At 45.9% G+C, this 140,336-nt stretch overlaps 7 protein-coding genes and 2 long non-coding RNA genes across 15 annotated transcripts in view; 3 read left to right on the top strand and 6 right to left on the bottom strand.

The window, feature by feature from the left end:
* Positions 1–40,013, bottom strand: part of LOC309364341 (adhesion G-protein coupled receptor G4-like) — a 49,676-nt gene extending 9,663 nt beyond the window's left edge. The window contains exons 1-18 of the mRNA XM_081901377.1: positions 39,874–40,013; positions 39,106–39,202; positions 36,215–36,826; positions 33,976–34,047; positions 30,818–31,273; positions 29,287–29,381; positions 28,217–28,281; positions 26,729–26,768; positions 22,998–23,023; positions 21,726–21,868; positions 18,849–18,981; positions 16,648–16,766; positions 11,845–12,055; positions 7,975–8,140; positions 7,277–7,426; positions 5,428–5,541; positions 2,577–2,622; positions 849–952 (exon numbers count right to left, since the gene is read on the bottom strand). Of these exons, the coding sequence (XP_081757503.1) occupies positions 849–952; positions 2,577–2,622; positions 5,428–5,541; positions 7,277–7,426; positions 7,975–8,140; positions 11,845–12,055; positions 16,648–16,766; positions 18,849–18,981; positions 21,726–21,868; positions 22,998–23,023; positions 26,729–26,768; positions 28,217–28,281; positions 29,287–29,381; positions 30,818–31,273; positions 33,976–34,047; positions 36,215–36,826; positions 39,106–39,202 (2,649 nt within the window). The 5' untranslated portion in view covers positions 39,874–40,013. The remainder of the gene's footprint in view (positions 1–848; positions 953–2,576; positions 2,623–5,427; positions 5,542–7,276; positions 7,427–7,974; positions 8,141–11,844; positions 12,056–16,647; positions 16,767–18,848; positions 18,982–21,725; positions 21,869–22,997; positions 23,024–26,728; positions 26,769–28,216; positions 28,282–29,286; positions 29,382–30,817; positions 31,274–33,975; positions 34,048–36,214; positions 36,827–39,105; positions 39,203–39,873) is intronic.
* A 6,527-nt stretch (positions 40,014–46,540) lies between these two features.
* LOC309364686 (uncharacterized protein) lies at positions 46,541–58,348 on the top strand. Of its 4 annotated transcripts, none has more exons than XM_081902455.1 (4): positions 46,541–46,918; positions 50,569–51,564; positions 53,927–54,026; positions 56,547–58,348. In XM_081902455.1, the coding sequence occupies exons 2-4, from the start codon at positions 50,707–50,709 to the stop codon at positions 57,290–57,292; spliced, it is 1,704 nt and encodes a 567-aa protein (XP_081758581.1). In that variant the 5' UTR covers positions 46,541–46,918; positions 50,569–50,706; the 3' UTR covers positions 57,293–58,348. The 4 variants fall into 4 exon arrangements, with proteins under 4 accessions (XP_081758581.1, XP_081758580.1, XP_081758583.1 ...); XM_081902454.1 differs by having other exon boundaries at positions 46,541–46,924; XM_081902457.1 differs by lacking the exon at positions 46,541–46,918 and adding an exon at positions 47,370–47,883.
* Positions 58,349–65,305: 6,957 nt separating this feature from the next.
* LOC309364626 (uncharacterized protein) lies at positions 65,306–71,272 on the bottom strand. The gene is made up of 2 exons (XM_081902298.1): positions 71,094–71,272; positions 65,306–69,227 (listed from the first exon to the last, which is right to left on the bottom strand). Exons 1-2 carry the CDS (start codon positions 71,191–71,193, stop codon positions 67,504–67,506), a joined length of 1,824 nt encoding a protein of 607 aa, XP_081758424.1. The 5' UTR covers positions 71,194–71,272; the 3' UTR covers positions 65,306–67,503.
* Positions 71,273–79,738: 8,466 nt separating this feature from the next.
* On the top strand, positions 79,739–81,967 carry LOC309365491. Its single transcript, XR_014166198.1, has 2 exons — positions 79,739–80,976; positions 81,379–81,967. It is a non-coding gene; the product is annotated as an uncharacterized lncRNA (long non-coding RNA).
* A 2,730-nt stretch (positions 81,968–84,697) lies between these two features.
* LOC309365144 (EPM2A-interacting protein 1-like) lies at positions 84,698–92,527 on the bottom strand. Of its 2 annotated transcripts, none has more exons than XM_081903332.1 (2): positions 85,919–86,343; positions 84,698–85,379 (listed from the first exon to the last, which is right to left on the bottom strand). In XM_081903332.1, the coding sequence occupies exons 1-2, from the start codon at positions 85,980–85,982 to the stop codon at positions 84,742–84,744; spliced, it is 702 nt and encodes a 233-aa protein (XP_081759458.1). In that variant the 5' UTR covers positions 85,983–86,343; the 3' UTR covers positions 84,698–84,741. The 2 variants fall into 2 exon arrangements, with proteins under 2 accessions (XP_081759458.1, XP_081759459.1); XM_081903333.1 differs by lacking the exon at positions 85,919–86,343 and adding an exon at positions 89,058–92,527 and having other exon boundaries at positions 84,700–85,379.
* A 3,321-nt stretch (positions 92,528–95,848) lies between these two features.
* LOC309365510 lies at positions 95,849–100,568 on the bottom strand. The gene is made up of 2 exons (XR_014166217.1): positions 100,359–100,568; positions 95,849–99,154 (listed from the first exon to the last, which is right to left on the bottom strand). It is a non-coding gene; the product is annotated as an uncharacterized lncRNA (long non-coding RNA).
* Positions 100,569–105,720: 5,152 nt separating this feature from the next.
* LOC309364929 (uncharacterized protein) lies at positions 105,721–128,565 on the bottom strand. Of its 2 annotated transcripts, none has more exons than XM_081902950.1 (3): positions 128,094–128,565; positions 108,788–108,974; positions 105,721–106,912 (listed from the first exon to the last, which is right to left on the bottom strand). In XM_081902950.1, exons 2-3 carry the CDS (start codon positions 108,885–108,887, stop codon positions 105,726–105,728), a joined length of 1,287 nt encoding a protein of 428 aa, XP_081759076.1. In that variant the 5' UTR covers positions 108,888–108,974; positions 128,094–128,565; the 3' UTR covers positions 105,721–105,725. The 2 variants fall into 2 exon arrangements, with proteins under 2 accessions (XP_081759076.1, XP_081759077.1); XM_081902951.1 differs by lacking the exon at positions 128,094–128,565 and adding an exon at positions 127,238–127,344.
* An 815-nt stretch (positions 128,566–129,380) lies between these two features.
* On the bottom strand, positions 129,381–134,683 carry LOC309364449 (uncharacterized protein). Of its 2 annotated transcripts, none has more exons than XM_081901761.1 (4): positions 134,569–134,683; positions 132,868–133,729; positions 131,883–132,003; positions 129,381–131,042 (listed from the first exon to the last, which is right to left on the bottom strand). In XM_081901761.1, the coding sequence occupies exons 2-4, from the start codon at positions 133,618–133,620 to the stop codon at positions 129,580–129,582; spliced, it is 2,337 nt and encodes a 778-aa protein (XP_081757887.1). In that variant the 5' UTR covers positions 133,621–133,729; positions 134,569–134,683; the 3' UTR covers positions 129,381–129,579. The 2 variants fall into 2 exon arrangements, with proteins under 2 accessions (XP_081757887.1, XP_081757888.1); XM_081901762.1 differs by lacking the exon at positions 134,569–134,683 and adding an exon at positions 134,377–134,483.
* A 1,097-nt stretch (positions 134,684–135,780) lies between these two features.
* On the top strand, positions 135,781–139,366 carry LOC309365153 (uncharacterized protein). Its single transcript, XM_081903349.1, has 3 exons — positions 135,781–135,916; positions 136,922–137,042; positions 138,091–139,366. Exons 2-3 carry the CDS (start codon positions 136,937–136,939, stop codon positions 139,101–139,103), a joined length of 1,119 nt encoding a protein of 372 aa, XP_081759475.1. The 5' UTR covers positions 135,781–135,916; positions 136,922–136,936; the 3' UTR covers positions 139,104–139,366.
* Positions 139,367–140,336: the final 970 nt, after the last annotated feature.

The raw sequence follows: 140,336 nt of genomic DNA, 5'->3' as shown, positions 1-140,336 counted from the left end.
GAACCAATTCTTTCTTCAGCTCATCCTTATCCCTGCATTCGGAAACCTTGCGGCTCATGCTTCTTTACTGCAAATTTTGGAATGCCTGTACGTGATAGACTGTATGTGTGCAAAAACAGTTTGCAAAATCCTCAGGAGCAAATTTTCCACACAATTTTGCAAATTCCAGAAATATAACCTCCAGAAGTAGTAGTATCACAAGTTCTGGCATTTCACGTGTGTGTGTGTGTGTGTGTGTGTGTACACAAGTGAGTGATTTGGATCAGGCCCAAGGCACTACGGGAGAAGGTTGAATCCTTTCACCCTGTGCCATTTTCCTGGTCGAAATTGTTTCCCAAAATCTGCTGTTTGCACCAGCAGATATAAACGTAAAGATATCAAACTATTACACTAATACTAGTTCCTTGCTTCAAAATGATCCAGTGACATCGTGGCTGTGGGATGGGATTTGACTTGTGGGGCGTGGGCGGTGGGCACATTTTTTAGCCACTACACCAACTCTACAAGGCCAAAGGTACTGAATCCACAACTGAACCCCAGCCTTCTTTTCTGATGTTGAAGATAGGATTTTAAAAGAAATGCAACGGTGCTTTTTTCAGGGGGGACGCAGGGGTACACATACCCCTAAACATTGTACTTTTGTCCATTTGCTGTATTTATTTTCCCCGATTGGAACTATAAAATGGTGATTTTCCTGAGTCAAAATGAGAGTACCCCTAAACATTTTCTTTAGGGGGGAAAAGCACTGAATACTGCTACAGAACTGAACGAAAAGAGACATTCCGTGCTGTCCTTTGCAGGAACCACACAGGGCAATTAGTTCTGACAAATCAGTGACAAAAGCTTACCAGCAATATTCCAAAATGGGTCAGGTGGCTGCAGTTGCAGATTGTGTAATTTGCGTTTGTGCGCTGCACCTCACACCCTGATGTATCCCAGCCTCCTTGGTTATCTGCGCAGCAGGGAAGAGAAGAGATTTCATCTGCAGTTACTCGTCCCTCACCATTTATAGATCTTTCCCCAACAGAACACGGGGGATGTGTGACTCTCTGCAGAGACTCCTGCTGACTTGGGGCTTAGCTGCAACCATCACAGGGAGGGGCGGAGAGGCGCTAAGCCTATCATGCTCCCACCATGCACTTCTCAGATCGCCCACTTAAGACTGCTGTTGGTAAATTTGTGGGAGAAAGGAACCTTGAAAGTTGTGCTTTACTTGGCTGCATCCCTTTTAAACAGAGCCATAATTCTCTGCTGCCTAGAGCTGTTGCACTGGAACTTTGAACTACAGACGCACATTTGAATGCATCAAAATATTATTTCAGTTACAGCTCCCCTCAAGCTACTCCTTCAAATCATGCAATTCTCAGCTAACTTTGAATTTGCTGCATTTTTGCCTAGAGGTCTTGACCTAAATACTAAATTTGTTCTAGGTTTAATGAAAGAGGGTCATACTGAAGTGACTAACTTTGGAGCAAACCTAACATTTCGCCCTCCATCCCGGTTTTAAATAAGTGATGATTTGTTGTCTGGTGAAGTGTTAAATGCTCTCATGGGCAACAGCTAAAACCATAAATCAGAACTTAACCGCTTATTATTACAGTGGTACCTTAGTTCTCAAATGCCTTGGTTCTCAAACAACTTGGAACCCAAACACTGCAAACCCAGAAGTAAGTGTTCTGGTTTGCGAACTTTTTTGGAAGCTGAACATGCTCCATTTTGAGTGCCACGCTTCCATTTTGAGTGCCACACTTCTGTTTTGAGTATCACGCTGAGGTCTGTCTGTTTTTGCTATTTATTTTGTGTTTTTGTTTTGTGGCTTTTTTGTTTTGTTTTTGTGGAACCCAGTCCAGCTACTGATTGATTGATTGTGTGTGTGTGTGTGTGTGTGTGTGTGTGACTGTAGGACATTGTTTATTGCAGGTTTCCTCAACCTCAGCCCTCCAGATGTTTTGAGACTACAATTCCCATCATCCCTGACCGCTGGTCCTGCTACCTAGGGATCATGGGAGTTGTAAGCCAAAAACATCTGGAGAGCCGAGGCTGAGGAAGCCTGGTCTATCGCTTTCATTTTATGGATCAATGGTCTCGTTAGATAGTAAAATTCACGTTATATTGCTATTTTTAAAAGGGGTTGTTTTTAAAAGTCTGGAACTCTGGTTTCTCTTCAGATCGTATAAATCTTTCGCCTTTTGCCAATGTAGGTCTTTCAAGACCGGTGTTATGTGGTCTCGGCAGCCACCCCCAGTCACCAGTCTAGCTGCCGCATTCTGGATTAGTTGTAGTTTCCAGGTCACCTTCAAAGGTAGCCCCACGGAGAGCGCATTGCAGTACTAGTTAAAGTTAAGGCAGCTGCATTTGACACAGCTGGCTTCTGCTCGAGAGGACTTCTGCTGGAGGAGAAGATATCAACGCAATGATGCCCTGTTTGCCTAGCGCTGGGAAGCAACAGCAGGGAAGGCCTGTTTGCCTTCAAGCGCTCTGTGGGCTTCCCAGGGACGCCACGGAGATCAGTACACCAGACTAGACGGACCTTTGTTCTGGCCCAGAACAGAGCTAGTTATATCCTTCATACTCACCGTTCTTCTTAAAGTTCCAAAATACACAGTGCACAGACTCATTGTCCTGAAAAGCAAAAGAAATGGCTTAGGACAGTGGTGGCGAACATGTGGCAGAGTGGGCACTCGGAGACCTCTCTGTGGGCACACGCACCATCGCCCCAGCATGGCCGTTGTTGGGGGCTGGCAAAGTGGGCAGCCGCTCCCCCCCCAATTGAAAACAGACAGGCCGATCAGTTAAGAGGCAGATAGCTATTTATGTTGTTAGCTTTTATGAAAATAATAAGCCGAAGGTGCAGTGGCGTAGCGTGGGGGGTGCAGGGGGGCCGGCCGCACCGGGCGCAACATCTGGGGGTTAGGGTTAAGGAGCGCAAATCCATGAGTTAGGGGGCGCAAATCCACGGGTTAGGGGGCGCAAATTACTTGCCTTGCCCCGGGTGCTGACAACCCAGGCTACGCCACTGCGAAGGTGGATGCACACACGAAATAAAGCCAGCCAGGAACTACTAGTCCCCAAGCAAGTTCAGCCTCCAAAATCAGTATCGGTACCTCTAGCCAACCAGCTCCAAAAATTTTAGAATGATAGCATTCTCTTGCAGGACAAATTATTCAGATTTTATCTTGGTTGTGGTCAGTGCTTATCTGCATGAAGGACATTTCAAGGAATCTGTTCCGAGAGGAGCAGCAGTTACACCTTTACTGAAGATGCCTCCTCTCAGCTTGGTGATTTTGGAAATTACAAACCAGCTTGAAATCCAACAGTTTTGACTAAAATGGTTGAGCGAGCAGTGATTCCATCTCTTTATGACTTAGGGTTGACTTAGGGCTCATCCGCTTGACCCATCACTTTCCCCAGGGGGGAACCCGCTGTTTCCCTCTGGATCAGAGCAAAGTCAAGTGGGTTTTCTGTGGAATGATATTTATCCTGATTTAGAGCTGAATAACAGGTTGGAAAGGCAAAACCACCTGGACCTGTGCTTTTTCTTCTCTAGGTAACCTGTGTGGCCTGACATGTACCTTCTTTCAGCTGATATTATTCTTTCATATAGCGGTAGCCAACATGGTACTCTGCAGATGCTACTGAATTACAGTGGCGCCTTGCTAGACGAAAAGAATTCGTTCCGCGATTCTCTTTGTCTAGCGGTTTTTTCGTCTTGTGAAGCAAGCCCATTGACAGCTTAGCCGGATTAGCGCTACAGCTGTCTAGCGGCTTCTACCGATCAGCTGTTAAGCGGCTTATCAGCGGAACAGCTGATAAGCGGCTTAGCGGCTTAGGAAAAGGGCGAAAAAGTGGGAAAAACCCACGGGGGGACGCAAGATTTTTTCGTCTTGCGAAGCAACCCCATAGGGAAATTCGTTTCGCGAAGCGCCTCCAAAACGGAAAACCCTTTCGTCTAGCGGGTTTTCCGTCTTGCGAGGCGTTCGTCTTGCGGGGCACCACTTGTATAACACTTCTGATCTCTGCCTATTGGCCATGCTGGTGGGGTTGGGAGTCCAGCAACATCTGAAGGGGGCAGTCGTGGCCAGATGCTGGCGGGGCAGGGAGGACTATCGGTGGCGGAAGACGCGAGTGGAGCGGCGGGCAGCAGCCTGAGGAGAAGACAGGATTTCTCTCTTCCCCTCCCTTTATCCCTTTCACCCCCACCCGGAAATATCTGTGGCCCAGGACTAGAAAGAGCCCGACCCCTTTATTTTGACCCGTTTTAGGGTCTATTGCCTTGACTTTTGTTTTTGTGGGGGTGGGAAAGAGGTTTAGGAAGCCCTTCAGGCCAGTAATGAGGGGGGGGGCACAACGTAAGAAGACCGTGATGAGGGACCCCTGAGGTGGGGCCTGAGCCCCCTCCCCCAATTCCCCATTCCCAATTTACAGGCCTTCTCTATTTATCTCTATCTGCCGCCACCCATTAAAAAGGATTGGTATGCTCTCAACCATCCCTCCTTAAAAGGTTTTTTTAAAAAAACATCTGAAGGGCACCATACTAGCTGCCCCTACGTACACCAATAGCCTGCCTTTACTTCATCATGGGGTTCTTAGGCAAACTCTCATCAAACAGCAAAACATCATCATCATATATTTATACCCCGCCCATCTGGTGGGTTTATTTATTTGTTTGTATGTGCGCATGCAGACAATCGTTATTATCCCATATTAAATGGCTGTGTTGGCACTTTGCGATAAATAAGTCGGTTTGGGTTGCAATTTGGGCACTTGCTCTCTAAAAGGTCCCCCACCACTGGCTTAGGGGGTGTTTTGCTTCCAGAAGTTGGGAAGGGCCACAGGTGAGCAGCAGGGCGCAGTGGTGAAGCTAACTGCTCCGGCAGCGGGAGCTGTGTATACATAGGCGCCGACTCCATGGGGCCTGAGGGGGCCCGAGCCCCCTCAAAAATTTGTTTGAGGGGGCTCCGCCCCCCCAATAATTTAAGAAAATTATTAGTTATATTATGCTTTGTAAAATCACAAAATTATGTTGGTATTTTTTATTTTCCTTGTTTGACGATAGTTACCTTTTAAAATACATTCAGTAATGAGTTAAAACAAAGCCACTCCCGATCTAGAGAGGGGGTGGGGTTGAGGGCTCTCGACCCATCAACAATCTCGCGGGGCTGGCGTCAGCCCCGCGAGAAGCGGGGATTCCCCCTAGCTCATTAATATTCACCGCCCATGGCGGCAGCCAATCGGCTGCCGCAAAGGGCGGGCCCTCACAGGTTCACTTAAGGTCGGGGCAGCCCGGGGCTCGCCCCTTTCGTTCCCCCAGCAGCAGCGGTTTGGAGGTCTTGGGCCCCCCCAAATCAAAGCAAAGCATCTCTATTTGCCAGCAATCAATGCGCTCTAATCAACACTTATGCAACTGGAGACAACAGGATACTATACCGTCGTTGAGTTTATATGTTGCAGAATTATATTCACTGGCTCCGAGAGGTTTTGAACAACCACATTTTCAACACTGGCGCCCACAACATAGGTGATCAGTTTTTTATTCTTTTCCTGTAACAGACAGGTGCAAAGTTTCATAGCTTGGGAGCCAACCATTGGTAAACACAACAACACAAAAACCCTCTTTTTTTCTTATACATTTTCGGTTGAATGAGCAATTTGCAAAAGATCTGAATTAACTGTCAGCCATACCAGCTCTTCCTCTCCCACCCACCTCCTCTTTTTCTTTTAAATTGTTTTTTATTAATTTTGGGAATGAAAAACAAGAAACAGTACCCACAAAATTTCTAATAAGTCCACATCCAAACATCTTCCAATATTTGGCTATAATTAAACAACCACTGCCATCAAAAAGATGACAAATTCTTTGCTTCTTAAACTCTTATTATTTTTAAATATAGAAAGCAAAGAAAGCATTATCTTTAAATATAGAAAGCAAAGTTTTCTGTCGTTCCCCTCCCCCAACTATCACTCTACATTCTGCAGTTACTGAGCATGCTTACTCCTTGCTGGACTGATTTGGAAGAATTTTTCACCCCCTTTAAAGATTTTTGGTGCTACTTGCTTCTCGTTCTCACATGGGCTACAATTCTGGTGGGCCTCGTCACCCAAATTAGCCATTATAAGGAGTGCTGTTAAACTGCAACTGTTAGCAGATGGTTCCTCAGCCCAATTCAATCTGTCTTCAAAGACATTCGTGGTCTGGACTCCCAGATATCTTCTGCATGTACCCCACCAGCAAAAGCTGTTAAAATCTGCCAGCAAAGTCCAGTGGCGTAGCGTGGGTTGTCAGCACCCGGGGCAAGGCAAGTAATTTGCGCCCCCTAACCCGTGGATTTGAGCCCCCTAACCTGTGGATTTGCACCCCCTAACCCTAACCCCCAGATGTTGCGCCCGGTGCGGCTGGCCCCCCCTGCACCCCCCACTCTACGCCACTGGCAAAGCCCTTCCTCTAGGTACCATCCTCTCGTGAGGTGAGAAGGCTACCTGTCAGGAACGGGGCCTTCTCTGTGGTGGCCTCTGGGGCAACCTTGAGAGACGCGCTCTGTCTTCCTCCCCAGCCTCTTTGACAGAAATAAGGCATGTGGAAACTGAGATTGTCTGATTGTTGATATGCCTGATTTGGATCTGTTTTGGAATTTTAAGAACTGTGTACACCGCCTTGTGAACCTATGTGGAAAATCGGAAGGAAGGAAGGAAGGAAGGAAGGAAGGAAGGAAGGAAGGAAGGGCAGTCAAAAGACTATGCTGAAGGCCAACTGAAATGTGTGAGAATATTTAGAATTAGCCGAATGAACAGATATAATAAGACAAAACCAAAAAAGTGAAGTGAAAAAAGAATGGGAGTGCCTAAATGAATACCTTAAAAACCAAGGTTCGAGGACAGAAATCTGGCTGAGTCTGGAATAATCTTGTGAAGTGAAAGGATAAGAAAGAGGGATTTATATCTAGATGCTAGGATAGAGATGATAAGGAAAACAAGAAAAGAGGAAGATACAATGAGAGGTAAAGGGGGTGCTGTGGGATTGGTGGAAGTCAATGTTTCTTTTTCTTTTTCGTGTTTATATTATTAACTTGTAAGATATGGATTTGGGGTTTTTTGTATGCTGGTTTTTGTGTTTTGTATATTGTTATTTTCTGATATTTTTCGTGTTGTTGTTGTGTGGAAAATACTAATAAAATTTATTTTAAAAAAAGAAAGAAAAGTGTGTGAGAGAGATTCTGGAGCTTCCTCTTGCCATTTGCTTCCTGATCTGCCTGTGCCATTTGGCGGTGGCCATGTTTACCTGAAACGGCGAAGTTGTTCCAAAGAAAGAAAACTGGATCTTTGTGTGATCTTCTGGCTCAAAGGACTGGGCCTCCAAGTAATCCTTCAGCAGTTCTGGCAAAAATATGGATGCCAGGGCCGTTTCAAAGGGTGCCTGGCGGATATCAATCTGTGTGGAAGAGAAAATGTTTGGGGGGTGTTAAGTTGTGGGTGAACATATCAGACGACACAGCGATTCTTCAAACAGCTCTTGTTTATTCAGAGGCCAGAACAGAACTGAACTGAAGAGCTCAGTCAGCCTGCTTATATAGAGCTACAGTACAACGTTACTGTAGCAACTTTCTAAAACTATCACTGAACGTCACTTTCGATCCTTCATTTGCATACAAACTATCCAATCACTGAACATCACTTTTGATCCTTCATTTGCATAACTATCTACAGTATCCCCCTGCTGGCCCAGGGTGAGAACTTCAGTACATAACAGGCTAGAGTCACCTCCAGACAAAACTACAGATGGTCACATATCATCATCCTACTCACACTGTGTGCCTTTCCAAGTTCCCTATGTACATCTAAGCCACAGTCCAGAGAGCAAAGCCCACTTTCACCCCATTTTTCAGTGAAAGAGTGGGAGACTTTGACTTAGCAGCCCTCTGGACCTGGCAGGAACTGGTCGTGGGGGAGAAGGACAGAGTCAAAAGAAGGGCCTCTTACCTGTGGATCCATTGCAGAGTCATAGGATGTGACCCCAAAAGCAACTCCCTTGAAATTCACGGGATCTGGGCGCATGAGAGCCAAAGCCAGCCTTGGGAGAACGATGGACTCACTTTTGCCACTGAAGTTCAGCTTGAAACCTATTTGTTCCAGTACCTTTAAAATGCTAAACAACAAAGGGAACAAAACAAGTGAGCTTTGTTTTATGGCTCTCACAACTAGACGGTGGGATCCCCTTCTCTCTCATCATCGATCCATGTATTATTCTATTTGGTCCTTACTACACCAACATACATGGGACGCGGGTGGCGCTGTGGGTTAAACCACAGAGCCTAGGACTTGCCAATCAAAAGGCTGGCAGTTCAAATCCCCACGACGGAGTGAGCTCCCGTTGCTCGGTCCCTGCTCCTGCCAACCTAGCAGTTCGAAAGCACATCAAAGTGCAAGTAGATAAATAGGTACCGCTCTGGCGGGAAGGTAAACGGTGTTTCCGTGCGCTGCTCTGGTTTGCCAGAAGCGGCTTAGTCATGCCTGCCACATGACCCGGAAGCTGTACGCCGGCTCCTTCGGCCAATAAAGCGAGATGAGCGCCGCAACCCCAGAGTCGGTCATGACTGGACCTTTTGGTCAGGGGACCCTTTACTCTTTACCTGTATGTATGTATGTATGTATGTATGTATGCATGTATGTATGCATAAAGAAATTCATTATTCATTATTCATTATTCATTACTACTACCACTGTGAGAATAGGATGCTGGACTCGATGGGCCATTGCCTGTTCCAGCAGTCAGCCTCTTCTGATACTCTCACTGAATTAAGTGGGCAAATGGAGGACAGAAGCAAATCATGTCTCCACATAGCATTAGGAAGCCTGCCTCCAGTTTCACAGTTTTTCACACCATCTGCTACCCCAAAAGGTGCTGAAGTGAGAAACAAAAACAAAAAAAGACACTTGTTTGGTCCTGGTTTGGAAGCAGCCTTCAGATTTTTCACTTCGGCTTGTAGCAATTGCAAACTACTTTTCCTAGTAAGCGCTTGCAGGCTCTTACATGCATCTTGAATATGGTTGCCCTAAGGGTGAAGTGGAGGGGATAGAGCAGCACACACACCCCTTGTCTGGATCCCTGAGATTCTGCTGCCCTAGGAATCTGCCTGTGCTGCCTATGACCCTGATGTGAAAAAACAGCCTAATTTAACTAGAGAAAAGGTGCTGTGTGAAAGCTGCTACTCAGATCACTACAGCTTGGGAGGCGACAGCAGGAGGGGGAACACTGTGGGGAGAATCACGACACAACCCAGCGCTTTTTATTCGGCAAGTCTATAGTCTATTTTCAGCCCCCCAGCATAGCGTTTGATTCCCACGTGTTAGAAAATGAGAGGCTGAGGATCCCACATTGCATTTCAAATACCCTGACAATTTTAGGCACCGCCTCCATATCCCAAACGCACCCCCCTACCATGAGATTGGTTTAGGTCCAGGGTTGAACCAGCAGCCCTTGGAGTGACTCTGGCTGGCAGAATGGATTTGGTCCGTATTCAGCAAGGTTTAAATGAGTTGCAGCATTTTGATTCAATTGCCTCCCCCATTCTGAGCATTTTCACCAGGGGGGACGATAGCGCTTCCACTGCTCTTGGGGCCTGGTCTCACCACCCGCCATGATTCTGTGGAGGTGTCAGGGAACTGCCATCGGAGCCAGGAGTGGAGGGAAGGCTCTCCAGCGATGCCGGAGAAGGGCCCAGCAGGGAGAGAGGGAACTCATCCACTGAGGAAGGAAATCAGCGTGACACCAGGAAGAAAGGGGAGCAGGGGAGGGCTTCGGAGAGATGTCTCCAGGACTCTTCCACAGAAACTAGCGGGGAGAGCACAGGTCCTCCGCTGGCCACGCCCACCCTGCACAGAAGACTTCCGCGCAGGGAGGCTAGGCGGAGACTTGGCGTCAAAGAACTTTTATGCTGGAAGAAGTTCAGGAAACGCCCACTGACAGATTCTGCCAGTGACTGACACAGCCGTGGAGTAAGGGCTGTGCAGCCAGGGAAAGGTTTAACCAGGCAACTTTGCCAAGAGTAGAGGCAACTTACGCACGAGCAACCCCAATTCCCATTACAGGAGGATTTCGCCCCGTTGGGGATTCCTAGCTTGCAGGTTTCAATCTGTCTTTAACATACAGGGTGACACCACTTCCGGCAAATCCTTCTCTGTTCTTCTTAAAAAGTTTGCATCCAGAGATAACAGAGTCCCACTGGTTCTCTCCATTTCAACAGGTTTCTGTTGTGCCCACTATATTGTTATAGATTTTGGGGGGGGGGGGCTAACCCTAGAAATTAATAAATGGTATAGATTTTGATGTTAAAGCTATGGTTTTCCCAGTAGTGATGTATGGACCATAAAGAAGGCTGTTTGCCGAATAATTGATGCTTTTGAATTATGGTGCTGGAGGAGACTCTTGAGAGTCCCATGGACTGTAAGAAGAACAAACCTTTCCATTCTGAAGGAAATCAGCCCTGAGTGCTCACTGGAAGGGCAGATTGTGAAGCTGAGGCTCCAGTACTTTGGCCACCTCATGAGAAGAGAAGACTCCCTGGAAAAGACCCTGATGTTGAGAAAGACTGAGGCACAAGGAGAAGGGGACGACAGAGGACGAGATGGTGGGACAGTGTTCTCGAAGCTACCAGCGTGAGTTTGACCAAACTGCGGGAGGCAGTGGAAGACAGGAGTGCCTGGCGTGCTCTGGTCCAGGGGGTCACGAAGAGTTGGACACGACTAAACAACTAAACAACAACAAATGGATTTTGATTATTTTTGAGTAGTGAAGGGAAGATTGGAGGCCAGTGGAAAAGTACAGGCTAAGCTTCCTTTCAAAGCCAGGGCCTCACCTGGAATTAGAGACATTAACGTGACAAAAAGGGCTGATGGCCCTTCTAAGAGGATCTTGGGCCTGGGAGAAAGAAGGTTGCCAGGGGAACTGGGTGTGAAGTGACAGGAAAAGAAAGTCTTTAGCCAGATGTGCTGGGAAGAAGGAGAGAACCAAGAGAGAGATCCATCTTGGGCAGGCTGGCTGAAGGCTGGCTGGGAGAGATGCTTTTGACTGCTGCGGGGAACAAGTTCCTCTTGAGAGGACCGTGCTGTGAGATCCAGACTCCCTCCATGTAGACTGCATGCCATGAAGGAGGGCCCTCCTACATTAGCCCTTCCATGACAAAGTTTCCTTTATGAATGTTGGGGTTTGGGGGGAAGGGGTTAATACAAGGGAGTATTAAATCCCCTAGCCAGCATTTGCAAAGCTTGCCCCCTCCAAATGTTTGTGAACTACAACTCCCATCAGCCAGCATGGCTGTATAATGTGGGGGCTGATCAAGGCGTCAGAGGCAAATGGGAACGGGAGCACAAAAAACCCTGGAGAATAAGCAGCCGGACAAAGGCTGTCCTAGTAAAGGTAAAGGGACCCCTGATCATTAGGCCCAGTCGTGACCGACTCTGGGGTTGTGGCGCTCATCTCACTTTATTGGCCAAGGAAGCTGGCGTACAGTTTCCGGGTCATGCGGCCAGCATGACTAAGCTGCTTCTGGCGAACCAGAGCAGCGCACGGAAACGCCGTTTACCTTCCCACCAGAGCGGTACCTATTTATCTACTTGCACTTTGACGTGCTTTCAAACTGCTAGGTTGGCAGGAGCAGGGACTGAACAACGGGAGCTCACCTTGTTGCGGGGATTCGAACCGCCGACCTTCTGATTGGCAAGTCCTAGACTCTGTGATTCAACCCACAGCGCCACCCACACCCCAAGGCTGTCCTAGTTACACTTTAAAGTCACACAAGGATCCTTCTTTCCTGTGTGGGTAGCAACGGATTCTCTGGCAAGACCCCTTACCTGTTGATCTGTCCTTGCAAGCCCTGGGCGTTGGTAGCCTGTGTCAGAATGATATCTATTATTTGTAATGCTTTCCTCGCCAGCGCCTCGCTGATCTCCTCACAGTTGGCAATTTCAGTGAGCTTGCTCACAAGAACCTCAATTTTTTCCTTACTCAGCTGAGAAGAATTCAGCAGAATCAAAATGAGATCTGCCACTTCCTCAGCGTTTTCTGCAACAGAAAAAAAAATATGCAAGTAGGTTTTTCTTCCTCACAAATGAAGGCATCACCAGGTGGCTACTTGGTATTGGTACAGTGGTACCTCGGGTTAAGTACTTAATCCGTTCTCGAGGTTTGTTCTTAACCTGAAACTGTTCTTAACCTGAAGCACCACTTTAGCTAATGGGGCCTCCCGCTGCCGCCGCGCCGCCACTGCACAATTTCTGTTCTCATCCTGAAGCAAAGTTCTTAACCCAAGGTACTATTTCTGGGTTAGCGGAGTCTGTAACCTGAAGCGTATGTAACCCGAGGTACTACTGTATTGGTATGGGGACGAACATGCCTTTCTTTCTCTCGAAGGAGGCAGACCTGGGAATGGTAGTCAAGGAAGGATATAGGCTAAAAAGATCTAGAAACCTGTCTGAACAAGTTGCCTAGCAAGGACCTGAAAGACCTTGAACTCTGGTCTGTGGCTCCTTACCTTGTACAGGTGAGGCAACTCCTGGCCAAATTTTATGGGTCTCACCATTATCCCAAGGCTCCTTGCTGGATTTCCATCCTCCCAAACCTTGTGTGAGCTTGGCCACAAGCAGGGCACCCAAGAACGTGGACCCGTTGTTCACCCCACCCCCAGAGAGCCACGCTCATGAAGTAAGCACAAGTTCAGATTCCTAGCTAAGTTGTTGTTTTTTTAAAAAAAAATATTTATTGACATTTTTTGAATACAATACACAAAAATAAACAATATCACATATATCTTAACATAGTTTCATAGCTTCTTTGGACTCCCTCGCGTCTCCCGCTCCCACTTTCATCCCAATAAAATTTCCCAGCAATTTATCACCTTATTTCCAATCTTCATATCTAAGTTTCTCATGTTGCTTCTCTAATTTCAGATACCCTATGTTCAAATCCCAAAAGTTTGAATATGATCCAATAATCATCCAAATTTTTTTTTATATTTTCCTTAATCTAGCTTATCTTCATAGCTCCATCTAATTTAATGGTGCCAAATTATTTATGATCTAGCATCCTTCTTAACATTCAACCAAATTACAATGTTTCTGTAGGTAATTCCAGTCTTCTTCAACCCTCTCCTCTCCCAGGTCTCGGATTCTGCCAGTCATCTCAGCCAATTCCAAATATTCCATCAGTTGCATCTGCCATTCTTCCAGTGTGGGTAAATCTTGGGTTTTCCAGTGCTTAGCTACGAGTATCCTTGCTGCCGTTGTTGCATACAGAAAGAAAGTTCGGTCCTTCTTTAACACCCTCTGGCCGACAATACCCAAGAGGAAGGCCTCTGGTTTCTTAAGGAAGGTATACTTAAATACCTTTTTCAGCTCATTATATATCATTTCCCAGAAAGCCTTCACTTTAGGGCAGGTCCACCAGAGGTGAAAGAATGTTCCTTCATTTTCTTTGCATTTCCAACATTTATTATCAGACAGGTGGTATATTTTTGCAAGTTTGACTGGGGTCATGTACCATCTATATATCATTTTCATCACATTTTCTTTCAAAGCATTACATGCAGTAAAATTCAACCCAGTAGTCCACAACCTTTCCCAATGTCCTTGGATTCCTAGCTAAGTTGAAAGCTGTAGTGATCAGGTGGGATTGCTATGAGGAATTATAAAATTATAAATTATAAAAATATGGAGGAAGCCATTTGTGTCAGCAATGAAAGCATTGGGTTGACTGGGCTTGAGCCATCTGATATGATTTCTGATCAATCGACGCCTCTGCATCTCTGTCCTATTTCTCTTGCTTGACAACGTACACAGACCAGTTGCCGGTTGCTTCACCAGGCATAAAAATAGTAGGTAGCTTTTATTTAGCTTTTCTTGGTTTTGTTAATCTTAGGGCCAGGAAGAGAGTTCACAAGGAGATGATAAAGATGCCTATCTTTCCTTGCCATCTTCCCTCTCCTGTTTACTACTGTTTATAACCTCCGGGGTTTGCTAAAAGCATTCCTCCTTGATTCCTATTTTATTTACTCCTATGTATGCATGCTCAGGGACGCGGGTGGCGCTGTGGGTTAAACTAGAGAGTCTAGGGCTTGCCGATCAGAAGGTTGGCGGTTTGAATCCCCGTGACGGGGTGAGCTCCCGTTGCTCAGTCCCTGCTCCTGCCAACCTAGCAGTTCAAAAGCACCTCAAAGTGCAAGTAGATAAATAGGTACCGCTCTGACGGGAAGGTAAACGGCATTTCCGTGCACTGCTCTGATTCGCCAGAAGCGGCTTAGTCATGCTGGCCACATGACCCAGAAGCTGTACGCCGGCTCCCTCGGCCAATAAAGCAAGATGAGTGCCGCAACCCCAGAGTCGGTCATGACTGAACCTAATGGTCAGGGGTCCCTTTACCTTTACCTTTATGCATGCTCAAGTAGGAAATAGTTTCTTTGTAGTTACAAGGGTTTTTCTGATCTGACTTTGTCCCACGTGGGGATGTTTTTGAAATGCTCAGAGGACACCTGATTGGTTCTTACGAGTGCTGTGTTAAAAGTTCTTTTGTTAATAAAGGGACCTGGGCCAGGGTGTGACAGATTATTATTCGCTGAGTCTTGCTGGCCAAGCCTCGTGTGTATTCTATTAATCAGAGTCCAATCCTTCCTTGCTTTTGGAACACAACAAAAGCCACCCGGGAGAACCAGCATAAGATGAGCATGCTGACTCTGAGCACAAGATCCCTCTCCTCCCTTGAGTTTTCCAGAAACTGACATTCAGAAGCATTGCTGCCTCTGACTGTGAAAGCAGGGCAGAGCTGTCATGTCTAGTGGCCATCGATAGCCCTCTCCTCCTCCATGAATTCCTTCAATCCTCTTTTAAAGCCATCCAAATTGGTGGCTATCACTGCCTCTTGTGTCAACTCCATGTGCTGCATGAAAGAGGACCTTCTCTTATATGTCCTGGAAACCCCTGACCATTGGTTACGGGGGCTGCTAGAACGGCAGCCAAGCAACACCTGGAGGTCTACAGGTCCCCTGTCCCTGGTGTTTGAAGGAACGGACAAACAATAACCTCATGACATCATGGATAAGAGGATACAGACAGGACATAGGATGGCCAGTGCTTTTCTCCTAGGGGGGAAAAAGTCAGTACTCACCATGAAGCTGCTACAGTAAGTGCCACACATTTAAGCAGTGCTTTTCTTCTAAAGACAAAAAGGTGTCGGTACTGCGTACCTTTGAGTACCCCCAGAACAAAAGCTATTGGCAAAACCTATTGGTGTTTCTCAACTTTCTGACTAGTTGCAGGACCTTAGCCAGACCTAGCAGAGTAAACGCAGAATTCACGGAAGCAATTGGCGACTTGGCTGCAGACAGGATAGACGAAGCAGGAACCAGGAACTTGTAGTTACCGTATTTTTCGCCCTATAGGAAGCACTTTTCCCCCTCCAAAAATGAAGGGGAAATGTGCGTGCTTCCTATGGGGCGAATGCAGGCTTTCGCTGAAGCCTGGAGAGCGAGAGGGGGCAGTGCGCACTGACCCCTCTCACTCTCCAGGCTTCAGGAAGCTATCCGCAAGTCTTGCAAGCCCGGCGGGAGGTCCCACGGGCTCGCAAAGCTTGCGGGCAGCAGCCTGCATCCCAAAAGCTTGGGGGACAGCGGGGAGGCACAGCGCCGCCACCCCGCTATTCCCAGACCTGGTCTGGAGGCTGGCGGGGGGGAGAAGCAAGCTTGCTTCTCCCCCCCGCCAGCCCCACAAACTCGGGGGACAATGGGGCAAGCCGCTGCCCCACGGAGGCTAGAAAGGCTGTCCCTGAAGGCAGAAGAGGGAGACGGAGCGCTCCGTCTCCCTCTTCTAGCTTGGGGATGGCTGCGCAAACCTGGGGAGGAAATTAAAATTTTTTCCTTGATTTCCTCCCAAAAAAACTAGGTGCGTCCTATGGGCCGGTGCGTCCTATAGGGCGGAAGATACGGTAGGTGTTTATTATATACAGTGGACTATTTACAGGAACAGAACACGGATCTTTTGCTAGCTCTCTCATACACAACTCACAACTCCTACACTGACACACAGAACTCTGAACCTTTAAACACTGAACTAACACATTCCAGTTAGTAGGCTATTAATTATCAATCCTCAGAGAGAGCTTGACCAATCAGGGAGCTGTCTCCATGCCTCTGTTATCACCAGGCAGACTTACTCCTTCAGATTGCCTTCTGGCTGTCTGCCAAACCTTAACTGACTCTGTGTGAGTAGCTGCACGTATTCAGATTTCCCAACAAAAGCCTGATGATAGCCATCTTCAAATATCTAAAGGGCTGTCCCATGGAAGATGGAGCAAGCTTGTTTTAGCCTGCTCCGCAGAGTAGGACCCGTATCCCAATTTTTCCAGTTACAAAAAAAGGAGGAAATTCCAACTAAACATCAGGAAGAACTTTCTGACAGTAAGAGGTGTTCAACAGCGGAATGGTCTCTCCCAGGTGGTGGTGGACATTCCTTCCTTGGAGGTTTTTATGCAGTGGTTAGATGGTCATCTGCCATATTTAATCTAGTTGAGGTTCCTGCATTGCAGCAGGTTGGACTGGATTACTCTCGGGGGTCCCTTCCAACTCTACAATTCTATGATTGTATGTCAAGCAAAGAAAACCCACTTACCCACTGTGATGGTCATGTTTTTCAGTTCCATGATAGTATTAGGTAGCGTTTGCACCAGCTGGCACGCAGTCAGGTTTTGTCTCCTCCAATAAGCCTTTCCCGTGTTGATATTAATCGCACTTCAAAATGTAAAGGAGAGAAAGAGAAACCAAGAGAAATTAAGAGCATGCATTGCCAAGACCACATAACACCGGTCTTGCAAGACCTACATTGGCTCCCAGTACGTTCCCAAGCACAATTCAAAGTGTTGGTGCTGACCTTGAAAGCCCTAAACAGCCTCAGTCCAGTACACCTGAAGGAGCGTCTCTACCCCCATCGTTCTGCCCAGACACTGAGGTCCAGCACCGAGGGCCTTCTGGCGGTTTCCTCGCTGCGAGAAGCCAAGTTACAGGGAACCAGGCAGAGGGCCTTCTTGGTAGTGGCACCCGCCCCTGTGGAACACACTCCCACCAGATGTCAATGAGAAGAACAACTATCAGACTTTTAGAAGACATCTGAAGGCAGCCCTGTTTAGGGAAGCTTTTAATGTTGAACAGACCACTGTATTTTATTACTTTGTTGGAAGCTGCCCGGGGGGCTGGGGAGACCCAGCCAGATGGGCGGGGTATAAATAAATTATTATTATTATTATTATTATTATTATTATTATTATTATCAGAACATGGTAGACCATCCTTCATTGGAGGTTACTAAGCCGCGATTGGATGGCCACCTGTCAGTCATTGTTTAGCTGTGATTCCTGCACTGCAGAGGATAACTCCAACTCCAATGAGTCTATGCATTTAATCTTGTCTTCCTGTTTGGCGGCCATGGCGAACGGCTGCCCATTGCATCAGAGCTGTCTCGCACGGAATATTTTGAAGATGAGATGGGAGTAATCACCCTCCCAAACCCCCCAGGGTCGGGGGGGGCAGCTCCTCCCACAGATCGCCCAACACTTGCTCCCAGTCTGGAAAAAATGAGGGGGCTGGGGGGGGGGGTTGGGTGTAAAGCACCATGCATTTCTTTGGCAACTCTCCAAAGCTGTCATCATGAGCAACAAACACTTGCTTTTTAAGATGAAATTTCGACTTAATTAACGGGCATGCTCTGAGCGAGGGGAGATAAAGAATTCTGCTAACTGATTCAGCCATTGGGGTACCAAAGGATTCGAGTGGAAGAAGGATTATCATCATCATGGGACTGGTATGTCGGAACGGAAGTGGGGTGAGCCTCCATTATTTCCTTTTGTTATATTTTCCATTTGCTATCTTACTTGGCAAATCTCCCTGGAAGGACTGACTGCCTGAAAGAAAGATTACTTCATTATTGTTATGATTAAGGTTTAACTACAGAATTAACTGTGTGGAATTGGTTTATGAATTTTGCAATTGCTTTTAACGGATCAATAAAAGATTAGACAATGGAAATTATGGTTTCTAGCTAAAGTACAGGTTTATTTGTCTTGGAAGGAGATAAAACAAAGAAGTTTGGATACTGTATTTTTCCATCTATAAGACGCCCCCAAGTATAAGACTATTTTGGGGGACTCAGATTTAAGAAAATGGGGGGAAGACATTATTTTTTAGGGGAAAAAAACCTAGTCTTATATGCGGAAAAATACGGTATATGCCTGGTACAAATAGCGGAAAGCCAGATTTCCTCCAGCTTGGGATGTGTTACAGTGGAATTTACAGGAGTGAGAAGTGAAAGTGAATTGCCACGGACAGATTGTTGGAGTAGAAAGAGGTAAACAAAGAAAATAAACATGAAGGATTTTTTTCCACACAGAAGCATACTATATTGGTCTAATCCGCCTGCTAGACGAACTCAGAGGCTGTTAAAAACAAATGAAGGATCAATATCGGAATGTCTTATTGGAACTACCTGGACTAATTAAGAGAAGCAGCAAAATTGTGAGTGAGATCATTGCTCCCCGAACCTCAGAGCATGGGAAGTCAACCAAAGACTTATAATTTGGTATAGAATTTGGATCGTTCAATTATTTTATAATTTGGAATTTTTTAATGTGGCTTTTATTGGATTGTTAAAATGGAAAACTTAATATTTTTTTTAATCTTGTCTTGTAAAAGGCCTTGAAAGCACTGTTGCTTTCATATAAACTGCCTTATGAACCTTCACAGAAAGGTGGGGTATAAATGCATTCATACAGGTGAAATGTGTTGAGGTTGAGGAAGAAGAGAGAAGGACCCACAACTCACCACGCTCTGGTAGCAAATTGGTCTCCGTTCATCTTGCAGGGCTGAGATGCCACAGTGGCAGGAGCTGTATCCTGCCACTCGTAGGTCCCCTTGTATTTGGATGGCGGTGTGTGCTGAGAGCACATCTTTGGGTCTTGGAGCAAGAGCAGACAATGAGAGCCAATTCCACTGGACCCAGCCAATCCAGCACCCTTTCCCCCAACAACCTCCAGAGCATGAAGGCAAGAGCCCTTCCCCCTGTTTTGCTGCCCAGCAAACGAATAATCAGTGGGAGCCAGCTTCTAAAAGTGGAGATTCTAGCTGTCATGGCTGATAGCAGTTAGTCCAGGCTGCATGCATTTGTCTTAACTCCCTTCTAAAACTGCCATCACATCCACAGTATACTACTATTGAATTGTATATATACAGCAGTGAATTTACCAGGCGATGGTAAAGAGATCTCTTCATATATAGTGGTACCTTGGTTCTCAAACTTTTTATATATATATAATTTTTATTAACAGGCCAATCACATCACATTATCCATATCACATTGATTCCAAATTATACAGCCAAATTTTAAAATTTTCTTTGGGGGGGATTCCCATACATCAAGCTCAGCTCGAGTCCAAAACTATCACTTGTCTTACTGCATTGATTAGACAGTTCTGTCCAGTTTGATCCGGATAGTCCTTTGTTACTTCCTTTCTCTTGTTGTTATCATAAATTCCTTTCTTTGCAATCTCTGATGGTTTTCACAAGCAGGTTAGAAGCTGGCATTCTATGTGGGTTTTGTACTCTTCCAAAAATCATATCAATCCGGGACAGCCTCTGTACAACGCTTCCATAAACAAAATTAATCTCCGATCTGTCCTTTATTTTTTTTCAGGCTTACCGAATAAATCAGATGATTCTGGGGGTTCTGTCAGGTCAAACTTACATTCCAACATTCCTTCTCATTCAAACAATCCTGAATCTCCTCCCCCAGTCCTCCTTCCTTTCCGGCAAGCCTGTCATGGCGAAACGCCATTTTTTAACTGCGTCATAAGTAATTTTCCTCTTTCCTCACTGTTCTCCAATCTTCTTTCCTGTTATGCTCCGTCCCACATAGTTCTTACTTGGTTCTCAAACTTAATCTGTTCTGGAAGTCCGTTCCAAAACCATAGCATTCCAAAACCAAGGTACACTTTCCCATAGAAAGTAATGCAAAACGGATTAATCCGTTCCAGACTTTTAAAAACAACCCCTAAAGCAGCGATTTAACGTGAAGCTTACTATCTAACTAGACCACCCATCCACAAAAGGAAAGCAATCATCAATGTACTGTACTATAAAATAAATAAGACAACATTGTAGATGATAAAAATTAAAATTAATTTTTTTTCTTAATTGCACTGACGATAGCCATTCTTTGGATGGGGGGCTTTTATCCATTTCCACAGTCACACAATCAAGTAATCAGTAGCTGAACAGGGTTCCACAAATTAACCAAAAAAGCCTCAAAAACAAAAACGCAAAATAAATAGCAAAAACAAAAGCGCCAAACTTAAACCGTTCCGGAAGTCCGTTTGACTTCCGAAATGTTCGAAAACCTAGGTGTGGCTTCTGATTGGTGCAGGCGCCCCAGAAACAATAGCTGATAGCTGCATCGGACATTCGGCTTCCCAAAAACCTTCGAGAAACGGAACACTTACTTCCAGGTTTTCAGTGTTTGAGAACTGAGGTGTTTGAGTACCAAGGCATTTGAGAACCAAGGTACCACTGTATATATACAACAGTTAATTTACCAGGAGATGGTAAATTGATCTCTTCACACACAGAGATTTATATTGGCCGGGGCTCCGCTCACACCCACCACAATGAAAATTGCGTTTCCCTTTTCCTTTGAGGGCACAAAGTGCAAAATTGCAACCCAGCAATTCCTTTATTGGAGAGAGAGCCAACGGGGTGCAGAAACTGGCATGCTCACAGCAACAGATGTTGTTCAACTGAGCCTTGAGGCCACAGACAGCCGGGTTCAAATCCCCTCCCAGCCACAAAGCTCACTGCGTCAACTTGCGCTGTTCACCATCTTTCAGCCTAGCCTACCGCGCAGGGTCATTGTAAGAACAGAAAACGGGAAACTGGGTGTGCTGTTTTGCGCTCCTTGGGGGCATAGCTGTCAACTTTTCCCTTTTCTTGCGAGGAATCCTATTCGGAGTAAGGGAATTTCCCTTTCAAAAAGGGAAACATTGACAGCTATGCTTGGGGGATGGTCAGGATTAAGAAACCACCATTTTCTGTTTTAGTAGTGTGCCACTTTCCCACAGAATTGTGCCCAAAATGACTGACAGCAACAAACCAAACAAGCCTTCATTCTAACAACTATGTTCTCAGCAGGCATTTCAAAGAAGGTTTTCTGCCCCCTGGGTTTGTGCTTAACTTTTAACTGATTTCTGCTGTGTATTCCTGTATTATAACCTCTCCTGCATTTCTGCTGTAAAGTGCTTGGAAGCTGAGGGGTTGAGCAGTAGATAAAATTACTAAACTGAAAAATGTACTAGAAGTAACCACCACAACAGTAAGTAAATACAGTGGTACCTCTGGTTACGAACTTAATTCGTTCCGGAGGACCATTCTTAAACTGAAACCTGAGGTACCACTTTAGCTAATGGGGCCTCCTGCTGCCACCACGCGATTTCTGTTCTCATCCTGAGGTAAAGTTCTTAACCCGAGGTACTACTTCCGAGTTAGCAGAGTCTGTAACCCAAAGTGCTTGTAACCCGACGTACCACTGTACACACACACACACACACACAATCAATCAATCAATCAATCAATCAATCCATGCAACACTGTATGACACAGCACAAATAAGCCAACCTCGATTTAACAGCTTAAATCTGATGGATACATTACCTAAGTAAACAACGGTGACATCTTTAGATTCCATTGAAAGAGGCTTCTCGGTATGATTGCCATTCAAGGCAGTCTGTAACATTTTCCTGATGTTTTCTCTGGGTTCGGCAGATGTGACCTTGATGACAGACTTTGAGGAAAAGCTGAAAGCACAACAGACAGACAGACAGACAGACAGACAGACACTTGCACTTTGTATTGGGGCTCAACCTTGGCATCTCTTTCCAATACAGACTTCTACCTTTGCCCCTAAGCCAGGGCAGAGAGCATTTCCCTCATTTCTGAAGACACAAAGGGAACCCTCACAGATCAGGGATCAGGGGAGGTTCTTCTGGCTCAGAAGATGCCCAGTCGATCAGTCATTTATTATACAGTCACAAGGGCATTAAGCTCAAAGGGTGTTGTTGCCACCCTTCAACAATGTGTGTTGTCCCGTCAACGTCTTTGTCTAGAAATGGTGAAACTGCAACCAAAGCTGGGGCAGCCTTCCACCAGCACTAACACACTAATGATGGAGCTGGTTTGGGAAAGGAGGAGGAGCGTCTCTCATAACTTCCAAGGGGCTTTAACAGGGTTTTCACATTAAGTCCTTTCCGAAGGTTGGTTCCAGTATGTATCTGAGCACAATTCAAAGTGTTGGTGCTGACCTTTAAAGCCCTAAACGGCCTCGGCCCAGTATACCTGAAGGAGCATCTCCACCCCCATCGTTCAGCCCAGACACTGAGATCTAGCTTTGAGGGCCTTCTGGCGGTTCCCTCATTGCAAGAAGTGAGATTACAGGGAACCAGGCAGAGGGCCTTCTTGGTAGTGGCGCCTGCCCTGTGGAACACCCTCCCACCAGATGCCAAAGAAGTAAACAAGTATATGACATTTAGAAGACATCTGAAAGCAGCCCTGTTTAGGGAAGGTTTTAATGACTGATGTTTTAATGTATTTTTAATCTTTTGTTGGAAGCTGCCCAGAGTGGCTAGGGAAACCCAGCCAGATGGGCGGGGTAAAAATATTATTATTATTATTATTATTATTATTATTATTATTATTATTATTATTAAACCACCCCCTCTTCATCAACATGCCACTTCCTGGAAGCATTTGTGGCACGTTCTAAGCGCTTGACATTACATGGGCTAATGGTGAGGCCTGTGGCAACATATCCCAGAATCCTCAGCAATGTGCATGTAGATTCTGCAGCATGAGTGCAGTGATTGTGCAAATCACTTTCCGGAGGCAGAAAGTATAGAAACAACTACTTGAGGAAAATGAACAGCCTACCTTTCAGGAGCCAGCTTCTCATCTCTCTTCAGTTCACAATATGCAAAGTAAAAAAAAGAAAATTCAAAAAGAGGCGATTACTAAGGAATGATATCTTAAGTGCAAGAGCTCAATCAAGATGATTTGGCAGAAGAAAGGCAGCTGATTAGCTCATACTTGTTGCAATGAAATATTCTAACGTCAATTGCCCTCCATGTGCCATGAATGCCTTTGGCACGACACCATGTTTCTCTGACATCACATGGCATTTTGAGTAGTCCCTTAGCTTGTCTATTAAATGCTCTGATAATTGCCTTCTGCAGTTTTTCACTCTGTGATGAGGAAAAACTGAAAGTCACTCAGCTCTCCTGGAACATTTGGAGCAATTTAAAGCAATTTCAGGTTCCTTGGATACAGGAAATCTCAAAAGGGTGACTTTGGGGGCTGTGGGGAAGAACAGCCGGTTCTGAAAAATGGATGCACCTGAGGTTGGGAAAGGGAGATTCTACGAAGCAAACAAAAACCAAAACCATTTATATTGTTACAAGATTGGGGCCAGGGGTCAGTCTGGATTATATCTGTGGATTCCTTCAGGGCCTGCTACTCTAATTTAGAATCTAGCAGAAAAGGCTGCTGAACCGGTCAGACCATTTTCTTTGAAAGATAATGACTTTAGCTGTCTAGTTAAGTACCACCATTGACATGTCCAAAGAGGCTGCTCTGTTGCCATAAAGACAAATGGAGGCAGGCATAGAGACAACAGGCAGGATGCCACATTATCCTAGGATGGAGAATAGACCAAGGGGACCTGTGTGTTAGTGAGTTTTGGCTGATGCTGGAAGCAGGGTATACAGGGGCTTGTATTGCTCTGTGGACTTGGGGCTTCCCTGGAAATCTAATGCAGAACCAAGATCTGTTGGGGTGTTAATGCTGTGAGCCCCTCCATTCTACAGTCAGTTTGTATATAGGTGGAGATTAAACCATATATCTTAAATCACCAATGCACTTCATTGTAAGTAAACAAATTCTGAAAAGGCGCGGGCATCCCTGAAGTCTCTCACCATTCAAGAGACTGGAGTGAGCACAATAATATTTCCAATACAGTGGTGCCCCGCAAGACGAACGCCTCGCAAGACGGAAAACCCACTAGACGAAAGGGTTTTCCGTTTTGGAGGCGCTTCGCAAAACAAATTTCCCTATGGGCTTCCTTCGCAAGACGAAAGCCCATAGGGAAATCTCCGGGACAGCGGGGAAGCGCAGCGCGTCTTCCCCACTGTCCTCGGACCTCCTCCGAAGGCTGGCGGTGGGGCGGAGAGACCTCCTCCCATCTCCAGCCTTTGGAAGGCTGCTCCGAAGGCTGGCGGTGGGGCGGAGAGACCTCCTCCCGCCGCCAGCCTTCGGAAAGCTGCTCGAAGGCTGGCGGTGGGGCGGAGAGACCTTCTCCCCGCGCCAGCCTTCGGATGGCTGTCCTGAGGACTTGCGGTGGGAGGAGGGTTTTCCTTCCCACCGCCAACTTTCAGAATGCTGTTCTGAATGTTGGCGTGGGGAGGAAAAACCCTCCTCCCACCGCAAGCCCCGGGAACAGAGGAGAAGCGCTGCTGTCCTGAAGGATTGTGGTGGGGAGAAAAGCCCTTCTCCGCACCGCCAGCCTGGCAAGCGGTCTCCATAGGAACGCATTAATTGATTTTCAATGCATTCCTATGGGAAACCGTGCTTCGCAAGACGAAAAACTCGCAAGAAGAAAAAACTTGTGAAACGAATTAATTTCGTCTTGCGAGGCACCACTGTATTTGAGATGTAGGCCAGAGAATATTAAGCATGCTTAAATTCCACTGGAAACCAAAAAGACAGTTTCCAGTAAGCTCCAAAGCAGACATTACAATGGATGCAAGAGCGCTCTTAACCACTCAACTCATTCTCAGTGTACGGATTTCTGACGGAAAGGCATCACTCACACACAAAGGTTGAGCTATCAGCAGGCTTGGGAGAACTTCAAAGTCTGCAGAAGCACAAAAAGTATTTGTGGGGGGAACCCTAAAAGGGAGGAGGCAATATTCCATAACAACCCAGTGGGAACCAAGCATTATTCAGAGAGCACGGTCTGCTGCTTGACTGCGGGAGGAGAGAAAAATGGTCCATCTTGTATCTCCAAAAATACCTGGCACGACATCATCGTGCTCAGAGGTGCCTTGCCTTGATACGCACGCACACACCTTCTTCATCACTGGCAGGCAAGGGAATTCTGAGCATGATGACATCACACCACCCAACTTCTCTAGGTAGGCAGATGTTACTGAAAAGAAAGGCAGTGCTGCTACTCTTGGTAGTAACCACATGACTTGCAAAATCACTGTGTTTTTCGCTCTATAAGACGCACCAGACCATAAGACGCACCTAGTTTTAGAGGAGGAGAACAAGGAAAAAAATATTCTCTCCCTCTCTGCGCAGCACCTCTCCAGCAAAGCAGGAAGAGAAACAGAAGGGGCGCCGTTTCTCCACCCACTTTGCTGAAGGGGCACTGCGCAGCTTTCCCTCTCTGCGTAACTCCTCTTCAGCACTGAAGAGGCGCTGTGCAGAGAGGGAAAGCTGCGCAGAGCCTCTCCAGCGAAGCGAAGTCAGAACAGCAAGAGGGATTGCTACACAGCAAAAGAAGCAATCCCTCTTGCTGTTCTGGCTTCTGGGATAGCCTGCCAAGTCTCTTCTTCAGGGCAGGGGGAGCGTTCCTCCTGTTGCCCTGAAGAGGCTTTGCACGGCTATCCCTGAAGCCAGGAGAGCGAGAGGGATCGGTGCGCAGCCTGCATTCGCTCCATAAGACACACACACATTTCCCCTTACTTTTTAGGAGAGGAAAGATGTGCGAGGTTTTTTCAATACATAGAATTAGCGAGATTAACACAAAGAATTAGGCATCACAATGCTGCAAAACTAAAAAGTGAGTGGACTAAATTTCTAAGCTATATTGAGATGCAATTTGGGAATTAATAATTTAACAGCAGACGGTAACTAATATCTACGACGTGTAGAGCTATTGTTAGAACAACTGCAGAAATTGTACAAGTTTATGTAACCCTAAACCGAGTTGAATGGAGGTCTATTGTTTGTAAGTGTATAAGTTTTTTCTTTTTTCTTTCTTCTTTTTTCTCTGGTATGTGTATTTTTTTTTTAAAAAAAACTGTTTAATAAAGATATTTGATAAAAAAAAAGGAGGGGAAAGATGCGTCTTATAGAGCGAAAAATACGGTAGTTCCAAGTCCGAGTAGGTTTAAGATGGTCTTTGCAACTCCCATGATGCCTTGCCATTGTCCACTTTGGCTGGGGCCAATGGGAGTTATAGTTCCAGACACCTGGAAGGCAGCAGTATGAGGAAGCATCGTGTCTCCGCTGTGGCTACTGTTGGCCCATAGGTGATGGCAATGGAAGTGGCAGAGAATTAAAGACAGCTTGAATTGTTCTGGACCAGTTGCGTAAAAGATTATATGCCACCGTTGTTTATCTTTGCATAATGTACAAAAGCAAGACATGTTTACCATTAAACCTCCTCAAACCAGTTGCCATGGCGCATCCTTTGCTGCTGCCATGGCAATCCCCCCTTCAGGCGCCAGAACTCCGTGAGAACCAATTTCCTAAAAGCATGAGATGCAAAGAAGAGATTGAAGAAAAGAGGAAAACAACACCCAAGTGACTATTTTACGTAAGAAGGAGAAAGGGGAAGAGGCTTTGTGCAAACTATGGTGCATAAAATGCATACATACCCCAGCTCTCATGCGCTCCCTCCTTCGTGGAATAGGGACTCTGGATCAAAAAGCAGTGAGGGTGGGGGGAACAAAACAGACAAAAACAGGAAAAAAGAGGCAAACATCAATATGGGAGGGGAGGACGCTCAGCAACCCTGCATGGTATTATGGGCTGGGTGTATGTGTCCAGTCTAGATGAAACCCTGGGTTCCTTCCAAAACCTGTGATCTATATCTGTGAGGCTAGGGTGTATGAGGGAACCTGGTGGAGCAGCCAAACTAGTCCCTTTGTGAAGGCAATGACCATGGGTCAGCAGACTAAGGCCCATGGGCCGGATCAGGCCCAATTGCCTTCTGGATCCGGCCTGCAGATGGTCCGGAAATTGCCACGTGGATCGGCAGCCCGCTCGTTCTTTCCCTATCCTTCCTTCGGCGGCAGCGGCTCCTCCCTCCCTCCTCCTGGCTTCTTCCTGCCCTGCCTAGAGGAGGAAGGGGGCTGGCCTCTGTTGATGCCAGCAGCAGCAGCCCTCCAGCGACTGCCATTTTAAGCAGCCCCTCTCCAGAGCCCTTTCGTGGACCACTCATTGTCCCTCCGCTGCCAGCCCCTGCCACTTGCAAGACACAAGTAAGCAGCCACCGGGGCTCATGGTGTAATAATAATAATAATAATAATAATAATAATAATAATTTGTTATTTATACCCCGTCCATCTGGCTGAGTTTCCCCAGCCACGCTGGGCGGCTTCCAACAGAACACTAAAATACAATAACCTATTAAATTTTATAGGTTTCCCTAAACAGGGCTGCCTTCAGATGTCTTCTAAAAGTTTGGTAGTTGTTGTTCTCTTTGACATCTGGTGGGAGTGCGTTCCACAGGGCAGGTACCACTACCGACGCTCCTTCAGGTATACTGGACCGAGGCCGTTTAGGGCTTTAGGGCTTTGTTCTTGCATCATTCTCCGCCCCAAAAATATAGTCTGGCCCCCCACAAGGTCTGAGGGACAGTGAAACAGCCCCCTGCTGAAAAAGTTTGCTGACCCCTGGCAATGACCTTAGTTGCTCAGCTAAGCACCAGACACCTGCATCTTAAAAGCGTCGGTTCCATCTTAAATGAGTGATCTCCATGGAAACACTGCCCTCCTCCCGATCCTGCTCACCTGGCTGATGTATGTGGCATATTCTTACCCTCACAACAACCCTGAGAGGTAGGTTAGACTGCTGAGAGACAGTGATGGGGCCCCAAGGTCACCAAGTGAGCTTCAGGGCTGAGTGGGGATTTGATTCCCCCGTCTCCTGATCACTACACCACCCTGGATCAGAGACAGCAGATCCTAGAGGAGAACTCTCTCTCTCCCCCTGGAATATAGTACTGTATTGCCCATACTGCTGCTCCTTAGTAATGCGAGTTTTTAGTCTGGTGTTAAATGTATTCTTGCTAAGCACCTATTCCTACATTTGATAAGAGTTGCAGAAAGCAAAGCAACCAAACAGACAAATAAAATACTCACCGAGCGTTTGCCTTGATGTTATGGTTTGTAACAACAAATTCAGGACCACGGAATAAACTCATCAACTGTAGGAGAGAGAAAAAGTTAACTACAGTTTGCTTCCCTGGGTAAAAATTGTTCAGCATTTTATCTAACGATGGCGATCCTCTGTGAAAAGCCAACCATTTAACATTGCGGTAGTAGCTGCCTTAAAAGAGCTGATTGCTGCTAATCCCTTGAGCTTGCCCCACAACTATGAACGAATACACCCACCCCAGAACAGACCCCTAAGCCTTCACACATAGTGGTGCACATACATGGCAAATGCTGTTCTGTAATTAAGTCTTCCACTTGCAGAATGTAGTTTCCCCTCACTCTCCTCCCCCTGTGTGTGTCCCCTGCCTGCCCCAAATCTGCTCCAGTGGGTTGAGGGAACCCCTAAACCAAATGGGGGGCAGGCCTGCAGGGTCGCCAGGGGGAATAGGGGCAGAGGAAGTTCTGTTGGGCGAGTGGAAGCCATCCCAACAGGGCAATAGCTCAGTGCTAGATGAAAACCAGAGGCCTATAGTTTGGGTTATGGAAGTGAGAGCTGGACCATAAAGAAGGCTGATCGCCGAAGAATTGATGCTTTTGAATTATGGTGCTGGAGGAGACTCTTGACTGCAAGAAGATCAAACCTCTCCATTTTTAAGGAAATCAGCCCTGAGTGCTCACTGGAAGGACAGATTGTGAAGCTGAGGCTCCAATACTGTGGCCACCTCATGAGAAGAGAAGACTCCCTGGAAAAGACCCTGATGCTAGGAAAGATGGATGGCACAAGGAGAAGGGGACGACAGAGGACGAGATGGTTGGACAGTGTTCTCGAAGCTACCAGCATGAGTTTGACCAAACTGCGGGAGGCAGTGGAAGACAGGAGTGCCTGGCGTGCTCTGGACCAGGGGGTCACAAAGAGTCGGACACAACTAAACGACTAAACAACAACATAGTTTGGGTTGACTTTGTGCTCCACATTCTGTACAGTGGAATTGATTATAATCTGCTAACATGTAAACCGGTGTTCAGGGATGGGCAAGAGAGGAATTAGTACTCACCCATTTTGTTGAGAGCTTCTTAACATCATAGTAATCAAATGTCTCTGGAGGATTGGAGAACACAGAGAAGTTCATCTGGATGTTATAGAACGTTACTGAAACAAGAGAGGAAGGAGAATTATATCCACATTGAATTTTGCAAGCGATTTTCCTACGCATCATCCTTTGTGGGGAACACAGCTATTTTTTGGGAAGTGGGCATTTAATCTGCTGAATGCAAAACTGTGGATGATGCCCTGAGATGGTGGCTTTGTGTATGCTTTTCCCCCAAGGTGGGTAGATCTTGTGTCTTCCAATACTTTGCGATGAGTATTCTTGCTGCTGTTGTAGCGTACATAAAGAATGTTCTATCCTTCTTTGGCACCAATTGGCCGACAGTACCCAAGAGAAAGGCCTCTGGTTTCTTCAGAAAGGTATATTTAAATACCTTTTTCAGTTCATTATATATCATTTCCCAGAACGCCTTAATCTTTGGACACGTCCACCAAAGGTGAAAGAAAGTACCTTCATTTTCTTTACATTTCCAACATTTATTATCAGACAAGTGGTAAATTTTTGCAAGCTTGACTGGGGTCATGTACCACCTATAAATCATTTTCATAATATTCTCTCTTAGGGCATTACATGCCGTAAATTTCATTCCGGTGGTCCACAACTTTTCCCAGTCAGCAAACATAATGTTATGACCAATGTCTTGTGCCCACTTAATCATGACTGATTTCACCATTTCATCCTGCGTATTCCATTTCAACAGCACCTATCTATCTATCTATCTATCTATCTATCTATCTATCTATCATCTATCATCTACCATCTATCATCTATTTTCCGTTGTGACTTCCCTCCACCTGTGCTCAGCTTCCATTGTTTTTCATTCCTTTAATATTGCGTTAAAAAAAGTTATTTACATATTCCCCATTAATCCCTTTTCATCTTTTAACCTTAACTTTACGAACTTCAGTCAATGCATATCAATAAATTTGTTTTGGAATAATGTTTTGTCATGTATTCTTCCACACATTCCCCTTCTTTTCCTAATTTCTGATTTGATTGGAATCTAATAGCTGCTGTCATTTTGGCCAATTCAATGAATTCACAAAGCTTGCACTGCCACTCTGCTACTGATGGAATCTTGTCCCCTTTCCACTTTTTAGCTATTAGCAATCTGGCAGCAGCTGTAGCATATAAAAACACTTTTTTATTGTCACTAGGGATGTCCTTTGAAACTAAGCCTAATAGAAAGGCTTCTGGTTTTTTCTCAAATGATGTTTTAGACATCTTTTTTAATTCTTCATGAATATTGCTCCAGAATTTTTTAATTTTCCCTCATCCCCCACACAATACATCGTTCCCTCTCCCTCATGACATCTCCAACACTTACTTGATTTTAATTTGTATATTTTGACTAGTCTGACGGGAGTCATATACCACCTGTACATCATCTTCATCTGGTTTTCTCTAATTGTGTAACAGGCAGTAAACTTAATATCTTGCTTCCACATTAAGTTTTAATGTAAATCCCATCTATTACCTGGATCTGGCATGGTTCCTGTGGGTGCTGGTGTAGACCAAAAAGTCTCCAGCGTGGTCTTGGCATTTATATCGATGGTTGATGCTTTCGATTCAGTGATAAGTTTTGTATTGGTGAGATGAGGAACAGATACGGTTTCAGAAGCCTGATGTGTCGTCCCATCGTATCTAGAGGTTGAAGAAACCTGGGTAGGTTTGGAGGTGGGCACAGTCCAGGTGCTTTTGGGAGCTGTCTCAGCATAATGAGAAGTTGGCATGTACCAGGTGGGTTGAGTTGCGACGCCCGGAGGGGTAGCTCCATCGGGTCGAGAGGTGGATGCAGTCAACTCCTGTTGATGTGTTGTTCCATCTCTGTCAGAGGTTGGTATTTTCACATAAGAGTTAGAAGGAACCCCATCAGGTGTTGATGCTGTAGGTTCTGCTTTGGGTGTGGTTTCATCAGACCTGGAAGGAGACACTGTCCATTTGGTTTTATAAAATTATAATAATACAGTGGTACCTCAGGTTACAGACGCTTCAGGTTACAGACTCCACTAACCCAGAAATAGTACCTCGGGTTAAGAACTTTGCTTCAGGATGAGAACAGAAATTGTGCTCCGGCGGCACGGCAGCAGCGGGAGGCCCCATTAGCTAAAGTGGTGCTTCAGGTTAAGAACAGTTTCAGGTTAGGAACAGACCTCTGGAATGAATTAAGTACTTAACCAGAGGTACCACTGTAATAAGAATTTATTATTTATACCCCACCCATCTGGCTGGGTTTTCCCAGCCACTGGGTGGCTCCCAATCGAATATTAAAAACACAATACAGCATTAAACATTAAAAGCTTCCCTAAACAGGGCTGCTTTCAGATGTCTTTTAAAAGTAGGATAGTTGCTTATTTCCTTGACATCTGATGGGAGGGCATTCCACAGGGCGGGCGCGACTACCGAGAAGGCCCTCTGCCTGGTTCACTGTAACTTCATTTCTCGCAGGGAGGGAACCGCCAGAAGGCCCTCAGAGCTGGACCTCAGTGTCTGGGTTGAATGGGGGTGGAAATGCTCCTTCAAGTATACAGGACAGAGGCCAGGATAGAGGCCATTTAGCGCTTTGTTATGTACTGAATTGAATAGGATCCAAACTGCAGCAGTCAGTTTGGTCCTAGAACAATAGGATCCAAAAGGCAGCAGTCCGATTGGTCCTAGAACAATAGGATTCAGAATGCAGCAGTCTGATTGGTCCAAGAACAATGCAGCAGTATGATTGGTTGGCAGGAACCACCCAATCATGCTCCAGATAGAAGTGAATCCACAACCTGATTGGCTTACAGTAGAATTCTGGAATTAGCCAATCATGTGCAGCCCATTGTGTAAATAATGTATATAAAGCAGATACTTTGAGGGGACTTTCATTCATTCCTCCTCACCACTATGAGCTGAATAAAGAGCATGAAATCACTTTGCGACTCTGAGTATATTTCACGCTTTAAAGGTCAGCACCAACACTTTGAATTGTGCTCGGAAATGTACTGGGAGTCAATTTTGGTCTTAGAGGACCGGTGTTATGTGGTCTTGACGGCCGCTCCCAGCCACCAGTCTAGCTGCTGTATTCTGGATTAGTTGTAGTTTCCGAGTCACCTTCAAAGGTAGCCCCACGTAGAGCGTGTTGCAGTAGTCTAAGCAGGCGATAACCAGAGCAGGCAGCACTCTGGTGAGACAGACTGTGGGCAGATAGGGTCTCAGCCTGCGTACCAGATGGAACTGGTAGACAGCTGCCCTGGACACAGAATTGACCTGCGCCTCAATGAACAGCTGTGAGTCCAAAATGACTCCCAGGCTGCGCACCTGGTCCTTCAGGGGCACAGTTACCCCGTTCAGGACCACGGAGTCCTCCACACCAGCCCATGAAGGAACAGTCCCAGAAGAGATTCATGGAAGACCATTCTCCGGAAGTGTGGCTGCAGACTTAAAGGTTGTTGCTAAAGAAGACAGAGGCACAGTTACAACCACATCAGAGTTGGCTCAGGATTTCACTGAGTCTCAGGAGGCCCAATAGGAAATGTGGTAGAAGCTGTACTGGGGTCCTTGATAACTGTGGCTTCCAGGGTAGCATTTCCAGTGGGAATGAACATCTTGAAATACATGTCATCTCTGTCACTCTACAAAACCCACTAAAATCTGATGACTTCAGCTGTTTCGGAAGGAAGGTTAAGAAACACACCATATTCTGAATTGAATCTACCTGTCCTTGTGGTCTAAAACAGGGTGAACATCTTGTACATATTATATTTTATTTACATAATGCATTGAGAGAGCGATACTTGGGACAATTTTTTTAATCTATGCCAGGCAAGAGAAATATGCAACTTAGAAAACTGGGCATTTTAAAATTTGTGATAACTGATGAGAGGAGAATACAGTGGTGCCTCGCTAGACTAAAAGAATTCGTTCCGCGATTCTCTTCGTCTAGTGGTTTTTTCGTCTTGCGAAGCAAGCCCATTGACAGCTTAGCGGATTAGCGCTACAGCTGTCAAGCGGCTTCCAGCGATCAGCTGTTAAGCGGCTTATCAGCGGAACAGCTGATAAGCGGCTTAGCGCCTTAAGAAAAGGGCGAAAAAAGCCTGCGGGGGGATGCAAGATTTTTTTCGTCTTGCGAAGCAACCCCATAGGGGAATTCGTTTTGCGAAGCGCCTCCAAAACGGAAAACCCTTTCGTCTAGCGGGTTTTTCGTCTTGCGAGGCGTTCGTCTTGCGGGGCACCACTGTATTATCAAGAGACTTTTATTATTTATTATATACATTTTTGTTAGCTACCTTGGATGATTCAACAGCTTTGAGACAGTGATGATGATGATGCTTTTACTACAATCAATTGGTATATAACGTATTTTGTGATATACCGGTAAATAAAAAGTGGATATAAATTTAGCAAATAAATAATCGTCAGAAGACCCAGCCAGGGTCCTGCTATCTCCCTGTAATGCAGGACTTGGGACTGGGCCCACCGTCCTCCAGATGCTGCCGGACTCCAACTCCCATCAGCCCTGACCATTGGCCATGCTGGGTGCAGGGGCTGATGGGAGTTGGAGCCCAACACCTGCAGGGCCACAGGTTCCCTGTCCAGGGCCAGCTGTCCATGAGGCAAGATTTTAACCCGGATCACCCCATTCTATTCGCTACGTACCTGTGACTGAGGGGTCAGGGGCTTTGCTTGTCAGTGGTGGAGCTAAAGATGTATAGTTAAAGTCACGTGACCCTGTTGAAAAGAGGGAGAAATGCACAGAGACAAATAAATACAAGATTGAGAAATGCATAAATACCAATAAAGACAGGGTTCACCAATACACCATTCACATGGATGCCAACTCTTTGAAAATACCAAGATCTTGAAGTCTGAGTAATAGGTTAATGAAAGAATGCTTTTAGATATCTCTGGAGCCCAACTCTGGTGCAGGAGAGGAGGACAGTGTCATAAAAAATATGACATAAAAATATGGGAACTGCCTTAGGTCCTAAACTAGGAGGACGGCCATTCACAACAGGTAGATGTTTCGCGGGTGGCCTAGGACTTGCTGATCAGAAGGTCGGCGGTTTGAATCCCCGCGACAGGTGAGCTCCCGTTGCTTGGTCCCTGCTCCTGCCAACCTAGCAGTTCGAAAGCACGTCAAAGTGCAAGTAGATAAATAGATACTGCTCCAGCGGGAAGGTAAACGACATTTCCGTGCACTGCTCTGGTCCGCCAGAAGCAGCTCAGTCATGCTGGCCACATGACCCGGAAGCTGTATGCTGGCTCCCTTGGCCAATAAGCGAGATGAGCGCCGCAACCCAAGAGTTGGTCACGACTGGACCTAATGGTCAGGGGTCCCTTTACCTAGATGTTTCATGTCATTCAAAAATAGATTAAATAGGTGTGGGGCAAGAATACAGCTTTCTATGGCAGGGAGTTGTTGAGATGGAATAAAATCCCACAGTTTGAACCCCCTACAAGTTCCCTGAGGTCCATTTCCCGTGATGCTCATGAAAGGGCAGAGTTGCCTTTTGGTGAACAGCAACAGGACCTCAGAGGGGCTCTTATCTGCTGGCCAGTCATGCGCTCCAATAAACTCAGCCACCTGCTTGTTGTTCTCCTGCTTTCTCCTTATTCCCCATTATCTGTTCCAGGTACTATCAGCTTTTCATAAATTTCAGGTTGTCAAAAACAGCCATAAAAGGCAAAGGAGGAAATTTATAGCTTGTGCAGAAGTTCCCACACGCCACAGCAGAGATTTCGCACGGCAGATTAATAAATAAAGCTTTACCGCTCTGTCTCCAACCAGGATCTCAAAAGCTTGGTCAGAGAACTTGTCCAGACTGGAGTTAGGTGGGTTTGCACTGGCCTGTCTCCCCATTGACCTAGTGACGTACACCCCACCCTAGTGTCGTCCCAAGGCTCATCCCCCCACCCTGCTTGAATTAGGGTTTTGAAAAAATCCTGGCCATTTTGGATTTCCCAAGGATTACTCCCCCCACAATAAAGTTGTGATTCCTGCATTGCAGAAAGTTGGACTAGGGGGAGTTTGGGATCCCATACAATTCTATGATTCTGTGATATGATTCTAAAGGGTGGAAGATCTGGATAGTGCTAGCATGGGAAGGGAAATTCCTCTACACTGATGGGGAGGCAGGCTGGTGTGAATCTACCTTCAGCTCCAGTGCAGACAAACCCCTAGATAACAAAGCATTTGGTTGCATGCCACCAGCCATCCTAGGATGGGGAACAAGAGGCCAAAGCTGTCTGTGCTTGAGAGTTTCGACTGTTGCTGGAAGCTGGAGAGACAAAGGCTTGTTTTGCTCTGTGTGCTGGACCCAAAGCTGGGGCTTGAGGATCTCCCTGGAAATCTCATGGGAAACAAGATCCGCTGCAGGATTAATGCTGGGAGCGCTTCCATCTCATGTTCAGGTTGAAAAGGTAAAGGACCCCTGACCGTTAAGTCCAGTCGCGAACGACTTTGAGGTTGCGGCGCTCATCTCGCTTTATTGGCCAAGGGAGCCGGCGTACAGCTTCCGGGTCATGTGGCCAGCATGACTAAGCCGCTTCTGGCGAATCAGAGCAGTGCACGGAAACGCCATGTACCTTCCCGCCAGAGCGGTACCTATTTATCTACTTGCACTTTGACGTGCTTTCGAACTGCTAGGTGGGCAGGAGCAGGGACTGAACAACAGGAGCTCACCCCGTACACATGTACAAATAACACCATATACCCTAAAGACACCATAGTCTCCGCCAGCCTTCATTCTGAGGAAACGGAAACCTGGGTGAGCGCAGGCAGCCCTGGGGTCTGCTGAGGCTCAGAGATTGGGGTGTGAAAACGTATTGTTCAAAATGATGGGCGCAAGCAAGATGGGGGAGACTCCTGCGCAGGCTCTGTTGGCATGATACTCACCGCAATCCTGGCGATGGTCGGACTCAAGTGTTGCGCCGTTCAAGGACCAGTAATCGCCTTCCCAGCTAACGACATCTCCAGAGGAACACGTCTTCATCTGCTGTTCCTCCAACACGGAACTCCACATTTGGAAATAATGCAGGGTGCCCACGAAGTGGATGTCTTCAGCCTCCCTCTTGTGGAGGCAGCCAATCACGAAAGTCCCGTGGGGCTTCAGGTACTTGCGCCCGACGCGAGGGAGATCTACGCTCATCATCCTGCCCCCATCATGGAAGACCTCGAGCAACCTCTTGTTCCCGTCCCACACACAGCACATCTGGTGCATCTTGGGGACCATGATATCTTTCCCCAAATCAACCAGGGTGCCGAAAAGGGACATTTGCAGGGTATAGTTATTGGCAAACAAAGCCAGCTCCACATCTTTGGGGGCTCTGGAGGAACTGCTGATGTCATAAGAAAAGGCCGCCCAAGTGCCCACACTTTTATTAGTCTTGCTCAGATAGATGCACACGGTAAATCTGTGCAAGCCTTGGGAAACGCGGCCGGCCAAGGAAGGGTATTTCTGTGTCTGTCCAGACAGGACCAGTTGCTTCCCTTTCAGAGAAGCAGCTTCTGTTCATGACATGGGTAGCAAGAGAAATAAGAGAAGAGAATGAGGACATTTTGTAATCAATCCATCAGTTGCATAGCCTAGCCTTCCCTAAGCCAGTGCCCTGAATGTATCGACCAGCAACCTGCACCAGCCCCAGTCAGTACAGCCCCAATCCGTTCAGATGTTTTTAAGATTAAGCACTATATAAATCCTTTTAAATAAAATATGTCAACTATCTGGAGCACACCTGGCTGGTGTGTATGTGTGTGTTCTAGGGCAGCAAGTGATTTTTTACAGAGATCCATGACAGTTGAAATATAAAGCATAACAAATGAAAAATAAAAAAAAGTTGCACAATACAAACGTAGTGACTGAAGTGCAAAAAAAAAGTGCTTTCACATAAACTCTGAACTGGAGGTGATGCACCAGGAAAGCGACTCTGGGGTTATAGTGGGTGGCCCAATGAACAGGTTGACTGCCACTTTCATAATGCTATTCTACAAATCCATGATGTGACCCCTTTTGGAATATACTGTGTACTGTAACCTCGGGTTACAGACGCTTCAGGTTACAGACTTCACTAACCCTGAAATAGTACCTCGGGTTAAGAACTTTGCTTCAGGATGAGAACAGAAATCGCATAGCGGCAGCAGGAGGCCCCATTAGCTAAAGTGGTACCTCAGGTTAAGAACAGTTTCAGGTTAAGAACGGACCTCCAGAATGAATTAGGTTCTTAACCCGAGGTACCACTGTACTGTGTTCTGTTTGCCTCGTCTCAAAAAGGGTCTTGTGGACTTGGAAAAGGTCCAGTAAAGGGCACCCCGAAAAATGATCAAGGGGATACTGTGATCCTTTTGTGGGAACCGCCCTGAGGGTATAGGACGGTATATAAATCCAATAAATAAAAAATAAAAATAATCATTCCTCCACAAAGTCCTTCTTCATGCAGTACAGAGTTAAATTATGGAATTCTATCTCCCAGGAGGTTGTGATGGTCGACAACTTGGATGGCTTCAAAAGGGGGTTAGACAAATTCACGGAGGAGACTCAGCCCCTTCATGGTTTCTTCCCAGGATGGCTCTGCTCTGCCTCTGCACTTGGAGGCAGCTGGAAGCCACCGGAGGGAGAAAGCTTGGAGTTGCTTAAGAAGAAGAGTTTGGGTTTGATATCCCGCCTTTCACTCCCCTTCAGGAGTCTCAAAGCGGCTAACATTCTCCTTTCTCTTCCTCCCCCACAACAAACACTCTGTGGGGTGAGTGGGGCTGAGAGACTTCAGAAAAGTGTGACTGGCCCAAGGTCACCCAGCAGCTGCATGTGGAGGAGCGGAGACGCGAACCCGGTTCACCAGATTACGAGTCCACCGCTCTTAACCACTAGACCACACTGGCCCTGCAGCCCATCTAGTCCAGGATCCCTTCTTCATTATTATTAATCACTACTACTATTCATTTGTTCATTTCCCACCCGATACCCTAAGGTCACAGGGCAGGTTACAACACTGCAAGGCAGGGACAGATTTAGGTTTGATGCGGCCCTAAGCTGCTGAAGGTAATGGGGCCCTTTATATGTCCAGCTGTCCTTTGTCGACAACAAATTGTTGCTGTTTTTTGTGTTGAACAGAGTGGTACCTCTGGTTGCGAACAGAATCTGTTCCGGAGGCCTGTTTGCAACCTGAAAGGAATGCAACCCGCATCTGTGTGGGTTGCGATTCTCCGCTTCTGCGCATGCACGTGATGTCATTTTGCGTGTCTGCACATGCGCAAGCGGTGAAACCCGGAAGTAACCCTTTCCGGTACTTCCGGGTCGCCGCGGGACACAACCTGAAAACGCGCAAACTGAAGCAAATGTAACATGAGGTGTGACTGTACAGTGGTACCTCGGATTAAGTACTTAATTCATTCCGGAGGTCCGTTCTTAACCTGAAACTGTACTTAACCTGAAGCACCCCTTTAGCTAATGGGGCCTCCCGCTGCTGCCGCTGTGCCACCAGAGCACGATTTCTGTTCTCATCCTGAAGCAAAGTTCTTAACCTGAAGCACTATTTATGGGATAGCGGAGTCTGTAACCTGAAGCGTAAGTAACCTGAAGCATATGTAACCCAAGGTACCACTGTATATGTTATATGGTAATTTATGGACCTAATAGGTATCTAAGGCCATTTGCATGTCACAAAAGATGTATTTTATCAAAGTAATTGTTGAACTGAAATACAATTAAGAAGAAGTATATTAATAGTGAACGGGCCCTCGTACTCCTGAATTTGTAGGTAAATGAACAGAAGCACTGGGAAAACCTTTACCTGACAGAAGGAACAAGCCCACAAGAATGACGACCAGGCTGCAGAGGATCTTGTCTGAAGAACTTCCAGCTACACTCCCCATTCGCCCTCTCATCATCTAGACACGCTTTGAAAAGCAGAAAGAAGGGAATTCTGCGAGGCACTTTCTGGAGTAGTGAGGGACACACGGAAGAAGAAGAGGTGAGGCTTGCTCGATTCTGGATCAAATCAAAGCTCCCTTGGCGAAACTGGATTACTTGTGCATGTTAAGGGGGATACACCCATTTCACACTTCTAGAACCAAAACACAGCTAACCTTCAAAACTCAATTTTTGCAATGCACGTCTTCAGCCAAACTGTATGTACAGAAATGCGTATATTTGGGGGAAACGTGGATTAGAAATCTGGACTAATTAAGGAATGCAGTACTACGTGAGATCATCGCTCCTTGATCTCCAGAGCATGGGAAGTCACCCAAAGATTTATAATTTGGCATAAAATCTGGACTGTTTGATTGTATTATAATTTGGAATGTTTTTAAGGTGGTTTTTATTGGATTGTTAAAATGGCAAACAATACATATTATTATAAAAAAGAAAGAAATGCATAGTTTGTGTAGACCACCTTGAGCTAAATGGTCTAAGGCTATTAGGGTCAACGGCAGCCTTGCATTGTAATATCCTCCTTAACCAAGTTCTTGCACATTTTTAATTCACTTATTCATTCATTCATGTCTAAATGAATTCATTACAAGACACTTTGCAAAGATTCAAAAACAAGACCACTTACCTAACAAGGAAGCCGCTAATAAGATCTGCTGTGTTATTTTGCCAGCTCTAGTCCCTTCTGCAGGCCATACAAATGAGCTACTTGCCAATTTGAGTTTTCCCTTTTTTTGCAGAAAGACAATTTCAATGCCGCTCTAGTGTTGCAAATGGGACCCTCCCTGCCAGTGTGAAGAAGGACTTCCCCTTATAGGCTGGCAGGAGATGTAAAGGCCAAGAGATCTGCCCTGCCCACTTTATATTTTACAACACTTGCTGCCATTCTCTGTCCTCCCTCTCACTCTGCTTTTTAACTATGGGCTCATTTTCTTCCTCCCCTTTTTATGGGTAGCAGTTATCTGTTATCTACCGAGATTTTAAAGATAAGAGTTACCGTATTTTTCCGTGTCTAAGACTAGGGTTTTTTTTACCAAAAAGTTAGGTTTAAAATTGGGGCTTGTCTTATACATGGAGGGCGTCTTAAAATGCAGTAATTCTGTGTGACGCTGACCTGCAATTAGCTCCATGGATCAGAGATACTGGGAAACTAAAGAGCACCAAGTCAGAAGTTCTCCAAGGGATGAGAGGAGGGGAAAAAATTCAGCTCATGTTTGGAACCAAAGTTGCCAAATTCACACTTTCTGAAACAATGTGATAACCAAAACGCACCCACCCTTCCCATATTTGCACTTCTCTGAATTTTGCAGTGCGGTTCACCAACAAGCCAAAGTTTCCAAAAAGGATCTATTAGGCAAATGTATATGTAAATTGAATGTATTAGTGAAAGTAGCATACAAAAATGCATTATACTGGGGGAAATTGCTTGAAATGATGATCGTGTTAGTCAAAACAGCATACAAAAAAATGTGTTGATTCGAAGAAATCCACACTAAAATTCTGGTATCTGAAGAAGTCTGCATGCACAGGAAATCTTATACCAAGAACAAACTTAGTTGGTCTCTAAGGTGCTACTGGACAATTTTTTTTTATTTTTCATATATTACACTAAAATGCTGCAGAATTCTCATGAGGGTTTCTGAAACTAGGACTAGCCGCCTGAGAAACAGTTTTTATCCAAATGTGATTTTGGTTTTAAACGCAGTGTAAGGTAGTCTCTGTGGGAGTATATTGTATTTAATTATGGGATATCAGAGTTTCTAGGGGGTTAACCAGGCTGGGAATAGCTGGGATAGCAGACTTGTTGGTTTTTGAATGTCTGATGTAGATTTTTTCAATTTCGTTGTTCTGTATGGGACGATGACAATAAATATTATCGTATCGTATTAAAAAGAAGGTTTGAAGCAGGGGTAGGCAACCTAAGGTCCGTGGGCTGGATGCGGCCCAATCGCCTTCTCAATCCGGCCCACAGACGGCCTGGGAATCAGTGTGTTTTTACATGAGTAGAATGTGTCCCTTTATTTAAAATGCGTCTCTGGATTATTTGTGGGGCATAGAAATTCGCTCATTTATTTCTTTTTCAAAATATAGTCCGGCCCACCACATGGTGTGAGGGACGGTGGACTGGCCCACAGCTGGAAAAAGTTGCTGATCCCTGGATTGCTGCAAAAATGTAGAAAACCAGATTTAAGAGTGGGAAAACCAAGAACCGAAGGGAACTGAAATTGGAAGACCCCCATTTCTACTCCTGCTGTAGGTGAGGCGCAGACAGGACAGCTGAGAGTTAACAGTGGGAAGAACCACCCCTTATACCTGACCAATGCCCTTCCTTTGTGCCTCACCCTTATCTAACCCCCCACAGCCTGCCCAAACCTCTTCTTCCCCTCCCACCACACCTCCCCCTCAACCAGGGTGGATAAAAATCAATGATTTTTAAAAAATGATTTTTTTATTATTTATCAGTTTGTTTTAATTGGATTTTTAAAATAAAATGCTTTTGGAGGAAAAATCTTTCTAAAGATAGTTTTCTATTTAAGTTACATTATAGTCCAAAGGCTATTCATCAGGAAATAAGGATTTGTTTTACGTTTTTCATGTGTGCTAAAATTCAGCCTAAGTTTTTGGGGTTTTTTAAATTGTTTAACCACATCAGTTAAGAAACATGGATACATATGCTATCATGTTGTTATTTTAGTTAAATAAATTGTTATTAAGGAAATTATTGTTTTTCTCCTTCCAATAAAGTGCAACAGAAAAGTTGTCCAAATATAAACAGTTAACTTACTAAGCCTCACAATAACTTCATAAATATCTGTCCATGTATATCTAACAGTATAAACAAATCAGTAATTTTTTGATATAACTGTAAAAACTACCCTGAAAATTTATTTTTTCAAAAATGAAACCTTCATCTGATTGTAAATATTAAGATTATAGCAGCATGAATGAGTCCTGTAATCGTGATTTAAATCCATTTGATTTAAAAAAATTCCACTCTGCCTTCAACCCCTTTTAAAGCATCCCTCTCCTTTAAACATTGATCCAGTGGCGTTTTTAATGGAGAAAGGAAGGCACTTCAGTTTGCCATATCACACTCTGAAGCACCTCCCTCCCTCCTTTGAAAGGGTCACCTGGGCCACCTACTCCACCTGCTCTTACTTGCCTACCTGCTATTTTGTCACCACACAGGAGTTATCATGGCCACCTGTTGGGGGCATTGCAAATGACAGCATGATGACAGCATTACAACTTTATGATATAGTAAGATCATATTATGTTTTCAAGGTCTTTCTGCAATTATGAGGGCTAGAAGCTTGGGTTCCTTAGGCTGATTCTCAGAAAAGCTTCCAGATCCCCATGTACTCTAAATTAAGGCAGACACTTCAAGCTGTTAAACTGTTCTACTCTGCAAAGTTTAACAGATTGGGTAGTACTGACCTCTGACCGCCAACCTTTACAGTGTTTAACAACCATAGAAATACCAATGTTAAGTTACATATATGCTCATAAAATGTAATCTTGCCAGAAAGCTGTAACAAAGATTAGATTAGAGTAATAAAATAAAGGAGATTTGAATGGGCGAGATTAACAGCATCTCAGTGACACATTTGTGGTTGTGTTTTTGTTTTTTTAATAAACTCCTGTACTTTTCCCAGCTCCATGGGAGAAATTATTGGCAAGGCCATAAAATGTTGAGGAAAGCTGTTCCAGTTGGATTCTTTCCAGCCACATCGCTTGCATATCTCCCTATGGGAAGAGGTGAGCCCTGTGAGTCTTGTCATCTGTTTCACAGTGGATGAACCAGGAGAAGAAAAAACACAGAGAGGAAACACTGGGAACTGTAATGTCTACTCTGACTGGCGTTTCATGGAGGGAATCTCTCCCAACCCTACCTGGAGATTCCATAGGCAATTACACGCCCCCCGAAAACAGCCACATTCTATTTATTTTTTTAAGAATAATTTGTTATTAACCGACCAATCACATAAAATCAAACCAAATTACATAAATTCCAAATTACACAGCCAAATTTTAAATTTTTGTTGGGGGTACCCATATTTCAAGTTCCGAAGGGATCCAATCAACCTCTTGCTTCTTACTGCTGTTTTAATGTCCACAAATCTAACCTTATGATGTTCACAGTACTATCCAGTCCTTTCTTCTTATTTTTTCACATCTCTTGTTGTTATTTTCATATATTTTTCCTTTATCTTTGTGACCTCTGATAGTCTCCGCAAGCTGATTAGAACAGTTTGTAATCCTGCATGAATATATATATATATTTATCCAGTAGCCATATCCAGATGTTTTCCATATAACATCACTTCCATACATCGAAACAGTCTTAGCGTCATTAATCTTCACCAATCTGCCTCCTTTCTCAAAACCTCTGTGGAGATTCACCAGGAATGCAGTCTGAAAACAAATCCATTCTTCCTCCCGGCTATAAATCCTTTGGCAAGATGGCGACTCCGAATTGCTGCGCCATTCCCAAAAGCTCTTATTGCTTCTCGGTCTCCATAAAGCATACTTTTGGTTAAAGTGTATCTCCACACAGACCTTAATCATCCTGCTTGGGTCAGTTCAACCCACGGTTCTAATGAGGAGGGGTTCTTGTAAATCACCTAGAAGGAAAGTAAAAAAGGTTTCCCCCCCACATTCAGCCCCATTGTCAACATACCCCGCCTTTGGTGTATCTTCATCGTAAAATATTCCTGTTTCTCCAGCCCGTCGTCTTCTATCGCAGAGGTCACTTAAATTAGCAGATTTCACTCCCCCTCTTCACTTGAAATATGTGTATTTGCTTCTTTTGTAACTAATTATTCCAAATTGCTGCAACTAGTGTGCGATCAGAGACAGCGTCCAGGAGAGCCGAGGTCCACACGGGGTCATTCTGCTTAGGGCCCTCACCCCCTTCTTTCGAATTTGGGGGTGATTTATGGGCACAGCAGGCAAGGGCAGTGTTCCCCATTTCCTTGGGGCAACAAGGGAGGCTGCCTACTCCCATAACAGCCTCTTAATTACCCCGTGTGGGTCAGAGAGATGGTATTGTCGGCAATCTTCCAATGCGCCCCCCTAGTGGCCCCCCGAAAACAGCCACATTTTAAAAGGGTATATAGGGTGTTGATCAGGTCAACCAAAGGCCTGGTAAAAAAGGAACCGTTTTTGCCAGACGCCTAAAGGTGTTTAATGAAGGTGCCAGGCGAACTTCCCTGGGAGGAGAGCATTCCACAGACAGGGAGCCACTGCAGAGAAGGCCCCGTTCTCGTGTTGCCACTCTCCGGACCTCTCAAGGAGGCGGCAGACAAAGGAAGGCCTTGGAAGATGATCTCAGGATCCGGGTAGGTTAATATGGAAAGAGGCGGTCCTTGAGGTACTGCGGTCCTGAGATGTTTAAGGCTTTATATAGTTCAAAACCAGCACTTTGAATTGGGCTCGGAAACTAAACTCCAGTGCAGTCGGACCAGGATGGGTGTAATATGCTCAAACCATCTTGCTCCGATGAGCAACCTGGTTGCTGAATTTACTGTGTTTGATGTTTTGATTTGCTGGAAGCTGCCCAGAGTGGCTGGGGCAACCCAGTCAGTTGGGTGGCATGTAAATAAATTATTATTATTATTAAGCAACTCAGTATTGTCCACACTGACTTCCAGCAGCTGAACAGGATTTCTGACAGGGAGTCTTTACCCAACCTTGAGTCCTACCTAGAGATGGGGCCTTCTGCAACCAACTCAGATGCTCTGCGACTCAGCTATGGCCCCTTCCCTTATCCTAAATCACAACTGTTATGTACTGAAGTTCTCACCCTGGACCAGTAGGGGGATACTGTAGATAGTTTTCACTCAGGTCCACATATGCAAATAAGGGATTGAAAGTGATGTTCAGTGATTGGATAGTTTCAGAAAGTTATTACGGTTACGTTGTACTGGAGCTCTATATAAGCAGGCTGGCTGAACCCTTCAGTTCTGTTCTGTTCTGGCCTGTGAATTAACAAGAGCTATTTGAAGAATGGCTGTGTCGTCTGATATGTTCACCCACAACTTAACAACAACCTCAAACACATCCCTGATGCTGGGAGACTTTGGGATTATTGAGTTACGCCTATCTCCTCTTCTTGGGATTACTGATTTACATCTCTCTCTCGCCCTTCCAGTCTCTCAGGCCGCTTCTGCAAGAAATCCTCTGCCAGGGCCACCGCCTGGGCACAGGTCTCAGGCCTGCCTTCCCTGACCCAGCTCCCCATCTCCTGGGGAATAACCATAAAGAATTGCTCCAGGATCAGAAGCTCCACGATTTGCTCCTTGGTCCGCCTCTCCGGCTTCAGCCATCGGTGGCAAAGATCCCAGAGCCGCCTGCAAACCCCTCGGGGCCCGTTGGCCTCCTGGTAGCGGAGCTGCCGGAAGCATCACTGCTATGTCTCTCTACTGGAAGGTTCCTCTCCGGGGGTTTCTTCCTTGACCTTCTCATTATCAACTTATGTTTGGTGGACGTCTTCCGGTGGCTTCCTTTCAGCCTCTCCTCAAAGGGACTGACCAGTCTCTGCCACATCTTCCCTCAGGGCCGGAAACAACTTTCTATCTCGCAACAGTGCGGGATCTAAACGTGGCGAGGCGGCCAACTCAAAGCGAGGGCACTCCACTGCCTTTAGGAATTCCTGCCACTGCGCTTCCCACCTCTGTGTCTTCAGCATTGTCTACAGGCACTGACTGGCAGCTCCTCTCCAGGGTGAGAGTTGGGGAGCATTCCCAGCCCCACTTGGCGATAAGCTAAGGACTGACCCATGGGTGCTTTAGTTGAGATCCCTGTGTTGCAGGGGGTTGGACTAGATGACCGTCGGATCTCCTTCCAACCCTTCTCTTCAATAATTCTATGACCTCCTCGCTGACTCTGACACAGTGAATCTGCAGTTCTGCTCAGATGCCCCACAATGGAGGCTGGCCCATTACGGCAACCCAGCACCAACCTCAGCCTACCTTCAGCCAGCCCCTGGCCAGAGATCTCCTTCCTTTAAAGCAGGGGTAGGCAACCTAAGGACCATGGGCTGGATGCGGCCCATTTGCCTTCTCAATCTGGCCCGTGGACGGTCTGGGAATCAGTGTGCTTTTACATGAGTAGAATGTGTGCTTTTATTTAAAATGCATCTCTGGTTTATTTGTGGGGCATAGGAATTCGTCCCCCCCCAAAAAAAAAATATAGTCCGCCCCCTACATGGTCCGAGGGACGGTGGACCGGCCCACGGCTGAAAAAGGTTGCTCACCCCTGCTTTAAAGCCATTCCAGGGGATGGCTCTGCCAGTCAACCTCCTCCTCTTCCCCAGCATTGCGTTTGCAAAACCGGGCAGGGAAGAAGATGGGTGGCTCAACTAGAATTGGTCGGCTCTGCTGATCATCGGCTCTCTGGCGCCACCTACTGCCGGGCTCCCTGCCCTCCGTCCTATCATTCCCGATGGACATCAGCCGCTGCTGCTCATCACCATTTCTCTCCTTTTTGCTTCCAAGGGTGGCCCTTAAAAAGGGTTAAAACCACAGAGCACCGATTCCCAGAGAAGCCAAGAAATTTGAAAAGGAGGGGGGGGGCGGACTGTAAATACTGCAAAGTCCCTTCCTCCTCCAGCTCCTAGCTAAGCTTGTGCTGTGGAGCTATTGTTGTGTTTTCCTTGCTGCAGACCTGAGGTGGGGGTGAGTTTGAAAGACTGGAATAGGACCTTTCAGTTGCAACAAATAAATTCCAAGGATAAAATTTGCACTGGCCCATTCGTAGGATTATGCCACCTTTTAAAATAATAATAATAATTATAATAATTAAATTGATCTGCTCTTTGCAATCCAAGCGTTACAAAATGAATTAGGATCTCTCAAGGCTCTCACTGCAACCTCCTGGGAATTTACCTAGTTGCTTTAAAATGCGCAAATATTTTCCTGTGCTTTTAAGCCACACCATAACTGCTGCGGGGAAAGGTGGGATTAAAATCTCCTCCATTTGATTGCTATTGTTTCCACACACCCCTTTTGTTTTATATATATATCGCCAGGATTCTCTGTTCTTTAGGACTCATTCCACAATATATACCATTTTATGCCATTTCCATTGAGCTGGCTGTGTTTTCATGCTTTGTGGCCGGCCACCTGATATGTTGACTTAGAATTAATTTTATTAATAGCAGCAAATGACACATGCCCTTTGGGGATGAGAATCCTAGACTGCAAGAATCCTATACACACCTGGGAGCAAGCTCTGTTGGAAATGACGGGGTTTGCTCCTGAGAAAACCTGGATAGGATTGTGATATTCCTGCGCTCTGTTGGGATTTAAGTTTTATGTTTCTGGACGGGTGTGAAATCTGTGCCAAAGGTGGGCAGGTGAGGTGGGAAAGGGCTCCTGCGCCTTTAAAAGGGAAATGAAGGCAAACATTTTGGGGGTGCTAAATTGGATCTGGAACACACATATGTTTCTTGATGCCTTTTGAAGAGAGCCACTACCTGTCTCTATAGACCACTCTGGTCTCATTCCCCACAAGGAGTCCTGTTTAAACAGCTGCCCATGAGGACTAGAATCTTGTTTTCTCTTGAAGGGGACCCTAGCTCAGTGGCAGAGTATTGGCTATGCATACAGAAGATGTCAGGTATAGCGCTTCTGAGGTACGGAAACATTGATAGTTTATTGATTCAAATAGAAGCCATTTATATAAAGTACAGAAACCATTTCTCGTCTATTGATTCAAGCAGAAGTTTCTGGTATGTTCTCTGCACGTGGCACAAGCTGGAGGTTTCTAGCTGGTTTGCAAATTTCCATTCGGCTAAGAAGCACGCAGGTGCTATTTTGGCTGTGAATCTTAACACGTTTCTCAAGGCCAAGATGTTTTCAACTGCCTGTTATTAATTTACAGGCTGGGAATGGCTGGTTTCTCGCTTCCGTTCATTCCGTCTATCTCTTCTCTTCAGTTTGTTTCTCTCATTGAGTGCATTGTACATAAGTTTAAGGTTTCCATTTTTACTGTTAAACTGCAACTGGATTTTAAAGAGTTTTTCTGCTATCCAGGGATCTGGATCTTGTTATGTGAATTTGCCGTAGTAAATTTTGCTAATGAAGTTGGCTGCATCTGAGTCGTTTTTTGAAACAATGCGCTGTTTTGGAATCTGCTCTGCTTTTTTAGGTAAAGGTAAAGGTCCAGTCGTGGCCGACTCTGGGGTTGCGGTGCTCATCTTGCTTTATTGGCCGAGTTTACCTTCCCACCGAAGCAGTACCTATTTATCTACTTGCACTTTGACGTGCTTTCGAACTGCTAGGTGGGCAGGAGCTGGGACCAAGCAACGGGAGCTCACCCTGTCGCAGGGATTCGAACTGCCGACCTTCTGATCGGCAAGCCCTAGGCTCTGTGGTTTCACCCACAGCGCCACCTGCGTCCCTGCTCTGCTTTTTTTACTCTGCTACAATTCATGGCCTGGGATCAGGAAAGGCCATGAACCGTGACAGAAAATCCCTGGCTCAATCAATCTCTGGTGGCAATTCTAGGTTCCCATTTTGAAACCCTGGAGAGCAGCTGCAAGTCAGTGTAGTCAGCACTGATCTAGGTAGACCTGTAGTACTGACTCTGTTCGTCCCTATGTTCTATCTCACTATGTGATATACCATAGTTCTTTTAGATCTTATTTTTCTGTTTGTGTCTCCTGTATCCTTGTACCGTTTGATATACTCTAGTGCTTTGCTTGTGACATTATTATTGTTATTATTGTTATTGTTGTTGTTGTTGTTGTTATTATTATTATTATTTCCAGGAGGGCCTAGATAGCTCAGTTGCTTAGAGTGTGATGCTGATAATGCCAAGGCTGCAGGTTCAGTCCCTGTATGGGACAGCTGCATGTTCCTGCTTTCCAGGGGGTTAGACTAGATGATCCAAGAGGTCCCTTCTATCTCTATGATTCTGTGGTGATTCTATGATTTATTAGTTGCTTCTTATCAAGTTCTCCAAGTGGCATGTTTAAAAACAGCAACACATACCATGATAAATTCATGAGGAATCATAGAAAATTAATAATAATGATAATGATAATAATAAACAATACCCCACCCCTCCAGCTGGGTTTCCCCAGCCACTCTGGGCGGCTCCCAGCAGATTAAAAACATCAAACATAAAAAACTTCTAAAAGTCAGGTAGTTGTTTATTTCCTTGACATCTGATCAGAGGGGGTTCCACAGGGCAGGTGCCACTACCGAGAAGGCCCTCTGCTTGATTGTAGAGCTGGAGATCCATTTAAGATCCATTCTTCCTTGGTTGGAACTCCCACTTCCTTCCATTTCTGCACATATAGGATTCTGGCTGCTGTTGCTGCGTACATAAATAGTTTAATCACCCTCTTTGGGACATCTGTCCCTAGAGAAAGGATAGCATTCTCATCCAGGCGTCTGCAACACCCACGAAAACAAATCCCATTATTCTGTTCTGCTACTGTTTCCCAACCTCTTTCCCTTTTGTCTCTTATAACAGAGGGCATACCCACAGGTGTAGTTTGTGGATGAAATTCATTCTGCTATACAAGTCTTAAAGGGGCAGGGGCTCCAGTCACCTGTCTGAACAATGCTACCTCCAATTGTAGTGGTGTTTCATACAATTAAATGCACCTCCATCTAAATAATGTTTAAAAGCTGCACATGTTAACATGATAGCTTTCTTTGTTCAGGTAATTTGTTTTAAATAAAATGAAATATAAAATAATATAAAGTATAAAATAAAATAATTTATGCCCTAAAAGACAGTCTGAAAATTTTGATATTATGATATTTAACAAATGTATTTAAGTCTGGCCCAGGGTGGTAATGGTATGGTTCAGAAACAGAGCATGATAATATCTAGCTTTTCTCGAAAAGTAATGAAACTCCTGATTTCTTCCTTGTTCTGTGCCTGAAATATGAAATATTTGGGAATTTTGCAAACATAAAATATTTAAAAAAAAAAATGAGGGGGAGATGTACAGTAAATGTTTGCTGTATTGACTTTCCATATGGTATTCTGCATGAGCCCGGAAATTCCTATCGGTGGCAGAATTTAGTATTTCAGCTTTCATTTCTGGGGGTGGGGGGGGGGGACACACCAAATTTCTGTCCCTTATGACCCTGAAGAAATAGGCTTGAAAGTGAGGCAAGGTCTGGGAGAATGAGAAACTGGGATGTCTAGAATCAAAATAAAATTACCCCCAAAGGTTCTGAGTTTTATGTGCTCTCCGTCATTCTTGTGTATGTTTTTATTTTTTAAGAAGACACCTGTTGAACCAACCTCTATTGTTACTGGCTCAGAAATAAATGAACCCCTCAATTATATTTTTCAGAGACTCTTGTGGATTCTGCTGCTGGGGCTGGCCTGGGACAAGAAGCCAAGTAAACTTAGAAAGAAGAAACTCCCCGCAAAGCTACTTGTTTGTGTGTGAGAGAGAGGCGAATTGGAGTAAAGCCTTGGCCCTAGAAAAATGGCTGCCGAGCAAGGGATTCTGGGAGATCTGGTTCCCCGGTTCCAAGCCGAGCTACAGCCAGGGGAGGAAATGTTGCAGTGTGGACTCCTGAGCCCCAAACCGGAGGAAGAATTGGAGGGGAAAAGTGAAACGTCTCCCAGGATCCCAACCGAACTTCCCCAGAGAATGACGTCCCCGCACATCAAAGAGGAAGCCGACGAAGGTTTGGCACAGCAGTGGGAGCCTCGGTGGCAGCACTTCCCAAGGGAGCCGCGGCCCTTTCACACAATCTGGGGGGGCGCGCCCTCCCCCTGGGGCCATGCCGAAGCTTCGCCCTCTTCTTTCCAGGGGTCAGGTCAACCTGGCGACCGACTCGGAGGAGAGCGGGTGGCCCAGCCGTGGTCTGGCCCTGGCAGAGATGTTCAAGTGCTGGCTGGCGGGCCGCTAGCCGACGGTGAGGCAGCCTGCGGGAAAGTCAAGGAGAAGGCGTCCCTGGATGAAGAGGCCGCCGACACGGAGAAGTGCCGCCGGCGGTTCCGGCACTTTGGCTACCGGGAGGCTGAGGGCCCCCGCGAGCTCTGCAACCGCCTCTGGTTCCTGTGCTACCAGTGGCTGAAGCCCGAGAGGCGCACCAAGGAGCAGATCCTGGAGCTCCTGATCCTGGAGCAGTTTCTGGCCGTCCTGCCGCCAGAAGTGCAGAGCTGGGTGAAGGATCGCGACCCAGAGACCTGCGCCCAGGCGGTGGTCCTGGCAGAGGACTTCATGCTGAGGCAGGAAGAGGAGCCCCTGGGGCCAGGCGGCGAAGTCCCCCAGCCTCTCGGGGCGGGAGAGAAGGGTTTGGGGGCGCTGTTGCCTTTGCAACATATGGAGAAAGTGGTATGGATCAGCCTTTCCCCTCTGCTCTGCCTCTCCATCCCCCCCCCCAACTTCCCCTCTTCTTCTCATTTTCCCTGCCCGGACTTCCCTTTTGCTCCAAACCGAAATTGTCTATTACCTAGACTAGGATTTTTCAAATCTTCTAGTCCCAGGCCTCAGTTGTTGGGCCTAGAGATTTCTGGGATAGATCTCAGAAATAAATGGTGGCGGACGGAGGCAGAGTTGGGTATAATTAGTGGGGAAGGAATTGGATCATTTTCTCCTGCTAACCCCTTTGCCAGTTGCTAAATGCCTTGCCAAAGGATCTTCCTTTGCCGCGTATGCATATTCACAGCACATCCACCCGCCCCCTCCACAAAGAATCATGGGAACTGCAGTTAGTGCTGGGAATTATTTGCCACTTACAGAGCTTCAGGCAACAGTTCCCAGGATCCTTTGAGGAGGAAGTGTGCTCTAAACCTACACAGCCCTTGCGGCAAGGAGTTCCGTAGCTCTGGGAAGTGTTGTGACTCCACTGCTAGTACAGTGGTACCTCTGGATGCGAACGGGATCCATTCTGGAGCCCCGTTCGTATCCTGAAGCGAACACAACCCGCATCTGCGCGTGCGTGGGTTGCGATTTGCCGCATCTGCGCATGCGCGTGATATCATTTTGAACGTCTGCGCATGCATGAGCGACAAAATCTGGAAGCAATACCTCTTGTGGGCACATGTGCCACAGTTTTAACCAATCCAGCCATGTGGATATTGAGAGAGTGCGGATTCCTGAGGTCAAGCTATCCTAGTCCACAAACAGCTGAAACTAGCAAACTAAGGGGAGGGGTTGTATTTGCCAACTAAAGAGGAGTGGCAGATTAAACTGTTTGAGTACATAGAATTAGTGATTATGACAAAAAAGGTCAGGGACCGATCGACCCAAAAGTTGAAAAAAGAATGGAACATCTACAGACTATATCTAAAAGAACATTGTCCCCACGTCAAATCTTTAATATGCTTTGATTAACTCTTGTAATAACTCAATTAAAAGGAATATAAACAACATGTTTATGTTGTTTATGTTGTTTAAGCTTATTGAAAAACAGATGCAGTTAACAAGGAACTAAAAGAACCACGCAGAGGAGGTTGGAAGTCATAAGGCGGAGAAGAAATTTACTTTTATCGTTTTCTTTTCAAGATATTTTGTCCTGTTTGGTATTGGTGGTGGGCTGTTTGTTATAGTTTTGTGTTTTGGTGTTGCAAGCGGATTGGATGTATTGTTTATAAACCAATAAAGAATGAAGTGAGGGGGCTGGATTCCTGAGGCCAAGCTATCCTAGTCCATAAACAGCTGAAACTAGCAAACCAAGAAGGGATTGTATTTGCCAACCCCAGTTGCCTATCTCACTGGCCTATTTCAGACCAGCTGAAGGTAGACCCCATGTTTAATGCATTGCTGTTATCCATTTGTGATTATGGCAATACCTTATCTTCCTCAGGCGTTCGGTTCCAAGAGCTATGTGTGTACATGAAAATACAGAAAATATTTCTATACACAGCTGGTGTAATGAGGGAAACAGAGAGCACCCTCAACGCTCTCAAAGCCACTGCGCTCCTAACAGGACAGGTGTTGCCCAGAAAGCAAGACTGAGAGCTGAAAAGCTCTTTTTTTGCACCAGGTCTACTTGGGGTTACTGGTGCGAAAAGAGCTTAAACAGCCTCGGTCCAGTATACCTGAATGAGCGTCTCCACCTCCATCATTCTGCTCGGACACTGAGGTGCTGTGCCAAGGGTCTTCTGGCGGTTCCCTCGCTGCAAGAAGCCAAGTTACAAGGAACCAGGCAGAGGGCCTTCTCGGTAGTGGCACCCGCCCTGTGGAACGCCCTCCCACCAGATGTCAAAGAGAAAAATAGCTACCAAACTTTTAGAAAACATCTAAAGGCAGCCCTGTTTAGGGAAGCTTTTAATGTTTAATAGATTATTTTAGTGTTTTGTTGGAAGCTGCCCAGAGTGGCTGGGGAAACCCAGCCAGATGGGCGGGGTATAAATAATAAATTATGATTATTATGATTATTAAACTCTCAGCCTTGCTTGCCAGGCAAGGCCCTCTCAGCATACCAGCTCTGGGAGTGCTGGAGATGCTCTTGCTAGATCTCGCAGGACAACTCGACTTCCCGCGAGATCTTGCGAGAGCATCCCCGGCAACCCCAGAGCCAATGTGCCAAGCAGGCCTTACCTGAGAACCAAGCTTAAAATCTCTCTTCGCACCGAATCCCCTTGAGTTGCACAGTTTCAGCCGTATACTGTTTGGTTTCGCACAAGTCATTTGAGCGTAAAATGAGGCGCTGCCATATTCTGCCCTGGCTATGCCCTTTGTGTTGTTCCAGGTGTCTGGGCTTCTGGCGGAGGTCTGCCTGTATTCTTCCAAGGCGAAGGGCACCTTCAAAACAGACGAGCAGGAGAGCGGCAGAGATGCTTCTTTGCAGGGTAAGTGTTTGTGGCGCCTCAGTGGCTCTCGCTGCTGCCACCTTTCCCAGAATGCCTTGCTCTGAAGGAAGACCCGCACGCCTTGACCCTTTCTCAGAGCCAGGCCAGGAGGCAGGGGGTGAGAAGCGCTAGCTGCTGCTGTTCCTGCGGCTGCTATGACGGCAAAAAGGAATAAAATGTAAACGATGTGAGGAAGAAGAGAGAGAGGGCAGCAGCTGCCACTGCCCACCTGAGCCAGCACAAGCTCTTATTGCCACGACGGTGTTGGCCTGAAACAGGGTGTGTGGCCTGCCCCTGTTGCTCTATCTGGCTAAAACACAACTTTTTCTTTTCTTCTATTTTTTTAAGACGTAATTTTTTATTGATTTCCAAATTGACTTCTATTTCAGTGTACAATTTTTCTAAAATTTTGACTTCCCACCTTTACGCTCATGATGGTTTTATTCCTGTCTTATACCTGCTGCTTTGTTTGACATACTTTAATCTAATACAATTATCATGTCTTCCACTTATCATTGTTTTCTTTTTAAATTTTCTTTCTTTCTTTTATTTATTTATACCCCGCCCTTCCTGGTTCAGAAAACCGGGCTCAGGGCGGCTAACAACAAATTTGATTGTAATACAACATAGAAGCAGCATACAATACAGTATAAAAGCATGAATAACAATAAAATTCAAAGTTCAAAAATCAATTTGGGGGAAATCCATCCAATAAACATTAGATAGTCACCAGGGCTAGCTGGCTGAATTAGCAAGGAGCAAGAGGCCAGGGGAGAATTAGCTGTGGGGTCTCAGAGCGGGTAATCTTCATAAAAGGGGGAGGGAAGAGAAGGGAAATAAAAGATCAGGATGAATTCAAATTAAAGGCCAAGCAGAATAACTCTGTCTTACAGGCCAAGCAGAAGGAGGCTAAATCCTGCAGGGCCCTGGTCTCGTGGGGCAGAGCATTCTACCAGGTCGGAGCCATCACTGAGAAGGCCCTGGCCCTGGTGGAGGATAGTCTGACTTCCTTAGGGCCCGGGACCTCTAAACTATGGTTATTCATGGACCTTAAGGTCCTCTGCGGGGCATACCAGGAGAGGCGGTCCCATAAATATATTTTTATTAAGTTTTACATAAGAAATTTAAATTCTAACAAATCATTCACCTCTTCATTAGGATTCCCTGAATCTTTTGACTTCCCTCTGCCCTTCTGTGGTTTCCCCCAACTGCTTATCTTATTCTCTCTAATTTGTTTTTAAAAAGCAGTAATCATTTTTTCCATGGTTTTTTGTACATTACAAGCATTGCTCAAACCCTGCCAAAGTTTTTAGTTGTTTACAGTGTTTTCTTAAGTACAGTGGTGCCCTGCAAGACGAATGCCTCGCAAGACGAAAAACCCGCAAGACGAAAGGGTTTTTCGGTTTTTGCGTCGCTTCGCTAGACGATTTTCCCTATGGGTGTGCCTCGCAAGACGAAAGCCCATAGGGAAATCTCCGGGGACCTCTTTTAAATGCTGGTGGTGGGGAGCAAAGCCTTCCCCCCCCCCTCCGGACTTCAGAAGAGGTCCAGGAAGGCCGGCGGGGGCGAAAGGTTTTGCTCCCCACCGCCAGCATTTTAAAAGCGGTCCGGGATAGCAGGGAAGCGCTTCCCGCTATCCCGGACGGCTTTTGAAGGCAGGCGGGGGGAGCAAAGACTTTTGCCCCCCGCCAGCCTTCAGAATAGGTCCAGGACCTCTTCTGAAGGCTGGCGGGGGGCAAAAGTCTTTGCTCCCCCCCCCCCCGCCTGCTTTCAAAAGCCGTCCGGGGGCTTTTAAATCGCCCCGGACAGTCCCGGGGCGATTTAAAAGCCACCGGTTAGGCAGGCAGGCGGACAAAGACTTTCGCCCCCCGCCGGCCTTCAGAAGAGGTCGGGGGACAGACTGTCCCCGGACCTGGTCTGAAGGCGGTTTCCATAGGAACACATTTATTGATTTTTAATGCATTCCTATGGGAAACCGTGCTTCGCAAGACGAAAAACTCGCAAGACGAAAAGACTTGCGGAACGAATTAATTTCGTCTTGCGAGGCACCACTGTACATTATAATTTTTTTCCATTCCTTCTTAAAATTCCTCTCTTCCTGGTTTCTGATTTTCCCAGTCAATTTTGCCATTTTGGCATAGTCCATCATCTTCATCAGCCATTCCTCATATTCCACTTATCACTGTTTTCAATCTGCTGCTCATAATTCGAACCCTGCCCATGTTTTCATTTGGAGAAGAAGAGTTTGGATTTGATATCCCGCTTTATCACTACCCGAAGGAGTCTCAAAGCGGCTAACATTCTCCTTTCCCTTCCTCCCCACAACAAACACTCTGTGAGGTGAGTGGGGCTGAGAGACTTCAGAGAAGTGTGACTGGCCCAAGGTAACCCGGTAGCTGCATGTGGGGGAGCGGGGAAGCGAACCCGGTTCCCCAGATTACGAGACTACCGCTCTTAACCACTACACTACACTGGCTCTCTCACATTTGACTCTGTTTTATTTTCTTTTTATTGATGCAGATCTTCCAGCAGATAATTTGCCAGAGAGGGAGGCCTCGGCCGTTTTGCCCCAGGAAAACCCGAGGCAAGAGGATCCGTTGCGAGACTGCAGGAGGGACTTTGGTGCCGGTTCGGACGTGGCTGAGCGCGAAGACTCGCCCCCTGGCCTGAAGGCTCACAAATGCTCCGAATGCGGGAAACGGTTCCATCAGATTTCCCACCTTAACAGGCACCTGAGAATCCACACCGGCGAGAAACCGTACAAGTGCCTGGACTGCGGGAAAAGTTTCACGCAGGGCTCCTGCCTGCTGGGTCACCAGAGGATCCACACGGGCGAGAAAGCCTACTCGTGCTCCTACTGCGACAGAAGCTTCATTTGGAGCTCAGGGCTCCACCAGCACGAGAAGATCCATCTGGGCGAGAAACCTTACAAGTGCTTGGAGTGCGGGAAGAGCTTCCACCGGAGCTCCGCTCTCACCGACCACGTGAGGTCCCACACCGGGGAGAAGCCGTACACTTGCTCCGACTGCGGGAAAGGCTTCAGCCAGCACTCCAACCTCATTGTGCACCGGCGGGTCCACACTGGGGAGAAGCCATACACCTGCTCTGTTTGCGGGAAAAGCTTCACCCGCACGGCGTTGCTCATGGCGCACCTCAGGATCCACACAGGAGAAAAACCCTACAAATGCTTGATCTGCGAGAGGAGCTTCAGGGAGAGGCCAGCTCTTACGAAGCATAAGAAGGTCCACATGAGAGAGAATTTGTAGCGCGTCTGGACTTCTGGAGAAACCTCTGCGTTGGCTCTCCTTTCTGGGCATAAAGTAGCTTTTTGCATTCCTCAGCCGTTTCACTCACGGCCACACCATCAAGTTAAAAGTGGTCTTACACCGCTTGAACAGCCGCGGATTCACTCAAAGAATCCTGGGAACTGTAGTTTGTTAAGGGTGCTTGGAATTGAAGCTCGGTGCCGGGAGTTGTTAGCTGTGTCCTGACCACTCTCAGCAACAAGCCGCAGTTCCCAGGGTTCCTTGGAGGAAGCAGTGTAAGAGAGTTTTAAATGGGTGGTGTGGATGTGACCTTAGAAACGGCTGATAGGTCAGAGCTGCTGTGATGTCATGGAATGGTTTCTGATCAGTCGGGGAAACTGTCACTAATTGTACTTTAAGTGCAAAGGGAAGGGAAGAGTAAGGCCAACATAACTAGGTGGGGAAAACCAAGAAACCATTGGATGCTGGGAAAGAAGTTTTTGAGAGTTGTTTGTTGTTGTTTCGGGGGTGGGGGTGGGGCTTGAGGGGCGAAGAGCCAAAATGTGAGTGAGGCCAAACATGTGATGTCTGAACACTGAATTTCACATAATAGCTTTCAGCTCGCCAGCTGCATCTGAAGCTGCAGGTGCCATGTACAAAATATTTGACAGAAAGTGGTACCCAGCAAACTCGCACGCTGAAGAGAACAACCTTCTGATGTTGGAAATCCCAGTGCAGAAGAGGCTGGCCTGCTCCTGAGTCCTTCTTGCCTGTTTTTCCATTTACAGGGTTTTCCTTCCCTACTGATTTTTTCCAGTGTTACAATTCTATCCAAACTCAGGGACTCTGAAGAGCTGCTCAGAAACACCTGTCACACAAAATAAAGTTGGGAGTGTTTGGTTGTTGTTGTTTTTGAGTGAGTAGAGGAAAGCAGTTCATTGTGGAAATGTTTGTAATGGGTTCAGGCATATTGCTGATCGCCGCCTTCTTTTAAGGATGCCGTGCTGAATATTGAACCATGAAGGTTTGGTGGGGTAGAGGAACATACCTCTAGGTCAGTGATGGCCAAACGTGGCCCTCCAGATGTTTTGGGACTACAATTCCCATCATCCCTAACCACTGGTCCTGTTAGCGAGGGATGATGAAAGTTGTAGTCCCAAAACAGCTGGAGGGCCAAGTTTGGCCATCACTGCTCTAGGTGGATACAGTGGTGCCCCGCAAGACGAACGCCTCGCAAGACGGAAAACCCGCTAGACGAAAGGGTTTTCCGTTTTGGAGGCATTTTGCAAAACAAATTTCCCTATGGGCTTGCTTCGCAAGACAAAAAAATCTTGCGCCCCCCCATGGGTTTTTTTCGCTTTTTTCGCCCTTTTCCTAAGCCGCTAAGCCGCTTAACAGCTGATCCGCTGATAAGCCGCCTAACAGCTGATCGCTAGAAGCCGCTAGACCGCTGTAGCGCTAATCCGCTAAGCTGTCAATGGGCTTGCTTCGCAAGACGAAAAAACTGCTAGACGAAGAGAATCGCGGAATGGATTCTTTTTGTCTAGCGAGGCACCACTGTAGCTTGCAGTCAAAGTTTTTTAAATCAATACATCTATCACATGCACCTGATCCAGGATTGGTGTCCAGGATTGGCATTATTGGACACAAAGCCCACATCCTTGCAATAAGTCCCACTGCCAGCCTTCAGCTCCCTCCCTGCTGAGAACCTCCTGGTCATCTTCAAACATGCCGGGCACATTCAAAATTTAGGAGATGGCTGCGGGTTTTAGTGCAGAAATAAGGAGCGGAGGGCCGATAGAGGGAGAAATGATTATAAATAAAATGTGTGCATGGTTTGGAGAGAATGTCAGGCAACAGTATACCAGGCCACGGGATACCCCCGGCTGTTGTTTGTTCAGTAAAGGAGCAGAGTAGCAGAACATGGGATTCAAAAAAAACACAGCAGGCCAGAAAAACCATTAGTACAAGTTTACTGGTTTTTTACCGTTCAGTACCAGATCCCTGGCACGGCAATCTTGGCTTGTGTAGAGCAAAATCCAGTTTCTGCATAAAAATACACCACACAAATGCAAAAATGTAAAATGAACAGAGGAGTAGAGTGAAAGAATGAGAGAGAGAGAAAATGCTCCCGGTGGTCAATTGATACAGCTTATCCCGGGAGTGAACAGCCTTGGACAGGAATAACACAAGTCAGTGCACAAAACAACATCTGTGCTGTCTCCGCCTTCTAAAAGACCGGAGAACTTTTGAACATTAGAACGTACCAGAAGGCTTTTGTTAGTTTCTATACAGAGAGAACTTATTTTTTCCCTTCTCATAATACTAGAGCCCAGCGGGTTCATCCATTGAAGCCGAATGTCGGAAGAGTCCGAAGAGATTAATAATAATAGTAATAGTAATAGTAATAATAATAGTTTATTACTTATACCCCACAGATTTGGCCGGGCCTCCCCACCTACTCTGGGTGGCTTCTAACAGGATACTGTTGTTTAGTCGTTGAGTCGTGTCTGACTCTTCATGACCCCATGGACCAGAGCTCGCCAGGCCCTCCTGTCTTCCACTGCCTCCCGCAGTTTGGTCAAACTCATGCTGGTAGCTTCAAGAACACTATCCAACCATCTCGTCCTCTGTCGTCCCCTTCTCCTTGTGCCCTCCATCTTTCCCAACATCGGGGTCTTTTCCAGGGAGTTTTCTCATGAGGTGGCCAAAGTATTGGAGCCTCAGCTTCAGGATCTGTCCTTCCAGTGAGCACTCAGGGCTGATTTCCTTCAGAATGGAGAGGTTTGATCTTCTTGGAGTCCATGGGACTCTCAAGAGTCTCCTCCAGCACCAGAATTCAAAATCATCAATTCTTCGGCGATCTGCCTTCTTGATGGTCCAGCTCTCACTTCCAACCATCACTACTGGGAAAACCATAGCTTTAACAATACGGATCTTTGTTGGCAAGGTGATGTCTCTGCTTTTTAAGATGCTGTCTAGGTTTGTCATTGCTTTTCTCCCAAGAAACAGGCGTCTTTTGATTTTGTGACTGCGGTCACCATCTGCAGTGTTCATGGAGCCCAAGAAAGTAAAATCTCTCACTGCCTCCATTTCTTCCCCAGGATATTAAAAACATAAAAGATCAAACATTAAAAACGTCCCTAAACAGGGCTGCCTTCAGAGGAAGGAAATAGCTTATTCACACATTTGCTCCCACAATATTTCATTGCAGGGGGCTGGGCTGGATTACCCTCCGGGTCCCTTTGGACTGTACGATTCTGATTCTATGATTGTAAGATGTAGGGATGGCCGACAAACATGGATGGCTTTAAAAGAAGATTCGACAAATTCATGGAGGATAAGTCTGTGCCTATCAATGCCTGTGTTCTCCCTCCACTGTCAGAGGTCATACAGTATATACTCCCAAATTCCTGGGAATCGCATGTGGGGAGTCCTGCTGCGCTCACATCCTGCTTTCCAGTTGGCAACTGTGAAAACAGGATGCTGGTCTCTCCAACCTTAAACTTAATCCAGCAGGGTTTATACTGACATGGAAGTAAACCTTGCAGAGCAGATTAAGGTTTTTGCCCTGTCTTGCCACCTTTCATCCTGTCCACAATGGGGGGGGGGAGAGATCAGAATCCACCCCTCCCTAACCCATTCATCCTGTCTTCAGCCATAGCAGATGTGCATGGATGCCATGTTGGCACCTGCCTGTCTCAAGAGACAATGGCAGGTGTCTCTGGGGGTGAAGTTAAAACTGCTGCAATAGTGACCTCCATGGGGTAGTGTGTCTGGAGGTCCTGAGCTGCCCAGACAACAAGGTCTCCCATCTCAGCCTCACTGATTGGTCCAAAAGAAAGCAAGACGTTTGGCTCCAGCTTGGCTGCAGGAGTTGCCAGAAAGACATGTTTCCGAGCACAATTCAAAGTGTTGGTGCTGACCTTTAAAGCCCTAAACGGCCTCGGTCCAGTATACCTGAAGGAGCGTCTCCACCTCCATTGTTCAGCCCGGACACTAAGGTCCAGCGCCGAGGGCCTTCTGGCAGTTCCCTCGCTGCAAGAAGTCAAGTTACAGGGAACCAGGCAGAGGGCCTTCTCAGTAGTGGCACCTGCCCTGTGGAACGCCCTCCCACCAGATGTCAAAGAGAAAAATAACTACCAAACTTTTAGAAGACATCTGAAGGCAGCCCTGTTTAAGGAAGCTTTTAATGTTTAATAGGTTATTGTATTTTAGTGTTCTGTTGGAAGCTGCCCAGAGTGGCTGGGGAAACCCAGCCAGATGGGTGAGGTATAAATAATAAATTATTATTATTATTACAAGGTGCCATCTAACCGTCTTAGGGACGCTGCTCGGGATTTGTGTAGGGTTTACTCCTGAGCCCTTTCTTCTCCCCAAGATAACCTGCATGGCAGTAAAAGTTAACATTTCCAGGGGGTGAGAGATCTGAAGGATGTGTTTGGTGGAAGTGGAATGAGCATCATTTGAACCTTTCTGGAGAGATTTGAAGAGTTTTATTAGTTAATATATATAGTTTCCAGCAATGCCCCTCCCACCCCAGTAACACAGCTTCAGAAGGGGTAGATTCTGCTGCTGCTGCTGTTGTGAACATCTGAATACGGTGGTACCTCGGGTTACATACGCTTCAGGTTACATACGCTTCAGGTTACAGACTCCACTAACCCAGAAATAGTACCTCGGGTTGAGAACTTTGCTTCAGGATGAGAACAGAAATCATGCAGCGGCAGCAGGAGGCCCCATTAGCTAAAGTGGTGCTTCAGGTTAAGAACAGACCTCCAGAACGAATTAAGTACTTAACCCGAGGTACCACTGTAATAGGATTGTATCCCCATCTCTTTCTTTTTCCTCTGGGCTGCTACCTGTGTGCTGTTTCATGGCAGGGCTGCAATCACTACCAAATAGCCTTGGGCCTTTCCTTTCCTAAACGTTTCTCCTTTCCTAAACATTTCCTGAAAAGCCCTCAGCATTGACTGAATCTTCCAGCCTTGCTCTGCTACCAGAATGAAATCTGAAGGTTGCAGTCCCATACTCACTTGCCTTGGAGTAAAACTGCTGGACTGCTTTCTGAGTAAATAGGTATAGAAAGGGTAAAAAGGTAAAGGTAAAGGTACCCCTGCCCGTACGGGCCAGTCTTGACAGACTCTGGGGTTGTGCGCCCATCTCACTTAAGAGGCCAGGGGCCAGCGCTGTCCAGAGACACTTCCGGGTCACGTGGCCAGCGTGACATCGCTGCTCTGGCGCGCCAGAGCTGCACACGGAAACGCCGTTTACCTTCCCGCTAGAAAGCGGTCCCTATTTATCTACTTGCACCCGAGGGTGCTTTCGAACTGCTAGGTTGGCAGGCGCTGGGACCGAGCAGCGGGAGCGCACCCCGCCACGGGGATTCGAACCGCCGACCTTTCGATCGGCAAGTCCTAGGCGCTGAGGCTTTAACCCACAGCGCCACCTGCGTCCCAGGATAGAAAGGGTAGAGGAGCCTTTTTTGTCGAGGAAAAGTAGCAATGACTACCATCGTAGATCTCCTGCTCTGCAGGGTAAGACCTGAACCAATGTATTCAAATTACAGGAAAGATACAGTGGTACCTCGCAAGACGAATGCCTCGTAAGACGAAAAACCCGCAAGACGAAAGAGTTTTTCGTTTTTTGAGGTGCTTTGCAATACGAATTTCCCTATGGGCTTGCTTCGCAAGACGAAAACGTCTTGCAAGTTTGTTTCCTTTTTCTTAAAACCGTTAATACCCAGGGTGCATTGCTTGAAGAGGTGCAGTTACGACTGGTGTGGTAGCCTTTTTTGAGGTTTTCCAAAACTTCTTTTGCAGCCATTTGGTAAGTTAAACTTTTAAAACTTTTTTGGGGTTTTATTTTTAATTTTTTAAAGTATTTTATTAAGATTTTTAATACAAATGCAAAATTAAAAACAATTTAACATGTTTTATAACATATTTTCAGAGCTTCTTTGGACTCCCTCACACCTCCCACTCCCATTTACAATAATAAAATTTTTGTCAGCAATTTATCAACTTGTTTGCATTCTTATATCCCGCTCGTTTTACATATAATTGGTAATTTTCTTAATATAAAAGAATTTTTTGTTTTCCTCAATCTCACCTTAACATCCTGATTCCAACTATTTTAATGGTGCTCAATTGTTTATGATCTAGCATCCTTATTAACATTCAATCAAATTACAGTATTTTTGTAGATAAGTCTTGAATTTCTTCCAATCTTCTTCAACCCTCTCCTCTCCCAGGTCTCGAATTCTGCCAGTCATCTCAGCCATTTCCATATAGTCCATCAGTTGCATCTGCCATTCTTCCAGTGTGGGTAGATCTTGGGTCTTCCAATATTTAGCGATGAGTATCCTTGCTGCCGTTGTTGCATACAAAAAGAAAGTTCTATCCTTCTTTATCACCCTCTGGCCAACAATACCCAAAAGGAAGGCCTCTGGTTTCTTAAGGAAAGTATACTTAAATACCTTTTTCAGCTCATTATATATCATTTCCCAGAAAGCCTTCACTTTAGGACACGTCCACCAGAGGTGAAAGAATGTTCCTTCATTTTCTTTACATTTCCAACATTTGTTATCAGACAAGTGGTATATTTTTGCAAGTTTGACTGGGGTCATGTACCATCTATATATCATTTTCATTACATTTTCCTTCAAAGCACTACAAGCAGTGAAGTTCAACACAGTGGTCCACAACCTTTCCCAGTCATCAAACATGATATTATACCCAATGTCCTGTGCCCACTTTATCATAGCCGATTTAACCGTTTCATCTTGTGTGTTCCATTTTAACAGCAAGTTATACATTCTTGAAAGTACCTTAGTCTTAGGTTCTAACAGTTCTGTTTCCAATTTCGATTTCTCCACCTGGAACCCTAACTTTTTGTCATTTTTAAAAACTTCATTAATCTGAGCGTAGTGTAACCAGTCTCGCACTTTGTCCTTTAATTTCTCAAAACTCTGCAATTTCCAATTTTCTCCATCTTTTTCTAATATTTCCCAATATTTTGGCCATCTGGCCTCCATATTGGGTCTTTTTCGGGCCTTAGCTTCCAGAGGCGAAAGCCACCTCGGAGTTTTATTTTCCAATAAGTCTTTATATTTTGTCCAGACATTAAACACTGCTTTTCTGACAATATGGTTCTTAAAGGCCTTATTGATTTTAACCTTGTCATACCATAAGTATACATGCCAACCAAAAGCATTATTGAAACCTTCCAAATCCAATACGTCCGTGTCTTCGAGAAGCAGCCAATCTTTTAGCCAGCAGAAAGCTGCGGCCTCATAGTACAACTTTAAGTCCGGCAGGGCAAAGCCCCCTCTCTCTTTCGCATCAGTTAAAATCTTAACTTTTGGGGGGGGGGGGTTGGATTGGGGTGTTTTCTAGGAGGTTTGGTGCTTTTGAATTTTTTGGATGTGAAGCACTGATTATTTTTTTTTTTTGGGTTTGCGAAGGTAGGAGCTGGGCTGCCATGGGGCCCAAGAAGACTGCTGCTGCAGAGGCCGGCAAGAGGAAGAAGGAGAAGAACTAAGGGACATTTGCCAGAAGTGGAAAGATGTGCAGGCTTTTGCATAGCGGCACCACCCTGACAAGGACCTGACATGTGACCTTGTGAACACTTTTGATACGAGGGTCATGTCGCCTTTCAGGGAGGTGCTGAAAAGGCGGATGAAGCAGCAGACCATGGACAAGTTCTTCAGCAAGAAGCAAAGAGTGGAAGAGGAACCTTCTTCGAGTTGTCCCCCAGAGTCTTAGAAAATGTATAAAATTCCTTCCAGTAGCACCTTAAAGACCAAAGGTATCTGAAGAAGTGTGCATGCACACGAAAGCTCATACCTAGAACTAACTTAGTTGGTCTTTAAGGTGCTACTGGAATGAATTTTGTTTGTTTTGACTATGGCAGACCAACACGGCTACCTATCTGTAATTAGAAAATGTATGTACAGTTCTGTACACTTTGGTGATTTTTAAACTTTTTTTGACCATAGGAACGCATTAATTGATTTTCAATGCATTCCTATGGGAATCCGTGCTTCGCAAGACGAAAAATTCGCAAGACGAAAAAACTCGCAGAACGAATTAATTTCGTCTTGCGAGGTACCACTGTATTCTGACAAAACACCAGGAAGAACTTTCTGACGGTTAGAGCTGTTTTGACAGTGCAACAGTGTCCTTCGGGAAGTGATGGACTTTCCTTCCTGGGAGGTTTATAAGCAGAGGCCATCTGTCATAATAATAAAGATTTTTTAAAGTGTTGATTGTCATCTGTCTTGGATGCTTTAGTTGAAATTCCTGCATTGCAGGGAGTTGGACTAGATGACCCTCGGATTCCCGGCCAACTTACAATTAATTGATTCTAACTTTAGGTAAGGGACGCGGGTGGCGCTGTGGGTTAAACCACAGAGAATAGGACTTGCCGATCAGAAGGTCAGCGGTTTGAATCCCCGCGACGGGGTGAGCTCCCCTTGCTTGGTCCCTGCTCCTGCCAACCTAGCAGTTCGAAAGCACGTCAAAGTGCAAGTAGATAAATAGGTACCGCTCTGGCGGGAAGGTAAACGGCGTTTCTGTGCGCTGCTCTGGTTCGCAAGAAACGGCTTATTCATGCTGGCCACAGGTGCCGCTCGGGGCGCCTTGGAAGATGGCCGACAATACCATCTCTCCGGCTCACACGAGGTAATTTAGGGGCTGATTATGGGAGTATATCAGCCTCCCGTTTTCTTCCCAAGGGATGGGAAGATGCTGCCTCGCCCACGGTTGCCCATAAATCACCCCCAAGTTCAAAAGAAGTAGGGGGTGGGGGCACCGGACGGAAAGCACTCAAGTGAGTTCTGGATCTCCCGGAAGCTTCTTCCAAGAGCGAAACTAGCTGCATTGCTTAAGATAAAATAATTGGAGGAAGTAAATGCACGTTTTGAGCGAAGTAAAGGGTGTATTATCTGCTAATTAAATCTACCACTGAGAAGACAAGAGTGATGGGACGGAATGAACAGAAGATTACATCAAAGAATTACAGCTATGTTGAAATGGAACGGAAAGGGGGGGGACTTTCTTTTTCCCTGACAACCCCTCCCCTAGAAGAACCGTCACATGATTGATAGCAAGTGAGATTGGAAATAAACTGTGGAAATAAAAATATTAACTAAAGGCTTTGTTTTGTGGAAGACTTGGAAAGAACGAAAAGTTTTCCGGTGGCGCAGTTATTATTGGGATCCACCATTATGAGACAGACTTTGTTGCGAGATTTACAGTCAAAGCGGGAGGCGAGCCACTGTTTTGCTATCATGTTTGGATTGTATATCTGAATGGACAAAAACTCACCTGGAAAGACTGATTTATGGTGCAACTGGTCTGGGAAAATTAAGGAGCAGACGCTTATACTGTATTTCATTGGAACTGACGAAAATGGTACCAGCCGCTTGAACAGGACTTTTGGATCAGTGTGAGAATTACGGGAGAGCATTACAAAAGTTCACACAGAAAAATAAATAATGCTTGCTTCAACTCGCCTGTGGAAACAACTTGGATGTTATTAAGAAGAAAAACGATAACAACAAGGAGATGGGAAGATGGGACTTGTGAATATCAAAGCAGCAGAAATATGAGATGATTAGACCCTTACTGAACTCGAAGCATGGGTACCCCCCAACAAAAATTTAAAATTCGGCTAAATATTTGGAGTTTAAATTCTATAGCTTAAATTCTCTTGATGCTTGTTTTTTTGAGAAGGGCCTCTTACGGTCACAAAGCAATGATTTTCAGTGCAGCTCCATAACACTGATTGCGCCCTCACACTGCCCCTTTTCGTGTGGGGATTTGGATCCAGAAAAGGAGCAGAGAAAAGGTTAAGCAGAATCCCACCCACCCGCTGCGCCACCCTTAGGTGTGCTCAGCCTTCACCTGCTTCATGACTCCACCTTGCATGAGAAGGCAGGATGGAGCTGCAGAAAACAGGAAGTGGTCCTTCAACCGGCCAGGACATCTCACTATCACAGACAGATCCAGTCTCCTGCTGTGGAGTCAAGAGTGGCCCTGGGATGGCAGAGAGAGGAGGGGAAGGGGCCAGGGACAGAAGGAATGGCAGGGCTTCAGATGCTCCCTTGGACCCCTCCCCTGACACCAAGGGGAGCTCCTCTTCTGGGGCTGAAAGCATTGGGGTGGTTTGATTTTATCAGTATTGCAAGGAAGCATAGAAGGAAAGGTAAAGAACACCTATACGGTTTATTAAAGTATCTGTGATTTTTCCCCTGTGTGAGTTCGTTGATGTATTCTAAATGCTCCATAGTGACTGTAGCTCTTTCCACATTCAATACATTTTAATGGTTTCTCCCCTGTATGAGTTCGTTGGTGTATTCTAAGTGCTCCACTATCACTGAAGCTCTTTCCACATTCAATACATTTAAATGGTTTCTCCCCTGTGTGAGTTCGTTGGTGTATTCTAAGTGCTCCACTTTGACTGAAGCTCTTTCCACAATCCACACATTTTAATGGTTTCTCCCCTGTATGAGTTCGTTGGTGTATTCTAAGTGATCCACTTGTACTGAAGCTCTTTCCACATTCAATACATTGAAATGGTTTCTCCCCTGTGTGAGTTCGTTGGTGTCTTCTAAGTGATCCACTATCACTGAAGCTCTTTCCACATTCAATACATTTAAATGGTTTTTCCCCTGTGTGAGTTCGTTGGTGTATTCTAAGTGCTCCACTTATGCTAAAACTCTTTCCACATTCAATACATCTAAATGGTTTCTCCCCTGTGTGAGTTCGTTGGTGTCTTCTAAGTGCTCCATTTTCACGGCAACTCTTTCCACATTCAATACATTGAAACGGTTTCTCCCCTGTGTGAGTTTGTTGGTGTCTTCTAAGTGATCCACTATCACTGAAGCTCTTTCCACATTCAATACATTTAAATGGTTTTTCCCCTGTGTGAGTTTGTTGGTGTATTCTAAGTTTCCCACTTGTACTGAAGCTCTTTCCACATTCAATACATTTAAATGGTTTTTCCCCTGTGTGAGTTTGTTGGTGTATTCTAAGTTTCCCACTTGTACTGAAGCTCTTTCCACATTCAACACATTTAAATGGTTTCTCCCCTGTATGAGTTTGTTGGTGTATTCTAAGTGTATCATTTCGAGTGAAGCTCTTTCCACATTCAATACATCTAAATGGTTTCTCCCCCGTGTGAGTTTGTTGGTGTATTCTAAGTGCTCTGTTTATGCTAAAACTCTTTCCGCATTCAATGCATCTAAATGGTTTCTCCCCTGTATGAGTTCGTTGGTGTACTCTAAGTGTTTGACTTTCATTGAAGCTCTTTTCACATTCAATGCATTTAAATGGTTTCTCCCCTATGTGAGTTCGTTGGTGTATTCTAAGTTTCCCAGTTGTACTGAAGCTCTTTCCACATTCAATACATTCAAATGGTTTCTCCCCTGTGTGAGTTCGTTGGTGTATTCTAAGTTTCCCACTTGTACTGAAGCTCTTTCCACATTCAACACATTTAAATGGTTTCTCCCCTGTGTGAGTTCGTTGGTGTCTTCTAAGTGTTTGACTTTCCTTGAAGCTCTTTTCACATTCAATGCATTTAAATGGTTTCTCCCCTGTGTGAGTTCGTTGGTGTACTCTAAGTGATCCACTTGTACTGAAGCTCTTTCCACATTCAATACACTGAAATGGTTTCTCCCCTGTGTGAGTTCGTTGGTGTCTTCTAAGTGATCCACTTGTACTGAAGCCCTTTCCACATTCAACACATATAAATGGTTTCTCCCCTGTGTGAGTTCGTTGGTGTATTCTAAGTTTTCCACTTTCACTGAAGCTCTTTCCACATGCCGTACATTCAAATAGTTTCTCTCCTTTGTGAGTTTTTTGTTGTATCCTCAATTTCTTTGTTTCCCCCCATAAATTCACATGTGGCTTCATAGAATTCTGACTTTCATCTTCTTCACCTGTTTGGGAGTCTGGGAGGAAAGAGAATCCTGTTAGACTTTCAAGAAAGACAAAAAGGGAACTGAACACATGTCAATCCCAATTTGTACCTTCTCTCATTGTAACACCTTCATTCTCCAATATCCTCTCGAGGTTCCAAATTTTACAAAAGCTGATGAGATAGTGGCAAGAGCAACACATGATCACTTCATTCACACTTAATAAAGCACCATCGTTTTATAATACAGATCTATGGTGGAACTGGCTTATTAGACACATCTCTATTTCTCTTTCTGAAGTGAATAAATGATCTCAGGCTCAAGTAACAGTATTTCCCTTGTGAAATAAATAAAACTTAAGTGCTACATGTAACTGTAAAAATATTGCAATATATTGGAACCTAAGAAGAGCCTGCTGGATCAGGCAAAGGCCCACCTAGTCCAGCATCCTCTTCTCACAGAGGCCAACCAGATGCCTGTGGGAAACCGGCAAGCAGGACTGGAGCACAAGAGTCTTCTCTGCCTTCCGGTGCTTTCCAGAAACTAGTATTAAGAAGCATTATTGCCTGGACCACGAGGGCAGAGCAGGGACGTCAGTCTTATCCTTTTCTTCAAGTTACAGATAGGTAGCCGTGTTGGTCTGCCATAGTCAAAACAAAAAAATTCCTTCCAGTAGCACCTTAAAGACCAACTAAGTCAGTTCTTGGTATGAGCTTTCGTGTGCATGCACACTTCTTCAGATACCGATATCTGAATACTCGTATCTGAAGAAGTGTGCATGCACACGAAAGCTCATACCAAGAACTGACTTAGTTGGTCTTTAAGGTGCTACTGGAAGGAATCCTTTTCTTCAAGCTATCCATGTTGCTGTCCGTCACTCTCTCCTGTAGGATGGATTCCATAAATGAACTACACTTCTGTTTATTCATCTTTTGCAGCCCTTAAAGGCAGATAAATATATTATGGCCTAAGCTTTTGTGGGCTGCAGTCTGACAAAGTGGACTCTTGACCAGGAAAGCTGGTGCCACTATAAACCTCTGAGTCTCTTTGTTGGCTTTGTGTACTTATTTTCAAATTTGCACCAAGGTTGTACCACAGTATCTCCATGGAAGCTTAGGGACGGACAAAATTACAGGGTGTCAGCTCCGTGAATCTCAAGCCTCTCGTGCCTCCGCTGACAGAGCCTGAGAATGCAAGAGATGTGATTCAGTTGGAATGTGAAGCAGGGGAGGAGCAGCCAAGCTGCAGCAGGAGGAAAGAACAAAGAGCAGGAAAAGGGGGTGCCGACGGGGGGGGGGGGCACAGACTGTTATCTCCAGTTTGAGCTCTGACACAGAGCCCCCGAAATAGCCTGTCCAAAAAATCGTAGGCTCATGAGAATGTGCGAGAAGAGGGGGAAAGAAAGTGAAAGTGGGGGCTTATTTGCTGGAGGACTCGGCAACTGCAAGCTGGGATGAACAGGCTGAAGACTGAGCTCCACAGTGATTTGTGAGTTTGAGATAATTACTACTGGAGTTGTCTTGCGTCTGTGCGGGAAAACCAAGCCATTACACAGGGGTGCTATAAATTATTAAAATATAAATTATTATCATCAATTATATATAAATTATTATCATCAATTATATATAAATTATTATCATCAATTATATATAAATTATTATCATCAATTATTCCTGCCATGGAAATAACACCTAAGGTTTCAAAGCCTGGAGGAAGAAAATCTGCCCCCACTACTTTAGGAAAAGGATTCAAGAAACAAAGAGCTGCTTTGGAGAAGGCCTCACCCCTTCCTTCTTCCTGTCAGGAACTTCCTTCCATTTGTCTCCTCTCCATCTTTTCCTCTTTCTCCCTCCACCACCCATCTATCCCTGTCCCCATCTCCTCTCCCCTGGAACTCACCAGATTTCTCCAAGGGTCCTGGGAGGGAATGCTCAGAGGTTGTGGGGAGGGATGCGGGAGACAGCCTGACCAGGTCAACTGTCCATCTTCCTCCTTCCATCCTGGCCAGGCTTGCAGGTTCAGTCTCAGCTAGGTTTGCAGGTTCAGCTTCCTGAGGAGCGCAGAAGCCAGAACAAGTTGCAGCTTCCTGGGAGGGGGGGGAGAAGAAGCCAAGGGAGTCTGAGAGCCCCTGCAGGGATTCTCCTGCCCAAGACATTCCGCTGCCCCTGGAGAAGCCCCAATTGGGCACCCACTTCCCAAGAGCCTCCACCCATTTTCAAACACCTTTGGCAATTCCTTTCACCTGCCTGTCCCGCCTTCCTTCCTAAGGCTGGCATGGTGTGCATATTAGTGGCCTGAGAGTAGACCCCATAGAACTTAAGAGTTAATCTGCAAAGGACTGCTCTGAATACATGGGTGGCCCTTGCATGGAGAAGAAGGAAGCCCCTTGCTTGCATCAGGACCCCCTGGGAGAGGCGGTTGATCCGCCCACTGCTCCCTCTGCCCTCACTGCCTCCTCCTCTGTCCTCCTGCCCTGCAAAAACCCTTTGCTCTTGTTTCTCAGGGGAGAGAGGCAGAAAGAGCCTTCAAACCCATCCGTTTCCTCCTCTGCTCCCCCTCCTGTCCTTTTGGGAAACAGGAACTTCGGTCAGGAGTAAACAACTTAGATGGCAAGTTTGCAAGATAAGCACTTTAAAGCACTGCTTGTTCCTACTATGTGTGAGTCTCTGTGTGTTGGACCTAGAGGACAACATACATGTTTACACCACATGATTCCGAAAAGAGGGCAATTCTTTAAAACCGAAGGCCATTTCTACAAAATGGAAGACTTCCGAAGGCAGCCTTTTACAAGGAAATTTTTGACAGTTTTTATTTTGTTGGAAGCTACCCAGATGGGCAGAGGCAACCCAGTCAGATAGGGAGGATGCAAATAATAATAATAATAATAATAATAATAATAATAATAATAGCTTCCTAAGCCTGTCCTGGGACGCGGGTGGTGCTGTGGGTTAAACCACACAGCCTAGGACTTGCCAGTAAGAAGGTTGGCGGTTCGAATCCCCGCGACCGGGTGAGGTGAGCTCCCGTTGCTCGGCCCCTGCTCCTGCCAACCTAACAGTTCAAAAGCACGTCAAAGTGCAAGTAGGTAAATAGGTACCGCTCCGGCGGGAAGGTAAACGGCGTTCCCGTGCGCTGCTATGGTTTGCCAAAAGTGGCTTAGTCATGCTGGCCACATGACCCGGAAGGTGTATGCCGGCTCCCTCGGCCAATAAAGCGAGATAAGCGCTGCAACCCCAGAGTTGATGACGACTGGACCTAATGGTCAGGGGTCCTTTACCTTTTTAAGCCTGTCCTGCTAGGCATGCTGATCAGAGACTCTGTCCAAACAACCCCTTTGAACGCAACAGGGCTTCCTATTTTTACTGCTATCAGTGGGATCAGTCAAACCACGAAGCCACTGATCAGCCAGAGTTTCCTCTTTTCACCAAGCACAGTTTGAAGTTAGCTTAATATCCCAGCTTGTTCCAAAGCTGGCAGCTGTAGTTTCCTGGTTTGGGCAAAATGGAAAGTTTGTTAGTTATGGCTCATAAGAGAGTGCCTGGTTTCATCACAGTTCACCCTCAGGGCCGGCCAAATCATGAGGTAAGCTGGGACAATTAGGTCAGGAGGCAGATGCAGGGAGATATGGGACCAGCACGTTCCCAGCTCCCCTGTTTGTTTGCCTTGCTGTCAGTGCAGGAGCACAACTGGTAAATTTGTGCAGCTACCCATTTAGAGTCTTTTTCTTTTGCCCTCTCTCACTAAAGGTTGGGTGGGGGTCCTTCCTGGAGTGATGCATTCTGGTTGTGGGGGTCAGGAGACTGTGGTGGCGGCGGCTAGAGTTTTTTGTTTTAATCTTGAGTCAACTTAGGTTTTATCGTAACTTTGCTACAGCAACGCATCAAAAACTGTTCCTATTTGTAACCCAGCTTTTCAGGCTGTGATTCAGTCATCTGAACATGGACATTATCTTAATAAATCTTGCAACAACCTTGCAAGGTAGGCCAGTGTTATTCTCTTTGCACTGCACATGGCGGTGCTGAGGCTGCAAGACGTGCCAAGATTTTTATCTCAGTGGGGAGAAAAGAGCATTTTGGAAATGGAGGCAATTTAGAGGAGGAAAACGGGGGTTGGTGGAAGGACCCCTCTTCTGACGTAGCTTCTGCTCTGATAAAACTCAGAGTCACCTTCAGCTGTTTAGGTAAAGTAAGAATAGCAGGAGATATGATCGCAAACCTGCCATGTAAGGTTTGGTCTAGCAAACCTTTTTAAAGTGGATTAGAGAGAAAGTGCAGGGAGGAGGAATATTCACCACCAAAGGTAAGCAGAACCTCCATGTCTAGAGGCACTGGACCTGTGACCTCCAGGTGCTGGAAACCCAGGTGAGAGGAATCATAGAATCATAGAGTTGGAAGAGACCCCAAGGGCCATCGAGTCCAACCCCCTGCCAAGCAGGAAACACCATCAGAGCACTCCTGACATATGGTTGTCAAGCCTCTGCTTAAAGACCTCCAAAGAAGGAGACTCCACCACACTTCTTGGCAGCAAATTCCACTGTCAAACAGCTCTTACTGTCAGGAAGTTCTTCCTAATGTTTAGGTGGAATCTTCTTTCCTGCAGTTTGGATCCATTGCTCCGTGTCCGCTTCTCTGGAGCAGCAGAAAACAACCTTTCTCCCTCCTCTATGTGACATCCTTTTATATATTTGAACATAGCTATCATATCACCCCTTAACCTCCTCTTCTCCAGGCTAAACATGCCCAGCTCCCTTAGCCGTTCCTCATAAGGCATCGTTTCCAGGCCTTTGACCATTTTGGTTGCCCTCCTCTGGACACGTTCCAGTTTGTCACTGTCCTTCTTGAACTGTGGCGCCCAGAACTGGACACAGTACTCCAGGTGAGGTCTGACCAGAGCAGAATACAGTGGCACTATTACTTCCCTTGATCTAGATGCTATACTCCTATTGATGCAGCCCAGAATTGCATTGGTTTTTTTAGCTGCCACGTCACACTGTTGGCTCATGTCAAGTTTGTGGTCAACCAAGACTCCTAGATCCTTTTCACATGTACTGCTCTCAAGCCAGGTGTCACCCATCTTGTATTTGTGCCTCTCATTTTTTTTGGCCCAAGTGCAATACTTTACATTTCTCCCTGTTAAAATTCATCTTGTTTGTTTTGGCCCAGTTCTCTAATCTGTCAAGGTCGTTTTGAAGTGTGATCCTGTCCTCTGGGGTGTTAGCCACCCCTCCCAGTTTGGTATCATCTGCAAATTTGATCAGGATGCCCTTGAGTCCATCATCCAAGTCGTTAATAAAGATGTTGAATAAGACTGGGCCCAAGACAGAACCCTGTGGCACCCCACTAGTCACTCTTCTCCAGGATGAAGAGGAACCATTGATGAGCACCCTTTGGGTTTGGTCAGTCAGCCAGTTACAAATCCCAGAAGGAGGGCACTTACCTTTCCCAGAAGCCCCTCAGTGTCTGGGAGCAGGGTCTGGTCTGCTCCCCCTACTCTCCCACTGAGCCACCGACTGGGATCTGCAGCTCCCCTGAAAGGGAGGACACCATCCCCAGAGTGGGGAGAACTGGGAGCCTTTGGGGTTTCCCACCCTGAATGAGGGGGCTGCATCGTCTTCAGGAAATCTTGCTTCTCGGCATCCCAGTGCTGCTGCGGCTGCCCCTCCTCTGGCTCCTGATTAATTTGAAATAAATCTGCCCGAGGCAGAAGATCCCTGATGGCCCCAACTTGGCCGGCAGAAGGCTTCCTTCCTTTGCACTCCAGTCTTTCCCTTTGAATGGGTCTCCTGGGTCCCTGCTCTTCCATTTTTACAGCACCCTGCTGGAAAAGAATTAGACACAAAGTAAAATAAAACCCAAGAATAAAAACAAAAGCACATTTTAACCATTAGCCAGTTTTTGAAATATATTATTACTCTTTCTGTTTCTGGTGTTCAGGCTGTGAATGACAATCATTATGTCACCCAAATGACTCCACCCAGGGAGGAGGGGAAGTTATCCAAAGACTTGGTTTATGGAAGTACAAATAATATTTTTTTGGGGGGGGACCAAGGCAGTGGGAGGGAAATCCAAAAACAACCCATTGAGAGGACTGGGCATGTTCAGTGGACAGGGAATGCTGATCCTGGCTGCAACTTCTAGCATGTTGGAAAGGCAGCAGCAGATCTTCGTATATGATTAAGGCTGCGACAGACCCACCTAACACTTAAAGTACATGACTTCACCCAAGAAATCCTGCCAGCTGCAGTTTGTTAGGGGTGTTGAGAACTCTAGCAATAAACTACAGGTCCTGTGGTTCTCTGGGGGAAGCCACATGCTTTAAATGTATGGTATCTGCACAGTCTAAGAAACAAACAGACAAAAGGAACATTGGTCAACAAAATCAAACAACCCACTCCAAAATATTTTATATTTGATGGTCACAAACTCTCTTTACTGAAGATATTCTAACTTGCAGTCCATTGGCTGCATATGGCTTGCCAAGCCTCAGGGTGTGTCCTGCTAGTCCCTGCCGTTTCCATCTCCTGATCTGATCATAGGATGAAGATCTCTGTCTGTCCTGGAGAAAAAGGTGCCTAAAGGGCCCTTACAGAGATCTTTTCAACTCCAATTTCAGCACAAACCAGCACAGTGCTGAAATGGGGCAAAAGGAAAATAAATGATCCCTCTGGCTGCTCTTTAAAGAGGATTTCTAAAGAACAATCAGAAGGGACTTTTTTTCACAGATCTCATTGCTAATTCAGCAGGGTCTTCTTGTGCTCTTATTTTTCCTCCCCCAAAGACTGGGGTTGGAAGGTCTAAACATGCTGATTGTGTCTGCAAGACTTGTATGTATGCTAGATAGCATGTCTGGTGAGTGTGTGCAGCACCTCTGGCGTGTATGCATGTGACTTTATGGTCTGCATATCTTTTCTGTGTGCGCATGCATGTGCATACATTGGCCTCAAAGCTCACTGGAATGTGGCCTCCAGAATTAATGCAGCTTTAAGCCCATAAATGTTTCGTTCCTCCTGTTCTATCGGAAAGAACAATCAAATCTAAGACTATCAGGAGGAGAGAACTCCTGGATCTACAGAGTTTATGTTCTCAACATCCTATGGACACAAGCTGCAATGAGATTTCTCTCTAATTACTAATTAGATTTTTTTCCTTAAAAATATGAAGCAGATAACAGATTTGGGTGGCATGCGTATCTATGGCAAGAGAAGAAAAAAGGTTATAAATCGTTTGAAAACCATATCTTCCGGAAATCGTTAATTGAAGTATGGGGCAGATATAAAAATCTATTAGAAATGGGGGTTCCACATTGGTTATCCCCATTAGAGGTTATGGGAGTCAAGAAAATTAATATGAGGAATAATTGGATTACTTACGGATATTTAGTGGTAAAAGAAGGAGAGAAATGGAGATTGAAGCCATACGAGCAAGTAAAAGAACATGTATTTGATTGGCTGCACTACTACCAGATAAATGATATGTTTAAAAAGGATGTGAAAGAAAAAGGGTATAAAGAAAAAGATTCGAAATTTCAAACGGAAACTGTTAACAATGATTGTAAGATAATCTCAAAAATGTATAAAATATTATTGGAATGGCACACGATGGATGAGGAAGTTAAATCTGTAATGATTCACTGGGCCAGAGATTTAGGGTATAGTATTGATATGGAAGACTGGCAAAAAATATGGAATGAAAATCTGAAGTTTACAGCATGTACTATGTTAAAAGAAAATGTTATGAAAATGGTATACAGATGGTATATAACACCAGTTAAATTGGCAAAAATGTATAAAACCTGTAACAAATGTTGGAAATGTAAAGAGAAAGAGGGTACTTTTATTCATATGTGGTGGGAGTGTAAGAAAGTGAAGGGGTTCTGGGAAATGATATATAATGAATTAAAGAAAATGCTGAAATATAGCTTTGTAAAGAAACCAGAAACCTTCCTACTGGAAATAACTAGAAATGAAATAAATAAGAGGGACTGTAAACTCTTTCAGTACGCAATAACAGCAGCGAGAACATTGATGGCCCAAAAATGGAAACAAGAAGAATTACCGACTTTGGAAGAATGGAGAAAAAAACTAACAGATTACGCAGAACTAGATAAATTAACTGGAAAAATCAGACTTCAAAGAGACCACAAGTTCCTAGAGGAACAAACAACGCTAGTGTGTTTTAAAGAAGCTTTGTGAAAAAAAATAAGGAATATTGCAAGAATGTAAACGAGGATAGAAAGATTTTACTTGAAGGCGATACTATAATTAAGGAATGTGAAGGTAGAAATTTAATTACGGATGATTGTCAGAGGAGCTGAGGGAGGTTCAAAAAGTCAAAATATGTGATTTTGAAAATTGTATGATTGGAGATATTGTGAAAATTTTAATAAAATTTATTATAAAAAAAATTAGAAATATGAAGCAGTATAGAAATGAAATGAGTAATAATCTGAAGAAGTATCTGAAGAAGTGTGCATGCACACGAAAGCTTATACCAAGAACTCACTTAGTTGGTCTTTAAGGTGCTACTGGAAGGAATTTTTTTTGTTTTGACTATGGCAGACCAACACGGCTACCTATCTGTAACTGGAAATCTGAACATGAATAGCTAATTTCAATTTCGCCTTCCTCAGTCTTTTACAATACTGTCTTCAACGTTTATATTATCATTAATTCATTTCCATATGCCACACATCTTAAGAATCCTCCTTTCTTCTGCATTCTCTAAACTGTCACCCACTTCAACCCTCAGCCTTCATCTGAAAACTCTGCAGCCTTACTGAGGAAGGTGGAAATAAAACAATTAATGAAACAGGCTTAAGGCTCTCTCACTTATTTACACGCAGACACAAGAGGTCACTAGCTTGGCAGCTTCGGAAAAGATCAGGTGCCTTCTCCGGGAAATAGATCTATTAGCTGTTTTATTAGCCGTGACAGATCAACAGAGCCTCCATGTGTAGGCACAGTGTACCTTGATTTGGGGAAGACAAAAGAAGCCATTTCCTTGCTAAATGAATCTGATGGACATCATTACTACAAGAGAAAAGAGAGCTTTCAAAGGCGATCAGACCAATTCATAAATGAGGGTGATAGGTTTATCAATGGCACTGGCAGAGGAAGGGGGGGCAGGAGTAGTGGCCTGCAAAGGGTGTCAGGGGGCTGCAGAGTGAGAGGGGCCCTCCTGCTGCACTTTCCCCCCTGCCTCGCCTTCCCTCTAGTCAGTGGGGAGGACCGTCGAAATGGGCTGGGCTCCCTGCTGAGGGACAGGGAGAGGGGCGGCAAAAGCCCCAGCTACGCCGCTGATCCGTGAGCGACTATATGCATCGTCCATCGGGAAGCAGCAGCTGCCCTAGACCCCTCATTCTGCCCCTTGAGCTCAGGACTGAAGGGAGCAGCTCCCCAGGGTCTCCGGCAGGGTCCGTGCCAGCCTGAGCCAGAGATGTTTGCCCCTGTGCCCTCCTGCAGATGCCCTGCCCCTCCGCTGCGCCCCTTCCCCTTCCTGCCCGGTTGGGGGGCGCCCTGCAGCCCCTGACTCCACTCGGGGCCTGATCCTGCCAGGGCCACGTGCACTCCTCCTCCTCCCCCCCCCCCGCCTCCTGCACCTCGGACTCCTCGCTCCGTCCCTGCAGCGGAATCCGGCTCCTCTCCGGGGAAACTCGCCAGGCCACGGGCCGCTGCTCCTCCGCTCTCCTCGGCGGGGGACAGGAAAGTGCAGCCGCTCTCGAGTCCCCCTGGCTGGCCCCGTTTCCTGCCTCTCTGGGCATCGGAGCTCGCTGGCTGTGGGTTGGGCCCTGGGGGGCTGCGAGGCTGGATGCGCCCCCTTGCGCTGTCCCTCAAAATTTATTGTATCATTGGAATCTACCTGGCATCTTATATGCTATCCAGAATGTTGCACAAATAAGTCTCCTTGTGATCCGATGTGCAGTCAATGGTTTCCTTATCAGCAAATATTTCCAGAAAGCTGGGACGATGCCTCCCTGCAGCCACAGCTGTCAATTTTCAGATTTGAAAATAAGGGATCGGCAGCCTCACCTGTCCCGGGGACAGTCTACAGGATATCTAACAATCCGGGACAGCAGTGGGAAATGGCACTGGAATAAGGGAATTTCCGGCAAAAAAAGTGAAGGTTGACAGCTATGCCTGCAGCCCGAATGGGTAGCTGGAGGAGGCAGTCCAGTTCCCAGCTCTGCTGGTTGGGATCATGCAATCACTTCGCTCCAGCAACCGACCCAATCTGATGAAAATAGGGACATCCCATTCCATAACTATAATTTTACTATTTATACACCACACATCTTATTACGTTGCCCTAGCCACTCTGGGAAGTTTCCAACATGTATAAAAACATAATAAAACATTAAACATTAAAAAACTTTCCTTTTTTAAAAAACAATTTTTATTATTTTTTCAACACGAATATACAATCTTATCCTAATTTTCCTCAAATTTAACTCTGTTTAGACTTCCTTCCTAAAAAACCTTCCTATACAGGATTGCCTTCAGAGGGCCCGTGGGTTGGGTAACTCCATTCCCTCCAGCATTTCTTCAATGAAAATAGGGAGACCCTAAGGAAAAGCGGGACATTCTGGGATCAAATCAGAAACCAGGACGGCTTCTCTAAATCAGGGACATCCCTGGAAAATAGTGGCACTTGGAGGGTTTCTCTTTCCCTGCTTTTTCATTCGCTGCCTCTGGTCTCCTGCATCCATTTAGCAGAGGAGGGGAGCAGTTTTCGCCTTCATACTTCTCCACCCCCACCCCCAATATAACCAAAAGCACAATATAACCAAAAACACACACACCATTTGGGAGTGAGGACCAAAAAAATAATAATCATTTTATTATTTTATTACTTATTTTTTGCAGTTCAATCTACTGTATCTATAAATTTTATTGTTTATAGCCAATGGCCACCACTATACAAGCACAAATCATGCAGCTGCAAAACTAAAGACACTGCATGCACCAGACCAGGCTAAATCTATAGCGTCCAAAATTTATTTTCACATTTGTTTCAATGGGAATTATATAGGGCAGCAGAGTCCAGGTGGTGAGGTCCAGATTACAGCTTCCATCATCCTTGACTGTCTGCCCTGCTGGCTGAAACTGATGGGAACTGGACACCAACATCTGGGGACACCTCAATGGCTATGCTCTGATATACAGAATCTACAAAAGATTAAGGCACTGATCCAGAAGACAATGAACTGTGAATAGCAAGTGTAGCTAGGAGGAGAATGCATTGGCAGCAGGGTTTGGAAGCTGTTCCCTGACACAAATCCCCTTGTTTCCTCCTCTGGAGATCTGAGGTCTACAAAGCAATGGGTTGTTTTATTCAGAATAAGCTCACTGACATCAATGGAGCTATCATCATAATCATCTCCTCTATGGGTGCCGCTAAGTGCCCTCTGTCTTTGAGCTTTTTGCTCCCCTAGTTTTAAGGCTCGCTGGTTTCTCTAAGTCTGGGGAAAGTGCTAAGGATGATGGTTCAATTTCCATAAATGAGAATGTTTTAAGATGGAGTTTCCTTTGACAGTAGCCCTCATGTGTGTTAGTCACATGAGGGAGGCATTCCATTCTGTTGAGACTGTTATTCCAGTAACTGTTGTTTTTAACTGCTTTTCTGTTCTTTTCTCTCTCTGTGCATGAGGGAGAAGTGCTGCTGAGAGAGATGTCTCAGGATACTATCGTGTGTCAGTGTGATCTGTCTGAAGTGAAACAGTGGAAGATCACTAAATGCTGATCAAAATTACTGCTCAAAAGTTCAAAAACAGAATTACTGCTGAGGTGAAAGTAAAAACCTTTTGTAAGAAACTGTAAGACAATTCAAGTGAGAACATGCCCGTGTTTGAATAAGCATGAGATTGTAAATATATTTTTCTCAGTTATATGTTTATGAAAGCAAGGTTCTTTTGAATACCAAGAGTCTGGACATAAAAAGGAACTATCACCTAGAACAGCTATTTTGCTTCTTAGCTATAAGCTACTCTGTTACTTTGGATATCATCAAAATTCACACACAGACAGACTATAATGTTGCATACAGTATAAGGTTGGGGAGTTGAGAAATGGGGATAGAGGGGGGAGGGGGAAGTAAACTTTCATTATTTTACAGAGTGCATATCCAATGTTTTTGTGTCGGTGACACATGCATAGGTTCTCCTTCTATTCATTCATTTTCATTGGCAGTGAGAAAGATCGGGCCTCCAGGGCATAGTTGGTTGCCTTCAGTTGACTGCAGTGAAGGGAGAACCAATTGGAGGAACAGATTGTTGCAGTTCTTGGAAAGGGATGGAAAAGAGCACGGCTACATCGCGGTTTGGTCTTTCAAGTACTTGTTGTTAAATACAGTGGTACCACTGGTTACGTACTTAATTTGTTCCAGAGGTCCGTTCTTAACCTGAAGCACCACTTTGGCTAATGGGGCCACCCGCTGCTACTGTGCCGCCGCCACACGATTTCTGTTCTCATCCTGAAGCAAAGTTCTTAACCCGAGGTACTATTTCTGGGTTAGCAGAGTCTGTAACCTGAAGCGTATGTAACCTGAAGCGTATGTACCACTGTACTCTGTGAGTTGAGTGAGGCTGAGAGACTCCAGAGAAGTGTGACTAGCCCAAGGTCACCCAGCAGCTGCATGTGGAGGAGCAGGGACACAAACCTGGTTCACCACATTACAAGACTACCACTCTTAACCACTACACCACACTGGCTGGAAAAAGGGGAAGTTCTTTTCTTTGCATTAAGTTGTGAAAAATAAAGCAATAAATTTTAAAAACAACCCTTCTTTCAATGCTTTCTTTTTAAAGCAAAAAAAGATGTAGTGCCATAGTTTGAACAGTTTTGCCTTGTATGGGAAGGATATATCTGAGATACAAATGCACACACAACGCTCTCCCCTCCATCCAGGCGAGGAGGAGGCATTGTCAGGAGTTTAAAGGGACATCCCGGCTGGCTAAGGTGCGAAGCAGAGCCATGGAAGGGGGTGGGGTGGATTCTGAGGACCACAGACCACATGTGCAATTGGCCCCCCCAGGTATGAATTTCTCCACCCTTGGCACCACATAACACCAGTCTTGAAAGATCTACATTGGCTCCCAGTATGTTTCTGAGCACAATTCAAAGTGTTGGAGCTGACCTTTAGAAAGCCCTAAACGGCCTCGATCCAGTATACCTGAAGGAGCATCTCCACCCCCATTGTTCTGCCCAAACACTGAGGTCCACGCTGAGGGCATTCTGGTGATTCCCTCCCTGTGAGAAGCCAAGTTACAGGGAACCAGGCAGAGGGCCTTCTCGGTAGTGGCACACGCCCTGTGGAACACCCTCCCACCAGATGTCAAAGAGAAAAACAACTAACAGACTTTTAGAAAACATCTGAAGGCAGCCCTGTTTAGGATGCTTTTAATGTTTAACAGACTATTGTATTTTAATATTTTGTTGGAAGCTGCCCAGAGTGGCTGGGGAAACCCAGCCAGATGGGCGGGGTATAAATAATAAATTATTATTATAAATTATTAAGTGCAAATCAGGTAAGTGTAAAGAGAACTGTTTCAACCCAACTGTAGTGCATATGTAATACAGCCATACCTTGAATGTCAAACGCCTTGCAACTCAAATGTTTCAGAAGTTGTATGTCTGACACAGCTTCTGATTGAGTGCAGGAAGCTCCTGCAGTCAATCGGAAGCCGTGCCTTGGTTCTCGTACGGTTCCAGGAATCAAACGGACTCCCAGAATGCATTAAATTCGAGAACCAAGGTATGACTGTACAGGGATCAGGATCAGTGTGTTTGCAACTTCAGCTGAAAGTATTTTTCACAACTTTTTTTAACAGTAAAAACTTTTAATTAGTTCTATTTGACAAGAACATTGACAGCCACCAACAATCATGTGGATTTGTTTGCTAAAAAGGACAGATGTAAACAAAGCTCGGAGCTAAACAGGTAACTTCACAAATGAACCTTCTATTTTCCTGCTTGACTAGACCAGCTGCCATGTTTGGGTTGTTTTGTTTTGGTTTTTTGAAAGGAAAAAAAAAGGCTCAAGCATCATTTTGACAGGCAGCAAACTTTCACCCTTAAGAACTATGGAATCTCTTATCTGCCACACAAGAAAAAAGGCCTAATTCCACCCCCACCCCACCAACACACACCTTAATCCTCTCTAGCTATTTGCTGGTCCATCAACCCTGATGGACCTAGAAATATTCCCAGTTCCCCTAATTGCTGTCAAAACTATCCCAAGGTGGTGTCAAGCTGATATTTCCCCTAATATTTCCACACCTCAGACGATCTGATGCAAATCAACATTCATAAGCATGGAAACCGAATATGTTGATGCTTGCCTAAGTTTCCCAGATTGGCAACTTGCAATCCCAGTTCCTGGCAGTCTGTTTCTGAACTATAAGGCATTGGCTGGTTCCTGTCACCTGGCAGCTGGAGGTTTCCAGAGAGAGAGTGCAGAGGGCTGAGGAACCAGATGCTGGGACTTCAACTGGAGTTCAACAACACATGGGCCCCAGCCCTGCTATATGCTATATGGAGACAAGGAATGCTTTTTCCCCAATCAGATTCAGAACTATTTCCTGTCTTTTTACCTAGGAAGTACATTTCTGTTGCACACTTCCCTCATCAATGCCGCTGCAAGATATACTGCTTTCACGCACACAGCAACCCTGCGAGGGAGGTTTCACATAAAGATGGTGACCAGCTTTAAGTCACCCAATCAGCTTCACGACTGGGGAGGGATTTGAATTGTCCCCGGCATTTGTGGACCTAGACGCAAGGAAACCTGTGGTCATTCAGAGATCATTGGACTCCAGCTCCCATGAGTCCCAGCCAGGATGGCCAACGGCCAGGGAAGACGTGAGTTGAAATCTAACAACATCTGAAGGGGCCACAGGATGCCAGCCTTTCGCCAGGTAAATATTCTGTAACCATTTTGTCGTGCTGGCCCACTTTTACTATTCATGTTTGAACGTACAAAGGAACAAACTGTGCCTCGAAGAGGAAAGATCACCCAATCCCTGCCTCACCACCAGGTCGCTTTCTTGAAGGTCAGTCACAGAAGAAAAAAAGGAATAAAAAGGAACCTTTTTTCACAGAAGAAAAAAAGGAAAAAAAGGAACCTTTGGCACCAGCCTACACTTAAACACTCTGCTGTGGGGAACCTTTCGTTATTTGTTAAATGAAAGGCCAGTGACCCATTGGAAAAATCTATTTTGTGGGGAGTGGGGTCCAAACAGAAGCAGTGGGGACTGATGCCCATTGCTTGGCAGAGCAAGAGGAAGTGTTAGGCAGAGCCAACCAATTCCAGAACCATCTTCTATAATCTGCAAGATAAAAAAGTAAAAATTATATAACTTCATAGCTGAAGGTTTAACTGTTTGAGGGCTCTTGTGTTTCTAATATTTTGTTGGAAGCCACCCAGAGTAGTAGGGCAACGCAGTTAGATGGGTGGCGTACAAATGATAAAATTATGATGAAGAAGAACTTAGGAAGAAAAAAAAAGAAGAGAATATATATAAAATAATGATAAACATTCAACACAGCAGCTTTTCAGTGTGACACTTGTGGCTGTGTTTCTTTTTCAAGCTCACTTTTGCCTGGCGGCATCAACAATGTGGCCGCTAGCAGCTGGCTTTCCAAGTTCACCTCTGGTAATCGGGGGCCCCAGGGATCCCTTGCCAGAGACCCCTCCATTCCCCGAGTCGAGTTCTTGCTGTGAGCTGGCCCCCTCCTGCGAGAGAAGCTCACGCTCTCAAAGAGCTTCAGCTTCTCTGGGGCCAAGAGAGCGGCGGTGGCCACAATGCACTCCTTCACCAGCTCGCCTCTGGAGAGCGGGCGAAGCTTTTTGGAGACCAGCTCGCTCACCACGAAGCTGGCTTGCTCCACGCTGTCCATTTCCTTCCTTGGTTCTGGGGCGATGCCTTGCTGGGCGTGCAGGTCCATTTTCAGCGCCTTGACCTTCTCCTCGCGCAGCTGCCCTTGGAACTCCTCATACTGGATGTGCTTCGTCCTGTAGTGCCTCTGCAGGTTGGCTTTCTTCAGGATGGAAAGGGCCTCACCACAAATGAGGCACACGGGCATGCCTTTCAGCTCCACAAAGAAATAGTCTTGTGTCCATTTCTTATTGAAAATGCGGCACTCCAAATCTATCTTCCTCTTCTTGTGCGACGGCATTGCAACCAAATGATCTAACAACAAAGAAACAGGTGGAGCGGTTAACTGGATTTCTTCCAGGGTAAGGGGAGTGATGATATAATTATAATCAAGAGAAAATACTGGAAACCAAGGCTCCACAACCGCCATCTTGTGCTTCAGCCCCCTTCAGCCTTATTAGTGGGAGAGGAAGCCCTGCTGATGACATCCTTCCATGGCAGGATTAAAAACTCAGATATCTATCAGTTAATTGCTAAATGGCACCTTAAACCTAGGCTACGGTCGCCACAATGGAATGCCGAGGTGCCATTTTTTACTTTTGGCAATGAGATTATCCTTATTATTCATTTCATTTCTATACCGCTTTCTATTTTAAAGAAAAAGCCTCAAAGCGCTTCACAACACATCAAATAAAACAAATAAAAAAAATAAAAACCAATTCAAGCTTCAAGGGAAATATTTCAGATCCTTCTTCTCCCCCTCTCCTCGTGTGGGTTCTCCCGTGTGTCAGGAGAGAGGGGCTACCTGTCTGAAGCTCTAACTGCAGTCAGGGCAATGGGAAGGTTTCTCTCACCTGTGTGGATTCTGACCCCCAAGCTCTCCCTGCACTCAGAGCACCTGGATGGCTTCTTCCCCATGTGGATCCTTTTGTGTGAAGGGAGCAACGATTTCCAGCCAAAGCTCTTCCTGCCCTCGGAGCACCAGTACAGCTTCTCTCCTGGGAAAGCCCCCTTGCACACAGTGAGCTCCTCAAGGCTTTCCCACACAGGCTGCAGTGATTGGGGTCAGGGCCATAGTTAGGGGACAGCGAGGAAAGCCCCCACTAGGGGCACAGGTGAGGAGGGCCCCCCAAAAGCAGCTAAAAAATATGTCAGTAATATGTCCATAAATAAAAATTTCGATGATCGCCTGATAAGAAAAAGTTTTAAATAGAGGGTATTTATATGTTACCCGGGGGCCCTGCAACACAGCCGCTCGGAACACAAAAGGGATTGGGGTGTGGAGGGGGGTGTTGCCCGGAAGAGAAGCGGCTCTGGCCCAGCAGAAGCCCCCCCTCCCCCCCTCTCAGCAGCCTGACCAAGAGGGCAAGTTGAGGTTGAGGGCAGTGCGCAATGTGAGGGAAGGCAAGAGGGTGCATGGGCCTCTCTCTGTGTGTGAGTGGGTATCCAAGTGGAGGGATGGTGGAGGGAGCCAGCCCAGCACCAGGCTTCAGAGGTTCCTTTCGTTAGTGGAATGAGAGGGTTGCTGCCTCTGCCGCTGCTGCCACCATCACAACACACGAAGGCAGCAAAGGCAGCAGCTGGCAATTTATCGAGCTGTGGGGGTTTGGATTGGTGAACACCGATCATGTATTAATAATGCTAATTTGGAGGCACCTCTGGTAGAACATTTTGTTTCTCATAATCATTCAGATACAGATCTATTATTTACAGTTTTATGGGTGAATCAGAAGGCAATTAGCATCAGAAAATATTATGAGTGACAGTTACGGCAGCAAGAAACACGGTTTCTTTTCATGTTTCAAACCATTTATCCAGGGGGTCTCAACTCTAAGTTAGACTTTAATTGTTTCAAATTTCATTTCACTGGTCAACAACAATTTTGTTGTCTGTGTTTTTTCAGTTGATTCAGGACGAATCTGATGCACTGAATCCAAAAATCACATTGGTTTTGCTCAATCAGGTCAAGTTTTTGAGCTATGGCCACATGTCTTTTTTTACGTTTTTGTTCACATGTACGCTTGTGTGAGGGACGCGGGTGGCGCTGTGGGTAAAAGCCTCAGCGCCTAGGGCTTGCCGATCGAAAGGTCAGTGGTTCGAATCCCTGCGGCGGGGTGCGCTCCCGCTGTTCGGTCCCAGCGCCTGCCAACCTAGCAGTTCGAAAGCACCCCCGGGTGCAAGTAGATAAAGAGGGACTGCTTACTGGCGGGAAGGTAAACGGCATTTCCGTTTGCTGCGCTGGCTTGCCAGATGCAGCTTTGTCACGCTGGCCACGTGACCCAGAAGTGTCTCCGGACAGCGCTGGCCCCTGGCCTCTTAAGTGAGATGGGCGCACAACCCCAGAGTCTGTCAAGACTGGCCCGTACGGGCAGGGGTACCTTTACCTTTACCTTACGCTTGTGTGGAGCATTTTAGAAGAAGTTGGTGGGGGTAAAATGCCATGTTGAATAATTGTTTTGATTGGAAATGATTGTTTTAATGACAAGAAGTATTCAGGTCCGATAGTTCTGGGTGATTATGTCGAAAAGGGATCAGTTTGAAGTCATAAAACCTTGAAATCTTTCATAAATTGGTGCGGCAAAGCATAAAGTTGGGGGATCAAAACTAAGTTAATGGGGCAGCCGCCCCATGAAGTATCCTGCTCTTCAATCAGCATGTCGTCCTGTAGCTCATTGTGATGAAATTCTAGTGCCCATCTTCGGAGAACTTCCTGACATTAGTGACGAAGATGCCTCCAGTGTTGAAGGACATGAAGAAGAAGAAGTGGTTATTGAAGATGATGCTCCACATCCATTTTCCCAAAAGGAGCTGAATTATCTAGTTCGCGACCTCAGCTTGTCAAAAGACTCTGCTGGACTGTTGGCATCCAGATTGAAGGGAAAAAACCTCCTCTCTGACAGTGCTCGCATCAGCTTCTTCCGCAACAGGCATCAAGAGTACCTCCGTTTTTTCTTGGAAGAGAAGGACTTGGTGTACTGTGCAGATATTGTGTGGCTTCTGCTCAAGCTTGGAGTGCCACAGTACGAACCCAAAGATTGGAGACTGTTCATTGACAGCAGCAAGCGATCACTGAAATGTGTTCTGCTACACAATGGCAACCAGTTTGCCTCTATACCCCTGGCTCACTCGAATACACTGAAGGAGAACTATGAAGCGGTGAAGTATGTGCTGGAGAAAATTGGTTATGATCAGCATAAGTGGTTTATTTGTGTTGACCTGAAGATGGTGAACTTTTTGTTGGGATAACAGTCTGGCTTCACCAAGTACCTGTGTTTTCTGTGCATGTGGGATAGTAGGGACCGTGCTCAGCATTACACGGCCTGTGCAGGAGGAATTGGTGCCTTGCAAAGAAAGGAACGTCATCAATGACCCTCTGGTGGACAGAGACAGAATACTCTTCCCACCGCTGCACATCAAGCTCGGCTTAATCAAGCAGTTCACCAAGGCTCTGGACAAGGATGGTGACTGCTTCACTTACTTGTGCCAGGCGTTTCCAGGATTGACCATGGAGAAGTTGAAAGCTGACATCTTTGACGGTCCTCAGATCCATCAGCTCATCCGAGATCCAGAGTTCGGAAACTCAATGAACAAAGTGGAACTGGAGGCGTGGAAGGCATTTGTTCTGGCAGTGATGAACTTTCTTGGCAACAATAAGGCCAGAAATTACGCAGAACTTGTCAACATGCTGACTGCTTTCAGAAACCTGGGCTGCAACATGAACGTCAAGATGCACTACCTATTTTCACATATGGACCGGTTTCCTGAGAACCTGGGTTCAATGAGTGACGAGCAGGGGGAGAGACTCCATCAGGACATGAAAGAGATGGAGACCAGGTATCAGGGTCGCTGGGACGCAGTCATGATGGCTGACTACTGTTGGACTCTGAAGAGAGACCTCCCTGCCGCTGAGCATTCCTGGAGTTCCAAGAAACGGAAGTTCAAGCCCTGAAGTTTGAAAAATGGTGAAGCAACATGCAATTTACGTGAACTTACCTTTATCAATGCCCACCATTCAGTTTACAGTAAACTTGACCTGATGGAGAAAAACGAATGCCATTTCCTGAATCAGCAGCGTAAAAATACCCTAAATCAGTTGTAGAAATCTAGACAACATTCAAAAAGTATTTTGTCTGTAACTTTACACTGCTCCTTTAATCCCAGACTCCTTGTATTTGTATTGTTACTTTGCACTGTACCTTTAAACTCAACCTCCTTGTTATTAGCACCACCTGGAGTTGGCTTTATATGTTTTTCAAAAAATATTGTTAGTAGCAGTGACAACATTATTACATGAGCACTGTTCCATAGCATTTGGTATTTTCATTTACATACATTCCTTCGAAATAAGATGGGGTATGTACTCTTTTTCATTACTGTTTGTATTCTAGTTTATAATTTTTGTAAAGTGGTATGTCATGCAGATCATAGTCTGCAAAACTTTATTTTCAGTTTATGAAGCAATTCTATATCCTCCCACCACGCTGACAAGAATTCCACAAAACAGTAGTCAATATCTGGAATCACTGTTCAGTGTTGGACATCATATTTGCCGAATACACAAAGCTTCACAGCTTGTCTTTCATCCTGCAAAGTCTGGTTCCTCACTTCATTGAAAGATTTCCAGAGACTTTGAGACTAAAGATTTCATTTTGTACTTGTTATGGTTTGAAGGAATGCTGTAAAGATTGTCCATTGCGTATATACATGGTCATCGTGTTGCCTAGACATTGCTGACGTGAGCTTAGGGGCGACAGCGGCCACAGTGCTGAAAAGTCCAAATAAATGGGCAGTCGCAGATCATGAATCTGACTTTCCTCCAACTTCCAAACCAAAACGGGAGGAAAAAATATTTCAGGTTTGAAGGTGGCATGTTAGTCTGGTTTGCTAAACCAAAACTAAGCCAAAATTTAGCTTAGTAAGTGTGAGGCAAAATACAGGGCAGTAAAACAAGGAACAGGGTGGTGAATCCAGGGCAGGGCAGGGCAGGGCAGGGAGGGGCGTTGGTGGACAGTTGGTTTTCTCTTTCCACCTGGTACTGAAGTGACTTCAAAACAATCCATTCCAATCTCCGGCAGCCTCACAGGATGGGCCCCCTGGAATTTGTCACACATGCATGCACGAACCCAGATACTCATGAATCTGTCAGTCTGTCTGTGCTTGGCTACCCAGAGTTTAAATGCAGGACTTTTCACACACACACACCCCCCCTTTCAAACACAGGTGCTTGGAGAGGATCCCTAATTTGGCAGAGAGAGAGGGGGGAGAGATAGATCTGAAATACTGGACAAAACTATCAATACAGGACATGGCATTTTTGAATTAGGCAAAGCAGGACTTTATAGGTGATAATCAGCACATTGTGTCCAGAAACAGACAATTAGGCAGACGGAGCTGTTCTCATATGGGAGTCCTATGCTGCCTATAGCCAGCCCTGGTCAGTAATGTGTCTGCAGCTCTTTCAGCCAGTTGAACTTTCTGAGCTCTTTTCAAAGGCAGCCCCAGGTAGAGTGTGTTAAACTAACTCCTACGCAATGTGGCACCAGACTGCTTTCTTTTTTTGTAATTATCTGTTTGTTTTAAATTCTGTAGCTTAAATTCTCTTGATGCTTGTTTTTTTGAGAAGGGCCTCTTACGGTCACAAAGCAATGATTTTCAGGGCAGCTCCATAACATTGATTGCGCCCTCACAAAGCCCCTTTTTGTGTGGGGATTTGGATCCAGAAAAGGAGCAGACGGGGAAAGGTTAAGCAGAATCCCACCCACCCACTGCGCCACCCTTAGGTGTGCTCAGTCTTCGCCTGCTTCATGACTCCACCTTGCATGAGAAGGCAGGATGGAGCTCCAGGAAACAGGAAGTGGTCCTTCAACCAGCCAGGACATCTCACCATCACAGACAGATCCAGTCTCCTGCTGTGGAGTCAAGAGTGGCACAGGGATGGCAGAGAGCGGAGGGGAAGGGGCCAGGGACAGAAGGGAAGGCAGGGCTCCAGATGCTCCCTTGGACCCCTCACCTGACACCAAGGGGAGCTCCTCTTCTGGGGCTAAAAGCATTGGCGTGGTTTGATTTTATCAGTATTACAAGGAAGCATAGAAGGAAAGGTAAAAAACACCTATACGGTTTATTAAAGTATCTGTGATTTTTCCCCTGTGTGAGTTCGTTGATGTCTTCTAAGTCTCCCAATTGCACTGAAGCTCTTTCCACATTCAATACATTTGAATGGTTTCTCTTCCATGTGAGTTCGTTGATGTCTTCTAAGTTTCCCACTTTCACCGAAGCTCTTTCCACATTCAATACATTTAAATGGTTTCTCTTCCATGTGAGTTCAAATCAAATTTTATTAAACGGTCACAGACCAGATTAACTCGTACAGCTAGTCAGCGAAGCATAACACCGGAAAAAACAAAGGACAATTTCAATACAGATTAGGCCATAACAGCAATTTAAAATTAGACAGCATAAATAAAATTAAATATTTGCCTTCCCCTGCATATTGACATTGGAAAGCTCTTGTTTCCTACGCCTAATAGCGGCTATACAGAATTTGGCAACATTGATCGTAATTTCAGGAACCTTATCTTCTACCAAGGCTCTCATACGTTGGAGTTCTGGTTCCTGTTTAAGCTTTTGTAGAACTGGGGCAATAAAGGTCAGGCGTAGATCCTCGTAGTAACTACAGTGCAGCAATACATGCAGACTTGTTTCCACTTCCGATGAGCCACATGGGCAAACACGTGACTCATATGGTTTGCCCTCATATCTGCCTAGCAGCAGGGCAGAGGGCAGAACGTTGAATCTGGCCAGGGTAAAGGAGTGTCTGTACTTAGGAATTTGTAAATCAGCCAGATAATTTGCGGGTGAAAACCCTCTCCCAAAGTCTCTAATTATGGCATGTTTATCCATTTTGCCCATATGACATTGCAACTCTATGTCCCTAATGCGTTGAAGCACTTGACTTTTGGCTCTCTCATATCCTGCCGCTATCAAGATCTGCGGGGAGAATCCCAAGCTTCTTATCTTTTCAAACAGGGAAGCTTTCCAGGTAGAATGAAAGGTGTCTAAGAGTGTTAAAGGAGCCAGACTGGCCGGGGAAAAAATAAGTTTTAACCAATAGTGTATCTTTAGAATCCACAACCGCGCGTTAACGGGTGGTTGTCCAACTTCTAAGCGGACAGCTATATTAGATACACAGGGGGGGATCCCCAATAGACACCTATAGAATTTTGTTTGAAATGCCTCCATAGGTGCAAAATTTTTAAAACTACAAACCTGGGATCCATAAGTGAGTTGTGGGAGTATTTTTGCAGCAAAAACCTGGAAGGCTGCCGGAACGTATTTACCCCCTTTCCCGTGAAAAAATCTTGTAAGGGCTTTATTGGCCCTTCCTGCGTTGGCAATGGCGTTTTTCATCTGTTGGTGCCACGAGACCCTTTCCTGAAAAGTTATTCCCAGGTATTTGAAAGTTGCTACCTTTATTCTCCATTTGTGTTTCCTTCTTTTTTTTGAAAACACCATAATTTTAGATTTGCTGTAATTTATTGATAGTTGTTCCGCTTGACAATAGTCAGCAAGTGATCTCAAAAGCTTCCTCAAGCCAACGCAGGAAAAGGAGAGTAGGACTGCGTCGTCCGCATACAGAAGCACCGGGAGGGGCAAACCTGCCAGTTTGGGAGGGTGGGCATTTTCTTTTGCCATGTTTACTGCTAGAGAGTTGATGTAGAAATTAAATAGCATTGGCGCGAGGACACATCCTTGTTTAACCCCATAGTGCGTTTGAATTTCTTTAATTAGATGGCCTGACCGATCGCATCTTACCCTCACCCTGGTGTTTTCGTATAGACCACGAATAAGGCGTAATAAGTGTTTATCTATGTTTGTAGTGCCAAGCTTTTCCCAGAGTCTATCCCTTGGTATTAGATCAAAAGCCGATTTAAAATCGACAAAAGCTGCATATAAAGACCCCCCTTTTCTAGAATATTTATCTGCCAGGTGTTGAAGGATAAGGGCCTGGTCTATGGTTGAATGCTTTGCTCTAAAGCCAGCTTGCTCTAAAGCCAGCTTTGCTCTAAAGCCAGCTTCTGATAGAATATGCTCTCTTTCCATCCACTCCACTAATTTATCACATAAATGAGCAGCATACAGTTTACTAATAATACTTAATAGACTGATTGGTCTGTAGTTAGCTGGCTCAGTTCTGTTTCCTTTCTTGAATATTGGAATGATGATGGCTAAACCCCAGTCCTCGGGGATAATAGCCGCTTGATTTATACTAGTGAACAAGGCGGCTAGCACAGGGGCCCACCATTCAACATTTGCCTTAAGAATTTCTGGTGGGATATTATCAGCACCCGGGGCTTTCCCTGATTTAAGAGATTGAATAAGGCCAGTAATTTCTTCTGTGGTCACAGGGGGCCATTCCTTGCCAAATTCACTTGAAGCAGGAAGCAGAACTGGGACCAGTTGATTTGATGAATATAATGAGAGGAAATAGGCCTCCCATGCTCCAGCGGGTATAGAGTATTCAATTTCAATCGGGGAGTCTCTCCAGCTTTTTGCAATTGTTTTCCAAAACGTGGCAGAATCTTTCCTTTGGGAGGCCTCCACTAGGCACTGCCATTCCTCCCTTTGTGCCTGGAGCTTTTTCTTGTTAATCAAAGCTTTATAACTGTGTTTTAACTCAAACCAGTCTAATGGAAGCGAAGGTAAGTTCGCTGCTCTATAGTTCCTGTACTTATCCAGCAGGAGGCGTTTCATAGCCATGCATTCTTGGTCAAACCAAGGTTTGGATTTATTAGAGTGTAGAGATTGCCATGGCGTTTTTTTGTTGGTCAGATAAGGTTGTAGGGACGAAATCAGTTCCCGGAACATGTCTAATCTAGCCTCAGGAGTTGGGGAATTAACGAGGTTCTCCTTTCTAGCAAGAAAAGTATCTGAGTGAAGTCTTTCCGATATTTCATCACTCAATTTGCTGGACCATTTGATACGTGAGTATCTTAGCTCCATGTTTTCAAAATATGGGGCTACAAGTTTATCAGAGCAAAATAAATCTTTTCTTACATCCAGTATTAAACAGAGCGGTAGATGGTCGCTGTCAACCCTCTCCACCACTTTACATTCCCGTGCTCTGCTCAAAAGGTTAGATGACACCAGGACGTAATCGATAGTGGAGGCTCCCATGTTGGATATAAATGTAAATTCCCCACTGGGTTCTCTGTCGACACGACCATTTAATACAGTCAGATCCAGATTGTTGGAAAAACGTAGAAGGCATAGGCCTGCATAGTTGCAGCCCTTGTCTTTTGAGAGCCTTGGGGGAATAGAATGGGCTTCTTCAGAAATGGGAGGTACGTCATGGAAATGAGCATATAACGCTTCGTCTGATTGGCCAATTCTGGCATTTAAATCCCCAGCCAGCAGCACTGCCGCTGCAGGAGTTTGATTCATTAGCTCATCGACATATGATTCTAGCCTATGCCAGATATTTTTGATAAGCTGCTTGCCTCTTTGGGGAGGGGCATATATATTAATCAATAGAAGTGTGCAATATCTGCATTTCATTAATAATGCCATGGCCACACTGCTCAGAGGCTCCAACTCGACGAAAGATGCTCTCAACCTTGTGGATATTAGAATGCCTAGCCCTCCCTTAACTCGTCCCCCTTTGTTGCTTGGTGAACCTGCGAGCGAAAATGAGGCAAAACCATTTACATCTACGTCCCCTGTTAGCCATGTCTCTTGCAGGAAGACTATATCATGATCTTGAATAAAATTGACAAATGATTGGTCAGTCGCCTTGTTGAGCCAACCAGCAATGTTCCATGATAAAAATTTAAGATTGGCTTTATCATAGTCGAGTCTTTGTCAATTATTAGCTAACGTACTTTTAGGGTTTGTCGCTCTATGTATCGGTCGCCTATCGTCTTTGTATGGCGGGCTATCCAGCCGCTCTACGATTTCAATAGGTGGATGCAAAGTGCTCACGTTTGTGAACACCGGATCTTTATTATGCATAAATTCCTTCTGTGGATATTCTGTTGCGGCCTGATTTTGGCCCAGTTCTGTTTCATCTAGGTATCTCATTTTGTCCCATACGTCTGGTGGGGTCACCTTAGGGATATTTCTTCTTCGGGGGGGGGTGATGGAGTGCTCTCCTTGAAGGGTGGCACATTCTCTCTTGGTGGAAAGTTAATCTCCGCTTTAATCTGAAGGTTACGTGTTGTGGTCTTTTTTTGGTCTCCCTTAATAACCTCGTTGCCTGAAGCTCTCTCGGCCAGCTTATCTCTTAGCTTGTCTAGTCTTCCCAAGATGTCAGTTTGTATTAATGGTGGGAACATCCAGAATTTGTCAATTAGGATATTTTCTTCCATAGTAAAGAAATCCTCACCTTTGCTCACAAGGCATTGCGGATTCTGTTTGTCAGGCCAAAATTTTGAGAGTTGTTTCCCCTTTCTAAGATTTGCCTGCTTAGTTTTCAAAAGGGGGCTCAAAGGAGCCTTATTTTCAAAGAGCCTAAGTATTGTTATCTGTGCTTTTAAGAAGGCAGGTCTTGACCTAAGAATAAACTTGGCCAGGTTCTGATCCCTAAAAGTAGTCAGTGCTCTCACTGAGTGACCATCATAATGTAGATATTAAGAGAGTTTGTGTACTGGTCCAGTAAACGCTTCCACTGCGCAATCAGCAACAGTTCTCTTTGCAGAGCATTAATTAAGTCCAGTGCAGAGATTCTTGTTGCAGTACAAGCTTCAGAGTCTCAGTAGCAAAGGAATGACGACACAGGGAAGCCTGTCTTTCCAAAGACAGGTTTATTGCAGAAAGATAACAGAAACACCTCCGGAGCTTTCAGACATTTTTGCTTCATGCCCCTCAGGCAGAGAAAACAAACACTCTTTATATACTGAGCAACTTAACAACTTAACGAGCTTGACTACTTAAAGTCACATAACATTGCTAACTTGCCAGCGTCTTAGGTTTCACACCCTAACACCCCCTCTTGCTGGCAATACAAAAACAAAATTACTTCAGACCCATTTCTTCACAAAAGTTTTCATGCCGCTGAAACCCAAGCGGTTTTGTAAAACCATCAGCTTGATTTTCATGACTGGGACAGTAATTTAATTTAACAGTTCCTGCTTTTACCGTTTGACAAACATTTTGAAAGCAGATATCCAAATGTTTAGTACGACCTTTAAACTGCCCATTTTGTGCTAACTTAAGACACGGTTGATTATCACCCCATACAGTGATTGGAGTGATGGCCTTTTCATACATCTCTTGTGCCAAGCATTTGTAAAATTCTAGATCTCTACATAACTCAGATAAGGCACAGAACTCAGCTTCTGTTGACGACAAAGCAATCAGGTTCTGTTTCTTGGATCTCCACCCAATCAGAGAGTTACCAAATTTTATTACACAGCCAGACACTGATTTTCTATCCTTTAAATTTGCCCAATCACTATCTGCCCAACAAGTAATCTGTGCTTGTCCTTCAGAAGATAATTCAAGGCAAAAATCTTTGGTGTATTGTAAATATCTTAACACTCTTTGAATTCCTTTCCATGCATTTACACTAGGTTTTGAAGCTTCTCTGCTGAGTAAGTTAACAGCGTAAGCAATATCTGGTCTACTCCATTGCGAAAGATGAAGTAAGCTTCCCAGTGCTGACTGAAAAATTTCAGCACGCTTGAATTCAGCACTATCCTTGAACTCATTGTCTTTTACAAAACCCATTTCCATTGGTGTTCTAACACCTGCACACTCCGTCATGCCAAACTTTTTCAACATTTGCAATATCTTGCCTTTTTGATTCAGTAGGAAACTGCCATTTTTGGTCCTATCTATCTGAACACCAAGATAGACCTTCACATCACCAAGATTCTTAACTTTGAAGTGTTTATTTAACTCCTTGGCTAGTTTTTTTACTTGTTCTTGTGTCTTTGAAGTATAAATCAGGTCATCTACATAAACAAGCAAAGATTCTTGAGCATCTCCTGAACCTCTGAAATATAAGCAATTGTCAGCCTTGCTCCTGCTAAAACCAATGCTTACCAAAACGTCATTCAAGCACTCATTCCAATTATGAGCAGATTGCTTGAGTCCATAAATAGATTTATGTAGTTTCCATACCTGATTTGATTTACCAACTTTCAATCCTGGCGGTAGCTCCATATAGAGCTCTTCAGCCAAGTCTGAATGAAGATAAGCTGTAGAGACATCAAATTGATTCACTTTGAACCCTTTCTGAGCAGCAACTGCTAATAGTGCCCGTAGGGTTTCACTCCTTAAAGTGGGTGCATAGACTTCGGAATAATGTAACCCCTCTCTTTGCATAAAACCTCGAGCTACAAGCCTTGCTTTGTACTCTGGTTTCCCCATCGCTGTTGTCGTTATCCTGTACACCCACCTACAACTTACTGCCTTGGTACCTTCTGGCAGTTTGGTGATGGAAAACACACCCAGTTCTTTCATAGAATTCAACTCTTTTTGCATGGCCTCACGCCACCTACTGGCCTCCTCCTGGGGTAATTGCTCAACCTCCTCAAAACTTTCAGGTTCGCAATTTGCCAAACCAGCCCAAACACTAATAGCTTGGTACCTTTCAGGAGGTATACCTTTGTTGGCACGCTTGGAACGCCTTAACAGTTCCTGTGATGTTCCTTCAGTTTCCCCCTCTGACCCAGAATCACTAGTTGTCACCTGTTTGTCACTAGTAGTTGAAGAACTTTCTGATTCTGACTTTACACGTCTCTCTTGCTGTACAGGTGAACTTTTAGAGCTAGAAGATTCTGACTTTACACGTCTCTCTTGCTGTACAGGTGAACTTTTAGAGCTAGAAGATTCTGACTTTACAGACTTGGGTGAACTAGACAATTTCTCACCCTCGTCCTCAGACTCAAATTCCTCAGCCTGTTCTGGAACTAATACCTGCCCTGGGGCCTGAGTTTCATTGTTACTGTTCACCACATCAAATAGTATGTCAGGATTTCCATGAATTTTATTCCAACCATCCTGTTCACAAAATTCCGCACTTCTGCTGATTGTGATTTTCGTTTGATTGCCTTCTACATTCAGAAATCTCCAACCTTTTGTGTTTGCTTGATAACCACAGAAAAACATTTCTTTAGATCTAGGATCGCCTTTCCTACGTTGTGCCCTAGGCACCAGCACATAAGCACGACATCCAAAAACTCTTAGATGATCAATTTTTGGTTTTTCCCCAAATAGCATGAAGTAAGGAGTGTTGCCTACTATGCTATTGTACACTCTGTTAAAAGTATAATTTGCATACAGTGCAGCCTCAGCCCAAAACTGCTGTGGAAGTCCAGAATCAAACAGCAAAGCAGCAATGGCTTCCTGTAATGTTCGAAAATTTCTTTCGGCAACTGCATTCTCCTGTGGTGAATAGGGATTGGTAAGTCTATGAACTATACCTTTCCTTTTTAACCACGTCTCCAGCGTGTGGTTCACATATTCCCCACCACGATCTGAATGTATTTTACGTACCCTGGTGTCAAATTTACATTCGACTTCTTCAATCCAATCCATCAGGATGGAAGCTGCTTGTGATTTTTCTTTCAGAAAGAAAACCCAACTAGCCCTTGAAAAATCATCCACCAAAATTTGCATAAATCTCGCACCTCCAAGCGATTTGACTGGCATAGGGCCGCACACATCTGTGTGCACAAGTTCAAAGGGTTTCTTGCTTACTCTATCAGATCTAGGATAGTTACATGTCTTAACCTTAGCATGTTTACAAGCACAACAATCCAGAAAATTTGGACAGGGTTTAATGTTACACTCCTCAGCTAAATCTGGCATCTTGCTTACATACTTAAAGCATATATGAGCTAACCTTCTGTGTAGTAGATGTGCACAACCTGTATGAGGAGCCTTATTTACACACTTAGCTTGCGCTTCACCTGTTGAACATCTACCTGCTGCTAACTGCTCTTCATCCAAAACAAAAAGCCCATCCTCACAGGGAATTTTAACTAGTTCCTTCCCCTGTTTCGAAATGGTGCACACATCATTTTCAAACTCAACCTTAAAACCACTTTTTACCAGGCATGACACACTCAAAAGTCCATTCTTCATTCCTGGAAGAACGAAAAAAGGAAGGTTAGTTTGCAAACAATTAACATAAATTGTGCCTTTAAGGTTCATTTCTCGTTTACTATTGTCTGCTATAGTCACAGTTTTTGCAACTGGCAATGTCTTGCAGTTCATCAAGCTGCCACTAGATGTCACTGGAACTAAACTGTGACTTGCTCCACTGTCAATAATCCACTTCAAGGTTTGTTGGCTCCTTTTAGGACTCTGTTGTGCTGCCATTGCAGATAGTCCCTTATCAGACCTGCTCCCCCTCTGGATCGTTGATTCTTGTAGTTCTCACGTCGTCTTCCCCTGTAGCTCCGGAAACTGGCCTTAGACTGTTGAAATTCCTGTTGCTTTTCTGGGCACTTTGCTATCAAATGAAACCTGCTGCCACATCGAAAACATGACTTGCTGGCCATAGCAGACACTTGTGAGGCTTCCTTACAGCTCTGCCTGCTAGTTTCCCCAAGCTGGGAATTATCTGAACATCCAACCCTTGGGGTATTTGAATTATCAATACGTTTTCGATGATGTTGATATTCTTGCTCACACAATCTACCAGTCACATAATTCATATTCAGCTGGTCCTCTGGCAAAACTTGTAAAGTTAGTACTAAGTTTTCAAACCCTGCATGCAGGCTGCTAAGCAGAGTATAAACTTTAATATTTTCAGGAAAATTCACACCTAGAGATGACAGTCGGTTGAAATACTCAGTCATCTGTGACGTGTGTTCAACCACACTATCCCCTGGCTTCAGTTTCAACTCATACAAAGCACGTATAATGTTCACCTTCTCTCCGGGCGTGGCTCTATGGTGAATTTGCCTAAGAGCTTCCCAAATTTCAAATGCAGACCTTAAATTTTCCACATGAGGTAATTGGGAATCGTCTATCGATACCATCAACATGCATCTAGCTTTAGTGTCCATTTTATCATGTTCCCTGTTCTGAGCATGTGCAGCAGCCTGTTGCTCTGCTGTGGCATCTGCTGCAACAGCCACAAACGGCTTTCGCCTCTGGACATAGTCAGCCCACACTTCTTTGGCTTCCAACCAGACTTGAACCCTCTTAGACCATTGCACGTAATTAGCAGAGTTCAACTTTGTAAAGGGAACCTGGAAATTTTCCACTGCCATTCTTGGGGTCTGCTGCTACTCCCTCTGTGTGCCCTTGCTTCTCTTTCCCCTTGGGATTTGTTTTACTCACTTTTCAGACGCCTCCAGCCTCCTCTGAAGCCTTTTAAACCTTTTCCCTCCGTCTCTTCACTAGCAACCTACCACCGTCCTCTGTTTTTATTAACAAAACAAAAACACAACGGGAGGTCAAGCTAGCCTTTTGCAGCTAATGAAGCTGTAAATCTTCACTTACGCAGCTCTCTCAACTTTCTGCAGCCTCTCAGTTCCTTTAAGAGCTGGACTTCCGGGATAGCGCGATCCGGTAATGGCGGATTCCCTCCGAGCTCCGGAGGGAATCGGCTCCACAGAGGACGGGTCTTGCCGTGCCGGCGACACGGGGACCCTCAAAAACCGCAGGCGCTGAAGCCTGCGGACTGGTGACTCGGTGGGCACCTTAAACGCCCTCCCCGACCCGCGAAGAGCCTTTTTAAAGGCTGCGGAGTGGACTGGGGTGCGGCGCGGTGCTGAGAGTCCATCGCTACCTCGGCGGAGCGAAGCCGCGAGCCATGGCCGGAGAGCGCTGTCTTCCTTCCTGAAATTTGGACTGGAACAAAGAACCCGTGAGTAAAACGAAAATTCGACACTAAAATTTTACCTTTGATTGGAGTACGACCGGGGGATGTGCTAAAAGGAAGTCCACACTCTCCCCCCCACAAAAAGATTCAAGCAAGGAGAGGAGCACTAAGGTGGAAAGACTTTGGTGTTTAGAAAAACAACTTGCACGAAATGGATTAAAAGTTATTGTGCTGGAGAGGAAAGAGGAATATTAGAAGCTTTTGTGTAACCCCTCCCCCCATTCTGGACCCGGGAGTGTCCTGCGTGTGAGCCTGAGGGAAAAAAAAAGAGAAAGTTTGACAGCTGTCAAAAGAGCTGTTAAACGGATGATTAGAGGCTGGAACTGTGATATTTAGAAATTTCTCTTTGGATTAAGGTGACATATTGTATCTGAACTGATTGGAAACAAAGTATTTTGAACAACAAAGTAACGAATTGCTGGAAAAGAACTATTAGACTGGCAATCCCCCTGGAGGGAACAAAGGATACTGCAATGGCTGCAGAAGGAAAATTATGGGCAGAGATAGAAAGGATGTTTTTTCTCGTGGGAACTTTACAAGAGCAGACTGCAGATATGAGCAAACAACTTGTGACCTTGAATCTGAAACTGAGCAACTCTGCGGACGATACAAAGTTGGAAAAAAACCTGGCAGCCGGAAAAGAAGAGACAGCTTTGGAAATAGGGGGAAAAGAAGAAGAAGAAGAAGGAGAGGATGTTCAGATGGAAAGCACCAACCAAAAGTCTGCAGCCTTAGGAAACATAGCAACTGAAGAAGAGGACCAGTGGACCGTAAATCTGCAAAAGGAGAGAAGGACAAAGGAAGAAGCCCCTGGAATATCTGGAATACTGGAATACAAAAAAATAAATAAACATGATTGGGACTTCTTCCTCAAGTTCGAATATGGGAGACTGGCAGATCCATGGCAGCAATTGCTATTGACTGATTCGGTGGAAGGAAAGAACAAGCATGATTGGGACCTTTTCTTTAAGATTGAACATGGGAGATTGGCAGATTCTTGGCAGCAATTGCTACTGACTTTGGTGGAAGGAAAGAAGATGGAACTTGGGACACAACTCCTTCGAGAACTGAAGGCCAATAAGCAACAAAACAGATGGAGAAAGACTAACTGGGGCTTGAGAGCCTCGGATGTGAGAAATCCGGGCTGAAACTGTTCTTTTAGAATAGTGATATGGGAAGGGACAGAAACCGGGCCAGGGAGGGAGGGGGAGAGTAGAATAGTAAAAATTTATGATTTTTGTTCTTTTTAATTTTGATATGGATTGTTTAATAAAAAGGGAGGATTTCGTGGGAGAGAGGGTAGGACGACCTTAGAGAAAGGAGTTAATGTGTAAAAATAGGATAAGTAAACTTGAGCCCAACAAGAGATGTTAAATATTAAGAACAGAGGATAAAAATATAATAGAGAGAAGAGGAAATAACTTGCTGAATTAACTATTGAAATTGGAATGGGGGAAGGAGAGATGTGGGGAAGTCAAGGAAAGAGGGTAATGAACATTATATATGTTTTGTTTTGTGTTCTGTGTTTGTGTGTGTATGTCTATAAAATGTGAAAACTCAATAAAAAATATTTAAAAAAAAAAAAAAAAAGAGCTGGATTTACGACCAAGCCGGTCTTCTCTCATCCGAAAGCTGCTTTCACTTTCTCTGCACACAATACAGCTGTAGAAACGTAGAAGGATCCATAACCTAAGAGAGTTTGTGTACTGGTCCAGTAAACGCTTCCACTGCGCAACCAGCAACAGTTCTCTTTGCAGAGCATTAATTAAGTCCAGTGCAGAGATTCTTGTTGCAGTACAAGCTTCAGAGTCTCAGTAGCAAAGGAATAACGACACAGGGAAGCCTGTCTTTCCAAAGACAGGTTTATTGCAGAAAGATAACAGAAACACCTCCGGAGCTTTCAAACATTTTTGCTTCACGTCCCTCAGGCAGAGAAAACAAACACTCTTTATATATTGAGCAACTTAACAACTTAACAAGCTTGACTACTTAAAGTCACATAACACTGCTAACTTGCCAGCGTCTTAGGTTTCACACCCTAACAGATATTCCACCGAGGTGATGTCATTAAAATTAACCATTCCTGGCAGTATGTCATTTAGGCTAGATACAAAGTTCATTATTCGCTGTTTCCCTGTAAGGAAGCCCTTAGGCTTCGGGAAGTTCGTGAGTACCAATTTCTGGGGATTTAGGATCAAATTCCAATCTCTTTCCTGTCTGGAAGCTTGCCAGGACTGAAGGAGGGTATCATCTCTACTAAGCGCTTCCTCTTCCCCGCTGTTCAATTTGCTAAGTGTTTTATTGCCTTCATAGGTAGAGGCCTCTACTTCCGCAGCATCAGGTTTGTTAAATAGTTGGTTATCCAGGGACTGAATTGTTACTTCTGCCTTCTCACTTGCTACTGGAGTCAGCCTTGGCAAGTCCTCCTTAGCCGGTTACTGTGTAACTATCTTTGTTTCCCTCTTTTTACCCTTCTTTTTACTGTCCCGTGTGGTCGATTTATTTGGGGCCGAGGGCAGAAGTTTAAACAATTTCTGCCAATGTATGTTTCGATTACTGCGGGTATACTTGACTTTCCTTGTTGTTTTGATATTTTTACTTTTCTTCACTTTTACCCTTGAGTTGTGTCTTTGCAGATTCTTATTTATTACTGGTTTGTTCGTCCCCTCTAGCTCAACTGTTTTATGTTCTTGGGGCAAATCATTTAATTTTATCTCTTTTAATTGAGGTGTGAAATTTTCTACTAACGTCAGCAGTAGCCCATTTGTTATTGTTAAGTAATTTTTTATGTTGGCTAGATCAGTACTTATTCCTAGGGAATAATCCAAAGGGCGGCCGTCACTCAATTCTGTTTGAGAGTATTTTGGAATAGGTATCTGGTTTTGATGGGTTGATGTAATTTCTTCCGTGGGCAGCTGTTCCTTAGTAATAGAGGTATTTCCCTCCTGAAGTTCCTCGGCTAGAGCTAGTTCTTGCGCTAGGCTGCATGGGGAGTTAATATTTCCAGTATCTTGATATATCTCTTTAGAATAAGACGTCCAATCAAGAACAGTAAGAGAGGGGGGTATTACTTCATCAAGAATTAACTCTTTTTGTGGACTCTTACCCTCCTCCATCTTAGGAAAGTAATTTGTGATTTTGCTTTGTCTTTTACCAGGGCCCGGGGGGCTGATTGCCGAGTCAGGCAGTATATCCAACTCCTTATATGTTCTTCTAGTAAAAACCATGGTAAAAGTTGTCTTGATATAAAGAGAGGGCAGTTTACCCCAGGTGCGACTGCCTTAGATTGGGGGGCAAGTGGGGATATCAATCTATATTCCCACCTGCTCTTTGCAGCAGCTTCCTGATGTGCTCGTCAGCAGCCTCAGTATATTTCTCTATTTTGAGTTCTTTGCTTTTAGATCTTGGCGATTGTCCTAAGCCTATAGTTTTCACCTCAATCATGCGACCAGCGCTGTTTCACAAATGCAGCAACCTAGTCAGAATATAATAATAAAAACAATGCTGCCAAAGGGACAGCAGTAATAAAACGGCTAAAAATTACATTAAAATTAAAATTGCCTTATTTAGGCAATTTATGTGCAGCTGGAAAAGGATAATAGTGGGATTTGGCTATAGCGCATGTACAGCTATGATAACCTTGTATTCCGGCCCCAGGTTAGTCTTTAGAGGCCATCTCTCACCGCCCTATACAGAACAAAGGATATCCAAGAGCCCCAGAAGGGAAACTTTCTGTGGGCTGATTCACTGATTCCTTCTAAGCAGTCTTTCAGAGGCCTACCACATAAGGCAGGGCGCAGAACGATATCTTGCTGAAGCCGGTTTTCCAAACCTCCAGAGGGTCCTATCCGACACATTGTTGTAGAATTATTGTGTAGATTAAAAACTTCCCTCCTTCTCCAGGCACCGTTGGTCGGGTAAGCAGTTCACAGTTCTGTCTTTATACCTCTTCTCTCTCTGCTCTCAGTTCAGGAAGCAGCGTTCTCTCCTCTCTGGCAGCCTTGACCGGGCAGCTGATAAGGAGGGAGGGAGTAGGCTGGAACAAGCTGAAGACAAGCTGGGACAAGCTGAAGCTCGCAGGGCCAACAGGAATTATAAAAGTGCTCAGAGTCTTTAAAATGTTTTCCGTTTGTTAGAAATTGGCATCCATAGGGCAATTAAGATAAGGTTTTAAAAGAACAAAAGTGAGCGCCGAAGAGCATGACTTGCCTCGGCGCCATCTTGGCTTCCCTCCAATCATAGTCTGACTCAGTACCAGGCAACTTCCTCTGTTCCTATCCTGAATCTAGCCACTATCTGACAGTGGGTCCCATGTGAATTCGTTGATGTCTTCTAAGTTTCCCACTTTTACCGAAGCTCTTTCCACATTCAATACATTTAAATGGTTTCTCCCCCGTGTGAATTTGTTCATGTACTTTAAGTGCTCTGTTATGACTGAAGCTCTTTCCACACTGCATACATTTAAATGGTTTCTCTCCTGTGTGAGTTCGTTGATGTATTCTAAGGTCTCCATTTTGAATGAAGCTTTTTCCACATTCAATACATTTGAATGGTTTGTCTTCCATGTGAGTTTGTTGATGTCTTCTAAGTTTCCCACTTTCACCGAAGCTCTTTCCACATTCAATACATTTAAATGGTTTTTCTCCTGTGTGAGTTCGTTGATGTATTCTAAGGTCTCCATTTTGAATGAAGCTTTTTCCACATTCAATACATTTGAATGGTTTGTCTTCCATGTGAGTTTGTTGATGTCTTCTAAGTTTCCCACTTTCACCGAAGCTCTTTCCACATTCAATACATTTAAATGGTTTCTCCCCCGTGTGAATTTATTCATGTACTTTAAGTGCTCCGATATGACTGAAGCTCTTTCCACACTGCATACATCTAAATGGTTTTTCTCCTGTGTGAGTTCGTTGATGTATTCTAAGGTGTCCATTTTGAATGAAGCTCTTTCCACATTCAATACATTTAAATGGTTTCTCTCCTGTATGACTTCGCTGATGACGTTTAAGTGTGCCACTTCGACTGAAGCTCTTTCCACAATCCACACATGTAAATGGTTTCTCTCCTGTATGACTTCGCTGATGACTTTTAAGTGTGCCACTTCGACTGAAGCTCTTTCCACACTGCATACATCTAAATGGTTTTTCTCCTGTGTGAGTTCGTTGATGTATTCTAAGGTCTCCATTTTGACTGTAGCTCTTTCCACATTCAATACATTTGAATGGTTTCTCTTCCATGTGAGTTCGTTGATGTCTTCTAAGTTTCCCACTTTCAACGAAGCTCTTTCCACATTCAATACATTTAAATGATTTCTCCCCCGTGTGAATTTGTTCATGTACTTTAAATGCTCCGTTATGACTGAAGCTCTTTCCACACTGCATACATTTAAATGGTTTCTCTCCCATGTGAGTTCGTTGATGTATTCTAAGGTCTCCATTTTGAATGAAGCTTTTTCCACATTCAATACATTTGAATGGTTTGTCTTCCATGTGAGTTTGTTGATGTCTTCTAAGTTTCCCACTTTCACCGAAGCTCTTTCCACATTCAATACATTTAAATGGTTTCTCCCCCGTGTGAATTTGTTCATGTACTTTAAGTGCTCCGTTATGACTGAAGCTCTTTCCACACTGCATACATCTAAATGGTTTTTCTCCTGTGTGAGTTCGTTGATGTATTCTAAGGTGTCCATTTTGAATGAAGCTCTTTCCACATTCAATACATTTAAATGGTTTCTCTCCTGTATGACTTCGCTGATGACGTTTAAGTGTGCCACTTCGACTGAAGCTCTTAACGCACTCCATACATTTAAACGGTTTCTCTCCTGTATGACTTCGCTGATGACTTTTAAGTGTGCCACTTCGACTGAAGCTCTTTCCACATTCCGTACATTCAAATAGTTTTTCTCCTTTGTGAGTTTGTTGTTGTATCCTCAATTTCTTTGTTCTTTCGCATAAATTCACAGGTGGCTCCATAGAATTCTGACTTTCATCTTCCTCACCTGTTTGGGAGTCTGGGAGGAAAGAGAATCCTGTTAGACTTTCAAGAAAGACAAAAAGGGAACTGAACACCTGTCAATCCCAGTCTGCACCTTCTCTCATTGTAACACCTTCATTCTCCACTATCCTCTCGAGGTTCCAAATTTTACGAAAGCTAATAATGGCAAGATAATGGCAAGAGCAATACATGATCACTCCATTCACGCTTACTAAGGCATCTTCATTTTATAATACAGATCTATGCTGGAACTGGTTTATTAGACACATCTCTATTTCTCTTTCTCAAGTGAATGATCTCAGGCTAAAGTAACAGTATTTCCCTTGTGAAATAAATAAAACTTAAGTGCTACATGTAACTGTAAAAATATTGCACTATGTTGGAACCTAAGAAGAGCCTGCTGGATCAGACAGAGGCCCACCTAGTCCAGCATCCTCTTCTCACAGAGTCCAACCAGATGCCTGTGGGAAACTGGCAAGCAGGACTGGAGCACAAGAGTCTTCTCTGCCTTCCGGTGCTTTCCAGAAACTAGTATTAAGAAGCGTTATTGCCTAGGACCGCGAGGGCAGAGCAGAGACGTCAGTCTTATCCTTTTTTTCAAGCTATCCAAGTTGCTGGCTCTCACTGTCTCCTGTAGGATGGATTCCATAGATGAACTACGCTTCTGTTTTTTCATCTTTTGCAGCCCTTAAAGGCAGATAAGTGTATTATGGCCTAAGCTTCTGTGGGCTGCAGTCTGACAAAGTGGACTCTTGACCAGGAAAGCTGGTGCCACTATAAACTTCTGAGTCGCTTTGTTGGCTTTGTGTACTTATTTTGAAATTTGCACCAAGGTTGTACCAGAGTATCTCCATGGAAGCTTAGGGACGGACAAAATTACAGGATGTCATCTCCGTGAATCTCAAGCCTCTCGTGGCTCCGCTTACAGAGCCTGAGAGCGCAAGAGATGTGATTCAGTTGGAATGTGAAGCATGGGAGGAGCAGCCAAGCTGCAGCAGGAGCAAAGAACAAAGAGCAGGAAGAGGGGGTGCCGGGGGGCACAGACTGTTATCTTCAGTTTGAGCTCTGACACAGAGCCCCCGAAATAGCCTGTCCAAAAAATCGTAGGCTCGAGAGAATCTGCGAGAAGAGGGGAAAAGAAAGCGAAAGTGGGGGCTTCTTTGCTGGAGGACTCGGCAACTGCAAGCTGGGATGAAGAGGCCGAAGACTGAACTCCACAGTGATTTATGAGTTTGAGGAATAAACCTGAGATAATTACTACTGGAGTTGTCTCGCGTCTGTGCGGGAGAACCAAGGGGCGCTAAAATTATTATCTCACTCACTCACTCACTCTCACAAACAACCCCAGTCTGTAAGATTGGCAAGTTTACACAATTTGCTTATGATACCAGACACTCTTGGACTTTATATGCCCAATCCTAAGTGTAGAGCCTCCAGCCACAGGAATCATGTATCATGATAACTGGTCCTTTGTCCCTTAAGCCCACCAAACTGGGGAGGTGCATGCATCTATTGTGTTTTGATGCTGGTGGAATGTATCATTCTGACCCTGTCTATAAAAAATAAAGGTAATAGAAACCATTTAAATACATTAATTATAAATAATTATGGGAAACATTTCCATTCCCCTTCACCCATTGTTCAGGATTGGTGTGCAACATCATTATCATCAATTATTCCTGCCATGGAAATAACACCTAAGGTTTCAAAGCCTGGAGGAAGAAAATCTGCCCCGACTTGAAAAGGATTCAAGAAACAAAGAGCTGTTCCGGAGAAGGCCTCACCCGTTCCTTCTTCCTGTCAGGAACTTCCATTTGTCTCCTTTCCATCTTTTCCTCTTTCTCCCTCCACCATCTATCCCTGTCCCCATCTCCTCTCCCCTGGAACTCACCAGATTTCTCCAAGGGTCCTGGGAGGGAATGCTCAGAGGTTGTGGGGAGGGATGCGGGAGACAGCCTGACCAGGTCAACTGTCCATCTTCCTCCTTCCATCCTGGCCAGGCTTGCAGGTTCAGTCTCAGCTAGGTTTGCAGGTTCAGCTTCCTGAGGAGCGCAGAATCCAGAGCAAGTTGCAGCTTCCTGGGAGGGAGGGAAGAAGAAGAAGCCAAGGGAGTCTGAGAGCCCCTGCAGGGATTCTCCTGCCCGAGACATTCTGCTGCCCCTGGAGAAGCCCCAACAGGGCATCCCCTTCCCAAAAGCCTCCACCCATTTTCAAACACCTTTGGCAATTCCTTTCACCTGCCTGTCCCACCTCCCTTCCTAAGGCTGGCATGGTATGCATATTAGTGGCCTGAGAGTAGACCCCATAGAACTTAAGAGTTAATCTGCAAAGGACTGCTCTGAATACATGGGTGGCCCTTGCATGGAGAAGAAGGAAGCCCCTTGCTTGCATCTGGACCCCCTGGGAGAGGCGGTGGATCCGCCCACTGCTCCCTCTGCCCTCGCTGCCTCCTCCTCTGCCCTCCTGCCCTGCAAACACCCTTTGCTCTTGTTCCTCAGGGGAGAGAGGCAGGAAGAGCCTTCAAACCCATCCCTTTCCTCCTCTGCAGCCCAGTGAGAGGGGAAGGAGCGGCAGCGCCTGGTTCATTGCAGATATACACATGGTAAACACTGTGATTGTGAATGAACACGTCCTCCGCCTTCCATGCGGTGGGAGTGGGGGGGGTTAAAAGTGGTGAGGAGACCCCCTCCCCTTTTGGGAAACAGGAGCTTTGGTCAGGAGTAAACAACTTACATGGCAAGTTCACAAGAGAAGCACTTTGGAGCACTGCTTGCTCATACTGTGGGTGTTCTGTGTGTGTTTGGACCTAGAGGACAACATACACGTTTACACCACGTGATTTCTTAAAGGGGGCACTTCTTTAAAACCTATTTTTACTGCTATTCTTTCCAATTCTATACTGCCCTTCCTCCAAAGATCACAGGGCAGCTTACAACAGAAAAACACAGAGATGCATAGCAGAGTCGGAAATAAAAAATGACAACCCCCAATGCAGTTGTGAAGTCCATAGATTGTTTAATGAGCCAAACGCCTGGGAGAAGAGCAATGCTTTCACTTGGTGCCTAAGAGGTCTGCGTAAAAGGCGGATCTACACGGATCCTCAGGGATCCTCCACTTTTTAAAAAATAATTCCAACGAATGCAATGTCAAATCACACCTAGAAGGCACGCCTACAAACTGGACTATAAAAAACGTGGATCCAACACTTTGCCGCATTGCAGCCCTACAAAAACATGGATCCGAGGCACGGATCCTCATGAATTCATATGATTTTTATATTGAAACAAAATAAAAACACCATGCTACTGTAGACCACATCTTAGTCTGTAGGAGGAACCAAAAAAATCACGCATCCACTGTTTCGTGGTGCCGCAACGGCGCAAAAACATGGTTAAAAAACACGGATCCTCGTGGATCCTCACGCTTTTTGCATTGGGCAAACCCAAACTCACCGTCAAATCACACATCATGTCCGAGGGCACAGCCTGCACCACAAAAATCACGGATCCACGGCTCCCTGGCGACGCCGTGGACCAAAAACGTGGTTTTGAAGCACGGATCCTCACACTTTTTGCACTGGGCCACCCCTAAAGCACTGTCAAATCACACTTCATGCCATGGGGCACAGCATCCACCACAAAAATCATGGATCCACGGCTTCCTGGCCATACGGTGGCCCAAAAACGTGGTTTTGAAGCACGGATCCTCGTGGATCCTCACGCTTTTTGCATTGGGCCAACCCAAACTCACTGTCAAATCACATATCATGTCCAGGGGCACATCCTGTACCACACAAAACTAGGATCCACGGCTTCCTGGTCATACCACAGCCCAAAAACGTGGTTCTGAAGCACGGATCCTCATGGATCCTCACACCTTTTGCACTAGATCAGCCCAAAGTCACCGTCAAATCACACATCATTCCCAGGGGCACAGCTTACACCACAAAAAACTTGGATCCACGGCTTCCTGGCCACTCTATGGCCCGAAAACGTGGTTTCGAAGCACGGATCCTCATGGATCCTCACGCTTTTTGCATTGGGCCAACCCAAACTCACTGTCAAATCACACATCATGTCCAGGGGCACAGCCTGCACCACAAAAGACTAGGATCCACGGTTATCTGGCAACGCCATGGCCCAAAAACGTGGTTCCGAAGCACGGATCCTCATGGATCCTCATTATTTTTGCACAAGATCAGCCCAAAGTCACTATCAGATCAAACATCATGTCCAGGGGCACAGCCTGCACCACACAAAACTAGGATCCACAGCTTCCTGGTCATACCACAGCCCAAAAACGTGGTTTTGAAGCACGGATCCTCATGGATCCTCACACTTTTCTCATTGGGCCAACCAAAACACACCGTTAAATCACACATCATGTCTAGGGGCACAGCCGGCACCATAAAATCACGGATCCATGGCTTCCTGGCCACTCCGTGGCCCAAAAACGTGGTTTTGAAGCACGGATCCTCATGGATCCTCACGCTTTTTGCACTGGACCAACCCAAACTCACCGTCAAATCACACATCATGGCCAGGGGCACAGCCTGCACCACAAAAATCACGGATCCATGACTCCCTGGCGACGCCGTGGACCAAAAACGTGGTTTTGAAGCACGGATCCTCACACTTTTTGCACTGGGCCACCCCTAAAGCACTGTCAAATCACACTTCGTGCCATGGGGCACAGCCTGCACCACCAAAAATTCGGATCCACGGGTTCCTGGCCATACCGTGGCCCAAAAACGTGGTTTCGAAGCATGGATCCTCATGGATCCTCATGCATTTTCCAGTGGGCCAACCTAAACTCACCGTCAAATCACACATCATGGCCAGGGTCACAGCCTGCACCACAAAAATCATGAGTTGCACTACAAAAATCCCAAAAATGCACTGTTAATGTCACCACTGCAATATTATTATTAGAGCCGATAGGAGAATATATGACTACCGTATTTTACGCTCTATAGGACACACTTTTTCCCCTCCAAAAATTAAGGGGAAATGTGTGTGCGTCATATGGAGCGAATGCAGGCTCCTTGGCTTCAGCGATAGCAACACGAAACCTCCGAAGCACAGAGGGAGCGCTCCCTCCGTGCTCCAGAGGCTACGCGTTGCTTTCGCTGAAGCCTGGAGAGCGAGAGGGGTCGGTGCGGGATAGCCGCCTGAAGCCTTTGGAGCACAGCGCAAGTTCCCGCTGCGCTCCGAAGGCTTGTGGATAGGCGCCTGAAGCCTGGAGAATGAGAGGGGTTGGTGCACACCGATCCCTCTTGCTCTCCAGACTTTGCTTCGCTGGAGAGGCGCTGCACAGTTTTTCCTCTCTGCGCAGTGCTCCTTCACTGTGAAGAACAGCACCTGGAAATTTTTGACGCTGCTAAACCTCAAGAATATCCAAGGCAGAGATTGTGATGATCTTACCTGTGAATGTAAATTATCAAACCAACTAGATGGAGACCACCAAAGTAACCATGAAAAATAATTACCTGTCTTGCATCAATTCAGCTACAAATGGTTTTGGGACAAAAGTTGGTTGCTTTGCGGGGGTGGTAATTATAAATGGAGGTTTAACTGCAAGTTTTCTTGCCAACAAATTTTGTCAGTGCAAACTTAGAAATAGGGGGTTTCCAACGTGGTGCCCATGGGCATCATGGTGCCTGCTGACAGCTTTCCTAGAGTCCACCACGTGTTTTTAGAAAAAGAACAGGATTAGTGGTGAATTGTGCCCAGCATGACTTCAGATTGTTCATAGTACATTTGACTGACTGCAGGGGCATACAAAGGGGCAGCGGGGTGATGGTGCCCCGGGGTGCCATGCTGGGGGGAGGGTGACAGTACGGTCGCTGTACTGGCTGCCGCTTGTGTGGCGTCTGTGTGGGCTGCCGCTCTTGCGGCAACTGTACAGGCAGCCCCTCTCACAGCGACCGTATGGGCCATACGGGCAGCCTCTCTCCTGGCGACCATAGAGGCTGCCGCACGCGCGGTGTCCATACAGGCTGCCATGCATGCACAGTCCGTACAGGACTTGTTACCATATTATAGCTGCCACAAAATCTATCGGCATGCCACCAGAACCAGGGAAGCGTTGCCAGTTGCAGCTCACACAGTTGAAGTGAAATAAAAGACAGAAGAGTAGATTGGGAAGAAAGTTCCTCAGACTGCAGGAAAAGACAACAGTAGCTCCAGCATCTGATTCAGTGCAGGCTACTGAGGGGTTTGACTCCTTAAGATCACCAACTGACTATGAGACACCTGGAAAGCACTCAGCCTCAGATGACCTCCACTCCAAAAAGTGGGAAAGAGGATTTAACAGTGACCAATATTGATTCTTTTGATAGCAGCCCCATATTCTCAACACAAAGTGAGAAGTGTTTGGACAAATCACTGATTTGTACATCAGTTCCCCCATAGCACAACTGTACCTTCCCCACACTCAGTCTACAAACCATGGGACTTGTGGGTTCAGTTGGCAACATCTGTGTGTATGACATAAACACACTGAAAGGATCAAACTGGATAAATGATCACATAATAGATGCCTTTCTTGCCTCCAGGGTGATCATGGCCAAAGAGCTAGGTCACGATGGAACAATTTTCCCACTTACCATACTTGCCACTTCATGCAGATATGTCAAAGATTGCCAGTGCAAGTTCTGAAGAACTGTTTGAGATTTGGAGTGCTAAGGAAAGATGTTTTGATTATTCCAGTAAATGACAGAGAAGTCCACTGGATACTGATAGTAATAATTTTTAAAAAGAAGACCATGCTCTATCTAGATTCCAAACATGGATTGAATCACTCTGTGATTGATGCAATAACATCCTTCTTAGCATGTCTGTATGAGATGGATTCAAAATATCCCTATAGTTTTGCAGCTGGTCATTTTTTGCACCAACTGATATACCCAGGCAAGGTAATTCCAGTGACTATGGTCCTTTCACATGTACCATTGCCCATCTGATTGCTTCTGCTGCCCAATTACAGTTCATACAATAGGATATGGCTGCCATTAGACCCTGGATTGCAAAAGAAATAATACAGTACTGTGGGAAAACCTATTTTGAAGGACAAGACAAATATTTTCAAGTGGAAATTGATGCTGTTCCTCCCAAGAAGAGACAAATCTTGAACGAGAGTTACATTACTGTGTCTCGATCATGCCCAGTGGGATGGAAGGATACACTAACCTATTGCTCAGATATTTTACTTTCCTTGTTTGAAGGCTGCCGGTCACTGTGTTTCTTGAAGGAAGGGTGCAGGAGGCCCAGTGGTGACCTAACTATGATTTACTGTGAAGGAAACTGCAAGGACTGGTACCACTGCTTTCGCATAGGCACTGATTCAAAAGATCTTCCAGAGGTTTTCGTGTGTCCAGACTGTCAATCCACTGTGGCCAAATAGATTTTGAAACTGCGAACTGTCATATTCCACAGATTGGTATAATACAGCAAAATCCAAACATATAGTTTTCATCATCATGGCAGGGATGGTCCTTTTCCATAGAATTCTTATTTATGGAGTTAGTTTTTATATCCTGCTCTTCTCTACTTGAAGGAGTCTCAAAGTGGCTAAAAATCTCCTTTCCCTTCCACCCCCACAACAGACACCTTATGTAGTAGGTGGGGCTGAGAGAGTTCAGAGAGAAGTGTGACTAGCCCAAGGTCACCCAGCAGCCTGCATGTGGAGGAGCGGGGAAGCGAACCCAGCTCACCAGATTAGAGTCCACTGCTCTTAACCACTACACCACAGGAACGTATCTCTTAAAACTCTGGAGCAAGCTGTTCAGTTCAGCCTCATAGTGATACTGATTTGTGGAGGGAAGGTTGCTGATGAGCAAGATCTTTTCCCATTTCCCAACACAGAGACCATAGAGCAGTTTCTCTTGGGGGCTGAACCTGCAGAGTGTTTCTGTTCAGAATTTCCGTGGCAGAAATTGGCCAAGTGCCTTTATAAACATTCAGCTTCTCAAATAGAACTCCATCACGAAACTTTCAGGTGTAGCTGTTGGAGGTGGAGGGCAGAGAAGGTACTAGTCCTTACCTCCCTCCTCCCAGCCCCATGATCCGTTGCCCAATGGGCTGAATTTCAGGGCTTTTGCATGTAAAGGGCAAGCTTGTTCTTTACTTGTTTAGATCTTTAAACTTGGGAACAGATATTTGGCTCCATGACCAAAATGACCAAAAGGGTCAGCTTCCAGAGGACTGGAAAGATTATGATTGTACTTCCCCTACCCTCAGCCCTAACCCCGTTGAGTATTTTTTGTTATGAGACTGAGTGTTTGGGGCTGATGCTGTAGCATTCTTGTCTGGGGGCTTGATGGAAAAACAGAAAAGTGACCCTCACCTAACTCTCCAATGCCCTTCAGCAAGAATGCTGTAGGAAATATTGCTAAGCCCAAAGGGAGGCAAGAATTTGTTTCAGCTCACCTTGTTAATGGCAGAGCAAAAGCTATGCGTGTGTCATTCTCAATCAGTCTACTTTCAGGACTGATTTTAGAACCCTCTTATATCAGGCCACATGGTCACTGGAGGTGGCCCCATCATGCAAACATGACAATCCACACAGGGACCATCTATTTTTATTTTTTTCTGATACTGGATTTTAAGTTACAGTTACATCTTTTAAAACAGCTGTCAGTATATCACACTGTATTCCACTTGCCTTCCAAAGGAACACGTGGCTCTCCCCACATAGCGGGTTAGGTTGAGACTGCTGATCCAAAGTGATCAGTAATTTTTACGGTAATTACAATCCTGCTTTCCCTTGTACCAGCTTACCTTGACTTCAGTAAGGCCTTTGAAAAGGTCCCTCATGATATTATTGCAAAAAAAACTAGTAAAATGTGGGCTAGACAAAGCTACTGTTAGGTGGATTTGTAATTGGTTGATGGGCTGAACCCAAAGAGTGCTCATCAGTGGCTCACCTTCATCCTGGGGAAAAATGACTATTGGGGTTCCACAAGGTTCTGTCCTGGGCCTGGTGCTATTCAATATTTTTATAAATGATTTGGATGATGGAATAGAGGGCGTGCTAATCAAATTTGTAAATGACTGGGAGGAGTTGCTAATACACCAGAGGACAGGGTCTGAATTCAAAATGACCTGAATAGCCTAGAGAGCTGGGCCCAAACCAACAATATGGAGTTCAATAAGGAAAAATGTAAGGTACTACACCTGGATAGAAAAAATGAAATGCACAGGTGGGGGACACTTGGCTTGACAACAGTACCTGTGAAAGGGATCTGGGAGTCTTAGTCGACCACAAGCTGAATATGAGTCAACAGTCTGATGTGGCAGCTAAGAACACCAATGCAATTCTGGGCTGCATCAATAGGAGTATAGTGTCTAGATCAAGTGAAGGAATGCTACCACACTATTCTGGGTGGTCAGACCACACCTGAAATACTGTGTCCAGTTCTGGGCACCACAGTTAAAGAAGGATATTGTCAAACTGGAGCATGTCCAGAGGAGGGTGACCAAAATGTAAAAGGTCTGGAATCCAAGCCCTATGAGGAGAGACTTAGGGAGCTGGATTTGTTTAATCTAGAGAAGAGAAGATTAAGGAGTGACATGATAGCCATGTTTAAATATTTGAAGGGATGTCATGTTGAAGAGGGAGCAAGCTTGTTTTCTGCTGTTCTAGAGACTAGGATGCAGAATAATGGATTCAAACTATGGGAAAAGAGATTCCACCCAGGCGCCGTAATCCAGTCAGGGAAAAAGGGAGGCATACTATGTTTAGGGCACCGTTTCCAGCCCCTTCCCCTTTTCGGGGTGAGCATAGTGGATCCTAAAAGGGGCTGCTCAGTCATGGATACAGCTGCTAAGCTGCTCAACTGCCTCATTCCTTGAGTCAGAACGACTGACCGCCCATGTGTCGGTTCATGACTAGGGACTTCACATTCCTGCCCCTCCCCTTTTGGGGAGGACCCCCTCCCCTTTTGGGAAACAGGAGCTTTGGTCAGGAGTAAACAACTTACATGGCAAGTTCACAAGAGAAGCACTTTGGAGCACTGCTTGCTCATACTGTGGGTGTTCTGTGTGTGTTTGGACCCAGAGGACAACATACACGTTTACACCACGTGATTTCTTAAAGGGGGCACTTCTTTAAAACCTATTTTTACTGCTATTCTTTCCAATTCTATACTGCCCTTCCTCCAAAGATCACAGGGCAGCTTACAACAGAAAAACACAGAGATGCATAGCAGAGTCGGAAATAAAAAATGACAACCCCCAATGCAGTTGTGAAGTCCATAGATTGTTTAATGAGCCAAACGCCTGGGAGAAGAGCAATGCTTTCACTTGGTGCCTAAGAGGTCTGCGTAAAAGGCGGATCTACACGGATCCTCAGGGATCCTCCACTTTTTAAAAAATAATTCCAACGAATGCAATGTCAAATCACACCTAGAAGGCACGCCTACAAACTGGACTATAAAAAACGTGGATCCAACACTTTGCCGCATTGCAGCCCTACAAAAACATGGATCCGAGGCACGGATCCTCATGAATTCATATGATTTTTATATTGAAACAAAATAAAAACACCATGCTACTGTAGACCACATCTTAGTCTGTAGGAGGAACCAAAAAAATCACGCATCCACTGTTTCGTGGTGCCGCAACGGCGCAAAAACATGGTTAAAAAACACGGATCCTCGTGGATCCTCACGCTTTTTGCATTGGGCAAACCCAAACTCACCGTCAAATCACACATCATGTCCGAGGGCACAGCCTGCACCACAAAAATCACGGATCCACGGCTCCCTGGCGACGCCGTGGACCAAAAACGTGGTTTTGAAGCACGGATCCTCACACTTTTTGCACTGGGCCACCCCTAAAGCACTGTCAAATCACACTTCATGCCATGGGGCACAGCATCCACCACAAAAATCATGGATCCACGGCTTCCTGGCCATACGGTGGCCCAAAAACGTGGTTTTGAAGCACGGATCCTCGTGGATCCTCACGCTTTTTGCATTGGGCCAACCCAAACTCACTGTCAAATCACATATCATGTCCAGGGGCACATCCTGTACCACACAAAACTAGGATCCACGGCTTCCTGGTCATACCACAGCCCAAAAACGTGGTTCTGAAGCACGGATCCTCATGGATCCTCACACCTTTTGCACTAGATCAGCCCAAAGTCACCGTCAAATCACACATCATTCCCAGGGGCACAGCTTACACCACAAAAAACTTGGATCCACGGCTTCCTGGCCACTCTATGGCCCGAAAACGTGGTTTCGAAGCACGGATCCTCATGGATCCTCACGCTTTTTGCATTGGGCCAACCCAAACTCACTGTCAAATCACACATCATGTCCAGGGGCACAGCCTGCACCACAAAAGACTAGGATCCACGGTTATCTGGCAACGCCATGGCCCAAAAACGTGGTTCCGAAGCACGGATCCTCATGGATCCTCATTATTTTTGCACAAGATCAGCCCAAAGTCACTATCAGATCAAACATCATGTCCAGGGGCACAGCCTGCACCACACAAAACTAGGATCCACAGCTTCCTGGTCATACCACAGCCCAAAAACGTGGTTTTGAAGCACGGATCCTCATGGATCCTCACACTTTTCTCATTGGGCCAACCAAAACACACCGTTAAATCACACATCATGTCTAGGGGCACAGCCGGCACCATAAAATCACGGATCCATGGCTTCCTGGCCACTCCGTGGCCCAAAAACGTGGTTTTGAAGTACGGATCCTCATGGATCCTCACGCTTTTTGCACTGGACCAACCCAAACTCACCGTCAAATCACACATCATGGCCAGGGGCACAGCCTGCACCACAAAAATCACGGATCCATGACTCCCTGGCGACGCCGTGGACCAAAAACGTGGTTTTGAAGCACGGATCCTCACACTTTTTGCACTGGGCCACCCCTAAAGCACTGTCAAATCACACTTCGTGCCATGGGGCACAGCCTGCACCACCAAAAATTCGGATCCACGGGTTCCTGGCCATACCGTGGCCCAAAAACGTGGTTTCGAAGCATGGATCCTCATGGATCCTCATGCATTTTCCAGTGGGCCAACCTAAACTCACCGTCAAATCACACATCATGGCCAGGGTCACAGCCTGCACCACAAAAATCATGAGTTGCACTACAAAAATCCCAAAAATGCACTGTTAATGTCACCACTGCAATATTATTATTAGAGCCGATAGGAGAATATATGACTACCGTATTTTACGCTCTATAGGACACACTTTTTCCCCTCCAAAAATTAAGGGGAAATGTGTGTGCGTCATATGGAGCGAATGCAGGCTCCTTGGCTTCAGCGATAGCAACACGAAACCTCCGAAGCACAGAGGGAGCGCTCCCTCCGTGCTCCAGAGGCTACGCGTTGCTTTCGCTGAAGCCTGGAGAGCGAGAGGGGTCGGTGCGGGATAGCCGCCTGAAGCCTTTGGAGCACAGCGCAAGTTCCCGCTGCGCTCCGAAGGCTTGTGGATAGGCGCCTGAAGCCTGGAGAATGAGAGGGGTTGGTGCACACCGATCCCTCTTGCTCTCCAGACTTTGCTTCGCTGGAGAGGCGCTGCACAGTTTTTCCTCTCTGCGCAGTGCTCCTTCACTGTGAAGAACAGCACCTGGAAATTTTTGACGCTGCTAAACCTCAAGAATATCCAAGGCAGAGATTGTGATGATCTTACCTGTGAATGTAAATTATCAAACCAACTAGATGGAGACCACCAAAGTAACCATGAAAAATAATTACCTGTCTTGCATCAATTCAGCTACAAATGGTTTTGGGACAAAAGTTGGTTGCTTTGCGGGGGTGGTAATTATAAATGGAGGTTTAACTGCAAGTTTTCTTGCCAACAAATTTTGTCAGTGCAAACTTAGAAATAGGGGGTTTCCAACGTGGTGCCCATGGGCATCATGGTGCCTGCTGACAGCTTTCCTAGAGTCCACCACGTGTTTTTAGAAAAAGAACAGGATTAGTGGTGAATTGTGCCCAGCATGACTTCAGATTGTTCATAGTACATTTGACTGACTGCAGGGGCATACAAAGGGGCAGCGGGGTGATGGTGCCCCGGGGTGCCATGCTGGGGGGAGGGTGACAGTACGGTCGCTGTACTGGCTGCCGCTTGTGTGGCGTCTGTGTGGGCTGCCGCTCTTGCGGCAACTGTACAGGCAGCCCCTCTCACAGCGACCGTATGGGCCATACGGGCAGCCTCTCTCCTGGCGACCATAGAGGCTGCCGCACGCGCGGTGTCCATACAGGCTGCCATGCATGCACAGTCCGTACAGGACTTGTTACCATATTATAGCTGCCACAAAATCTATCGGCATGCCACCAGAACCAGGGAAGCGTTGCCAGTTGCAGCTCACACAGTTGAAGTGAAATAAAAGACAGAAGAGTAGATTGGGAAGAAAGTTCCTCAGACTGCAGGAAAAGACAACAGTAGCTCCAGCATCTGATTCAGTGCAGGCTACTGAGGGGTTTGACTCCTTAAGATCACCAACTGACTATGAGACACCTGGAAAGCACTCAGCCTCAGATGACCTCCACTCCAAAAAGTGGGAAAGAGGATTTAACAGTGACCAATATTGATTCTTTTGATAGCAGCCCCATATTCTCAACACAAAGTGAGAAGTGTTTGGACAAATCACTGATTTGTACATCAGTTCCCCCATAGCACAACTGTACCTTCCCCACACTCAGTCTACAAACCATGGGACTTGTGGGTTCAGTTGGCAACATCTGTGTGTATGACATAAACACACTGAAAGGATCAAACTGGATAAATGATCACATAATAGATGCCTTTCTTGCCTCCAGGGTGATCATGGCCAAAGAGCTAGGTCACGATGGAACAATTTTCCCACTTACCATACTTGCCACTTCATGCAGATATGTCAAAGATTGCCAGTGCAAGTTCTGAAGAACTGTTTGAGATTTGGAGTGCTAAGGAAAGATGTTTTGATTATTCCAGTAAATGACAGAGAAGTCCACTGGATACTGATAGTAATAATTTTTAAAAAGAAGACCATGCTCTATCTAGATTCCAAACATGGATTGAATCACTCTGTGATTGATGCAATAACATCCTTCTTAGCATGTCTGTATGAGATGGATTCAAAATATCCCTATAGTTTTGCAGCTGGTCATTTTTTGCACCAACTGATATACCCAGGCAAGGTAATTCCAGTGACTACGGTCCTTTCACATGTACCATTGCCCATCTGATTGCTTCTGCTGCCCAATTACAGTTCATACAATAGGATATGACTGCCATTAGACCCTGGATTGCAAAAGAAATAATACAGTACTGTGGGAAAACCTATTTTGAAGGACAAGACAAATATTTTCAAGTGGAAATTGATGCTGTTCCTCCCAAGAAGAGACAAATCTTGAACGAGAGTTACATTACTGTGTCTCGATCATGCCCAGTGGGATGGAAGGATACACTAACCTATTGCTCAGATATTTTACCTTCCTTGTTTGAAGGCTGCCAGTCACTGTGTTTCTTGAAGGAAGGGTGCAGGAGGCCCAGTGGTGACCTAACTATGATTTACTGTGAAGGAAACTGCAAGGACTGGTACCACTGCTTTCGCATAGGCACTGATTCAAAAGATCTTCCAGAGGTTTTCGTGTGTCCAGACTGTCAATCCACTGTGGCCAAATAGATTTTGAAACTGCGAACTGTCATATTCCACAGATTGGTATAATACAGCAAAATCCAAACATATAGTTTTCATCATCATGGCAGGGATGGTCCTTTTCCATAGAATTCTTATTTATGGAGTTAGTTTTTATATCCTGCTCTTCTCTACTTGAAGGAGTCTCAAAGTGGCTAAAAATCTCCTTTCCCTTCCACCCCCACAACAGACACCTTATGTAGTAGGTGGGGCTGAGAGAGTTCAGAGAGAAGTGTGACTAGCCCAAGGTCACCCAGCAGCCTGCATGTGGAGGAGCGGGGAAGCGAACCCAGCTCACCAGATTAGAGTCCACTGCTCTTAACCACTACACCACAGGAACGTATCTCTTAAAACTCTGGAGCAAGCTGTTCAGTTCAGCCTCATAGTGATACTGATTTGTGGAGGGAAGGTTGCTGATGAGCAAGATCTTTTCCCATTTCCCAACACAGAGACCATAGAGCAGTTTCTCTTGGGGGCTGAACCTGCAGAGTGTTTCTGTTCAGAATTTCCGTGGCAGAAATTGGCCAAGTGCCTTTATAAACATTCAGCTTCTCAAATAGAACTCCATCACGAAACTTTCAGGTGTAGCTGTTGGAGGTGGAGGGCAGAGAAGGTACTAGTCCTTACCTCCCTCCTCCCAGCCCCATGATCCGTTGCCCAATGGGCTGAATTTCAGGGCTTTTGCATGTAAAGGGCAAGCTTGTTCTTTACTTGTTTAGATCTTTAAACTTGGGAACAGATATTTGGCTCCATGACCAAAATGACCAAAAGGGTCAGCTTCCAGAGGACTGGAAAGATTATGATTGTACTTCCCCTACCCTCAGCCCTAACCCCGTTGAGTATTTTTTGTTATGAGACTGAGTGTTTGGGGCTGATGCTGTAGCATTCTTGTCTGGGGGCTTGATGGAAAAACAGAAAAGTGACCCTCACCTAACTCTCCAATGCCCTTCAGCAAGAATGCTGTAGGAAATATTGCTAAGCCCAAAGAATTTGCTTCAGCTCACCCTGTTAATGGCAGAGCAAAAGCTATGCGTGTGTCATTCTCAATCAGTCTACTTTCAGGACTGATTTTAGAACCCCTTCATGCAAACATGACAATCCACACAGGGACAATCTATTTTTATTTTTTTTCTGATACTGGATTTTAAGTTACAGTTACATCTTTTAAAACAGCTGTCAGTATATCACACTGTATTCCACTTGCCTTCCAAAGGAACACGTGGCTCTCCCCACATAGCGGGTTAGGTTGAGACTGCTGATCCAAAGTGATCAGTAATTTTTACGGTAATTACAATCCTGCTTTCCCTTGTACCAGCTTACCTTGACTTCAGTAAGGCCTTTGAAAAGGTCCCTCATGATATTATTGCAAAAAAAAACTAGTAAAATGTGGGCTAGACAAAGCTACTGTTAGGTGGATTTGTAATTGGTTGATGGGCTGAACCCAAAGAGTGCTCATCAGTGGCTCACCTTCATCCTGGGGAAAAATGACTATTGGGGTTCCACAAGGTTCTGTCCTGGGCCTGGTGCTATTCAATATTTTTATAAATGATTTGGATGATGGAATAGAGGGCGTGCTAATCAAATTTGTAAATGACTGGGAGGAGTTGCTAATACACCAGAGGACAGGGTCTGAATTCAAAATGACCTGAATAGCCTAGAGAGCTGGGCCCAAACCAACAATATGGAGTTCAATAAGGAAAAATGTAAGGTACTACACCTGGATAGAAAAAATGAAATGCACAGGTGGGGGACACTTGGCTTGACAACAGTACCTGTGAAAGGGATCTGGGAGTCTTAGTCGACCACAAGCTGAATATGAGTCAACAGTCTGATGTGGCAGCTAAGAACACCAATGCAATTCTGGGCTGCATCAATAGGAGTATAGTGTCTAGATCAAGTGAAGGAATGCTACCACACTATTCTGGTTGGTCAGACCACACCTGAAATACTGTGTCCAGTTCTGGGCACCACAGTTAAAGAAGGATATTGTCAAACTGGAGCATGTCTAGAGGAGGGTGACCAAAATGTAAAAGGTCTGGAATCCAAGCCCTATGAGGAGAGACTTAGGGAGCTGGATTTGTTTAATCTAGAGAAGAGAAGATTAAGGAGTGACATGATAGCCATGTTTAAATATTTGAAGGGATGTCATGTTGAAGAGGGAGTAAGCTTGTTTTCTGCTGTTCTAGAGACTAGGATGCAGAATAATGGATTCAAACTATGGGAAAAGAGATTCCACCTGGGCGCGGTAATCCAGTCAGGGAAAAAGGGAGGCATACTATGTTTAGGGCACCGTTTCCAGCCCCTTCCCCTTTTCGGGGTGAGCATAGTGGATCCTAAAAGGGGCTGCTCAGTCATGGATACAGCTGCTAAGCTGCTCAACTGCCTCATTCCTTGAGTCAGAACGACTGACCGCCCATGTGTCGGTTCATGACTAGGGACTTCACATTCCTGCCCCTGTAGCCATTTAGTGATCGTCATGGGGGGAGGGTTTGGGGGGGTTGGGTTGGGTTTTTGGAAGACGCCTGTGCGTGAATTTGTTTTATGTGTGTAGATCAGTGCACGCTGACCAACGCACAGCCTTCGCAGTAGGGCTCTGTTCTGATGGCATGAGTAGTCACGACGAACTGGTGGATCCTATCTGCTGCAGCCTTCATCTGCCTTCAGAGCTGTTGTGACACACTGCTTGTTATCACCCGCCTGTTCTGCCGTTGAGGACTTCTTGGATCATTCTTTGTCTAGCTCCTTCCCTGTTATGTACTAAGCTTGGATCCAGGAACAATAGGCAAGTAGGATCCTAGAATGCAAGAACTGATTGGCTTGCAGGAAAAGACCAATCAGGCTCTAGGAGGGAAGCAGAATCAGCCAGTCAGATGGGACTCATTGTGTAAATAATGTATATAAAAGCCTGAGGTTTTGGGGGAAATTCAGTCACTGCTTTACAAGCTGCAATAAAGAGCATGAAATCACTACAGGACTCTGAGCATATTTAATTTTCTTTGACTTTACCGCCTTGGGTGACCCTGCTGGGAGTACAAGATTCCCAATGGCTTCGCTCACAAGGGTCATAGGAATGTGCAAGCCCACTCACCATGATGACAAGTGAGAGAACTGAGATAGATTGCATTGAGCCCTGGTCTCATTAGACAAAGCGTGTCACCAAAAAGGCTCTGGCTCTGGTTGAGGACAGCTGGATATGTTTTGGGCCAGGGACCACCAGTAGGTTGCTATTAGATGAGCGTCACACTCATGGGGGGTGTATTGGAAGATAATTCCCACAGATAAGAAAGGTCACAGACTGTTTAGGGCTTTAAAGATTAGCACCAAAACATTGAACCTGATTCGATACTCCAACTGGAGCCAATCCAGCTGATGAACAACCAACTGAATGTGGGCTCTCCACAAAGTCCAAGTAAGAACTCATGCATCTGCATTTTAGACCATTTGGAGTCTAAAATCTGGAGCAGTCTCAAGGGTAGCCCTGCATCTCTCTCTCTCTCACTCTCTATCACATTTATACCCTGCCCTCCCCGGCTCTGGTGTACAGCAAGTTAAAGTAGTCTAGTCTGCAGGTGACTACTGCATGGATCACCATGGCTAGGTTGGAAAGGGACAGGTACAGTACTGATTGCCTAACCTGACATAGATTCAAAAATTCCAGTTTGGCTACATTTGTGACCAATGCCTCCATAAAGACAGAAGCATCCAGGATCACAAAGGGACTCCTGATGGCAGCTACAGGTGACTATTGCGCCCCATGAAGAGCTGGGAGCTGGCAAACCGAAGTGAAATCATTCTGGCCGACTCCATTTCCTCCATCCCAGCACACCCACGTAAATTGGCCAATATATCCAGGGTAGCATCTGACCAGGGTCATGAAGCAGTAGATCCATGATGTTTGTGGTCAGATCTGTGGTTATGTACAATATATTTGAATAAAGGGTGAATTTGGGGTTCCCTGTCCATGAGGATCCATGCTTCAAAACCACGTTTTTGGGCCACGGTATGGCCAGGAAGCCGTGGATCTGTGATTTTTGTGGTGGATACTGTGCCCCTGGCCATGATCTTTGATCTGATGATGACTTTGGGCTGATCTTGTGCAAAAATCATGAGGATCCATGCTTCAAAACCACGTTTTTGGGCCACGGTATGGCCAGGAAGCCGTGGATCCGTGATTTTTGTGGTGGATGCTGTGCTGCTGGCCATGATGTTTGATCTGATGGTGACTTTGGGCTGATCTTGTGCAAAAATCATGAGGATCCATGCTTTGGAACCACGTTTTTGGGCCACAGTATGGCCAGGCAGGCGTGGATCCGTGATTTTTGAGTTGTATGCTGTGCTGCTGGCCATGATGTTTGATCTGATGGTGACTTTGGGGTGATCTAGTGCAAAAATCATGAGGATCCATGAGGATCCATGCTTCGGAACCACTTTTTGGGCCATGGTATGGCCAGGCAGGCGTGAATCCGAGTTTTTTGTGGTGCAGGCAGTGCCCCTGGACATGATGTGTGATTTGACAGTGACCTTGGGCTGATCTAGTGCAAAAAGTGTGATGATCCATGGGGATCCGTGCTTCAAAACCACCTTTTTGGGCCACAGTATGGCCAGAAAGCCGTGGATCCGAGTTTTTTGTGGTGTAAGCTGTGCCCCTGGGAATGATGTGTGATTTGACGGTGAGTTTGTAGTGGCCCAATGCAAAAAGTGTGAAGATCCATGAGGATCCGTGGTTCGGAACCACGTTTTTGGGCCACGGTATGGCCAGGAAGCCGTGGATCCGTGTTTTTTGTGTTGTATGCTGTGCTGCTGGCCATGATGTTTGATCTGATGGTGACTTTGGGGTGATCTAGTGCAAAAATCATGAGGATTCATGAGGATCCGTGCTTCAGAACCACGTTTTTGGGCCACGGTATGGCCAGGCAGGCGTGGATCCAAGTTTTTTGTGGTGTAGGCTGTGCCCCTCGTTATGATATGTGATTTGACGGTGAGTTTGGATTGGCCCGATGCAAAAAGCGTGAGGATCCATGAAGATCAGTGCTGCAAAACCACGTTTTTGGGCCACGGTTTCGCCAGGAAGCCGTAGATCCGTGATTTTTGTGGTGGATGCTCTGCTCATGGCCATGATCTTTCATCTGATGGTGACTTTGGACTGATCTAGTGGAAAAATCATGAGGATCCATGAGGATCCGTGTTTTTTAACCATGTTTTTGCACCCGTGCGCCCCCCCCCCCGAAACAGTGGATGCGTGATTTTTTTGATGCTTTCTACAGAGTAAGACCTGGTCTACAGTATCATGGTGGTTTTATTTAATTTGAATGAAAAAATCATATGAATTCACGAGGATCCGTGTAGATCCGCCTTTTACCTTTTTCCGTGCCGGGGGAAGGAAGGAAGGAAGGAAGCCGGACACTGAGGCTGGGGTTTAAATATTAAAATTAAAACTATTATTAAGGCGATCCTAGCCAAGAATGCCCACCCCTCTCCCCTTTCCCGCCTCCTCGCCTGCAACTCCCTTTGCACCAGATCCCTGCAGGCTGAAGCTTCTCCCCCCCTCCCCTCCAGACCCCCTTTAAGAGAACAGCTCCCTTCCCTCCCTTCTCTTCTCCCCGTCCCGGAGCTTCTCATCCTGGACCCCCTCGCAAAGCCCCTTCCCTCCTTCCCCGCCATTGCCTTTGCACTCACCCGAAACCCCAGGCAGCGGGGGCGGGAATGGGAGCCCCCGCGCGAGAGGCAGGGAGTGAGGGCGCTTAATTAGGAGGCTTGATTAGGAAGAAGCCCCCCTTCCCACCTCCTCCCCTCCCTCCCTCCTTTCCAAGCCCCAATTTTATCTCTGCTGGTGAAGCCGGAAGTGGAGGCAACTCTGAGGAGGAAGGAGAAGTTTGTTTCCACGCTCAGCCTCTTGTCTGTTATTTGATAATTGGGGGAAGGAAAACCTCGTAGCACCCAAGCAATGGAGATAAGAGGGAGGGAACGTGTGCATAGGGAATATAAACTAATTCTTTGCCCCAGCTGGACTGTGCTTGCTTTGGCTCCCAGCTCTTGCAAGAATATATTGTCCTCACTGCTTCACCAGTTTTGCTCAGATTGCATTTTAAGGAGCAAGTTCAAGGGTCTTGTTATAGGAAAATCCTTGGGCTCACCTGGATTACCAAACAAAGACGCCAGGCAGGAATATAGGAGCAAAAGAGCAGCCAGGAGCCCTGATCTTTATTTTTTAAAAACTGTTGCAACAGGACTTCCACCCACCACCAGGAAGGAAGCCCAGAACAAAGAATGGCTCCCACTTTGATCAGTTTTACAGAGATACCCACAACACCCCTAAAATTACATCATGGATACATTACAAATTACATCACAAATTGGGAGGGTCTGGCGACAGACACCTGAGCATCAGGGCTTGCCCCCCCCCTTCCACTGACCTCCACCGTACACTCATCAAGTGATGCAAAAGAGATATTTACATGTCCCTGTTTCCCAGCCATGTTAATCACACCCTTTTGTCTTGATCTGGGTTTGCTATTGCTTCTGGAATGGCTACCTGTCCCACACTCAGGTATCAGGATGCCAGAGATTATATCACTCAGGCAGAGGGGCTGCTGAGTACATGGCCTCACACTTTAGAGATTATGGCTGCCCTCACTCATGTCCCAAGCTCCTCCCTTGGCAGCCATTTCCTTCCTCAACAGAAGAACGTTGGAATGGTGTAAATCCGACACTCAAGTGATTCTATATGAATTTCTGAAGATTTCCCAGTGAGCCAGTGCATAGATGCATTTATCAGGGAATTGTTATGTGCAGCAGAGGCCCTTTGAATAGGTAGGAAAAACTGTAATGAAGTGTTTTGTGGGGACATTTGCAGAAGTGATTGTGTTGATTTTGGTAGTCGGTGTGTGTGTGTGTGTGTGTGTAATTAAATTGTATTGATATAATTTGGAATGACTAATATGATAACGATTGGTTTGTTAAATGGAAACTTAAAAATTATTTTGTTAAAAAAAAAAAGTCATGCTGGCCACATGACCCGGAAGCTGTACGCCAGCTCCCTCGGTCAATAAAGCAAGATGAGCGCCGCAACCCCAGAGTTGGCCATGACTGGACCTAATGGTCAGGGGTCCCTTTACCTTTACCTTATTCCATTGTGATCCTGGATTTATCCCATGTCTCACCGAACTGTTGATATTGCCACATTTGAATTTACTGATATGTGGTGCGGCAAATTGGGGTGGGCGTGTTTTTAAATGTCGGGCATCTTTATAATTATTCAGTTCTACAAAGCTATAATGCCAGTTACAGATAGGTAGCCGTATTGGTCTGCCATGGTCAAAACAAAAAAAATTCCTTCCAGTAGCACCTTAAAGACCAACTAAGTTAGTTCTTGGTATGAGCTTTCGTGAGCTGTGTATCTGAAGAAGTGTGCATGCATACGAAAGCTCATACCAAGAACTAACTTAGTTGGTCTTTAAGGTGCTACTGGAAGGAAAGCTATAATGTTCATTGTGAGCTGCTTTGGGACAGAGGTTCTTGCGGGAAAGTGGCATTTGAAGTAATTAAACTAAGCTGTGGTAAACCTGCTGTTGGGACTCAACAGGCCTTTGGGTTTCCTGATGTTCTTAGGTGCTTCTTTCATCCCTGCAGGATTTAATTACTGAATGATAGGGAAAGGACGTTCGCAATAAGGTCTTGCCATTTGCAATGAGACACGACTGTGGCCCGGCGCCCTCCCCTTCCTTTCGCACCAGATAAAAAGCACGCACATTTCCTAAAATTCCTCGTTGCCAACTAATAATGGCAGTAAATGCCAAGAAACTGGAGATCTCTAAAAGCAGACAGGTGACCTTATTTTATTGTTCAGCCATTTGCTCCTCCATGGATGCCCAGGGAGACGGTACTCCCCACCCTCTAAGCCAATGTATACATCATCATCATCATTATTTATTATTTGTACTCCGCCCATGTGACTGGGTTGCCCCAGCCACTCTGGGCGGCCTCCAACAGAATATAAAAATACAATGAAACTTCAGATATTAAAAACTTCCCAATACGGAGCTGCCTTCAGATTTCTCCGGAAAGTCGTGCAGTTGTTTATCTTTCTGACCTCTGAGGGGAGGGCATTCCACAGGGCAGGGGCCACTACTGAGAAGGCCCAATGCTTGGTTCCCTATAGCTTCACTTTTCACAGTGACGGAACCGCCTGAAGGCCCTCCACGGAGCTGGACCTCCATGCCCAGGCTGAACGACGCGAGTGGAGATGCTCCTTCAGGTATACGGGGCCGATGGCTTCTTGAATGCGAGAGGAGGCTTGACTTCTGAGTGAAGCCCTTTCCACACTCTAGGCACTTGTATGGCTTCACCCCAGTGTGGGTTCTCTCGTGCTTGAGAAGGTTGGAGCGATGGCTGAAGCTCTTCTCGCAGATCGAGCACTGAAACGGTTTCTCCCTTGTGTGCGTCCTGTGGTGAACGACAAAGGCCGACTTGTCCCGGAAGCTTTTGGGACAGTCCGGGCACTGGAAGGGTTTTTCTCCCGTGTGGATCTTCTCGTGCTGAACCAGGCCGGCGTTCTGAGAGAAGCATTTCCCACACTCGGCACACTTGTACGGCTTCTCGCCTGTGTGGGCTCGCTTGTGTTTCATGAGGGACGAGCTTTCGACAAAGCTCTTATCGCACACCGTACACTTGTAGGGCTTCTCTCCCGTGTGGAGCCTCTCGTGCGTGAGGAGGTTCGTGCGATGACGGAAACGCTTGCCACACCCAGAGCACGGGTACGGTTTCTCCTCGGTGTGGATTCTCCTGTGCACGACAAAAGCCGACCTGTTCCTGAAGCTTTTGGGACAATCGGGACACTGGTGTGGTTTCTCGCCCGTGTGGATTCTCTGGTGTCGGTTAAGGTCAAATCTCTGCCGGAAGCTTTTCCCACAGTCTGGGCAATGGTAGGGCCTCTCTCCCGTGTGGATTCTCAGATGAGCCGAAAGCCCGCTGTGCCCTCTGAAGCTCTGTCCACAATCTGGGCAAACGAAGGGCTTCTCTTGCCTGTGGGTTCTCTCATGTGCCGTAAGATGCGACTGCTGGCTGAAGTTCTTCCCGCAATCTGAGCAACTGAAGCGGTTCTCCCCAGTGTGGATTCTCTGATGGGCAACCAGGACATTCCTACTGCAGAAGCTCTTCCCACAGTCGGAGCAGATGTATGGTTTCTCTCCGGAGTGCATTCTCTGGTGTTCGGTGAGCTCCGCCTTGCAGCGAAAGGACTTTCCGCACTCAGTGCATGTCTCACCCTTGAGGAACCTTTGCTGGACTGGCATGGCAGGGAGCTGGAAAGGAACGGATTTGCCTTCTTCATTCTGGGGCTGAGTTTCCTGCTGGTTTTCGGATGCTTCTCCCCAGTAAGGATAACGGGAAACTGTCTGTTCTGATCTCCCTGGCAGCATCCAATGTGGTTCAGCTCCTTCAGAATTGACTGGCAGATTCTTCTTCCAACATGCCCTCTCATTGTCTGTTGGGAAAAAACAGAGAATCCTTACAAAGGGAGATTTCCCTTCACCAGGAAGAAAGGATAGCTGGATCAGATTACACAGCAAAGAAGGGGTTTGGGGCCCAGTTATTTGAAGGACCACCTGCAGGAACCCACACAAGCCCTACGAGTGGCCTCAAGGATCCTGCTTGCTAGTGCATCTATAAGGTCAGTTAGATTACTTGGCTGTGAGTCTTGAAGGCTGCTCCCTGCAAAGCCCTTTCCACCAGGCCTAGGGGGCGGGGCCCACACTCACCAGCTCTACTAAAGAGGCTCCTGGTGAGACCAGAGGGACATCGCTATGCCTGACAACAAACCCTAACAGTTGGATTCTTTTGCCCCATCTTTTTGTGCCTGCCAAACAGCCGTGTCGTGCTTATGATAATATTTTATTCTCTTGTAATTATGCTGTTTTAAATGTGCATTTTATATTTTACTTTACTAGTAATGGTTTTTAAAAAAATGTTTAAGTTTTTATTTTGTTAACTTTGTGTTAAATATGTATTCTGTACTTCACCTCCTTTGTAATGTTTCATTTTATTATCTTTAAGATCATATTTTAGTTTTCTGTTAATTATGTTGCTTTGGCTGCGTACTCTATATCTGACTTTCTTCAAATTGTTTTATTGATGTTTTAATATTCTGTAAACTGCTTTGAGATTTTTCTTAAAAATATAAAGCTGTATAGAAATGAAATAAATCATAATGATAATCATAATAATTGGTGTGCACTAGATCCGTGGGCAGAGCCTTTTTTGTGGTGGCCCCTCATTTGCACAACCTGCTCCGCAAGAGAACTCCCTCCAGCCAAAGACTCCTTACCCAGCCAAGGGGCATCAGCAGCCGAATCCTCCACTTTGGTGAGCGGCCACTCACCAGAGTCTGACAGAGCCCCGTCAGCCTCAGGGGAATCATCTGCTTTCTCCTTGAAGGGCCAGAGGACCTGAAACAGCAGAAAGAACAAGACAAAGAAATGGGTGCAAATCGCCTGAGATTCAGGGGTGGGGAACCTCTGGAGCTTCTCCCGACGCTACAGGACTCTAATTCCCATCAGCCCCCAGCCAGCATGGCCAAGGGTCAGGGGAGTGGGAGTCCAGCAACATCTGGAGGGCCAAAGACTCCCTGCCTTTGACTGGGTCAGGCCATTGGCCCATCTTTCACAGTATTGCCTACACTGACTGGCAGCAGCTCTCCAGAACCTCAAGGAGACCTTCTTCAGGCAAAGGCTGTCCTCTGCGCTGTCTTTGAAGGGGGATGCATTGAACCAGCTGGGGCAGAATATGGCAGCCCATCTCAAGACAGGGACTGGAGCACAGGAATCCATCACTCCTGTGTCCACATAGCTTCTCTCCAACCAACACTGACTGCCTGTTCACAGCAGTGGAAGCTGGTCCGTTAGGGCAGAGAGAGCGCTGCCCACCATCCTTAGTCTTCCCCCAGCAAGTGGCATTCTAAGGTACACTGCCTCAGAACCTGGAGGTTCTACTTTGCCAATACAGCCAACCCCTGCTGATTCGGCCAGATCCCATTTTCGAACCATCTAGGGCAAGCATAGGCAAACTCGGCCCTCCAGATGTTTTTGGCCTACAACTCCCATGATCCCCAGCTAGCAGGACCAGTGGTCGGGGATGATGGGAATTGTAGTCCCAAAACATCTGGAGGGCCCAGTTTGCCTATATCTGATCTAAAGGAACAGTCAGTCCACTGCATATTTACAGTCAGCAAAAACTGCCCCAATGGCTAGTCCTCTGGGCTCCTTGCCACTGTTCCTTTTGTTCTTCCCAGGACTGCTCTCCTGCCCTCTCACCTGTTGTATTTCGTGCTCGTTCTCTTGCTGCCTCTCCAGGAAATCCTCCGCCAGGCCGACTGCCTGACCGCAAGTCTCCGGCCCGCCTTCCCTGACCCAGGTCTGCATCTCCGGGGGCAGGACGGCCAGGAACTGCTCCAGGATCACCAGCTCCAGGATCTGCTCCTTGGTGCGCCTCTCCGGCTGCAGCCACCGGTGGCAGAGCCTCCACAGCATCCCACAGAGATCTCGCGGCCCCTCGGCCTCCTGGTAGAGGAACTGCCTGAAGCACAGGCGCTCCACCTCCTGGCTGGGAGCCTCCTTCTTCACTTCCCCACGATCCAGGGCCAAAATGCTGTGGGCGGGTGGGGGGATGTCTCCTCCAGGGCCGGGCAGGTGGCGGATCACCCTGCCTCGCCCAATGTCTGGTCGCCCCTCAAAGGAAGCCTGCGCGTCCCTTGGGCCATTGCTGGCCAGCTGCAGGTTTCCTGGCTCAGACTGCGGGGACCGCACAGCCTTCAGGAGCCCCTGACACTGAGCTCCCCAGGATTCCTCCTGAGGCCCTTCCTCGGGTTCCTGCTTAATGTGCTCTGTTATGGTCCCTTCCCACAATTCCCTGAGGCTCTCTGAGCGGACGGCCAAGGGGCCTGTTCCTGCAGCCTCCTCTGGTTCAGACTCCGATGCCTCCTCCTGGGCCTCCGTCTTCACTGTGTCCTCCAGCAGAGCATCTCGGGGGACAGTCCAGACAGCTGCATTCCTGCGTTCGGACGCCATCACCTCGCTTAACTCCGGGGCTTGGCAGGGGTCACTCACACACCGTTATCCCATGTTTCTCAGTGATGTCAACTGCTAGGTCCAGGATTGTTTATAAGGCCCGGTGCCTCTGCAAGGAAAGAGAATCAGTGGGATCTGCAGCAAAAAGTTGGAGCGTGGAACACTCCTGTTCAGGATACTCCATTCCATTCTCTGCCCCCATGTTTTCCATCCCACCAATCATCAGTCAGTATTCCGTGAAAAACTGAGCATGCTCAGTCCTCTGGGAACTGTAGCTGTGAGGGGAATAGGGGGCTCTCCTCTCAGCACTCTTAACAAACTACAGTTCCCAGGATTCTTTGGGGGAAGCCATGACAGTTAAAAGTAGAATTACATTGTGCTAAATGCATAGTGCAGACGTCACCCTGATTACAGCCCTTTCACTCAAGAGTCCAGTCCTGGTTTCCCACTGCGCTTTCTCACATTCAGAAGCTGTTGTTGCTACTGTTTCTAATCATCTGGCAATCAAGGAGCCTTAGAGACACATAGTGATCTACTGCAAATCCCCCCCCCCCCATCTGACTTCTGGCCACCCCTGACATAATGTCCCTGAAGACATATCAAGCAAAATACAGGCAAGACATAGCCATGATGAAGAATAGTCCTTGATAGACTTTATGTTTAAAAGGGGTGGGGGGTGGAGATAGAGAAATCCACAGAGGATGTTCTGAAATTCATCACAGCTCCGTGGAACCTGCATGTTCAGGAGCAGTTTACCTGCAAAGTGCTGGAGGCAGAGAGCAGCAAGAGGTTTGCTGCTGCCTTGCTGCCTCTGAGCATCCCAGAGAGGTCTGGCTGGGAGCAGGAGGCTGGTCTGGGAGGGGTCTGTCTGATCCAGCAGATCCCTAAAGCAAACCTTCCTATTCCAGCCCAGCTCTCTGCTCCTGCCTCAAGGCGCTTCTCACTTACCGGATTCCCTCCCCGGAGCTGAAAAATCTCTTTTTCCAGCCTCTACTTTGCAGCAAAGAAAAGCACCATAGAGTCGCGAAGGGGGAAAAAAAGGAAGAGGAGGGCCTTCAATGGTCAGAACAATTTCCGTCCGAAGTGCCGCTCTAGAAATCCCGACTCTCTCAGCTTAACCCTTTGTGACAACCAGAGCGCAGAGGGGCTTTCCTTTGTATTTTTGAATACCCCTCGCCTGTGCCAAATTGGAAGCATGGCAGTGCAAATAAAAACCTACGTGTGCATGCATTTTAGGGGCTGTAGTTCGGTGGCAGAGCATATGTTTGACATGCAGAAGGTCCCCTTGGTATCGGCCACTTAAAAGGCGAAGGGAAGGACCTTTCTGTGCTGGAGACCCGAGAGAGCCGCTGCCAGCCCGTGCAGGCAGTACTGGCCTTGGTGAACAAATAGGCTAACCTCTGGTACGGAGCAGCTTCGCGGGCAAACATCTTGCTAGCTGTGCGCATACAAAAAAGAGAGTTAGCAGAGTCAGGCCAATGGCCCATCGAGTCCAGCATGCTATTCCCACAGTGGCCAACTAGATGCCCGTGGGAAACCAGCAACCAGGATCTGGCCTCAAGAGCCCCCTCCTTTCCCGTGGCTTCCAGCAATTGGGACCCCTTACTCTGTGGACTTTGGGCACAGAGGCGAAATTTGAACTGAGGTCTTGAGCTCCTCCATTGCAAAGGTTTGATGTGCTAATTATAGTATTTATTTCTCACCTTTATTTCTTTAAGAAGTGGTCTCGTGGTTCTCCCTCTCTTCATTTGATCCCCATTACAACCTTGCAAGGTAGGCTAGGCTGAGAGGCAGTTGCCAGTCCAGTTTCCTGGCCCAGGAGGGATTTGAACTCAGGTCTCCCCCGGTCCTAGTCCAGCACCCTTAAATACTACATAACATCATACATTAAAAGCAAATCTCTTCATACATTATAACATCATACATTAAAAGCAAATCTCTTTCCCCCCCCCGAAAAAAACAGAAACATAAGAACTGTAGTGTAAGGGTGCTGGGTGCAGGGCAAACTACAGTTCCCAATGAGCTTCTGGGTTTGCCTCGTTGCAATTCGGCTTACGGGTTAAAGTGTGCGAGTTTGCAGCCCTAGAAAAGCGAATTGGCAGGAAGGAAAGATCTGCAATGGGGCTGAAGTCATTTCCTGCCCCTCCTCTTTTAGGGAGAGGGTTGTGTGTGTGTGTTTTTAGGGGTGTTGCTGTTCATTGAATTGTTTCGTGGTGGAGATCAGCGCCTGCGGAGCCTGTTTGCTCAAAGAGGATTTAGGAGAGGAGAGCCGAAGCGGGGAAGCAGGAAGGCAAAAGTGGGGGTTTTCATGGAATAATATGCAAAGGATGGTGGCTAGAAGATTTCTTAGTTTGTGGATTCTGAACAGCAGGATTTTGCAAGCAAGCAAGCTGTGCAATCAGTGGTTTATCCTGCTTGTCTTTTTATATAAAATGTTCTTACTTCTGTTCAAGTTATAAAAAGGTTTTATCCTGTTTTTCAAGATCCTCAAAGGTTTTGTGTTGCCGATAGGGCTGCATTGTATTATTATTATTATTATTATTATTATTATTATTATTCCCAGGCACCCCCAAGATCTGAGGAGAGCGGGTTGGGGGTTGCAAACTTGCGAAAGGTGCGCTTATTTCTTGACACCTCACACGTGTGTTTTTGGAACCCATCCAGTTTTCAGTGCCCAAAATCTGTTTAAATTATTTTTAATTCTGGATTTTAAATGGTTGTAACCTGTCCTGCTACTGAAGGGATGGCAATAAACAACCACCACCACAATAATACTACTAATAATATTATTAGTAACAAATGTTTTTCGCCGTTTTTAATTTATGAATCTTACTTTTTTTTGTAAGCTGCCTTGAAACCTGCCGGTGAAGGGTGGGCGATGTGAAGCTCAAGAGCAGCAGGGACACTTAATCCATGGCGCTGCCTATCGTTCTCCTGCTTCCGATGATACACATTTCCCTTCCCAACCTAGGAAAGGAAGAACCCCCAAAACACACCATTTTTAAGGACCATGCGCCAAGATGGTGCTTTTTGCATATGGGTTGGCTTTCAACCTGTTCCAAACTGCCTCATTGAACTTGGCAAGGCTGAGGGCACCCCCTGGTCAAGATGGCCCGTTTCTCATAGATTTGTAGAGTTGGAGGGGACCTCAGAGGTCATCCAGCCCAACCCCCTGGAATGCAGGAATCCTGCCCACAGCCATCCCGGGGTGGGCTTGAACCAACAGCCTTCTGGTTAACAGCCAGGCGCACTGACCCATTGCCCCACCTCTTATCTCTCTTGGGATCCTTAACCGTTTCAGGTGTCGGTGCTGTTGATGGACTGGGCCGCTCCCTTCCCCAAGGCAGAGGATGCTCCTTCAGACAGTGCACAGAGGCTCGTGTCCCAGGGAGTCAAGCAGGAGGATGGCCAAGATTCGCTGGGTAAGGTGAACGTAGAATCGTAGAGCTGGAAGGGACCCCGGGGTCATCTAGTCCAACCCCCTACAATGCAGGAATCTCAGCTAAAGCATGCGAGACAGATGGCCATCCAGCCTGTGCTTAAAAACCTCCAATGTGTACTTGAGCAGAGAGAAAATGAGGGGGAGAACCTTTGGGGAGGAGAAGCTGAGTGGTGGAGCATCTAGGCCCCAAAGTATTATTATTATTACTATTGTGGTACCTCGGGTTACAGACGCTTCAGGTTACAGGTGCTTCAGGTTATAGACTCCGCTTACCCAGAAATAGTACCTCGGGTTAAGGACTTTGCTTCAGGATAAGAACAGAAATCGTTCTCCGGCGGTGCGGCAGCAGCAGGAGGCCCCATTAGCTAAAGTGGTGCTTCAGGTTAAGAACAGTTTCGGATTAATAACGGACCTCCAGAACAAATTAAGTTCTTAACCGGAGGTACCATTGTAGTCTTAATCTAAGGGTCACTGGCCTGAGCACCATGTTGGGCAAAAGTTTCCTGCATTGTAGAGATCTGGACTAGATGACCCTTGTCTACCCCCATCATACAGCCTGGACACTTGAGGTCCAGCGCTGAGGGCCTTCTGGCGGTTCCCTCATTGCGAGAAGTGAGGTTACAGGGAACCAGACAGAGGGCCTTCTCGGTAGTGGCGCCCGCCCTGTGGAACGCCCTCCCTTCAGATTTGATGGAAATAAAGCAGCTATCTTGTCTTTAAAAGACATCTGAAGGCAGCCCTGTTTAGGGAAGTTTTTAATATTTAATGGTGTATTGTTTTAAGACTTGTTTGGGAGCCGCCCAGAGTGGCTGGGGAAACTCAGCCAGATGGGCGGGGTATAAATAATAAATAAATTATTACTATTATTATTATTATTATTATTATTATTATTATTATTATTACTGGGCCGAGGCCCAGATTATCTGTCAATAGGGAATGCTTGCTTGCTTCTTTTGGGGACTGATGAAATAATGTTCCAGTTAACTGGTGCCTCTTCCCCTTGGCTCTCATTTCTTTCTCTGCTCCAGTAGGAGGACGCTGGGAGAGGGAAAACGAAGGCGAACCAGGAGGAGCATCTACAAAAATGGAAGATCTAGACGTGGATGTCAGCACCAGTACTCAAGATGAAGCCACGAGGCAGCAAGGCAGGAAAACGCCCACCAGAGATAAGCGCGGGAGTCCGTCCAATGCCAGCAAAGATGGGGAGGCCCACGAAAACCCAGCCCAAGTAGATGTGCAGGAGGAAAAGAGAAGGAACAAGTGCCCTGTGTGCGGGAAGATGTTTTGTTCTAAGTCACGCCTTAACGTACACCAGAGAATCCACACCGAGAAGAGGCCCTATCAGTGCTTTGAGTGCGGGAAGAGTTTCAGGCAGAGCGGGCACCTCTCTCAGCACCAGAGAATGCACACGGGAGAAAAACGATACAAGTGCTTGGAGTGCGGGAAGAGCTTCAGCCAGAGCACCTATTTTATCCTCCACAAAATAACCCACACGGGAGAGAAGCCGTTTACGTGCCTGGAGTGCGGCAAGAGCTTCAGTCACAGCAGGCGGCTGACCATCCACCGCACCATCCATACAGGGGAAAGGCCCTACAAGTGCAAGGAGTGCGGGCAGAGCTTCAGCCAGAGCACACACCTTACCTCTCACCAGAGAATCCACACCGGGGAGAAACCGTACAAGTGCCAGGAGTGCGGGAAATGCTTCAATCAGAGCACGCACCTCACTTTGCATCGAAGGATCCACACCGGGGAGAAACCTTACCAGTGTTTAGAGTGTGGGAAGTCCTTCAGCCAGAGGCCGCACCTTACTTTGCACCGGAGAATCCACACGGAGGAGAAGATGTACAAATGCTCGGAGTGCGGGAAGAGCTTCCATCGGAGCGACCACCTGACCTCGCACCTGAGAGTGCACACGGGGGAGAAGCCGTACCAGTGCTCACAGTGCGGGAAGAGCTTTAGCCGAAGCGCAATCCTGACTAAGCATCAGATAACCCACAAAGGTGGAGAACCTCCCCTGGGAACAGATGAAGGTTCTGCCTGAGCATTTCCTGAGAAATTCTGGCCAGTTGTGACACACTGCTGTTCCAGTTGTGGTGCCGCTCCAGAGAGAGGGTTGACGTGAGATTACACTGTACAGTGGTACCTCGGGTTACAGACGCTTCAGGTTACATACGCTTCAGGTTACAGACTCCGCTAACCCAGAAACAGTACCTTGGGTTAAGAACTTTACCTCAGGATGAGAACAGAAATCGCATGCTGGCGGCGCGAGGCCCCATTAGCTAAAGTGTTACCTCAGGTTAAGAATAGTTTCAGGTTAAGAACAGACCTCCAGAATGAATTAAGTTCTTAACCCGAGGTACCACAATCCATGGGCTTCCTGGATCAAATGGAATGTGCTTCAAATGTCATTCACATGCTCTTTACACTAGAGTTGGAGAAACCCAGAGCTCTCCTCTGGATCAAGTCCCCTTAAGCCCCTGGCAGCATGGCTGATGGTCAGGAATTATGAGTGTTGTAGCCCAACAGCTTCTGAGAGCTCACAGGTTTCCCTATCCGTACTGCAGATCAGCGGTTCCCAAATTTTTTTCGGGCCATTGTTTCGATAAACTTGTGCCCAATGCCCCTCCCCATACCCTTTCAAAAGCATTATTCAGGATAGCAGTTTGCACAACTCCCTTAAGAGATTAACACAATAAAATTTTAAACAGCAACAATTAAGTGCACATTGATTTAAAATCTGATTAAATGGCTTAGTTTAATTTATTTAACAAACTAGTGAACTTGATCCGTTTTGTTGTAGATTTTTAAACAGGTTGGATGGTTGTTGTGGATGCTTCAGCTGTGATTCCTGTACAGCAGTGGGTTGGTCTAGATGACCCCTGGAGTCCCTCCAATTCTCCTGTTGCCTCTTTGCCCCCAGCTAGGAAATCCCACCCCTCCAGGGGGTGGTACTAGCCATTTTGGGAACCACTGATCTCGATTAAAGAACTCACATAGGTGGAAAATCCTGTAAAATGAAAATTGTATGCAATTTTCACAGAATGTGCACAGAGCACATTCCCAGCCACTCTCTTTATTAGCCTTTTTCAGTCTAGTGCCCTCCAGATAATTCAGACTATTTTGCTGCCTCTTTCTCTGCAAAAAGTCATCTGGAGTTTGAGGGATCCTTTCCTCCTCTCTGTCCCTGTTGGTAGCTTCTATTTTTTAAAAAAAAACACCAAAGGGGTTTGTCGATAAGCAGCTAGGGTACGTCTTTCAAGTAGATGGGCTGGTG

This window comes from Podarcis melisellensis, assembly GCF_964234715.1.
Source record: "Podarcis melisellensis genome assembly, chromosome: 2".
Lineage (NCBI taxonomy): Eukaryota > Metazoa > Chordata > Lepidosauria > Squamata > Lacertidae > Podarcis > Podarcis melisellensis.
Note: the sequence above shows the minus strand (reverse complement) of the source record. Positions and strands in the feature narration are given on the sequence as shown.

Coding starts and splice junctions, on each gene's coding strand:
- LOC309364686 (XM_081902455.1), top strand. CDS start 50,707: ATGGCTGCCGAGCAAGGGATTCTGGGAGATCTGGTTCCCCGGTTCCAA. Junction 51,565..53,926: donor TGCAACATATGGAGAAAGTG/GTATGGATCAGC, acceptor GTGTTGTTCCAG/GTGTCTGGGCTTCTGGCGGA. Junction 54,027..56,546: donor CAGAGATGCTTCTTTGCAGG/GTAAGTGTTTGT, acceptor TTATTGATGCAG/ATCTTCCAGCAGATAATTTG.
- LOC309364626 (XM_081902298.1), bottom strand. CDS start 71,193: ATGGAAGGAGGAAGATGGACAGTTGACCTGGTCAGGCTGTCTCCCGCA. Junction 69,228..71,093: donor AGGACCCTTGGAGAAATCTG/GTGAGTTCCAGG, acceptor CTTTCCTCCCAG/ACTCCCAAACAGGTGAAGAA.
- LOC309365144 (XM_081903332.1), bottom strand. CDS start 85,982: ATGGGGAAGAAGCCATCCAGGTGCTCTGAGTGCAGGGAGAGCTTGGGG. Junction 85,380..85,918: donor GGGGGTCAGAATCCACACAG/GTGAGAGAAACC, acceptor CTTTGTTGTTAG/ATCATTTGGTTGCAATGCCG.
- LOC309364929 (XM_081902950.1), bottom strand. CDS start 108,887: ATGGAAGGAGGAAGATGGACAGTTGACCTGGTCAGGCTGTCTCCCGCA. Junction 106,913..108,787: donor AGGACCCTTGGAGAAATCTG/GTGAGTTCCAGG, acceptor CTTTCCTCCCAG/ACTCCCAAACAGGTGAGGAA.
- LOC309364449 (XM_081901761.1), bottom strand. CDS start 133,620: ATGGCGTCCGAACGCAGGAATGCAGCTGTCTGGACTGTCCCCCGAGAT. Junction 132,004..132,867: donor ACGAGCACGAAATACAACAG/GTGAGAGGGCAG, acceptor CTGCTGTTTCAG/GTCCTCTGGCCCTTCAAGGA. Junction 131,043..131,882: donor TGCTGATGCCCCTTGGCTGG/GTAAGGAGTCTT, acceptor TTTTCCCAACAG/ACAATGAGAGGGCATGTTGG.
- LOC309365153 (XM_081903349.1), top strand. CDS start 136,937: ATGGACTGGGCCGCTCCCTTCCCCAAGGCAGAGGATGCTCCTTCAGAC. Junction 137,043..138,090: donor GGATGGCCAAGATTCGCTGG/GTAAGGTGAACG, acceptor TCTCTGCTCCAG/TAGGAGGACGCTGGGAGAGG.